Consider the following 144179-nt stretch of genomic DNA (forward strand, 5'->3'; position numbering starts at 1 on the left):
AAGACAACATGGCTCCAACTCAGCTAATTGGAAAAACTCCCATGGACTTCAACAGAATCAGGATTTAATCTCTGCTATTGTACAGTTAAGCTACATGAGAGAGAAGTCTTTAAAAAAATTATTAGAGAACAGTTATGATCTTGCATGTCAAATGTATTTAATTAGAAGAATTTTTCCAGTACCTCTAGAGATTTAGGGACATGCAGTGGGACCTCTTCTGTTTGGAAAATACTTTGCCCATTGTGGGCACTAGGAGAGGAAAAAAATTGAAATAATCTGTATCCAATTGCAGTTAGAAATGTAATACAATGGGATAGTGCTGAGACCCACAGGGAAGCAGTGGCAGCACTCCCACTGACCTTAATGGGAGCTGGACCACGTCCCACACGGCCTCAGAGACGTTTGTGGGGGAAAAAAAGTCTACTGCAAAGCTGAAAGATGAGAACGGAGAAACGCATGGATTTCAAAACTCTGTGGCTCAAGTGGGGCCAGAGCCAGAACCTGCTGAAGCAAACAGAGTCAACGGTCAGGCAGGCTTGGTTTGACTCACTCTGTTGGCTCTTTTGTTTTGCAGAGAGTTTTGTTGGTTTGTTTGTTCCCACTCTTAGAAAATACCTGTTCATCAGCAGATAATGCACATTGGGAACTCCTCTGTATAACTGATATACTGGAATTTATCTAAAATCACAGGTTTTTATCCAAAATTAGTGTGTTTTCACCAAGAAAGTCCAGCAGGAGCTGGTGACCTCCACTCCCAGGAGGGGATGTCTCCCATGGGATCATCTGTGGGTAAAGGCTGGAAAAGGCTGGCAAAAAGGGATCTTACAGTGGTGGGGTTTCTGTTGCTGCAAGTTGAGGCAGATCATGGTGATAAAAATGCTACTGTCTCGCTGGCTTTGAAGACAGCAGGAAAATGACAAGGAGGTAAGATTTGCTAGAGGTAAAATATTTTCTGGGTTTGAAATGCAGCTGAGGAAAGGCTGGATGGCGAAAAGGCATTTCCTTCATGTAGAGAAAAAGGAACATCCAAAGGGCTGCAGAAAGGGAATGAAAATTCAACCTCAACAGGACCAGCAAAGCCCAGAGAGCTCCCAAGCTGCTCTTGCTTCCTTGCCATTTTGTGAACTTATAGAAAGAGGTCTCCACCATGGCTCAGTTCACAGCAGTCGGGTTTCTGATGTACAAATGTGTGGAGCTAAGGCAGGACAAACACAAAGCCTCTTCTGGATACCAGGATGAGCTTTGCTCTGTGTCTCTCTCCAAGTGCATCAGTTCTCCAAACTACATGGAAAAGTTTCCAGAACTTTCAGCAAAGCAGGGCTCACCAACACCAGCTACGTAGGGAATTAGGAGGGTGCTCCCTCCCAAAGAGCTCTCAGAGAGACAGCACAGAGGAGGAGCCCAGCTCCTGAGCAAAGGGCTGCCTGTGCTTCCAGAAGAACTTGCTAGAAGCCACAATGCATCTTGGAAAGAGCGGGGATCGGGTTTCAGCCCTGGATTTTAGGCACACGTTGTGACAGCCCGCGGCAGACATGCCAGGAACTTCATTCCGTAAATCACATTTCTTGCAAAGGAGGCCTCTGTGCTCAGTAGTAGTAGCATTTGTTTCTTCTTTTTCTTGGCTGCTTTGCTTGGAAGTAGTGTAAAGACTTAACCCTGGTGAGAAAGACCTGCAGAGAAATAATGGAGTATGTGAGAGCTCCGGCTTTTGCCTTGTTAAATGAAACTTGGTCTATATAAACACCCTTGAAAAAACCCACTGGTAACGCTGCAAACATGGGATTCAGCAGCGGGCTGTTTTCATTTAGCCTCTTGGCAGCATTTTTAACAAGAATATGTTTTTTTGTGACTTTCAAACCAGACACATCATCTTGGATGAGCTATAATGGTCATAAAAGCATTGCAAATATCTCTATTTCTAACCCAGGTTTTGCTGGAAACATCTTAGTGCTCAGAGGAGAAATAGAGTCTTCATGTACTGAGTGTAAATTGCCTAGAATTGAGCATATTCCTGTCTTTGCTTACACCCCAGCTCTACTCTTAGTGTTCTTTGGTTGGCTCAGTATCACCCCCCTTGTTAAGGGTGGCTTTGTGGCTTTGCTTTCATCCAGCTGTGCTGCAGCAACTTCAGAAGCTGCTGACCTGATGTACTTTGCCTTTTCCCTCTGAAGTGTGTGATGTGTTTAATGCAACAGTATTTTGTATACACAAAGGCTATCATCACCCCAAATTACCTGTTTGTAGACAAATGTTTCCTCAGTCAGTTGGTGAGGGTGAGGAAGATCTCTGCTGTCAGGTAAGAAAAGGCCTCAGTCTGGTGCAAGATCTGCTTTGAACATTTCTGAATGAGTGTTTTGCAAAGCAATGTATATATGGAGACATGGTGTTCAGCTTGATTATAGTGGTGGCCCTAAAAAATGCAAAAAATGGTGGTGGAGATAGTAATCACAAAAGGGTTTAATTAGCAAATTACCCACTGATTTGTAGAGCAGACATGAGCAGCTTCAATTCAAAGTTCCTGCTTCTACCTGAGATGCTGAACCCCATCATCAGCTCATCATAACCTCGTGTGATCCTCTGTGTATCCACTGTCAGCCTAAGGTTAGGCAGGAATTTTCCCTCACTACCATCTAGAAAGTTATTCCAGAATCTCTCTCAATAGCTCAAAACTTTCTGACTTCCATGTGTTCTACATTTTCTTGTCATTGCCAGCTGGTAAAGTTTGGCATAACTGTCACTGTTAATCCTGAGCAGCACAACTCTACTCATTGTACCAGTGAATTCAGTCTTTTATTTTTTTTTTTTCTTGTCTGTTCTGAGCCCATTCTCCCTGAATAGACATTCCCATCTTCCTGTGTTTGACAGTCCTTTCCAGTCTTATGCTATCAACAAAATTCAACATGCTCCTATTTCTTGTGCCAAGAATATTAATGGAAATATCTAATATCAGTCTACTGTTACTATTAAGCTAATTATCTAATAGCCCAACACTCAGTGTCTGGGATCTCTCCTGTTCAACTCTCTGTGCTGATGTCCCTCCTTTCAGTTTATTATGACACCTCCATTTTCCCTAAAGATTTCCTTCTGGCTCTCTGCTGAAAGAGTTGCTGGAAATGTTGGGCTCTGCCCGTTCTTCTGTTCAAAAGTTGGGTGAAGACCAAAAAGCACATTTCTTTAAATTATATTGGTCGTAGAATAACAGAATGGTTTGGGTTGGAAGGGACCTTAAATCCCACCCAGTGCCACCCCTGCCATGGCAGGGACACCTCCCACTGTCCCAGGTTGCTCCAACCCCAATGTCCAACCTGGCCTTGGGCACTTCCAGGGATCCAGGGGCAGCCACAGCAAATCTGGGCACCCTGTGCCAGGGCCTGCCCATCCTCACAGTAAATAATTTCTTCCTAATATCTCATCTGAACCTGCCCTCTGTCAATTTGAAGCCATGCCCTCTTGTCTTGTAACTACACGCTCTTGTAAAAAGAAAAAAAAAAACCAACAAAACCAGCAGAACTCTTGAAACTGGGGCTGTCTCTGAGCCAAAACACATCTTAATAATAAAAAAGTAGAGTGAGAAAATGAATTGTGCTTTCTGCAAAATTACTGGGTTAATAAGAATCATGGATAATGGGATGTTTATTGCCAAGAGCCCCCAGTACCTCATTGCTTTGACTGAACACTTCATGCTGTCCATGAAAGTATAGATTCGGTGTGTTGTCACACAGCTGCTGTTTACCAGTACAGTTTAATTCCTTGAAGATGTGACCTCTGCACCGAGGAGATTCTCCTGCTTTGGAGCAGAATTTTCTTTGGGAACACCGATCGCAGCTGTAACGCCACCACCACGGACCAGAGCAGAGATCATCACCTCCAAACATGTCCACCATGTGGAAAACCAGAGCCCTTGCTCTTCCCAGGGGCGTTTGCTCTTTCACCTGTGTCCCCCTTCACCAGTGAAGTGACCACCAGTGAACCACAGCCCGCTGAGGGGTTCTTGAGTCTCACTAGAGGAAGGAGCAGCACCATGGCTGTGCTGAGCCTCACCAGAGGAAGGAGCAGCACCATGGCCATGCTGAGCCTCACCAGAGGAAGGAGCAGCACCATGGCTGTGCTGAGTGCCAGCAGAGGAAAGGAGCAGCACCATGGCCGTGCTGAGCCTCACCAGAGGAAGGAGCAGCACCATGGCCGTGCTGAGTGTCAGCAGAGGAAAGGAGCAGCACCATGGCCGTGCTGAGTGTCACCAGAGGAAGAGGCAGCACCATGGCTGTGCTCAGCCTTACCAGAGGAAGGAGCAGCACCATGGCCGTGCTGAGCGTTACCAGAGGAAGGAGCAGCACCATGGCCGTGCTGAGCCTCACCAAAGACAGGAGCAGCACCATGGACATGCTCAGCCTTACCAGAGGAAGGAGCAGCACCATGGCCATGCTGAGCCTCTCCAGAGGAAGGAGCAGCACCATGGCCATGCTGAGCTTTGCCAGAGGAAGGAGCAGCACCATGGCCGTGCTGGGCCTCGCCAAAGGAAGGAGAAGCACCATGGCCGTGCAGGTCATCCTCCCAGCCTGTGTGCAGCTCCAGGAGGCAGGCAGGGAGCTGACTTTGTGCTCTGCCATCACTCAGAGTTACAAGGCAGCCCCTGAGGAGGAGCACGGCCCACGCGCCGGAGCTGTCAGGCCACGACACGCCGCAGCCATGGCGGCACTCCCGGCACGGCCTCGCCCGCGCTGCTCCTCCTGCAGCCTCCCAAAGGCCGGTGGAAAATAACCATCAGCTGCTGCATTGTTTGCCTTCAAACCTCCCGTGCCAAACACAACAGGAATTGCCTGTGCTGTGAGGTGCAGGCAGGCACAGGAGCGGCCTGCTCGCGGTGTGTGCTGCCACTGGTTTGTGGCTCTGCAGCCCAGGGCTCTTTGCACTTTGGGGTTCTGGGGACAGCAGCAGCCAGGCCGTGCTGGGGTGCTCCAGGTTTGTGTTGATATTGATATTGGTGTTTCGTGGAGTCACAGAATGTGCTGTGTTGGAAGGGACTCATCAGGACCATCAAATCCAACTCCTGGCCGTGTGCAGGACATCCCAACAATCCCACCCTGTGCCCAAGAGTATTGTCCAAACACTTCCTGAGCTCTGTCGGGCTTGGTGCTCTGGCCACTGCTCCTGTTCCAGTGCTCAGCCACCCTCTGGGTGAAAAACCTTCTATTGGTACCCAACCTAAACCTAAACCTTTCCCTAAATATCTAACTTCAATGATGTTTGATGCAGTGCTGTCCCTGCTGTTGGTGCATGCTGAAAGCATAATTGACCATGGTGTTTTTTTGTTTTTTTTTTTGAATGTTTAATTGGCCTAAATAAAAGACTGGATAACTGGCACTGATTTAGGTTACTCAGGAAATTCCTGTAAATGTAGCAAATTTACAGAGTTTACTGGCTATTGCATGCAGTGTCTCCCTGACAGTATGTGCATCACCCCATGCTTCTCTGTGTGACAAACCATTAGTGCAAAAGGGTTCTGGTGTGGGGAAAGGGCTCTTTAATGAAGCAAAATTATAATGAGGTTTTGTGGCTGAAAGCTGAAGCTAAAGAATTCAGACCAGTAATAAGGTGTGCATTCTTGGCCACTGGAGAATTTAATATCTGAAACAATTTGCCTAGGGATATGATGAATTCTCTCTTTGAAAACTTAATTTAAGATGGGGTTATTTTTTTCTAAACAATCTGGTTCAACCAGAAGTTATGGTCTTAATGCTGGAGGTTCTGGTAGCAAGTACCTGACCCAGGTGATGGAGGAGTTCAGACGAGACTCTGCAAGTCTCCACTTGGGTGAAATAAAATGTTTTAAATGCTGTACTAAAGCACTGCTTACCTTCATGCTTTAAGTCTTAACTCAGTCTTTCCTGCATGAAGAAGGCGGGGGGAAAGTGAGAACAAATGGCATTTTCTGAATTTTTCTGTGATGTACTTTTACTTCTATTCCTCCACTAGCTTCTCACTGATATTAAATATATCTTGGCTTAAAGGGAATTGTCTCACCCTTTGAGAGCCTCCTGATCCCTTTTCTTGAACTGGGGAATGGGTTGCTGCTTGCCTGATGGAACACCAGTGGCTGAGGGATAATTCACCAGGAAATACCCCAGGCCAAGCAATGAACTGCACAGCAGCCCTCTTTCTACTCATTTTCCTGCAAAAACAATCCTTGTGTGCTTAGATATTTAAGGAATGCAAAATACGGTGGTGGTAGTGACTTTTGGAGTTACTAAGTATATTTTTCTTCTCTTCTCTTGGCATAGAGGGGAATTTTACAAAAGCCCCTATGGTGGGCAGGGCACAGACCTCCCTGGCTGGAGCAGGATTTCTCCTTCTCCTCCTGGCCTCTTGAGGAGGATCTGTGGCTGAACTGCAGTGACATCCAAACTGCTACTACCTGCCCAAGTGGCTCCTGAACCCATGAGCCCCTGCAGATGAGCTGGGGAGGGTATGGCCATGGAAAAGTTTGTACATCCCTGGGAATACCTGGCAGAAGTTGTCACGGCTGTCACCACAGTCAGCAACAGGTTTGTATGATGAGAGAGAAAAAAAGGGCAAGTAAGAAGAGGACCTTAGATATAATCCCATAGAAACCACCCCTAAAACCCAACAAACTCTTCCAGCACTGTATAAATCTACTAAATTAATCCAGTGTTTGTGATTTAGATGAATGCTTGTACTCATTTCAGCTGTTTCTGTAGAAGGACCTCAAAGGAAAATGAAGATAAAGGCTTGTATGTGAGGTCTACTTGACTTTTCTCTGTCTCTATGATAGTGGTGAATGAATGTCTTCAGGGAATGCCAAACTCAGTCATGATTAATGATTCTTAATACTCTGGAATTAGTAGGTAAACAAGAAAGTGTTTCTTGGGGACATAGATGTAGTGATTCCAGTATTACTCATGATTTTGCACTTAGATTTATTCAGTCACTGTTTGATGAGCCCACGTCCCCACAGTGACACCAGACTCCCTCTTTTGTGCTTTGAGAGCTCATTCTAATAAATGTTAGGTTTTTTAACCTGTGTAAAATACTAGAAAATTATTCTTTCATTTGTCAACATGCTAAAGTCAGGATCCATCCTTTTGCCAATGCTAAATTATTCTTCATTGTGTACAACACAGCTTCACAAATTATTACTTTTTCAATATTACTGCCCAGTAGTTACTAAAATGAACAGAAAAATCCATGATTTCATTTATACAGTTACTCACTCGGAGAAAAAAAATTTATTTACCAGCAAGAATTTTACGTTTTTAAGCAAAAGCAGTACTTTGCTGAAATGTTTTGGGGAAAACTGCATATGTTTATCTCCTTATGTTTACTGAAAATAGACAGAAAAATCTTCCTTACAGAGGTTCTCTTTTCTGGTGGTGAGGCACAGGCCTGAAAAGCTCTGGTGGGTTGTGAGCTGGCAGCTGTGAAAGTTCTTATGTTCTTCTGCCTTCGTGGCTTTCATCAGCAGAGATGCACTTTTGAAAGTGGCATTTTAAAATTGTAGCTCACCAGGAGAGTGGGAATAATACCCTCTGGATAAGCAAGGAGATGAGATTTGCTCAAGGAATTTCAAAGCCTGCAATTGAGGACTATATGTAGGTAAATTTTGCTGGGCAGATGTTTCTTTATTGGCCGAGACACACACACTTTGCAATGCTTTGTGTTTGGCCAGTAAATTATTTAATGGAACAAACAGTTAATCTTCAGTCTCAGCCTTGACTCTGGCTCTGCTTTTCAAGCTCATACTCACTCCAGAGCAAATGTTCCTGCTGACAAATCCACAGTGATTTTTCATGTTGTTGGCATAGTCTGGCACATTTCTTCAAGGAAAATAAATCTTGATATCAAATAGGGAATATTCACCTAAGGAGGAGCCGAGTAAAGGTTGCCTATTGGTTATTTGGGTGTACCTTCCTTCAGGGAAAGAAATTCATCCTTCATTTTAACTCTTGAAAGATGTTATTGACTTTAAATAGAAAGAAAAAACATTGAGAGCCACTGCAGTCTCCTGACAAATATGTAAAATCCTGTCTATTTGTAGTCACAGAGCAGAGCTGGAACCAAGCAATGAATAAAGACCATCAGTAAACTTCCAGCAGAGGAGGCAATGTGCAATGGCCCAGAATGGATGGGGATGAGCTTTTTAGCAGGGCTGGTTGTGACCAGACAAGGAGGGGGGAGGTTTTACTTAAAAGAAGGTTGATGTGAGGAAGAATTTTTTACAATGAGTGTGTGAAACTCTGGCACAGGTAGCCCAGAGAAGCTGCCCCATCCCCAGAAGTGTTCAAGGCCAGGTTCATTGGAATTTGAGCAACCTGGTCTAGTGGAACCTGTCGATGGCTGGGGTTTGGAATGAGATTATCTTCAATGTCCCTTCCAACCCAAACTATTTTAGGACTCTGTAATTCTATAAAGAATAAAGGAAGATGTGGCCCTGAGGTGCTCTGTAGCAATAATAAATTCAATAATAAGTTTCTAGGTCTGGACAGGTATGTAACTGAGCCTTACCCCAAAACAATGACATCCTGGATGGAAAAACTGCTCTAAGGGGGTTTTGTCATATGGAAGTGGTACCCAGCCCTCACAAGGAAATAATTTCTGCTGCTTATCTACAAGCTCTTCTGCAATGTTGGGCGAACTGAAGTCAAATACTACACTTTAAAAGACAATTACATGTCTCTCACTTCCTCAAGTCCCTCTAAAGCCAAATAGTGCTATCTAATCTAAACCACCCCAGCTCTTCTCCATCCCCTCAGACACATGCTGTGCATTACATTTCTGCAGAAATCCACTGCAGCCTGCTTCAGCAATCCCTTTGAAGTCCTTGGAAGCTTATCTGTACTCCAGCAAGCAAGGGTGTGTCTCCCGGCCAGCTTGCAGGCGACCATAAAGCAGAAATTTATCCCAGAGGCCACAGGTGGCTCTCTGGGGATTTGTTTTCTCTGAGTATAAAGAAATCTCCAGAAGTTACCCCAGATTAAAGGGCTTCTGAGGCTGTCAGTGCTGCTGAGGACTTAAAAACCTTCAAGGAAGCATTGAAAATGGTCACAGCTGCCTTGTGACAAAACTGAGCAGGCAAAACCAAAGTGGGGGTGGCAGGAGGCAGCTGCCTGTCTCCCCTCCAAACCCCAGCAAATCCCCACCAGCATCAGCCTTTCCCTGCCCAGCTCCATTCCCACTCTCCAGAGGGGAGATGGACCCCACTCCCCCTGCCCCATCACCATCCTCATCCTCCTTTCCTGGTAACCACAAATACTTTGCCAAAAAAAAAAAGAGCTGGAAAGTGGTTTTAATGCCACAGGAGAAAAGAACCAAACAACAAAAAAAAATCTGACATTAATCCTGAGATGAAAATGGTTGAGCAAGTATTTATGTTGATTTAGGGCTGTTCTTGTTACATTCTTGAAACTACTGAGGTTATCTTGTAATCCATCTGAATTGCAGCTTGCAGCATTTTGAGCTAATTTTCAATTGTGCTGCATTTAACTATTCTTTACCTCCTTCTGTCCCAGCATTTGTGGAAAAACACTCATCAGGGTTAGGAAACCTAAGCCTATAGCCTCTGAGGTGTCTCTGCATCAGAAAATGGAGAGAATTTTTCTTAAAAAGACAAATTTTGGGGTCTGATGAGATTTTGGGCTCTGTTGAGAGGCGACACTTTCACAGGGCTGAGTTTTGGCTGGAGGAGGGTTCACTGAGCAGCTCCCTTTCTGTTTATTTTCTGAATGTTTTGAGTGAATGCACATCTCTACAGATGTTTAGAGAGCAGTAGCACTGGAGATGAGGTTTATTTATTCACAAGATATGTATCATGCAAACAGCTGTGCACTGCTTCTCCTCACTGCTCTGGTGATGAGATTCAGCTCCCAGCCCCCAGATCCCACAGGGAGAGGCAGCACAGCCCCCCAAGAGTGGGGTCTGCACTGCCTGGGGGCTCTGCCTCTCCTCCAGCATCAGGCCATTGGGCTTTTCCCTTCCTGGAGTTAGAAAGGGAGAGGAAAAGTGGACATGACCCAGTACTCACAGGGTATCAGAGCAGCTGGGGCTGCCCCTGGATCCCTGAAGTGTTCAAGGCCAGGACAGGGTTTGGAGCAACCTGGGACAGTGGAAGGTGCCCATGGCAGGGGAAGTTTGACTAGCTGGCCTTTAAAGATTCTTCCAGCTCAATCCATTCCAGGATTGTAACATGGGTATGAGGATTTTGGAAGACTTTTTCCCTCTGGTGAAGTTAATTCTCCCACCATTCTGTCTATTAACAGAAGAGCTCCAAATGGGTGGCAAATTTGTCAGAGTTTTGGATGCAAGGGCGTTAGGAGGTGTTTTTTGCTGGGCCACTTTGGTGATCTCAGCATCCAAGAAGAGGAAGCCTCAGTACTAACCCCAGCTTTTAACATATCCCATGACCAGACAGATTTTCCTGGAGTACAAAGCAACTGGATGCCTCTAAGCACACGGAATCACAGCACGATTTTCCTGTGGGATCTTTTGCAAGTTGCTCCCTGAGGAAAATGGGGGTTAAACCCATTTTTCATATGCCTCTGGAAAATGCTCCTGGTCTGCTCCTTACCCCTTAAACTATCAGAAACCTGTGGATTGGAGGCAGGAATGAGGAAAGAAAAGAAACCTTGTATTTCCCTACCACGTCCTGGCTCCATGACAATTTTAGTGAGGGCACCATATGAGCACTTTCCTCTCCTCCTTCAGCTTCTTTTCCCTTTTGTCCCTTCTCTTGACCCCTGGGCACAAGAAATAGAGCCATTGCTTGTAGCTGCTCCTGTCTGATTGTTTGCAAAGGGTTAAACCTGCATCATTTCTTATCTGTAAATGATGTTTTTTCTTGTTGAACACAATTACAAACGCAGCTCATTTGCTCTTAGCTCAATTTTTCACCACTTGTTCCTCCCCCCCACTCCCCACCCTTGGTTGTACTCTGGCGATCACAGCAGTTTCTGTTTAAAATGTTTCAGTTTCTCTGTTTTCTAGAATTAAACAGGAGCTTGTTTCTACATGTGGAGCAGGGTGGGACTGCTGATGCCTTTTTTTTTTTTTTTTCCCTCAGAAAGTAGATTGCTGAATGTAAGGCTTCAGGGAATAAAATTTACAGGAGAGAAATTGCCTTGTATGTTTTTAAGGCAGAGCTACCTCACTGGCCAACTCAGGATTTCACCCTTTGCATGCCATGAAAAACTCTTTTTAGAGCTAATGCTTTCTGTAAATCTGGGATTAGTGTTTCTCCAGTTCCTCACTCCTTATTACTCTTTTCTTGTCCTCTGTGGCCAAAACTGAATTTGTTCCTTTCAGATGCTGATTTGCAAGTAATTTACTGAATATTCCAGTAAAATTTTGGAGCCCTATTTAAAATCTCTGTTTTCAAAGAGATTTTTGAGATTTATCATTTGTCCAATCAACATTATGCCCCTTTTCAAAGGACCTGCACAATTTTGGGACCCATCCAGCTCGGGAAGGTAGGGAGAGGCCATTTGTCATGAAACTCCCATGGGACAGGGTTGGTTTCCCCAAGGCTGTCTTTGGCAAATTAAAGGAGCACCAGGATTAAACACCAGCAAAAGCATTGCTGCACATCCTCACAGACCTGCTGTATTCCTCCCACTAGAGGACAGCAGCTGGGTTATGCAGCCACCAGGAGCATTTCACAGCAGAAGCAAGAATAAAACAGCCCTACCCTTCCTGTAGAAACTTGTTCCTTTCTAGTGGTTTTCACATAATGAATCCCAGTGAATATTTAACTAAGTCTCCCCTGTAATCAAGTTTCTGGCCTCTTTACTTGTGCCCACAGTGCAAAACTTTTCCTGACCCATTGAGTTCAGCAGCCCTGAGAGTCTCCAGCAGGATCTCTGCTCAGCTGGCATCAGGAGAGCAGAATGAGGGATCTTGGGTTTTTCTCATCCACCAATCACCAATACAACCTTTGCTGTCCTTTAAGAAATGGAATCTGACCTCAGCTTGGCAATCTAAATCAAAAGCAGGCTTCTCTTCAAGCCCTGAAATATGGCTGTGTGGTTATACATATATGAATATTCATTCATATGCATATGAATATTCAGTAATGCAAGTCTGGATTTCATGCAAAGCAAGCTTCCCTACAACCCTTTATTTAAAACAGAAAAGAATGAAGGAGAAAAGGGTGTTTCTGAATCTGTGGGAGCAAGGAAAAAGGACAGTTTGGGTCTGTGTGTGGGAAACCTTTCTGTGACTTTGGTTTAAGGAACTGAATCAAATTGTCTTTGGGACTTTATCTTATCCATCCCATTTTTGGGAACTGCAGCTTGTGGACGTGGTTGCAGAGTTAACAAATGAGCGCTGTTGAACCTTGATGTATGTGGAGATGTTTTTGGGCAGATCACTGGCTGCTCTCCAAGGCAATCCAGAGTATGGAGTGAAGTTGTGGGTACCACAATCACCTGGCAAAGTGGGGGAGGAGGTCACCTTACAGTGGGGACTGGAGCTGATAAAAGGCATGGCTTTCACTGGGAGAGACACTTAAAGGAAGGAGCAAATTCCTATGAAAACTGGTAGGAGAGAGAGAAGGGAAAATATGTGCAAAGGATAGGGAGAGGAGAAAGAATATTAACTGCCTGGAGAATGCTGACTTGAAAGATGTTTGAGGGTTAAGAAGAACAAGGCAGGGAAATAGTTGTAGGCATTTAGTGCTTTATTACCCAAGGTGGGAAGTAGAAGAATTACTTTTATTTTATATTTTTAACTGCTGCAGAGTGACTGTGCCTGTTTGTGTCTGCACCTGGGCCTGTGGGAGAGCAAACTGGAAAGGCAGAGCTTGGCACTGCAGCAGAGGATTTGGGCAGCAGGAGGGATCTGTTGGGATTTGGTGCTGTGGGACAGCAGGACAGACAGTACAGAGTGACCACAGTGTGGGTCTGTGCCTTGCAGTTCCCTGCTCCGTGCAGGGTTTGAGCTGTAACACGAGCCCTGCTGTAAGGCTGACTTCACACCTTCTGCTCTGAGGCTGTGCCTGGAAGTTAGAGCACCTCTGCTGAACCCTGCGGTGTCACAGGAGAGGAATCTGATCTGATGTAACACTGCAGGGGAAGCTGCCACAACCACCAGCTGGTCCAGTGAGGCACAGGGCTCCAGTAAAACAAACCAGCGGGTATTGATCAGCTGGAAACAGAAATGAGAAGTGCTCGGGCCAGCAAGCAAAATATACCCAAGTTCTGTAACAGAAGGAGAAATTTTCTTTGCAGCCTTTGTCTTCTAATTTTTACAAGTCTGGCTCTGTCTTGCTGTGCCCTGCTCAGCACTCAGAAGGAGTTTATTCACAGGGTTTCTCTGCAGTCTGCTTTAAAGGAGCTCACTGCTAAAAGATCTTCTCCAATGGACGCTGCTTTCCACTCTTTTAGAAATGATGCTGTTCCCCAAGAGCCAGGGGTGCTCTACCAGGACAGTGTGTGACAAATTCTTTATGAGGGAATACATAATAAATTGAGGATTTTCTTTTATTTTCATTATTTAGTATTCAATATTTGCATTATGGAAGTGCCTGGAGGTTCCAGCTGAGATCAGTGTCCTATTGTTCTAAGCCATGCATGAAAACATGGTCAGAGACGAGGAGCTTACCATCTAAATAGATGAACTGGATAAAGAGTGGGAGACAGGAAGCATCTATTATTCTCATTTCATAGCTGGAGAGCTTGGACACAGACAAATTAAGTGCTTTCCCAGGAAAGCCAATGGAGAAGAGCAGAAATCTTTGAATGTCCAGGATCCCAGTGTAATACCCTGCTCAAAACACCCCACATTTCCTGTTTAAACATATCTTGCAACACTGTAATGAAAACAACAAATATTTGTTTGGAATATTTTCCTTAAGACACACAAAATGAGAGGAGCAGCAGAAAGGTTACATGGCTACAAGGCATAACAATCCGAGGGGAGTGTTGATACTCAAATGCCATTACAAGTCATTGACACAGCAGCAGTGAAAATACGATTTTTTTCTCAACTTCTTGGCCTTACTGCCTGAAGAATTATTTCCTAGAATATCCAGCTGTTCATAATGCAGAGGAAGATCAAAAATTGATAGACAAAAGCAATTAGTTTACCCCCTTCTCTAGCTTAACTAAAATGAGGTTTTCTTGTTGAATAAACACCCGGTAAAATTATCCCTTGATGGCCCAAGACCTGCAGCCCCCACTTCCCATGCACATTTTGCTGCCAAAGAACTTGGTAGCCCATCTGCTTCACATTTTCATGGATAATTATTGGATCTATTGACATTAAAATAATTAATTGTTATCTCAATTTTTCAGTTTAGCAGCATCTTGAAGTAATATCTGGTGAGAACTAGTGATGGAAGCCTCTCTGTAGGAGCTTTTAATTTAGAATGGGGTCGTTTTTATATTACATGACTTTTCCTTAAAACTGAAAAATCTGTAGAGCAACTTTGCCTGAAAGGTTTTTGCCTTTAAAAACTTTTTGTCCTTAAAAACTTTTTTGTTGTTGTTTTTGAAAACATTTTATCTTTGAAAAAACTAATATTTTCAGAAGTAAATTCCTATGATTTGCTCTTTGGTACCCTAAAAAAAAAGTTTGAAGCTGCCCAGAAAGAGACTCATAAACACTTTGGAAACCAGGTAAATATTTTAGCTGCCAAATTTGGGTTTAGACATTCAGCTTTGGAAGAACTTTAAAGAAAAATAATTTTAAAAAATAAAAAGAAATCTTAGACAAGCATTTAATCATATCTAGCATGGGCTGGAGAAATTTTTGGATGGGACAGCTGTTGATTCCCACTGTCTTTCATAGAGAACACTCAGTGATATGTGTGGTTGAATTTGGATCTAGAGCGTTTCTCCCCATAGACCCCTAAGACTTGAAAGTGCGGGCTTTCATTTTCTTTCACTTTTTTCCTAATCTAACTTCTGTATTTTATTCCTATTCTCATCAGATGACATGTTAGCAGGTCCTGCAGCTGGAGAATAGATGAGTGCAGCAGAACTTGCCTCCCCGGGTACCCGTGGCCTCCCTTGCCATCTGTCTGTGCCGGGAGCTGGGGCTGCCTCCTCCCGCAATGCTGCCCTGATATCTCCAGCGCTTCAAAGAAATGTCACAGAGCCTGCAAGGAGTAGAACTGAGAGCGCTCAGAAGCTCCGTGCTGTGCTTTTTTCCGAGGTGACTTTTCGCACATTGCTCGGGGGCTTTGCTTGCTCATCTCACCCCGTGTCTCAGCACAGCCGAGCTGTTTGTCACCTGCTGAACCTTCTGCCTCCATCCCTTCCAGCTGGGCTCATGGATGAGCCGGGCTCTGCCGGGTCCAGCCCAGGAGCAGTCTGAGGTCAGGCACACCTTCAGCAGGTAGAGGGATGCTGGGCAGGAGTGAATCCATCTCCTCACCTCTGCGTGCCCCTGGCCGGGCATTCGGCCGAGCCCAGCGCTGCAGCTGGAGCAGGGCTCGGACCCTGCCCCTGTTGAACATTAACTGTGTCCCTGCCTGCGTGCGGAGGGACGACCGGAGCTCGGCTGACAGCAGCGACAAAGAGCTGGCAGGGCTGAAAGATTCAATTTAACTTTCCTTCTCCTCCCCCGCTTCCATATGCGAGGGCACACAGCGCTGTTCCTGCTTTTGAAACTTGCGGGGCAAAGGAGCATTGGTGTCCTCATTTTCCTTCCTCCCTATTGATGTATCATTGCCAGGATGAAAAAGGACGTCTCAAGAGCTTTTGAAAAAATGGGTGACTACTCAAGACATTTTATAAAGGAGGAAGAATGGGAGAGAAAATAGGGCTCGGTAGGGGGTAGAAGGAGCCTGAATGTGTGCCTTGTCTGTCTATTCTTTCGCTTGAAACCTGGAGCTGTTGTTCCTATTTCAGTTCAAACTGTCACCTTTAGTTCATGATGGCTTTACTGCCCTTGCTCCTGAACCTCAACAGATTGGGGCTTATTTACCTATTCACACTCTGCTGTGGAACCTCATTAATAGGCTTATTAGCCACACCATTCACGTGCAGGAGGGCTCACAGAAAAGATCCCAGCCACTTTGAGAGGAGGAGGAAAAAACTGTAAAGAGATTATGCTCTCATTCAGCAGCCTAACTGCTATGAAAGGCTCCCTGGGCCCACTGAGATCTCTTGAAGCCTAAATATGATGACAGAATTGATCTCCCCCCCAACCCCTTTAATTCCAAACATGCTTCTGCTTTTCCCAGATTGAAGAGCTGGGCTGTTGTGGGCTACTTTAGGAGAATGTGGCTCGTTTAAGAGAAAAGGCTGCTATTGATAGACTGCTATCTTTTCATCCTCCAAAAGAATAAATTCTGACAAGTGCTTCCAGACCTTGGAAATAGGTGTTCTGATTTGTCATTTTTAGTGGAATGCTTCCTTTTCTTTCAGAGTATGCAAAGATATCGATGAATAGGGAAAGGTATTGCAGCTTCCTGTGCCGGACAATAATTTATGTGAGAATGTGTTAACAATGTTTTCAATGGGCGATGGACATGCCCAGTGCTGGGAAAATTGGATCTTGACTGTGACATCTCAGCTTCTCAATTAGAACACTCAGATGTCTGTTACTTTAGGAACAACAATAACAAAAAAACAAACAAACAAAAAAACCGCCCCAAAACAAACAAACAAACAACACCCCCAAAACAAAAAAAAACTCCCAAAAAACCAAAAAAGCCCCACAACACCCCTCAAAAAACCTAAACCTGTGTTTCCAATCAATTACAAAATTGTCTGCCATCACTCATAAAGACTGCAGTAGTGGAGGGAAAATACATGCTGGGAGGTAAGTACATACTCCACAGAAAACTTGTTTTCAAGTTTTTGATATCTGAGTGTGTGTAAATAAAGTTACACTATGATGTGTGGCCTCAGTCCTTGAAAATCCCCTTGATCAATACCATACACAACATATAAAATGTACAGTAGAGTTTAAATAAAGTAACATTAAATTGATCAACACTGATTAAATTTGAGGCAACCACCACTTATTGATTTTGTTGTCAAGCTGACTCTACGCAAGGAAGCTTTACACAGACTCCATATTCAAAACCTAGCTGATGGTATCTAAAGCAAATGTTTTATTAAACAAGGATCAGGCTAAGAATTCTGAATATCCCTATTATGCAGTTTTACATCTGTGTGTCCAAACAAATGATGCTTGCATAACTTTTCGACAACTTTTCCCATTTGGGAAGCAGGTATTAAAAGTGCACTGTCAGACCAGTTCACGGGGCAGTTGGACTCAGGCTTTGAACTGAGAGTCTCCTGAGAGTGATTTTTGGAGCGGGTGTTATCCAGCCATCCTCTCTAGATGAACTCGCCACAGGCCAGCCACGGCTTCTGAGCCTGAAACACTTCAGGAGAGGCTGCGGGGACCGCTGCTGAGCTGGTAGGGTTTTTGTGAGAGGATGGAGATGCTGCCCAGTGCCGGGGTGGCGGTGCCGCAGCCCAGGCTCAACCACTCGCCGCGCTCCCCATCTTCCCTTCCCAACCCGCTGCAAACTTTGAGCGGAGCAGCCGTCGGGAGCTGTGCGGGGTTCCTCCCCTCCAGCCCTGCGGGATGAGCAATCCCGCTCCCCCGGGCAGGCAGCGGCCGGAGCGGGGGCTCCCCCATCCCCTCCTGCCCCTCTCCGGGGCTGCGGGGGCATCCGCGACCCTCGGCCGGGCCGGGGGCTGCCGGCTCCGCACCTCGGAGGGCCGGGCGGGGGAAGGGGCTCGGCGGCGATTGGCAGAGCCCGGCAGCGCCGTCCAGGAAACGGCTCGGGTTGCAGCGGGGGGAGTGACCGGGGGAGGAGGAAGGAGCCGGAGGAGTGCGCCGAGAGGGGGAAAGGGGGGAGAGAAAACCCACCTCCCACCCGAGGGGGCTGTCGGCGTGACAAAGCTGCGGCGGCTCGGGGCTGGATGGAGCGGAGCGGGACCCGCGGCGCGCTGCTCGGCGATGCCCGCTCGGGGGAGGAGGAGGCAGCTGGCGCCGGGCACGGCGGGCTCGCCCCTCTGAGGCGGTAGCCGCTGCGGCCGAGCCAGGGCACGGCACGGGACGGGACGGGGCGCCGGGCCGGCTCCTGCCTCGCCTCGCCGCCCTCCTGCCTGCCCCGGGCGCGTCCCGCGGGGGATGCGCGGCGCTGCGCCGCTGCGGGCTCGCCAGCCGGGGCCGCCCGCGCAGTGACCGCGGCCGCTGTGACCGCAGTTTCGCCCCGTCCCGGGAGCCGCCGCTCGGCACCGCGCCCCAGCCCGGGAGCCGCCGCGGAGCGGAGCCCGCCCGGCGCTCTCGCCGCAGGTAAAGGCAGCGGGCGGGCCGGGGGAAGGGGCGGCCCCGGGGCTGGGCTGGGCTGGGCTGGGGGTCCCGCGGCGCTCTGGGCGCCGGGTGCGCGCTCCGGGGCCGTGCGGGGCTCGGGGGGAGATCCCGGCTGCGGGGCTCGGGGGGATCTCCCCGGTGGCTCGGGGGTGCCCGGGCGGGCTGTCCGATGCGGGACTCCGTCTCTGCTCCCCGCTGGAGCCGCCGCTCGGTTTGTGGTCGCTCGGTCGCCGCTGCGGCGCCGGGGAAGCCCGGGCGGCACTGCTGCCTTGGCCGCATCCCCGTGGGTGCGCGGTGACTTTGGGGACGTTCCAGCGGTGACAGCAGGACGGGCAGCGCGGGCTGGGGAAGGGCAGCTCGGTCCCGGAGGAGCAGCCCCTCCTCGGTACCGGAGCCCGGGGCTGCCCCGCACAACCACCCCGTCTGAGATACGGGGGGAGAGAAATCGTCAATGAAATATATATTTAAATGCAAAACGGCCCCTTCAAACTGGGACCCATTATGCGTTTGGTGTGAAACGCTATCAACATTTAAAACTTCATTGTCTCCTTTGTACCAAATCCCTGTAAATCTTCCACTAGCCTTTTCTCATTTTCATCTGAAAAGCCTGTTTGGGCTGAATAGACAGCAATCAGCAGCCTCTGGACTTCTCCTGCTCTCTGGAATGTCAATTAAAATGCAGATTTTCCCCCCCCTCCCCGATCTCTTGGTGGCAAAAGACTTGAGAAAAACAGGATAGTCCTGGAAAGCAAATGAAAGAAGTTCAAACAATGAAAAAGTACTGGAGCTGCCAGCCGGTTCCCATTAGTCCTCCAGAATTAATGTTTAATAGCTATGATGCTCAGATTTGCTTGGAGATTGAGCTCTGCTGAAGAGTCTTGTTAGATATGTATGTGTATATATATTTTTATGGACGGATGTATATTTCTGAAATTTCTGTCCATACAGAATTCCTCTGTCAGTGGAATTGTGTATATAAAGCTGTTAGCTTAAAGCTTCATCTACCTGGATTTTTCTGGCGATGTTACTGGGCTTTTAGAGCGCTTGAGGTCTCTTTGTGGAGGGAAGATCCATATTTCACTCAGATTTTGCTACTCCCCGCCTAATTGAGCAAGATGCTGAAAAGTTATACAGTGAGCAATGTATTGATTTGGTTAACATACTCTACAAATCGTACTGTCCCTGGGGAGTGATAAACATCTTATAAACAACAATGCAAGTAGATTAAAAAGAACACTGAGCTTTGAATTTAATTAATGCCACTGCTGAACAAGTACTACTTGTTTGTGTGTGCGAGTGTGTTTAAACTGAAGTACAGCTTGGAGGAATTTGGTTGGGCTCCCAAACCAGTCTGCTTTCCCATGCTTGTCAGTTTGGCAAAGAAAATTTGGGCAGGTATGTGACGAGGTGAAAATTGACTTGATGAGCGAGTGGCAAGGAGAGCCATCAATCACTGGGGGCTGACAACTCCTCCCCAAAGTGTAGGCTGAGAAGAGAGACAGAGTTCCCTTTCAAGGGGAAAAATAAACACTACGTGTGGCTTTCACTGAGTCTGAGACTCCAGGAGGGATTATGGTATTGTAGTCAGGAAGCCAGAATTGTGGAGGCCAAAAAGCATGCTGGGGCTGTGTTCCAAACATTGAGATAGAGGTACATAATTATCCAGCGCAGGAGGTCTTTCCAGGGACTCGTCCCCCAGCAACTGTGGCAATTAAACTATGAAAAGAATTTGGTATCGCTTCATCTTCGCTGGACTCCACTTCTTTTGGGAGAGGGCATTCCTTGAAGCCCGTTTGCTGTCCTGGTGGTGAAGAGTGGTTTGGCTCCATGGATGGGCGCAGAGATTTCATTTTTGTGTTGTTGCGCCTTGGCAAGCCAGGATTTTGGGTTTGCTGCTGCCCTGTGGATGAAGAATCTCTTCTTTCTGCCGGCAGATGTTGAGGTGCAGGAGCCAACAAAAATCTTCAGGTGAGGAGACGCGTGGCCAAGTAGCCTTGTGTGCACTTCAGGATTTAGGATGAGGATAGGAACCACAGATGTGCTTTCAGTGGCGTTTAACACAGCCTGAAGATCTGAAACTGCAGGAATGTCAGTGGAATTAAAGCTCTTGGAGTCTGAAATACATGCTGGCGTTCTGGTATGTTTTCTTTCTGCAAAGCCGTGATAGGATTTTGCATTTATCAACGTAGACTTTAATCGGAGTTTACAGGATGATTTATGGAAATTAAATCAGCGTTACATCCAGGCTGTTAATTAGGGATTTCTACCCACTTTACAGCTGGATAAACAAGGCTGTGGCTGCCAGGCAGCGAGGTGGGCAGTGGACCTGGGTGGTGGCATCCATGGATATTGGCTCCAGACACAAACTGGTCCCCAAGACAGAGCTCTCTTCAGCTCTACACCTGCTCTGTGCTTATTTGGAGAAGGGCTGGGCAAGCTCTTTGCAAATGTTTGTGCAGTGGTCTGGTGGTGTTTTCACTGGAAATTTAATGGTGGTTGCTAGTTTGTGGTCGGGGATGCTCGAGCCAGGCTGAAATCTCTGCAGGAGGGACAGGGCTCTGAGGTGATACCAAGGGAGATGAAAAAAGCTTGCCCTGAAGTAGCAGGGATTCACCAGGGATACCATGTATTAATTGTTTTCCTCAAGTGACTTATTTATGTCATCCAAAACCTGTTTCTACTGACTCCAGGTGTTACTGTGTTACAGTGCCCGAGATAAAAAATGCCTCAACAGCATTTGGGAACTTTGTAGCAGCTAGCGCAAGGCTAACAAAAATCAGAATCGCCTTCTAAATGGTTGGCTTTATAAAAGGAGAATCTATGTCCCTGTTCCTGCATGTTGAGGTACCACACCAAATCCCAACGACAAAGAGTTTGGAGAAGTTTGACTTTATCTCCACACTCCCTTCCCTTTTTTATTTTTTTTTCTTTTAATTTTCAAGTGTTGAGGGCAGGAGGGAAAAAGAGGTTTTGTGTTATTTTTTCCCCTTCCAGACAAGTGCTCTCCAAATTTCAGTTGGGTTTCATCACATCTAAGATGAATCATTGACCAGATTAGAACAATTGCTGCAGTTACTTGTTTTATCCATTTACTGAGGTTTTACCGTCTTTTATTTCTGAAGCGGAAAATCAGGTCTAATTTTCTGCTTGAGCTGTTAAATCACCCTGTGAGGAGGATGCTCTTCTGACCCTCACCTGGCATCTGTGTAGAAGCAACAGGGTCTCCTGAAGGGAATGCCAATTCCTTTGGTGCCACTTTTCTGTCAGATTATGCTTGGAATGCCACTTAACTCCATCCATTTAAATTTATTTTATTCTGAATAAAATAGACTTTTTTTCCCACCTACTTCTGAAAAATAGATCTCAATAAGCATCATTGAGAGATTGAGAAAAGAAAGGTTTGTGCACACAGCTTGGCATGTATGGATGGAAAGTGATGTTGGGCAGGTCTGCTGTGGAACTGCAATCTATACCATATTTTATACAGATTTTAATTGCCTGTAATGCAGTGTAGCAAACCAATATCACTGTAAAGACTTGAGCCTTTCACCTGCCCAGGACTCAGGGGCTTCCAAAGGACACTAAACTGAGTCAGAAGAGGGTACATCCATGGGGGAGCTGCAATTCCTGAGTTGAAATAGTCTTACAGATTTTTCCAACTCTAAGGAGTATATTTTTCAAGTGCTTTTCTTGTGGAAAATTACTGAATTCCTGCAAATTCATCTGGCTGCAGAACTGCCTAGGTGAAGGAATGAAAAACAAGGCAAACTTAAATAAACCTTCAAACAATAACAAGAATATAATTTGTATAATTGTGGCAATTTTGTAGCATTACAGGTTATGTGCCTGCACATGTGTGTGCCTCTCATTTTTGAAAACCTGTATGTTTTTCTGTCAGTAAAATATCTCTCAATATGTGCTGAGCAGTGATTTTGTGAAAACAAGGAGGACTTGGTTATGCCTCAGGTGATGATGGAAACTGCTAACAGAAGATGAAAAGTCACTCACTTTTCACATATTCTTGAAGCTGGAAAACTATTTTTCCCATCCTCCTGCTCCCCTCCCTCTCACCTCAGCTCTGTTTGAGGCTTTATGAAGGTTTTGGGTTTGTGTTTGGAGATGTTTTTGCTGACAGTGTTAAATCTCTCTCCTCCCCGCAGCAGCCGCCGTTCCAAGGGAGGAGGCATTACCCTGGCCGAAGGCACAGCTTTCTCTCCATGCTCCTCTAGAGGTGCTCAGATGGGATTAAAGTCCACATGGAGATATGGAAATGGACCAGGAATTTACTCTAAAAAGATGGTCAGCTGGGATTTGGGTTGCCTTATCTGCCTGGTGGTGGTCACCATGGCTGGACTTTCCCTGGCTCGACCTTCTTTTAATTTAGTCGTTGAAGACACCACGGTGGAACCCGAAGGTAAATCACTCTACAATACTTATATCCTTGAAAGAAGTTAATTTTAAATGCTTGGATATCTGAAATAGAAGTCAACATCTTTCCATGTGCTCTGGTAAATCCAAGGCAAGTAACAGAGCAGCCCTGGAGAGTTTGGGTTTCTGACTTTCCCTGCTCTCGCCTGGGCTGTGTTTGTACAAGCGTGCGTTTGTTTATTCTTGTGCAAGCCAGTGGTGTCAGTGATTTCACTTGGGACTGTCATCACGTTGTATAATCAAAGTGTACAGATGAAAGTTTTCAGGAATGGGTCTTTAAGGAAACCAGTCCGTGGCACTTTGGTGCTGTTTTGTGTTGCTGTCTCAAGGAGAGAAGCGGGATGAGTTTCTGCTGCTCTTTGGGATTGACTTAACCTGAGGAGCCCAGAGGAAAATGAATCTCAGTGGTTTTTATTTGTGAATGTTTAGTTTTGCCAGGCATTCTGGAAAAATGCTATTGCAGCTTTGTTGGTGTTTGTATTCAGGACAAACTCTGCAGTTGGTGTTCATATCCAGGCACAACTGGTGGTGCAGTGTCTGGATCACAAGTTCTGAAGGTGTAAATATTCAGATCTCAGTAGAAGGGCTGCAGTTTATTGCTGTGACAGCAAAGGCCAATCTAGACCTTCATGTTGAAAGAGGTGTTTTGATAAAATCTCCTATTTTGGGCCTGCTCCTGTTGGCATGTTCTTCTAGGTTTATCTGTTCCTCAAACTTTGCAAAGTGGTTTTTTTTGGAGAGCCAAGGAGGGGCTGCTTTTTTATTGTTGTGAGTTGATGTTTTGAAGAATGATTTTACTGCGTTGTGCTGGATCATTCCTACTCTCTGAGCTTCTGGGGGAGGAAGTGAGGCTTCTCTCATAAGGTTGTGCCTGTCTTTTGGAGGAGTGATCACAGTTCTAATAACTCAGCTGTCAAGCTGATCTAATAGTCCACAGAGCATTTCTGACCTGGCAAGCTTGCTGCAGAGAGTTTGGCCTTTACACCTTCTGCTGCTCATGTCCATGGATGCAGCTTCGTTTTTATTTAATAATTCTTCATGCAAAACTTATTTGTTTCTCTCCACTGCCTCTAAAAATAGATGTCACCAGCTAACGCATTTTTAGAATCTGCTCCAAGTACATTTTTATTGATGGCAGGGGATGAACTATTTAGAGATGATGAGCCCTCTTCCCTAGCAAGCATTCCTGAAAAAAATTCTCGAAGAATAGCAATATTGTCATCTGTCAGCCACAGAGATTGTTGATAGCAAAAATGTTTGGGTTTTTATTTCTTTTGAAGGTAACCTGAGATTAAAAAGAAAAAAAAGCCCAACTCTTGTTGCCACTTACTGTATGATTTGTTAATTGAACATCTGGTGCCTTTTTGGCTTTTCAGGGGAATGACAAAATCATGAATAATTCTGGTTTCAGACTAGCTTTGTAGTGAGGTCCCCTTGTTTTAGGGTCAAGTCAGAAAGAATGTGATTAAAGATTGGTGAAGTGTTTTACAGGAAAAAGAGTAATATTTTTTGAACAGTGACTGATAATTTTTCAACTTTTCAGGGAAAGAATAGCTTTTATTATTTTGGAAAGCACAGTTTGAGAATATATGCCTCTTACATACCGAATATGTAGGGGGTGGAATCTGGGTTTTATCAAAGAGTAAATTGTTAAAAAAGATTTAAAACTTCTTTCCTGGGCAGGAATGTTACTGATGTGAAACAATTTTAGATGTGAGAACCCAAATCATTACCAGAAACAAGAAAAAAAATCAGAAAACGCTTCTAAGTTAATGGCATAATAAGAGCCTTTATGCTGCAGAATACAGGGAATTGTGTGGGATGTATATCTGAGATTTGGGAAATAAAACCTCCTTTATGTATTTTATTAAATCCTTTGATAAGAAAAAACAAACCAAAACAAACCCAAGTTTTTACACAATCACCTTTTCTGGGTTCTATCACTGCCACCCACAAGCTCTCCAAACCCAAACAAAAAAAACCAAAAAACCCTTCAAAAAATCTGTTCAAAGACAAAGCAGACTTCTTTTATTAATTTAGTAAATACCAAAACATTTTGGGCACAGCTGATTTGGGGGGTCAGGTGCTCCAATAATGTAGATTTTCAATGGGGCTGCAGTCATTAGAGCTATGACATTTCATGCCAGCTGAGAAGGTCGGCAGGGCCATGACCTTTGGTGACACTTGCTGATCTGTTCCTGAATCTTCCTTCATGGACATGCCCCGAATTGCCTGCATTTATTTATTTATTTTTAATCCCAGGTGCTTGGATTGTTATTGTTTATTGTCTTAGTGACTCAGACTATTGGAAAAGCTGTACACAACATTAGCAGGAATTGAGATTTGCTCCTGTGGTTGTAACAGAGAAAATACTTTCAGCTGTACATAACTTTAGGGACATTTGCAATCATTTTTTTCAGGGTGTCTGGCTGTGTTCAAAAAATACTAAAGTATGTGCTTTACTTCAAGCAGTATTGATTACCAGGGTAATCAGCTGCATGGATATGTGCATGATGTCATGCTTTAAGGTTCTCTGCTTTTTGGCTATTCTCAATCATTCAGTAAATAAATATCCCTCTGTGACCATTGGGTATTAACTCTGGTCCATGTGAAAGTGTTTACACTGAAAATGGCATCTTGATCCACTGTGGGTGGTGATGCTGGTGCTGATAATTGTGGTGCTCAGTGAGGATCCTGATGTGGATCTCAGCTGTGTGCTTCATTCCCAAGCAGTGATGGCAAAACCAAGCAGGCACAGCACCTGTAGGACTTCCAGCTCTCAAATTATCTCTCACATCAAGTGTTTACATGCATGTTTTTTGTCGTGGGGAGCAGAAAGACTTTTTCTGCTTTTCAATATTTAGACATAAGCCTCCCCCAGCGTGTACAAAGGCCCCATTCTCAGGCTGTGTGTGCCCAGCCTTTGATGATAGCCAGCGTTTCACAAGGGCTCTGACCGCACACATGGGTTGAGGGGTTACTTTGTGAGCTGAATAATTAGTTTAGACATATATTTGATAAATAGAGAGCTCTCCCTTGACCTCCCCTTGCCCAGGCTGAGTGTTATCACCCTGCTGGGTAGCTAATTTGGTCTCTTACCCACTTGCAATGCCTTGACACCGTTCTTGGAGCACCCACTCCGAGCTGTGTGGTGACAACACGTTTCAGTTCTTTTAATTTAGGTCGAATTTCAGAGGATTAATTTAAGCTTTCCACAAGGGACAGCCTATTTCTGTGTCCTGTGGAAAACACAGTAGTTCAGAGTGGTCCTACATTTGGGAGGTTCTCAGGAGCAGCAGGGAAGGGGAGAGACCCCTTTAATGTGTGCTTATGGTGGAAGTGAGTAATGAGTTTGGGATTTAATCAGTCATAGCCACTCACTGACACTAAACAACATCCAAAAATAAGTATGTTCAGCACAGTGCCTTCCTTTCTGCAAAAATGTTGAGCCATATGAGTGGTGTACCTTCATTTTTGTCTAAATGTTGGCAGTGCTTAAAGATGAATGTCACCTGTGGTCACAGTGGTCAGCACTGTCCCCTTGGAGATCCTTCCGTGGCTGCTGTGACCTGCCTGGTCAGGATGTGGGTTCTGCAGGGTGCTCCAATGTGTGCAGGGATGCTGTGGTGCTGGGATGTCCCCATGGGTCCCCTCCAGCCAGTGCCACCCTGCCAACAGGTCACAGGGCTGGGGGGACCCTGCACATCCATCACCCTCCTGGGACACAGGTGCTGTACATCACCAGAATGCTGCTTCTGGTTTGCTAGGAGAAAAGAAAGCAAATGCTTCACCCAGGGTTCCCTTTTGACTGTTGTGTTTTGGCTTTTTCTTTTTTAAACAAGAACAGCGGCTTTGATATCTGCAAGTTAAATTAAGAATTCAAACCGATTAGTTAAATCAGAGTCGGCTTTATCTTTTTAATTTATTTTCCTTTTAATTTTATTTCAAGGAAGGGCAATTATTAAAGCCCATTATGGAGGAATGTGACATCCCCACAGCTTCGGGTGAGGGCTGGATGCCCTCTCAGGGATCTGGTTCAGTAAGTTATTTGGCCCAGCACAGGATTTGCTAGCTGAGATTCTGAGGAATTGTACAAGCAGCCAGATTAAATCAGTCTTAATGTGTGCATTCTGTGTTGAAAATCTGCAGCCCTTTAGCAGGGGCATGGTCTTGAGCTTCAAACTAATTGGATGTGGGTAGGGTTGTTATTTACAGTCCATGTTGATGAGACACTGGGAGTTGGTAGGCTCTCAGTGTGGCTACTATTTTGCAAAGTAGCAGAAATAATTGCATGGTTTAGGCTTATCAGCTGTAGAGTTGAAGCTTTTGGAAGGGGTATAATAATTATTAACTAATAGGAATTTGATTCCTTTAGTGAGGGTTGTGGGTTTTTTTTAGTTTTTTTCTTTTTTTTTGAACCAGAAGATTTTCAAAGATGCTGAGTTGTAAGATTTTTTTATCCTTTTATTGTTTTTTTTAAAACCACTTGTATAGATACAACCCTAAACCAGTGGCTGACTCCAATGAATGCATAGTTTCCTAATGTTAAAATAGTTCTTCCTTGGCAGGGAAATGGCAACAAATTTCAGGCCATAGCAACTTTTTTACAGGCAAATTTGAAACCTCTGAAAGCAGAATTTACAATGAAAATGCTGACATCTCCAGTTATGCAAGGCTGTGTCTGCATGAGACGATGGACTATTGTGGTGTTTCAATAATGCCCATAGCGTAGCTCTTAATGAGCTTATTTCTATATCCAGCTTCCCAGCTTCACTAGAAATGATCTTTACATGGCTTTGAACAAAAACATTCAGAGATCAGTGTTTTCTTAAAATGAGTATTTAATTTAGGATCAGGTGGGAATGCTAGAAAAATACGTAACTATGTGTTTTTCTGTCATTTATAGAGAAAAATTCCTTACTGGAAGTGTCAGATTTTTAAGTGTTAAACATTTTGAGACTCTTCAAGGTTGAAGCTTTAGAGTGAAAGAGACTTTCTTCGAAGCAGCACTCCTGAGCAGTTTAAGTCTTGTATTTTTAAAAGAACCATCACCCACTTTGGCAAGTTATGTCTTGTCTGTGTGTAATAGCACACCTGGTTTGACTAGAGGAGAGAATTTATTTCAGTGTAGTTAAAGAAGTGCAAAATTCAGGCTGTAAAGAGACCATGAAGCCAAGCAGGAGCATCATGCAGAGGACACTGATTTGTTAGTGGTGCTGGTGGGAAACGGGGCAATATTTGGTTTGGCATGGAGCCTGCCAGTGTAAAATCATCTCTGAGCAATTTGGGGACAGATTTGGAACTCAGACCTTTGAGTTTAGGTTCAGCACGTTGCAGTGTGTGTTTGCAGTGAGGTTTTTTTTAGGGGAGATTTGGCACAGCACGTCCCCAAATCACAGACGCCAGTCTTGCAGTACCAGGGACTAAATGACTTTTAAGCTGATTGAAAGAGAAGTTGGAGCAACTGAGCAACTTTGGAGCGCCTTTGTAAGAGTCAGATGTTAAATAAGGACCAGATTTGCAGGAGTGCAGCAGCCAAGAGCTCCTGTTGTAATTACGAAACGTGCGCTGGGAGTGCCGGGGCTGTTCTGGAAGTTTGGCCCTTCGGGTTTCAATCGGAGCTGGGAGTCAGCAGAACTGCCTTGGCATTTGCTCCTTGGGGACTGTGCTTCCCAACAAGACAGTTGCAAAACAAGAGATTCTGTAGGAGGAGTGGATTTTTTTTTTTTTTTTTAAACTTTCAAAACCAGCTTGTAATTCACAAACCGATTATGTATGTCTCCAGATTGTCCTTTCCCATCTCTTAATTATCCCTGGTGGTTTCTTTGTTTTATTTGGTTTTTTTTCCCCAAAGAACTCTTTTTTTATGTGTTTGTTTTTCCTGGACTTCTGAGTATCAGGGCGCCTGATAGTGGGATGTGTCTTGTGAGCATCATTTTCTGCTGGTTCAGGTTTTTGTGCCTCTTGTCACCACACAAATGCCATTATCCATATCAAAGAGAGGGACAGAAAGCTGAATTCTACCGTGCTGCTTTGTTCACTTGCTGTGCTATTATTATTTTAATTGTATTTTTAAAGTGACTGTAAGTGAAAGCTTTTGGTGAACCCCAGTGAAGCTGAGGAGTTGAGACCTGACCTACTTTCATTCCCCTCCTCACACGTTGCAGGTTGTGTGTAATTATTGCTTTTCCTCCCCCACAAAAGAACTGGCTCATCAGTTTGGGACGTTCACTGCGTCCAGCAAAGCCACAAGAACTGGGAAGAGGGGAAAATTCCTTTGTACCAAGGAAATGGCTTGCATTTGTGAGGGTTTACTGGAAAGGGAAATGTGTTGAAGGACGGGAAGGGAGAAAAATGAGCATGAGAGGCTGGTTGAGGATGAGAAAATCAGTTTGGTTGTATTTGAATTTTTTTTTTTCCCTCTTAGCTTTTCTGTTTTGAATGGAGTTTTTTTACCTGGAAGGAAATGTAGGAAAAGAGTTTTGTGACATCTCAGGCTTTCTCCCAGGCGATTTGTGGCTGTTTCTGAGTGAGGCTGGACTGAGATGCTGTGCCTGGGGATGCTTTGGTGGGCTGCACCCACCAGGACAGGGCTGCAGGAGGTTCAGTTGTGGTTGGATGGATTGATCAGAGCACCACACAACAACTTAGTTTTTAAAGTGTAATGAAAAGTTGTGGGGTAGAAAAACTCGATGAGGCTCATGCTGGGCTTGCTTTAGCATGGGCTGTGTGGAGAGGTGAGCTGCTGGCAGGACCTGCTGCTGGGCAGGAGCAGAACCTGTTCTCTGGAGACTGGCTTTGCAAGTTTGGAGAGTGCCCTGCTCAGTGTCTCAGTGTTGCAAGATCTAATTTGTTTCAAGGAAAGTAATATGACTTCTAATTCTGAACGCCACTCGACAGTTCTTGAAAATAATTTAAACACCCAGTTCAAATTTTGAGTACTTCTTGATCATGGTTCTCTTAAGCATTGTTTATTCATGAAAAACAGTGCTGTTGAGATACTACAGTATTGAAGTACCCAGATTTCCCTGGTGTTGTTTACTCAGCACAGGTATTTCAGCCGTGCAGGATTAGCATGGAGACTCTCTAATAAATCTGCAGTGAACCACAGCTCAGTAATCACTCTTCTAGCATTTGAATCCTCTTCCAGGAGTATGGCAAAGTGCCCAGGAGCCACTGGTACTGTCAGGAGTGACAGAGGTGCCTGAAGTTGAGGTGAAATGTTGTGTGCCACCTGGAAGGGCAGGTAGCCAACCTGGCTCTTCACTTCAAGGCTTGTGCTGCTCTTTCTTTGTCCCCACTGGAGGCTGTTCTCTGTGTGGAGCTGGAATTAAACAAGCTGTGATGCCTCTTTCCCCAATATTCCTCTTGGTTGAAAGGGAGCCTGGTATGCCTTGAGGCTCTGAAGTGTTTGGAGAATATCCCATGCTTTATATCCGTGTGTGTTGTGGATGGGATTCTCAAAAGTGCTGAGAGGATGTTTTGGGGATGTTGTTTCCAGTGACTGTTTTCAAATCCTGCTTTAGGAAGTGGGGAGAGATGAATTTCAGGGGAACAGGCAAGATGAGACTTCCAGACGAGCTGCTAAAATTAAGAGGATTTGTATAGTCAAGTAAAAATGGGACCGTGTACAAAAGAAACAACTGCTGACTTGCTTGTAGGGAATCTGAATAGATGTTCTCTGCATCCAGAACTAACACTGCAACATTGAATTGTGCAATTTTTAACCTCCCAGTTGTAATTTATTTCTTCTGCACGTTGAGCAGTAATAGTCTTGAGCATGGCCTTTGGCAAACCTGGAAGAAAAAGGTTCTGTTTTTACATTTGGATCTATGCTATATTCTGTTCAGGCTTTATGTTGCTCTTGAAATGCAAATAAAGAACCTAAAAAAGAGCTACAGGTTGGAAGAAAATACTAAAACCCAAGAAAAACCTTTTGCAACCAAATATACGTGCTTGTACACTTTCCCAAGGCTGTATATCTTCTTGTGGAGCCTTTCCCAAGCAGACTTTAAGGCTGGGTTGAACAACAGGAGCTGGTTTAATTGCTCTGCCACTTGGTTACGTGCAGAATTCAGTCAGGGAGATTTGAAGTTCTGCTCTTGCTGAAAGAAGAAACAGTAAGACAATGTTCCTAGTTTCAAATTCTGCTATTTTAGAAAGAGAAGATTAATTTTTTTTTTAGCTTTTCAATTGAGGTTCTGGCAAAACGTGATTCATTTCCCCTTTGTATTGTATAATAGATTACATGAGAAGACTCGTCTGTAATGAGTTTGAAGAGCAGTTAATTATTTTTGAGATTGTGTTACATGTGTGTTGGGTTTGTTGTACTCCTCAGTTCACTTAGCAGAGAGACTCTCACTTACTTTAGGCAGCTGGTGGAGTTTATGACTTGAATAGAAATGGTCAAGGTTTAGTGCCTGGAACCAAACATTCACATCCTGGAGATGGCCTTTAGTTTCTCATCAAACTGATGAAGTTACAAAAGGCAGCACAGTCATTTTAGGGGGTTTGGTGTGGCCTCTCAAGGTTGGGGTGCTCTTCCCCTCCATGGTTGCCGAGTCTTTGTGCAGAAGCCATCCTGGTGCTTTCCTGTTCCCTGCCCTGTCTGGAGATCAGTGCTATGGTGCTGCTGTATCCAGAGCTCTCCATCCTGCAGGGAGCAGACCGAGAGGAATGGGACAAACAGGAAGAAGTGGCAGGGCAGCTTCCAGCAGCAGGAGGTGGCCTTGCTGGTCTCTGCTGTTTACTTTGAACTTGGCATGCTCTGAGTCTTCCCTGGCTTCCAGCACACAAAGCACAGGGCCAAGCCCACGAGCACGTGGTACTTGGCGTTTTTGACACAGGTTTGTGGCTGTGCAGCCCAACTCAACAGTCGCGTCTGTAAGGACAGGTAGGAGCAAGCAGGCTACGGGCTGGAGGAATTTTTAATCTCTGCACGAAGCCTAGACAAGTATAATTCCATTCTCTTTGGGAATGAGCCTTTCCTTAGCCATGGGGTGAGTGAGACACATCCACCCAACTGCTTGGCAGCCGTCAAAGCCTTGATGAAATTTTTCATGTCCCTCATCCCGTGTCAGCCAGTGTAGCAGGGGACCATCCTCACGAGGTTTGGACCTGCTGCTCTCCTCTCTGGGTGTGATGGGGCCTGGGTGGCTGCAGCCAGGGCCAAATGCTGCCTGGAGACCTGCTGCCAAGGAGTGTGACCAAGACAGATGGGATGTAATCACATGGGGATCATTTTTGGGTGCTTATTCCAAGGTTTTTTTCCTTGTTCAAGGAGCGCGGCAAGTGGCAAAAGGCTTTGTTGCTCACCAGAATTTTTTATTTTTCTAAGCCTTCAAAGCTTAGGAAGGCAAGATATAGTGCAGTGTAATATTTTCCCTTACCCATGATGACATTGGCAAGTTATTGCAATTGGAGGAGATTCACTTTTTTTTTAGATGGTTTTAGTATATGTAGCACTCAATAGGAGTTGACATGGTGTGGAGATCCAAGCTCCAGCAGGTCAGTGTGGCTGGAAGCTCCACACTTGCTGGATCACCAGCCACGTATGATGTGGCAACTTTATTTTACAAATGTTCATTTCCAGGGCAAGAGGATTATTCCTATTCTTTACGTAATTTTTTTTTTTTTTTTAGTCTGGTTTCATCTCATTATCCGTCAGATGATTACGTCCTTAGTTCTGTAAGGATAACAATCCTAATAAACATGCAGGAAAAACTTATTTTGGAGAATCTGGCACTTTGTTTTGTTAAAGTCTATCAAACAGAGCAGCCCAGGAGTGTGTGTTAGAGGAACAAGTAAAGACATAGAATCTACCACATATTTATGATTGTAACTATCATGGATAGCTCTTTCAAGCTTTGTGTTTGAAGCTTTTCCACAAGGCCCAGATCTTTTTCATCAGATCTGAGCAACTAATATTTTTATACATTAGATGGTGGGAAATGATTTGGAGTTTTGTTCAGGGACAAGGGATTTAAAAAAAAAACAAACTGTTAGTGTTTTAAAATTATGAGAGGAACTGTAGCAATTTGGAAAGTGTTTTATCAGAACAGAGACTTCCTGATGGTGCCTGGCAGAGGCAGAGCTGGGCAGAGCTGGCAGCTGGCTGACAGTAACAGTACAAATGGGACAGCAGGAATCCAGTGGCTTTGGAGCAGCTGATGGATGAATTGCAAACACTGTTTTGTGCCCCTTTGTCTAAGGAGCCTTTGTTTTGCTTTTGGCTAATGGGAGATGGTCACCATGGCCAGGAATGACTCTCTGCATTCTCAGTCTGGTGGCCCTGTCTTTTGCAGGCTGATTTCATCATCCATTGTCACAAGAGGACGTGGAGAGACTCCTAATGTTGGTCTGGCAGCTTAAATTAAGGGAGACTCTCATTATTTTGTCCCTGGGAGGTGGGAGGGAAGGCTGCACACCCGACTGGTGATACCTGGGCTGCCTCCTGGGGAGAACCTAAAGCCTTGGGCTTGACTTGCAAGGTCATGAGACCCATTTGACGTCCCCATTCCATGTTGCTCATCCAGTGTGGTGTTGCTGGACTTCCCTCAATGCCAGGAAAGCCATGAGGAGGGCTGGGAGAAGCAGCAGTGGTGCTGGTGGTTGGCAGCCTGGTGTTCCCTGTGGGGACATTCAATTTTGCAATGAACCTCTTGGATTCTTGACAGGTCAGGTCTGTTGACCCTTCTGGGCACACTGTGGTGAGTGTTTAGTTATTTACTAAAGCCTTTTGAAGTGAAAGTGGCTTGATGGGGTCTGAGGCTTTTGTGTTCTGGAGAGTTGTGTGAGAATCTTTGCTGGGGTTAGCTATTAGCTGATCGTTTCATTATTTGGCTCTGTAACTAAGTAACTAAATGACTTGAGACTTAAGATAAGCAGCTCTTTGTTAACATTTTATTAAATGCAGACAAGTAATAATGATGATAATAATTTAAAATCTAAGGAAGTATAAATCTCTCAGTGACCGAATCTGGAACAGAAACATGATTTGGAATACAATTGCATATCTTAATAATCTGAAATAGAGCAGTCAGAGTGTCCCCAGTCCTCTATTGTGGTCATGGCTTTTATACAAACAGTCTTTACTCCACTTGATGGCTGGATGGCATAAACCATGCTGTGAGGCTGTATGAGCAGGCAGAGAAAAAGTTCACAGCTGTTTATTTAACAGCAGCTTGGTTTTCCATGGCAGCATTGTTCAACAGCTCCACCTATAAAGTTTAAATACATTGTGTGCCCCACTATTACAAATAAGGATGTAGCTGAGAGCAGAAAATAACAGAAGCAGTGTCCCCTGTCCTGCAGTGTTTAAGAACACCCAGAGTCCTTCTGCACATGCCTTTGTTGCTTGTTTGGGGTTCCAAGGGGTAATTCATGTCAGGTAGTGCACCTTTGCAGGAGGAACCTATGCCACAGTCACAGGATTTGCAGGATTTGCTTGAAAAAGAATCTTGTGGCTCCTTAGAGTCAAGGAATGGTTTGGATTGGAAGAGGCCTTTAAAGGCTGTCTTGTCCAACCTCCCTGCAATGAGCTGGGACATTTCAGCCAGACCAGACTGCTCAGAGCCCTGTCCAGCCTGACCTTAAACGTTTCCAAGGATGGGACATCCACTGCCTCATCCCCAACCTGTGCCAGTGCCACCCTCACTGTAAAAACTTCTTTATATCTAATCTGACAAACCCAGCAAAGGCTGCTTCACAGGTCTCTGCTGAGGGCTGAGGATGCAGTTCCAAGGCAGAGCTTCCAGGAGGGCTGGAGGAGCTGGGTGTGCTAGCAGGATATCAAACCTTGCCTGGGGAGCAGGGAAAAACCCTACTGTCAGCCACAGGGGATGGCTTGATGGTACAGCATGGACATGAGCTCAAAACTTGTCCCTAAATTCCAAAAATCCATGTGCAGTGTCCCAGGGAGAGTTAACTTTGCAGCATGGGTTGTTTATGTGCTGCTGGGAATTTCTGAACAGTTTGAACTGGTTGATTTTAGCATTGAAGCTGTTGGGTGGATTCATGCCTCAGAATCCCACCTGTTCTCTGTTTGCTTTTGGGCACCATTTCAAACCCACACTGGAAAAAAGTTTATAGGCAAACATTATAAAAAGTGACAGTCTTAAGTGCTGCTACATTCTAGTTTGGCAACACAAAGGCTTACCTGAAATAACTCACAATTTCCAAACATGACTTCATTATATCATGACAACACTTTGCTGCATCTTCCCTGATACTCTAGAGAGAAAGAAATGGAGGAGGATAATATATACCAAATGATAATACCTCTTTGAAACTTGTTTTTCTTTAGTGTACTAGTGATTTTCTTTGTAAAAGAAATTTTTTTAAATTGCAATTTTGAAATAAATTACTGTTCTCAAGTTTGGATTTGGATTTGTGTTGAAAGACTCAGTGCAAATTTGGGGTGAGTAGTTTAAAAAGAGATGAAATCAGGGATGTGATGTTAAAAATTTATTTTAATTTATTTTTTTTCATTGTTCTAATGCACTGAAAGGAGGGTTGAGGTATCATCACCCAAAGTGACTTTTAAAAAAGTTTAACAAAGACATTTTTAGACTCCAGTACATTGTTGGCACAGTGTAAACTCTGTAAAAGACATTTTCTTTGCAGGTAGAGTGTTACAAAGAAGTCTTACAAACTTCAAAGTAAATTAGGTAACTGGCTTCAGGTACCTTTTTTATTTGACAGTGAAATCTAATTAAAAAAATTCTCAAGCAGACTTAAACACACTCATTACTGTAATGAAATATATGTAGAAAGGAGCCCATGCTCCTTCTGGAAATTGGATTTCTAAGAGCATAATGTAGCACTCAGTGAAACACCTGCATTGCAGATCTGTGGGTTCATGACTGTATCAGCAAGACTGAATTAGTTTATAAGGGATATAAATCTCTATTGGAGCCTGTCCTGGACTCCTGAGATGGAACTCTGCACACTAGAAAGTTTAGAGACCTTGTTATAAAATCTAAATCCAAGAAGCTTTACAGTCTCTGACTGCTTGTGTTGGGATGGGTTTTATGTGCCACCTTGGTGTGATGTGTGTGTCAAAGCTGTTCTTTGAGAAAACATGTCTTTTTCAGAAAACAAAGCAGGAGAAGCTTTGCTAGGGCACATTCCTGTAATGACAGGATTGCAGGATGAGTGGGGGAGAAATTTGGTATCCAAAATCCATCAGCAGAACCTGATATCCAAATTCATGAGTCCCCCACCGTGCTGGACAATTCTGGTGCTCACAGAATCAGATTTCGAGTTGGAAGGGACCCATGGGGACCATCAAGTCCAACTCCTTGCTCCTTGCAGGGCTGCACAAAACTCAGCTACTGGCACAACTTCAGCATTTCCAGACTCCCATCTCCAGGTGTGCTCAGACTTGGTGCCTGTTTCAGGCTTCCCTGTTGAAAGTGTGATACTAAAAACGACAACCCAAGGATGAGGAGCACTGGTTTCAGGGTTTTGGCATTCTTAGAAGGAAGTGTGGACATCATACCCTCAGAAGGCCAAGCAGACAGAGAGGTGTTTTATTTATTCCTAGGTGCACAGCTGGTGCCTGTGCAGGGCAGGACGTGTCCAGGGTGTGCGGGGAGCAGCTGTCTGTGCACTCTGACCCTCCCCATGAGCAAACAGAAGATGTCTCTGTGCTTCTTTCCTTTATTTACCGTTCCTGCAGCCCTTGGCAAACCCTTGGGAGAGGGATAGTGTGGTGGTGGGGAGAAACCAGCTCCAGAAGCAGTGCCTGTATGTGGGACAGCCTAAGCTCATCTTGGGTATGCTGAGCCTTCCCACTGCACTGTGGAGACAGTCTGGAGTGCCCAGGGCTGCAGTTCCCTTCCCCTGCTGAGAGCTGGCCCTGCAAGGGGGCATGAAGCTCCAGTAACTATAGGCGGATGTAGTTTTCCAAGGGTGTTTTGTTGGAAAAAGACTGTGGTTTGACATTCTTCTTGTTACTGGGTTACAGTAGGAGCTGACGGATGAGCCAGTTCCTTGGGAACTTCTGTGCATACTTTGACTTTGAAAGCTTCACTTGTGCTCCTGGGTTTCTGCTGTATTCCACTTGGGAGAGGCTGTAAAATAAGTAATGAAGCAAAAAAGAATTTAAAGGAAAAAGTTACTGTCATGGAGAGAAGTGCTGGTAGTGTAGAGGGCAAATGTAGAGACTTTGGGCACAGGGAGGAAAAGAAAAGACATGATACATGCTGTGCATAGGAGCTCATGTTTATTAGCTTAGTGAGTGAAGGGGGTTTTGGGCATCCTTGTCTTTCAAAACAGCACTTCCCAGGTTTTAAAAAAATCAGGTGGGGAAAGAGAATTATTCATTTGAATTGTGGACCCAAATGCTGAGATAGAAAATGAAGTTTGCCTTTTGAACCCCTCCTGCTCCCCCAAGTGCTTTGAAGCCTCCAGGTTCTGCAACCCTCATTGTCCCCTGCTGTCTGTGGCCCAGGAGAAGAGTCATGTGTTGGTGTGGCACTGGGGACAAGGGATATGTGAAGACACTGATGAAAAGTGCCTGAGCTTACCTGTGGTGAACTTCTTGAAAACAACCTGCACGTGGCTCAGTTTTGCAACACACAATGCTGGGCTAATCAGGATGAAACTTTTTTTTTTAAAAAAATTAACATAACTTGATTTCCATGGATGAAAAGGGCCTTCACTGACCTGTGTTGGAAATTCTCTCCTTTCCCTTCTCTTCTATTTTTTCCTCCTTTCCTTCCACCTTCGCAGAGCCGCCAACCAAATACCAAATCTCTCAGCCAGATGTGTACTCGGCGCTGCCAGGAGAGCCGCTAGAGTTGCGCTGTCAATTGAGAGACGCCGTCATGATCAGTTGGACTAAGGATGGGCTCCCTTTGGGGCCCGACAATAGGACAGTGATTATTGGGGAGTACTTACAAATTAAGGATGCCACAGCCAGAGATTCGGGCCTCTATGCTTGCACTGCTGTTAGGACCCTAGACAGTGATACTCTGTACTTCATTGTAAATGTTACAGGTGAGTGAGTCCAACGCAGGTTTTTGCATGCAGAAGCTGTAAAATGTGATGTTAAGACACATTATGACCTCACATGGACAGTCCACTTGGGCACAGTGAGTTAAGATGAGTTCTGTAGCTGTTTTGGGGATTTTTCTCCTTGTCCTGACCCTGAACTGGGCTCAGTTTGTATCCACTCCTTTTTGCTCCGTGGGCTCTACAGTGATTAACAGCTGCTGTAGAGCTCTCTGTTTTATGCCACTCTGACAGGATTAAATTACACAGAGTTGCTGTGATGATGATAAAGCCAGTAGAATGAATACAGGTTTTTGCCCCCTGCATCAGAAGAGGAAAATGTGTGTTCCACATCCTTCAAGTTCAGAGATAAATTGTTCTGGAGATGCTCAGTTCTGTTCAACTGCATTTCTGTAGCAGAAGTTAAAATATTAAGTGGAAAGAGATTTTTGCAATTAGCAAACTCCCTTGGGAGACTTTGTAGCACTCAGGACTATTAGCTAGTTATATTACAATTTTACATGGAAATAGCACATTTTGTGTGGCTGGATTTTCTTTTTCTCTAGCTTCTGCACAACTAACATAAACACTTGTCCTTCTTGAAATACAACCTAAGATGTAGCTTATCAATTGATTTGTCTGTAAAAAACCAAATAGGCTGGTTTAAAGACTTGGTTGTTTTTAATGTGCAGATGCTCTTTCCTCTGGGGATGATGAAGATGACAATGATGGGTCCGAGGACTTTGTGAATGACAGCAACCAGATGAGTAAGTAACAGCGAACTGCCAGAAGTCCCTAGCAAGATCCACGTGGAAAATTATGTCCCATCTTTTGCACTCCTGTCTTCAGAGGTTCTTGATTGTTAACTGCATGTACTGTCAAATAGTGATGTCCGTCCTCCTCTGTTTTCTGTTTCACATAACTCGGAAAAGAAAAATAAAAATAAACTAATATTCTTTTGAACGTGCTTTTCTGGTCTGTACTTTCTTTTTTCCCCTTCTTCCTGGTATTTCTGCAGTTTCTTTTCTTCCTGAAGTTCAGTCTTTGTCTGGTTTAGACTCTTAGATGAACTAACTTTTCCTGCACCTGAGCAGAAATTCAACAGGAGAAACAAAGATCAAGCTCATTTTGTTAAAAGGTGGTATGAAAACTTTAAAAACAAATTAAGTTGTAATGAGGAAAATCCTTCAATCCCTAATCTCAGCAGAAATCTCCCCAGGGAGAATGAATTTGGAGACAATGAGGTTCTTTTGTCTGCAAAGCACCTTAAGGTTTGTTGCAAAGAAGTCAATGCAGTGTTAAACCCACATTTTATGTTACTTATACATGATTAAAATGGGCTGAAAGAGTCTTAAACCTATTTGAATGCGTTAAACTTCATCCCCTTTAGAGAATTCATGAAGCTATTAATAAGCTCTAAATAGAGCACTCTCCAAGAGGAAAAAAAAAAAGAAGTATAAAATTCATATTGGCTCTTTATGCCACTGTGCAGCATTGCAAAAAAACCCCTTGGTGACTGCTGGTTTGCTGTTGCTGGTGCCTGGTGAAGTCAGTGGCACAGAGAGCACAGAAATGCAGGGGCTGTGTGTGCTGGGCAGGAGCTGGGCAGCCTGGAGCACCCGTGCAGGTGATTGTGCAGAGCCTGATCCTGGCTGCCCTGGTTAGTGCCTTGTGTGTGTGCTGCCCCTGGTCTGGGGCTGTGAAACGTTAGATGCTGTTTAAAGTGATGTGAGTTCCTTGCTGCCTGTTTGGCCTCTGCCATCTGTTAGTGTGATTAACCCTGGCTGATGCACAGGTGCCTCTGCAAGGGCTGAGATCAGGCAGCTGGAGGCTGCCCTGACAGAGGAATGCAAAGTGGAAAGGACAATTGGAGCTTGGAAAAGGGACACTGCTTTTAAAAGAGGTTGTCAAGACAAAACCCACTAGTCCAGGCAGTGTTAGCACTGCCCTGAAATGGAATCATGGTTAGGAATTCCTTTTGGGAAATATTTCTGATGTTTGCTGTTCCTTAAAGCTTTACTGGTGTTGGTCAGAAAAGGGTGTGTGGTATTTTCAGTGACAATTGTGCTTCTGGTCTGCAGTGCTGGCTTTGGTGATCTGTTGTGATCATAAATGGCTTTTGGAATAAGTGAAGGACCTGCTCCCGAGGCAGCTGTGCTCTGTAATGGGCTCAGAAGATTCCTGCCCTTCCAGCCACAGGGAGCAGTGCCCAGTGGTTGTGCTAATGACGTTCTTGTAAAACGAGCTATCATTTTAAGCTGTGTTAATCAATCTTGATTGGGGAGCTGGTGAAAGGCCCTTGACAGTGTCCATCTGCTGGGCCAGGGCTGTGTGCTGCAGCAGGGGCCAGGCACACTTTCCCTGCCCTGAGTGAAAGATGCCTCTCAAACACAAACGTTCAAACATTGCGGATGGCTGGGAAAGTGCAGTGGAGATGGAAGGGAGGAAAGTGCAAGGAGACAGATTTGGGTCTGAGCAGTGTTCCAAAACAACTCCTTGTGGGATTGCTCTTTGAAAGGTGCCCACTGTCTGCTGAGGGACCAGCACAGCCTCCTGGGGTCTGAGCTGGAGCAGGACCATGACTGAAGGGTCACAGCACCCTGTCCCTGCAAATATTCAGAGTTCAGTGAAAAGTTGCTGCATAGCAACTCCCTTGGATTAATACAGTGCTGCTGAAAGAGGGTTGTGATTTGGCAAGATGTGTGAAAGTCTGGTGGGTCTCGGTGTGGTGTGCCTTGTGCCTTCTTTTCCTCTTTCAAATTTTCTATCGTGACCAAGAGGCCACATCTAATTGATCTAATTGATACTGTGGTACAAGGCAGCTGGAAGAGTGAACCAGGAGCTGTGTGTACCCTGTGTGCTGTGGGGCAGGCAGTGGTACACAGTGGCCAAATGCCCTTTGCCTTCCCTGCCTATGGGGTTTTGATCCTGGGAAAGTCCACGACCTCCCAAGAGTCCTGGCTGCCGCTCTTTTGCAGAAGTCTTTTAAATGTTTCCTTGGTCATGGTTTGAGCTTTGCAGATCTCAAATGATTTAACTGATAATTTACATACAAATTACAGCTGTGATCATTAAGGATAAGCAATGGAAATTGGCCTGGTTATGACTTTACTGATAGAAACAAAAGGCCATAGTCTTCAAAGGTTGTTGCTTTTTGATGAAACAATTCTGATAAAGTCCAGCTGTCTTGGCATGTTAATTATGATGAGATGAAGCAGGAAATGGCTGTAGTGCCTTCAACAGGAAGCTGAACCTTGGCATTCTCATTCCTGAATACTTAAAACTAAAACAAACCTTTTAGAGCTGTTTTATTTACACCACTAAGTATTCTTTTAAGCTGTTTTATTTTCTTTGTCTCTGTTGCAAATACATATTTCAGAGGCCAAGGTTTCCAAATGCAGGTGGAGAGGCTGTTGAGGATATCTAGTGTAATTTTCAGGGCTGCCCAGAAAATACAATTGCTCTTGCAGTCAGTGGAGGCTGTAGGTGACTCTGCAGATGTGAGGAGCAGCTGCTCCTTGGGAGAGGAGGGCACTGGTGTTGTACCCACGTGCATTTGACCACTGGCCCTGTGTGTGTTTTCCAGTAAGAGATTTCACTCTGCCTTTGCTGTCCCTTTAGCTTGACAGATACTTTAACTGTCTGAAAAAACACTGTGGTAGATTTGTTCCAGACTGCATCCTGAATAGCTTTTTATTACTTCCAGCTTTTGTTGAAGGGATTAGTGCTTGTGGGGTAGGTGCAGGATTGGTTCCACTGCAAAACAGTTCCCTTTCTCCACAAAATGGCTTTGTTGGCAACTTGAGTTTCCCCCTTTGTTGCCCTAAAGATGGGCCTTAGCTTGGTTTTTGGAGGGGCAAGGGCTTGCTTTTACAAAGTTGGGTGCTGATCATCACTCTGGCAGCAGTGGAAAAGACATTGCTGGCACTTACTGCCTTGTCCTCATTGTGATTTTGAGAGGTAATCCCTAATTTGAAGGATTTCTGTTATCCTGACCTGATGCTGGCAAGGCAGCAGCTGATGTGGTGGTTGCAATCAAGTCCACCAATTAATTTTTTCTGTAGACCTCTGGGTAGCCCTGAAGATGCTGCTGCTCTGCCTTGAATTCTGGTCAGGCAACTGGAAGCTTTATAACTTTTTTTTTTTTTCTTATCGCCCTTTAAACAATTTCTTCTGGGCCAAGCAATGGTAAATTGGCACCAAGAACAAAAAGTATCTAAATGTAATCCACATGCTGTTCCTTTCATGCCTTGAAGAGTTTCAGAAAGGATGAAACAAGGTTCAAATTCATCAAATCCTGTAGAGTGGAAACCCACTCAGGGGAGCAGCAAAAATTGGATGTTGCCTAGAAGTGTTTTTTAATTAAAGGTCAAATACAATAGTACTGAAAATCTTGGAGGAGTTTGATGTGGTCACTTATGGAGCTCTATTGCCTGCTTGAGGTGCTTGTCAGGCAGGCTTGGAGTTGACTACTTTTGTATTTCTTTGTATTAGATAAGTCCAAATAAAAGCTGAAGTGTCCTGAAGTGAAGTGGTCCCCTGGGCTTCCTAATTTCAATTTCACATGCAGGAGATTTGGCTGATTAGATGTAATGTCTGTGCAGTGTGGGTCAGCAGGATATTTGCTTCACTAATGAGAACTCTAAAAGCAATCAGGAGTTCCCACCAGTTCCCCTGCTGCTCGTTGCTGCTTCATGCTGGAGTCTGCCCTGTGGTTCCTGTGAACTTTTAGCAGTGGTGCCACCTATTTCCACCTGTCCTGGTGGCAGTGATGGGATGTGATGGACATGGCCCATGGGAGCACTCAGCACCTGGTGTTATCTGCTCATTAGCTACGTTCATTATTGGTTTAATGAAGCTTGGTGTTTTTCCTCTCAAGACAAATAGAAGCTCTAAAAGTTTTAGTTTATGATGGTTAAATCTATAAAGAAGAGTCCTGTGTGTTAATCAGATCAATCACTGGATGAAAGCACAGTTTGAGGGCAAGTGTGATGGTTTGTGGATGTTGCTGCCTTTTCTTCTTTTCCTTGAACATGCTGAGGAGCTGCCAATAATGAAAAATGTAGGATGTCTTGGAGCATTTTCAGATGGTGTTTTCCATATGTGATGTCTGCATGTTTTTCTCCAAGATGCTCTGTAATTTAGGAGCACTATGGGTTATGCTGAGGGTTGTGTGAGGGGAAGCTTTCCAAACAGACCTTTCTCCCATTCTGGGGGGGGTTTATTTCCCCTTCTGTGGGACAAAACTCAACCTCTTCTCTTCATTCCTGCCTGGCCTCTTTTCTGCACCCATCTCTGTCTGAGATTTCCCTCTGTGCATTTGTTGTGTTGGAGCTTTTCCAGGAGCAGACTGCTGATGGGAAGGATAGTTATTTTCAAGAAAAGCAGAGGATGGGCTGCAGTATAACACAGCACAAACCTGCTTGGAGCAGCTTTGTTTGGGGGGCTGTTGTTGGCTGCATCCTGACCCACTGCAGTGTCCTGGCCCCAGTCTGCAGCTCTGGAGCTTCCCAGAGCTTTGCCTTTCCAGCCCTGGGGCTGCAGGGCAGCTTTGCCATGGGTGAGGCTGTGCCTGCCAGTGGCTGCCTGTGAGCTCTCAGTGCTCCATCCATGTGAGGAAGGTTCATGGGATGTGCTGGGCTGGCAGTACCCATTGGAGGCTGAAGGCAGCACTCTGCTCCAGTTGGGATGCTGATACAGCTGCCTTGGAGGGTTGGTTGGCTTTGACCTGCCCCAGTTTGCTCTGACTTTGTGGGAGCTGTGAGTGGGGCCCAGCAGTGGTTGCCTTGTGGAAGACTTTTCAGCAGTCCAGGGAAAACAGCTTTTTAATCCCTCAGTACCAGCATGTAATTCTGCCTTTGCCTGGTGTACTTGAAATGTAATTTGGTCTTTGCGTGTAGCAGTTAATTCCTCTGGTTGGCTTTGTTTAAAGTCTTCTGTTGTTTTAATGTGATCCTGCTTTCAGCAAATAATGTTAACAGTGATTTTCCTTGCATCCCTAATTCACTTTAGTCCACCTAACAATTTCTTAGTGTTGCAGTTAAATTTTCAATAGTTACTTGATTTTCTATTTTGATTACATGCACAAATTTGCTTTGCTTTTCTACTTCATTAATTTTAACACTAATTGCCACTTCGGGCAAAAAAAAAAAAAATAACCCCAAACACTTATCGTTCACAGCATCATTATAGGACTTGCTTTTAGAATGTTTTCTTTATACTGACTGAGACTTTGTTAAAGGATTTATTCCTGTATTTTCTGTCCAGCTGTATTTTTATTTAGAGAGGGGGGTAGCAGGATTTCTGAGTTTGCACTGATTGTAAGAACTGCTATAAATATTTGAGGAACGGAAGAGTTTATTTATAGTGGAGTGTTGGCCTGCTAATGAAGGAAATGAAACAGGGCTGAGAGAAATGGAGTTATTTTTCTGGACCCCTCTAGTCCTAAAAATTCCATGCTAATCTGATTTGCTTCAGGAAAACTCCATTGTAAAAGAAATTAATGTTTCCTACTATTAAACAGATCTTGAATCTTTAACTTAAAAAAAAAAAAAATGTTGGTGAGACAACTGAAGCAATGCCATGATGTTGAGAAAGGTAGAAGTGGTGCAAGGATCCAGAGCATGGGATAACCTTGTCTTTTGGTCTGTGTATCCAAGTTTAGTTCTGTGGGGGTACAAACACATGGGTAGTTGTAAATTTTGTTCTGCTGTGTTTCTTCTGCTGGTACAGATGTTGTTCATGTGGGCACAGGCTGGGCCAGGACATGGCAAGGAGTGAATGAGAGCCATGTCAGGGTCTGGGAAAAGTGATCACCTCACAAAATGTGGGTTGAGAGAGGGATACTCTCATTTCATGCCGTGTTTTTGGATGTCACTGACCATTTGGACTTCAAGAGGCTGAGTGTGGGAAACCCCTCCAAAATGATAAATGTTCTTTGCTGATCCACATTTCCTCTGCTTGGGTTAAGATTTCAGAAACATGTTCCATTTGTAAATACATTTCAGCGGTTTCTGTGGCAGTAGCAGCACAGTTCACCTTGGCATCCCACACTGCAGGCTTTAGCGTGCTGTCAGACAGGTGGGTGTTCTACACAAGGGGAAAGGGCAAGGCTGATGCTTCCAAGCATTTTCGGTCTTGGTCTGTCTTGGCTTCACAAAAATTCTGAGTTTGAGCCATCACAGTAACTAAAAAGTGCCTGATGAAAACCTGGACCCTCTGTCTCACTTGACATACTCAAAACAAAGGCGGTTATTGGAATTATTGGAATTTTGTCACAAATGAAGTACCCAGAGCAGCAGGTTGAGCCTGGCTGACACTTGCAGGGTATGGTCTCTGGTTGTGTGCTTTCGTTAAACCGTTCTTAAACCGGGTTTGTGCGACCCTTCCCGCCGGTGGAAGGGGCTGGACAGGGAGCTCAGCTTCCAGGTGCTGACGTTTCTGGATGTGTCCCTTTGGCACAGGGGCGCCTTACTGGACGCACACGGACAAAATGGAGAAGAGGCTGCACGCCGTGCCCGCCGCCAACACCGTCAAGTTCCGCTGCCCAGCCATGGGGAACCCCACGCCCACCATGCGCTGGCTCAAAAATGGCAAGGAGTTCAAGCAGGAGCATCGCATCGGCGGCTACAAGGTAAGGGCTGGCCGTGCTGTTTCGGTGTTTCTCTCCTTCAACAAAGCTGTAGGAAAAAATAAAGCCAACCAACCAAACCAAAACCAGCCCTCCTCTCCCTCAAAAAAAAAAAAAACAAAACCCATCAAAAACTTGCTGAGGTCAATAGAAAATCTTTTAATGGCCTCAGATCAAACGTGAAAGCAAAAAGAGGTGGTTGTTTTCTTCTGGGGAAGGGTGGGTGGTTTCTTTGGCGGTTACTGAGCACTAATTCTATATTTATTTTTTTTTTTTTTCTGAAATTCAAGCTTCTAGCCTAGCAGTGCAGCTAAGGATTATTTATAGAGGCATATTTGGAAACCTAAAGACTGACTTAGCAAAGCAGATTAAGACTGTTTTGCTCTATTCATTTTTGGCTGCATTGTTAAAAACACGACCATCCGCTTTGGTGAGTGTAAGGCAGTTTAATAAAGGAAGCCTTGGAAGTCCAAAAGTTATTATTTTCTATAGAGTTTATGGCCTGTGAAACTGAAATGGGAAGAAGAATTTGAGGGAAAGTAACAGCAATTACTTGGAAGGGTTTGTTTGAATTTTAAATAGCTTCAGATTAGATGTCTTATTCTGAGTTGGTGGTTACTGATTAAGAGAGAGTTTTAGGGAGGCCAGCTCGCTCTGTGTGTTAGTGCACGGACCTTTAACCTCCTGGTATCTGCCTGGGTCAGGTCAGGAGTCAGGATTCGGTCATCTGATCCCTCCAAGGAGCTGGGAATGTGTGACTTCGGTGGCAAATCGCTGCTCAAGCTTTGCCATTCCTGACTTCCCTTCACCTCTTGTGTGGGTCTTCCCTCAGCAGCTTCCTCACAAAGAGGAGCAGTTTCTGAGGCACTCACTTTGTGTTGGGGTGGGATCCCCAGCCTGGCAGGGGTTGTTAGACACGAGTTAGATGGTTTTGCAAGGCAGAGCTCAGTTCTGAGTGCTGGGGCACCCCCAGCTCAGCTCCACTGCAGTGTTTTTGGGGGCTGCCTTGGCTGAGCCATTGCTTTGTGAGCTGTTCATTCAGATCCTGCTCGGTGCAAAAAATCTGTTTTCCAGTGCAGAGAAGGACAAGCCTCAGCCTCTTTTCCTCTCTAGCTGGATTTACTGTAGAAAGTGTCAATTTTTCCAACATTTGTGTTAGCAGAGAGCAGAGCCCAGAAAGTCTCCCCGCATGAGCACTAATTATCTAAGTAGACTTTTCCATCTATGTTTGCTTACACCATAAATTTCTGTTGCTTATGAGTGTACACCTGGCAACACCTTCTGCCTTTCATAACTCTGTGGAGTGTTAACGAACTGGCTCCATTTCAGTGATTTTTGCCCTTCTCAGTGCTTTTTTAAAAACAAAAAAAGCACCAGTTTAAGGGAAAAGAAAAAAAAAAATCCCAACCAAACTAATCCTGTCTTGGAAAATAATAGTAACTGTTCTGGTAGTAACCAGGCTGTTATTTTGAACACTTTGCATCTGATGAAGGGGAAATGAAGATATCACTCTTGAAGACCATGAAGGAAAATGTGTGTCTAGAGAGGCAGGATGGAGGTACCTGGTGTCTGCTTTGGGAGGGGATCTTTGGTGGGGGAAATCAGCTCCTGTGGGGCACTGCTGGTCTGTGTGAGGGAGCTGGGTGAGATCATTTAGAGTTGTGCCCATTAAGTGGCACAAGTGAAACTTTTGGTCATGTGTATTAAATGTATGCAATTTCCTAGGTATGTGTGTACTCTGGGAAGGAACCACACATGCCTGTTCCTAAAGCCAGCTGCATGTGTGAAGTCTGTACCTCTAATTCTAAATTCTTTTACCTCTTAAGCCCAAATAAAAAAATAAGAGGGCACACAGCTGAGGATTTCAGATTTTCTTGCTCCAAAAGGCATTAAATTTTAAATTGTCACGTAGGATTTACTTAGCATTATCAAATCAACCAAATCTATGTATATTCTATATTCTGTCATTTTGAATAATCATCTGTGAAGATGGAAGCTTGTTCCCAGTGAATGGGTGTTAAAGAGTGAGGACCCCAGAGCTTTTGGAACCTGTGTCCTCATCTTCTTACAGGGGCAGGATGAAGTCACTGTGGGCATAGGCAAAATTATACTAGAATAGAGAATTGTATTTTCCTGACACCACTGCTGCAATAACTTTAAATGAAGGAACCCTCAGGAAGGACTGAGTTTATCAGTGTTGGTCTGTATTCAACCAAGTATCACAGCAGCTCATGATAAATCTTGCAGAATTGTCTTGAATATGGATATTGCTCCCTGCAAGGCAGAGATATTCTTGCTGGAGATATTCACCATACTTTGGGGTAGAATAGCTGCAACCAAACCTGGCTGTATCTGACAGAAGAGACAATCATCCCTTGAAGCCTTAAGGGACAAAGGGAAGGGAAAGAAAATGTGAAGCTTCCCAGTAATCCTTCAGCCACCTCTTTGCTGCTAAGAGCTGAGAAATCCCTTGGTGTATTGTTTTTATCAAAATCAGATAGTGGCCTGTAGCACTTTGTCCCTCGGACTGGGGAATGTCTTGAGTCAATTTGCACTGAGGCAGGCTCAGGAGGGTGTATGTGCTGGCCAAGATAGCTTCCAGGGCAGAATTCCTGCACTGTGACTAATTCTGGGTGGTGAATTTCAAAATTGATCCTTTTATATCTTTCAAGATATACCAAACCTCCTTCAAATAAAGAGAACAGGATCAGTTATCGAATAACTAAATCCTTTTTGCTCTGATTTTTCTGAAGTGATGATAGCTCTTGTTTGTGCATTTAGAGGCATTTTGTGTTTTCTTAGAGTTGATAATCTAAATCCTCTCTGAGACCACAGGAGCCTTTTCTTTCCTGTACACCACCCAGAAAGCAAATGCACTTCTATCAGCTGTCACTGTTTAAGCATTAACACGTGTGTGTTTTCACCTCTGCATTTGGATAAGCTTCATCACTGCAGTTGTGTTAAACACATTTAAATTCAGCCAGGTAAATAGAGAGTAAGAAAATATCTGATTATAGAAACTGCACAAGCTGTGGCCTTTGCCAGGGGTGTTCTGTACCTGTTCTTTGTCTGAGCAGGACCACTGTACTGCTCTGAACTGGGCTGATTTTGTGGACAGTTGTATTTTGGTTTCTAATCCTTCTTTCCTTTGAAGTTAGTTTAGAATTGATCCATTTTTAGCTGAGTGACAACTTTTCATGACATTATCTCTTCAGTGAAGACACACATTTTAGGACTGAACAGAACTGTCTGCTGTTCTTTAGGGGATATTCCAAAAGCAAAAAGTTTTTATGAAAAATTCCTTGCCATTTCCCAGTTCTCTGACCAATATTTCTTGGCATTTTGATTCCAGTTTGTTTCCCACCCCCAAGCTATAACATCAGGGTGCAGTTTGTCTGCATTTGATATTGATAATTCGGTTTAAAAATTGAATCTTTCAGAGAGATTTTTTGGAAGAATGGTTTCCCCCCCAGAAAAAATCCTCATTAATTTGCTAGTAGTGTCCATAACTAGTCAGAAAAAAACCTGGACTAATGGCTGTGGCATTTCTCTTTAAAAGGCCACATTGCCAAATATATTTCAAGCTGTGTGGGTGCAGGGATGTGGCTGAACTGCTGTCTGAGAATGAAATGTTGAATTCTTCAGGGAGAGAAGAGGCTGCTGATCCCCAACAAAGGGGGTTTTTCCTGGGCTTTGCAATGCTGCACTTGTAGCCACAAAGCACTAAGCCAACAATGTCATTGGATCCAGATCCCTGACATAAATCCACTCGTCTGACAATGTGTCATAACTGCTTTGGACCTCTACAGCAGTTGTTTAGCTTAAACCAAAGTGGCTTAAGCTGTTGTTTTGTTATAAAGATATTATCTCTGTTACAAGAAGTTACAAGAAGGGAAATTGCAGAAATACTTTTTAATATTGCCATCCAGTATATCCACTTGTGGCTGTTGAGTTAGTTATGTTTTCTTATTGAACATAAACAATTTCTGGTGTTTTCCTGTCAAATTAATTACCTGCAGCTTGTTTACAATTTTTGTTTGTTTTAACTTTTGTGGAACTATGATCTGTTCTTCCTGTTTTAGTCAGATTGGTTAGAAACTCTTGTTCTGATTCAGAGAAATGTTTTAACTTCTAATGGCAGAAAGTTCAGGTCTTTTTGACCAAGAGTCCTTCAAAATAAATCAAAAATACTCAAAATATGTAACTGTTGTATCTGTTATTTACTAACAGTTTATGACAGTGGTTCTTCCTGACCCAAATTTTGACTTTCAGAATTGCTTAGCAGAAAAATGAGATGTTAAAATAACACTGATAAACTCTTTCTAGTTCTGTAAACTTATTCCTTAGCTCCTCACAATGTGAAGAAAAATCAAGATATCATTTTGATGAAATCAATATAATTTTTTGACCATCAAAAAGAGGTTGAGGAGAGAAGCCTTAATTTAGGGCTGGAGATTTTAAGGCTGTGTCAAAGCAGAGGGGGACACAGATCACTTTGTGATGAGGATGCTGTCAGATTTTAACATTTCTCTGGTGTTAGCTTGGCATCTTCTCTTCTTTTCTCTCTTTCTGCTGCTGGAGCCTTGCCCACAGTTTCTTTGCTTTTCAAAGCCCACATGGCCAGTCATTAGTTAACATTATTAGTCCACAACTGAGCAATAATAGACATATAGAGCTATTGAGATAATTACTAGCTGGGGAAACTAGGAAAGCCAGGAGCTGCCTATAGAGAGAACTTCTTTTCCAAACTTTGAACTGAAGGCATTTTTACCTCCAACAAGTGCTCTTGGCACTGGGATGTGGCTCTGTGCAGCTTTTCCTGCTGGATAAGGACCTACATAAGTCAGGCATGATGCAGAATTTCATAGCTATAGTTGTAATGATGTTTTAAGAATGTATGGTTACTGGAAGCGTCACTGAATGGCCCATAAATTTTTCTGGTGTACAGCACTGAATTACTGCTTTCCATTTGGCTGATTAAAATGACTGTACCAGATTGTGTTTTATTCCATTTGCTGAAATATGTACTTTGCAGTTGAGGAATTGTACATTGCAGCTACAGAGAATGTTAAACTTTCTGAGCACTTTGTCAAAAATGTAATGCTGAAACAAGGAATTAGTCCATAACCAGCAAAAGGTCATTTTGGGAGCCAGCTTCTGATGCAGGAAATAAATGTATGTACCGGATGGCTCTGTATCCTTCCAGCACTGGATCCTATTTTCTGTGAGACCAATGCCAGGGCTCCTTTAGAGTTCAAATGGGAACAGAATCAGTACCTTTAATAAATTCTGTCTGGGAGGGATTCTGTGAGATAAATGTATATCTCCTTATGCTCTGTTTCCATTAGGAATTTTTCATGAGGCAGCATGATTCTAGGATCCATTTTTTTCTTGTTGTACCCCAGAGCAGCAGAAGGTCTGGGGGAGGAATCCCAAACATCACCCCTCAGCTTCTCTAAAATGTGAGCTGTGTAACTGAGCTTTTAGGAAGGATGGACACTTGGGTGTTAGGGGATGATATCTATCCTGGATTGCTGATGGTAGTTATTGCCAGGTGGATGTTTGGAGACAGATGGGGAGTATCCTGAGGGTGTGCATTCACTTTAGAGTGCACTGAAAGGTAAAGTCCAGTAAGACAAGTGCTGCTAATTGGTGCCATTCTGGTCAGCCTGGGAGGACTGAGTGTGTACTGACATCTGCAGTGCTTGGAGCAGGGGTCAGGTGAATTTACAGCAGAAGGTGTGAAAGCTTTCACTGCTGCAGCCCTGCTGTCCTGGATCGAGCTGAAATCATTTCAGTGCCCAGAGCTGTCAAACGAGCACAGAGGAGGCTTTCAACTGTGGGTTACACAAGGCTAATTATTCAGGGAACAGCTCTTTTGGAAGGGGAGAGGGTAAAACTCTGCTTGAGAAGATGCCAAGCTGTCTGTTTGCATCCCCCAGGTCCGGAACCAGCACTGGAGCCTCATCATGGAGAGCGTGGTGCCGTCGGACAAGGGCAACTACACGTGCATAGTGGAGAACCAGTACGGCTCCATCAACCACACCTACCACCTGGATGTGGTTGGTAAGTGAGGCTGCCCTGGGCAGGACAGTGTTTCTCACTAATGGCTTTCTCTATTGCAGCGTTTGGAGCTGAGCTGGTGCGCTCCGCGGTTATTTTGGAGATGATTTCACAGTGCTCCAAAGATAAGATTTCACTGCACAGCCAATTGCTTCATAACTTTATATATTCATCTGTCTCACTCGTGCCTGTAGGATTAATCTATCCCTGCCTTGGCAAAAAGTGTAATATCCATGTGCAATATCCACCCACAAGTTTGTCATGACGACCAAATAATAAATGCTGATGCAATTTTAATCATTAGTGTTACAATTTAATTATTACTTGTACAATTGTACTAACACAGACTTTAATAACTGCAGTTATGAAAACTGTCAAGCAATCCTTTAGAGTCCTGTTATTATAGCTGAAATGATTTTTTTAAAATGAAAAGTTAGATATTGACTTTGCAGCTAGAGGAGAGTTGGAGCTTGAGGAAAGGCATTTTGGATTCACAGAAATCTGACTGGAGCATGTTGGGTGGGCTCTGAGCAGTCCCCAAAACACAGATGATAAAAATTCTGAAGTGTTTTACCTGAGGACAAATTCTAAACAGCTGTGTGAATTTTTAAGTAGTAGCAAAGCTGTGATTGCCTAGAACTATTAAACACAGGCTTAATAATGTTACCTTATTAATACCTAAATCCTGTTGACTTTAATAAGGCTTACAGATATTTATTTAAGTGGTTAGCTAAATTAGAGCCTGAAATCTCAGGAACAATTTGTGTTCACCTCTAGTCTTGCTGATTAGCCTGGATGGGTGTGAGCAGTTTTATTGACTCTAAGGCATTGCTGTCCAAAATAACCAGTGTGGCTTTTCTTACAGGACCTTTAGGGTTCTGAGCCATGGTTTCTGAAGTATGTCTTGAATGGGCTTTGCTCTCCAGCTTTGTGAGGTGTTCTGAGCATTACAAGCTCTGTGAATAGAACTTTTGATCAATCACTTTTGAAAGCAACAATTAATTTGTTTATTGTATGCTGTTTTTGGCTGGTGACAGCCCAACTCCATAGATTCTTTGCAGAATATCTTACTGTAGGTGTGGGCTTATATGGCTTAAATGATGACAAAATGTTAATTTCCCTAGTACTTGATTGGTTTTACATGAGTAAAAATACATCCCTTGCATTGTTTTGAGTGTTCTTATAAAGTAGTGTTTTGTTTTGGCTGAGACCACCTAAATCTGCGGAAACACCCAGATCCAAGAGATGACAAGTGCCAGCCTCTTGGACAGCATGAAAGGAAAACATTCCCTGTGAAAGTGCCAGGGAGAGCTTGCCTTTGTGCAGCACAGGAGAAGGATCACTTTGTGATGAGGGTGCCATCAGAAATAAAGCCCCACCACCACCCCTCGTACTTCAAATCAGAACCATGAACCACCCAGCTCACCTGTACTTGAGTTTGGGCAGTCAGCACTGAAAGCACTGAGGATTTTCATGGCCTTGGCAATATTTTGTCACAGAGTGAGCTCTGGGTATGGTTGAGGTGAGCTGGCAAAGCCATTTTTGTTTGAGCTCTTGTTCAAGCAGAGTTTATGGAGGGTGCAGCAGCGATGGTTGGTCAGCGCAGTGAGTTGTGCTGTGGTTCTGTGCTGGCCACCCCACCCAGGGCTCAGGCTGCCTGCAGGGGCTTGCCAGGCTCCAGGCTTGACTCAGAACCTTTCCTTGCTGAAATGAAACTGGTTAAAAATTCCCCTTCTCTACCCCCTCGTTTTCTGTCCCAGCCTGGCATGTTTCGTGTTGACCATAAATTTCTTCACCCATTTTTTTTTCCTAGCAAATGTGTTCATGGATGATGTGGTCACTTGAGCAAATATTTGTCAGAAGCCCTCTCACCTCCTCTCCTGCTTTGAGCCTTTTGAATGTCTTGCATTGAGGAATATTTTGCAGAAGTTTATTTTTCCTGGCAGTAAATTATAGTGACCTGCATGAATGAATGGAATGGTAGTAAGGATTATGTCATTTATTTAAATGTCTAGTCCTTTCCTATAGAGAGGCAGGAAAGTAAATAATGAGGTGTTCAAAGGTGATGAGAGGTTTGGGGTGCTGGGTACCCAGCTGATGGCACCCAGAGGACCCTGCTTGTGTCCTGTAAGAAACAAAACCAGAAATCCAAAAATTACTTTTGCAAGTCACAACCTGTGTTTTGGAGTCCTGCATACTTAGTAATTTTACCACTCTTTGTTTTCATTTCATTTGATGAGTTCAAGGGTATAATTGTGAGTCTTTTTGAAAACCTGTGCATGGGAATGTGCACCTTGGAGTGAGTTTAGTGTGAATCTCTCAAGAGATTGGGATTTTAACCTAAAGGGGGGTTGATGTTGGAGTGCTCAGCCATTCCTGCGTGGCTGGAGGCTTGCAGTAATTGTGGAGCGTAAAATTGCTGAAGCAGTAAATTAAGGCTGGCCAGAAGGGGAAACTCTGACAGTTTTTCTACTTGAGACAGTTCTACAGAGTTAACTTTATGCCCTTTTTTCTGTTTTCATATGAATTTTCAGTTCCCACAGGGCTGTGGAGAGTTATGAATGTTTGTTTAGAGGCAGTTGCGTACGTAGACCGCATCTTACAAACTTCAGGTCGTAATTTTAGGTCCAGTCCTGTGTAGAAAACTGTCAGTTGAAAGCCTCTGAAATTACTTTTCCTATATGGTTTAACTGGTTCCAGAGCTGATTAAGTGTAAGTAATAGCAAATGGTATTAAACATGGTAACATATTACACTAACATGAGCATCTGACTATATGGTGTAATGTAGAGAACCCTCTGATTATGTCACAGAGTTGGGAGGTATCCCAGCAAAAATCGTGCCAAATAGTGACACAATGCTAGTTAGGAATATGCCAATAACTTTCCAAACCTTGAACTCTTTTGACAATTAAAAGCCTGGAGCCAGCAGGGCTGAGAAGTTTTCAGTCAGAATGTAGGTGTGAAGTATTCTCATTTTTACCTTGTAATTACTTGCAAGAACTCTTAAGAGTCAGCTCAGATGGTCTTGTTCAAATTTACAGACCTGGCAAAACCCTTGCACTGATTTTTTTTTTCCTTACAGTGAGAGTAGAAAATACAGAAGAAAAAGAAAGCAGCAAGTCATTGGCAGCCTCTCTATTGTACAGGATACTTGTGCACAGTGACTGTGTTAGCAGGGAATGGCCCATTCAAGTTGGCCAGAATGTTCTGTGCTGGACAAAGTTATTCTTTGAATGTTTGGGATCCCCCAGTCAATGGCCTTTTCCTCCCTTCTGCATTTCCAAGTGGGGATTGAAGCAGGGCTTTGCTCAGATGTGTTAGGTTGCAGTAGTGGCCAATGGTGGTGATACAAAACTCCACCAGGATGCTGTGAAAGGGAGATGAGTCGATTTTAGCTTTTTATTAGAGTGGTACCCAGAGGCTTCAATTAATATTTGATACTTACTGTCCAGGGCAACATGCCAGCACACAGTAATTGCTTAACAACAGAAATACAGCAGGGCCAGGAGAGGGAAATGTCACTGTCCATTTTAGAGATGAAAACCTTAACTGCAGAGTGATGAAATTTCTTGCCCTGGGTCACACAGGAAGCTGGTGACAGAGCCAAGAAGCAAAGCTGGTCTTTGAATCCTAATCCAGTACCTTAATTAAAAGAATGTTCTTTCCCTTGTATAGTTTAGCCCATCAGCTGGTTTTTTACATGCAGCTGAAGTGCCTTTTCTCCTCCTTTGTATTTAACAGTAGGTAGAAACTTGGGTTTTTATGGCAAGCTTACTAATAGACTAACTCCATTCTCATTACACACGTATAAAGTCGTGCAATCTTGAGGGAGAAGGACTGAAAACGATGTGGTTTTCACTTCTGAGTTGTGTTGTAGTGAATCCAGGTTGGAGGGAGCAACGTGGGAATGCAGCCACTGAGACTTGTGTATAATTAGATCACTCTTGGATGGCAATTATTGCTGGAGTACAATTTCAGCAGTGGCAGTTCTGTTTGAGCATGGAGGAACTAATTGAATTTGGGTTTTAACAGCAAAAAGAAAAAAAAGGTTACTCTTTGAGCAGTCCTGGCCCAGGTAGCCATTTCTGCCCTATTTAATGTTGCCATCCAGGGAGACAAAAGATGGTTTGGTTTCAGGTGAAGTTTTCCATGTTACCTCATTTACAGGGGTTTACAAGCAGCTGCCATAGCACAACACCTCTGCAATGGATGTATGACAACCCTGCTGTTTGCTATAAAAATGAATATGTTGTAAATATATTTTTTTCGAAAGAAGCCCTTTTGCAGCCAGGTTAGCAGTAGTTTAAACAGTTCCTAATTTGCCTAATGGCCATGCCTTTGGCTCTCTTTGCTGAGGAGTGAGCTCCAGGGGTGGCAGAGCACCAGGCAGCTATCCCTTAACAGTAATTCATATTTTCATATAAAACCAGTGTAAGAGTAACTTCTCATCCAGAAAGCATTTTAAATGACTCTCAGTTTAAAGCTTGTGCTGCAGAAATCTCATGTATGAGTGATTTTACTGACGGCTGTGCAGAAAAACACTTCTATTCTGAACTCTTGGTGGGTTTAGAGTGCTACAGGATAAATCTTATTCTTGCTTTTAAAACATGCTGTTAAAAATCTTATTAAAATTGATATTTTGCTATTGGTACTTCACTGTTTATGTTTCCCTCCATTCAGACAGAAGGAAAAACTTCTGCTTTTGTTTCTAGTCAAGTTTTATTTTTGGACTTTCATGTGCTCTCGCAGTCTCTAGCTGTGAACATGGCACGAGCATGTTTTTTTTTTTTTTTGAAAGACATGTTTCCATTTTGTCATTCCCATATTCATAAAAACACATGGTTTGTTGCTTGCTTTTTGCTGAAGCTTGTTGAGATAAAGTTCAGAATTAGTTGGACTGAGGTATAGTTCTTCCCTTAATTTCCAAAGAAATGTTTTCAGGATTCGGCTTACACACGAAAAAGGAACTGACACCAACGCAATAACATGCCTTGGGTGTTGCATCATGAATGTCTGGCAGGAGTGAAGGGCAGGTATTACAACCAAGCCTAAACTTGCATTTCTGGCAGATGTTCTTGTAGTTGTTGACTGGCTCTTTACAAGGACAAGCTTTGGCTTGACGTCTTCACCCCGCGCTCGCTCGCGGCGTGGGACAAGATGAGGCAGGGACGGAAAGCGCGAAGGAATCCAGGCTGATGCCTGCCCTCGGGTGTCTGCTCAGGCTGAGAGGGAAGATGCTTTTATTTAATGTGCTGATAAGCCCAGAGTGTGGACTTTACACCTGGCACCAGGCTCCTGGCAAGGTGTGTGCATCGCAGGAGGAATTACGCAAATTGTTTAGCGCTGGGGGCTGTGTGGTTTGCTCCTAAAACAAAGCCCACACTGTGATGCTTCAACTCAGGGAAAATGAGAGCTTATGGGTTTCCCCCTCCCTTAATAAGGTAAAAATATTCCAACCCTGTAGTTTTATAGCATTAAAGCTTCTGATTTCATTGGAGTAGTCTGGCTAAATTGCATTTTATGGACAAATGCTGGTGTCATTACTTCATCTGCTGGGTGAACAGTGAATTTGTCATGTTTGGAATGCTTCCTGCAGAGTCTGCTGGGGAGGACTGGTCTCCCTGTCCCACTTTCTGTCTTATTGCAGCCCCAAGGCAGTTATTTCTCTTTCTTTTGATGAGTGATGAACAGGATATTGTTTCAGCTCTGTTATTATAATTTTTAATCATGCTTTCTAATTTGTGCTGTATCCTACTTGTGGAAGTGCAAGTAGGAATTTGCAGGAGTTGTCTGAAGATGCAAACACAAGACTGTTGCCTTGTTAATGTGCAATTGGCATGACTCAAAAGCCATATCTGTGCCTAATAACAGGGGCTTTCTGACCTGATCCAGGCTTTTCTCACAGCTTTATTACTGAAAAAATGACAGTGTAATTGGCAGTAAATTGGTAAAACTGTGTCTTAAAAATGGAAAAAAAAAAACAACTCAACCTAAAAAAAAAATTAATTTGAAAAGTTGTAAATGAACTGTGATACAAGTTGGATGATGACATCTTAAAGACAAACACAAGGTTTAGAGTCCAGGAGGAATAAAAAAAATTAAGGGTGAGAAAGGTAAGAGGGTGAGGAATCTGGCAGTAGAAGAGCATGGACATGTCAGTAAAATGTAAAATTCTGTGTCTAATAAAGACAAAGGTCACACTCAGAACCTTAGTGTTGGTCTCCTGTCCTCCCTCTGCTCTGCAGAGCACAGTGTGACCTGACATCCAGAGGTGGCTGCGATTTACAACTTTGGAGGCTTTTGAGCCATTATGTCATCTTTGGATTGCTACTGTTCCCGTGGTGCAGCTTCCACGGCTGTTGTTGCATTTAAGCATTAAAAAGGCACATTAAAAATCACAGTTTGGTAAACACTTTTGGGTATTGAACTGCTCTGTCAGTTTAAGACACTGAGTTCATTTTTTCAGATACACTGAGTTCATTTTTTCAGATTGCTCTTTGAAAGGTAGCATGAGTGTGTTGAAATTTTTGACTTTTCATGGAAGTAAAACACTGATACTGTCAGAACTTTAGCAAAGGGAGGAACCCAACATGACAGCATATTAGTTGGAATGAAATAATTTATCATTTTTACAAGATGCTTATAAAAGTCTAAAATTACATATATTTTTAGGGGGCTTTAGTCACCATCACAAATAAAATGATCAAAGCATCAGTTGTTATGTGTATTCTGCATTTATGGTGAATCTCCATGCATTCATTAGTGTTCATACCTGCAGCACTGATTCTGCTGTTCAGTTGGATCATGTGCATTGCTGAACACCCTCATTTCATTGCAGCAGTTGCTTTCCTTTGGTATTTGTGCACTTAGGGTGTTTGTGAGCATACCCATGTCTGTGTTCCAGCACAGGGTTGTATTGCCCCAACTGAGTGACATTTTCTCAGAAAGCAGCTCTGGCACCTGCTGCTCAGGCAGAGTTGTTGGTGGTTCTCCTGTCTCTGCTTCCTGGGAAGTTCTCCATTGATGCTGAAAGGCAGGAAAATGGGGATGCAGGAATATTCTGGATTTTCCCCAACAGGCAACCAAGCCCCCACACAACTCTTGCTTACTCCTCACTGTGGAATGGGGGAGAGAATCAGAAAGGCAGAACTGAGGACTTGTGGGTTGAGATAAGAACAGTTTAATAATTTAAATATCATGGTAATAATGAAAAAGAGAATAAGAAAAAGAAGGAGAAATAAAACTCAGGAAAGTCCAGTGATGCAAATGAAAAACAGTTGCTCACCACTGACTGGCTGGTGCTCAACCAGTTCCTGAGTGGCTCCTGTCCAGCTTTCCCCACAATTTATACACTGAGTATTTGGTCTAGGATATCTCTTTGGGGTCAGCTGTCCTGGCTGTGTCCCCCTCAGGTCCCTGTGCCCCCCAGCATCCCCCTGGCAGGGCAGCACGAGGAGCTGGCAGGTCCTGACTGAGTGTGAGAGCTGCTCAGCATCAACCAAACCATCAGTGTGTCCTCAACATTATTCTCATCCTTAATCCAGCACTGTACCAGTGCTGGGAACAAAATTACCTGCCCCAGCCAGAACCAGGGCAAGAGCTGTAGAGAGTTAACAAATCACCTTTGCAGCTCTGGAGCACCAAGTGTGTGTCCAAGCATGACCAGGCTGTGAACACTGTTGTATTTTGTGAAATTTACTTGGATTTACCCAAATTACTGGAAATACAATGACAAATGTGTATAATCAGGGTCTTCCCATGAGCACTTTTCTTCAGCATCTTTCAGAAGAGTGGATTGTGTGTTTCAGAATGGAGTGGAATGGAATGCTGATGGAGGGATGTCTCCAAACTTCACCCCCAGGGAAGAGAATCCCAAAGGGCTGACACAGACACATCATGAGCCTGAGCCAGGACTGTCCAGCACTGAAATTCTGGGTGCTGGAGCTCCTTTTCTACCCTGAGACCTGCACAGTCAGTATGGTCAGTCAGCTGCAGGTTGGCTGTGTCTGGCAGGGAGCTGGGGAAGGCTGAATTCCACAGTGCTTCCAATAATTTCACACCTGCATTGCTCAATAGAGCAAGTGTGCTGTGTAAGAAAAAGGGGGGAGAATGTAGAAATGTAAGGAGTGCTTTTAAAGCCTTACATAATCTTTTCCATTCTACTTTAAAGGCAGAGCTGTTTTCAGGAAAGGAAATTTGGCTGATGAGAAATATGTAGTTGGGTCACAATACCAGCAGAAATAAAACCTCCCCCTGTGTGCTTTATGGCATCACTGGGTGCACTGGTGAGTTAAAGCCACTGCAGCTGGGAGAGGACATCATCCCTGTGGGAGGGATGCTGTTTGCCAGGCATGCAGTAAACCTTTGGCAGAGCCTGCTGGAGAGCCCATTCCAGTGATGCTGGACCCAGCATTGTCTCTGCTTATTATACAGCAGCTGAGTGCTGGGAGCTGTGCACAGTACAAAGGATGATATCTCTGGGTGTAAAAATTAATGCAGTCTCTGGGAACAGCCAGAACAATAAAATTTTACCACTTGTCTGTGAGAAGTCACAAGCTGTTTTTCATATTCTCTTGTAGCCTTTTTCTTTTAGGGTACACTGAAAAGAATATCAATGAAAATTGTAGCCTCTCATTGTTCTGTTTCCCATAATTTTTTTCACACTAAAATAAGGCCTCTCCACCCTTTGTTCAGACATGTATGAAGCATTTGCTTATGCATGCACTGTGTGAGGGACACTGCAAGGGAGCTCCAAGATTAGTGTCGTACAACTCTTGCTGCTATGACTTTTTCTGCTCCTTGGGGCTGATGAAACCCACGCTGTCAGCCTGACAATAGGGCTTTGCTTTTAAGGACAAACTGGTCTTAAAACCCTGTTGATAATTTCATGTTTTAAAACAAGAGCATTCATGTTTCCTGCCTTAGCCTCAGGCTTGCTGAATGTTCCTGTCTCTTTTAACCCTCATATATATATCTGTGCGATTTGAAAGGACAGCTTTTAACTAGTCCTGATTCTGATTTTTTTTGGTACTGTTTTCATTGACATCAATGGGCTTTGTATCAAGCCAAGTAGGTCAGTCTTGCTTGCTGTCTTTTCCCTGTCTTGCTGCCCTGTGAGGAGGAGGTGTGCAGATGCACCTCTGCTGTAAAGGTGTCAGAGATGGATTTTTAGCTAAAATGCAGGTAGGACAGAGAGCTGAAGCTCTGCTGTAGAGCTATCCAAGGAGACAGATGGGATAACATCAGTGGGAGCTTTGCCTGCTTGGGAAGCAGTGCCATTACTTAAAATTGGAGGTGAAGGTGGTGAAGCCAAGGACAAAGAGTTTGAATACACCTGCTTAACTCCTGTGAAGATTTTTAAAAGGCACTGCCTCTTATTTGGCTGCCCTTGGGTGAGCAGAAGGACTTGAGTATCTCCAGGAGGTTGGATGCAGTGGCAGAGGCTTTGCTTTGGTATATGTGACAGAACTTTAATCTTTAGCATTAAAATTCTTTAATAGTGTTCAAATGTTTAACTTCTTGTGAAAGTATTCAGTGACAGCAGGGATCTGTGGGGTCTGGTTCCCTGCTGTCCTGCTCTGTGCTGACTGCTGGTACTGCCCAAAAAGCAGAGCAGAGCCGCGTGGTGGGGCCCAGCTGCTGGCAAGGGTGGAGTGAGAGACACAACAGCAACAAGAAGTGCCTCAGATTTGTGTAAAAGACTTTAAATTAAAGGACAAAGGGGGCTTGGATGATGGTGATGGAGCTTGGCCCCAGGTCCTTGTGTGAGGTTCACTGGAGCTCCAACTGCCCTTTGGAGCTTGGGCCACTAAAATGATTTTTTCAGGTAGTGTTGGGCCAGCAGGAAATGCTGCACATGGAGACTCCTGCTGTGCTGGAACATGGAGTAGCATGAACCATCATTTGTTGGCTAATGCCTACTGAATAAAAAATGCCAAAATTTGTAAGGTGTGATGTCATCAGCACTGTAATGTTGTCTGATCCATAAGCTGTTCTGCAGGTCTGCCTGAGAGGCTCCTGTTCTTTATCAAGTGCTCTTGCCAGGGATGGTCTTTATCTCTCACTGGCTTATGACAGTGATGTTAATCCTTCCAGCCTTCAAGCATCTTGTGATTTTAGAGTTTGGGAAGAGAGCATCATCCCTAACTTGCTGTGGACTCTACCTTGGCACGTGTAGATTACCCAGAAGTGATGATTGGAGGGGTTTGTATATATGTATGTGTATTTAAATAGAACATGACAGTTCAGCAGCACTTCTGAATTGGCCATAAACAGCATGCAGAGCTTCACCTTGTGCAGGGAGATGGAGCTGACATGCAGCTGGTGGGGGCTGCTCAGCCCCTGTCTGGTGTGTGACATTCATTAGTGGAGCTGCTCTGCCTACCCCTGCTTGGTTCTTTCTGATCTCCTGAAGGAGCAGCCAGCTCAACCTTCCTCCTCCACATCACAGAGCAAACAGTGGGGTTGGGAGTGCTCTGCTTCCAGGATTTCAGAGAGCACAGGCTCCCCATAGCAATGGCTTTGTGCTGGGGAGAGGAAGCCAAGGTTTGGCTTGGCCCTTGTGTAGAGAGCTCCCCTGAAGGAGGAAATTCCTCCTGGCATCTGGGGGCTGGCATCTCTTTGGTTGGGCCCCTCCTACACCTCTCTGCTTGGGGGTGTGGAGTGCAAGTGCAATTCCAAACTGAGTCCTTGATAGCAAGGTGGATAATGCTGGATTTATAGAGAAGGCCAAGCTGCAGTTCCTCATGCTGGAGTTGTCCTTGGAACCTAACTCAGAAAGGCTCTCTAAGTCAGAGAACAATAATTATTCCAGCCTCTGAGTGCTTTCCTGAGTGTAGGTGGGACCTTTCATGAAGGATGGGCAATCTGTGTGTTTCTCCTTGCAAACTGGTTCCTTTGCAGTCAGCTAGCACAGGAGAGAAACCTGAAACTCATTGAACAGTAAGGGTATAATAATCTTACAATCTTTCTTTTAATGGTTGATATTTAGCCCAAAGAGATGCTGATCAGGCACTGATATCCTGTGGCTGGCCCCTTGGCTTTAGTCAATGCTCCAATCCTGTGGCAGATCCCCACATCACCAAAACCAGCATCAGAGCCAACAATAACAGTACCCACATGTACAGTCCCAACAGGGATGTCAGAAAAGGAGCACAGTCACAGAGAGACTTGCACAGATTGGGGGAATTGTTCCCTCAGACTGTGACTGAAATGGTCACTGGTGAAGAAATCATTTTTCAGCTTTGAGGTGTTGCAGGGTGCACAGTGGGAAACTGGAGCTACACCTGAGAGGTTTCACCTTCCTGCCAGCTCCAGGCAGTGGTTGAGTCACCTGAAAAGTTACCATAGAACTGCCCTTCCTGATGGAACAGTTTGGTAATCCCATGGGTGTCCCACAGAGGGGTGACACTGCTGGAGAGAACTCTGGGTGTCCCACAGAGGAGTGACACTGCTGGAGAGGGCTCTGGGTGTCCCACAGAGGAGTGACACTGCTGGAGAGGGCTCTGGGTGTCCCCAGAAACAGGGACAGGGACAGTCCCCAGGGACTCTCAGGTGGCTTTACATCCACCTGTGAAGTGTCTCCCAAGGGATTCCCCAGATGTGATGTGTTGTTCATTCAGGGACAGGGCTGTGCTCCTCCATCAGTTCTGCTGCTCCCAGACCCAGCAACCTTCTGAGATCCCCTGGGTTGGGTAGATGGCCCTGTGGAAATGGTGAGGAAGTGCTGCTCGTTGGAATGTCTCATGAAAAGGCTGTGGTGAATTTTTTTAAGGCTTGCAACTCAATCTTGCAAGTTTACAATGTGAAGCCAAAGCCAGTGCGAGAGGCTGTGATTACAGTCTGGCCTAAAATGCTCTGGGATGCTTTTGAGACCCATAATTTACAGCATAATTAGCATCTTCCAAAATAACAGATGTTGCAGCATCTGAAGGAACGTGGTTGGGAGTGGAGAGTGTTTTAGTCAAACAGGGTCCAGCCTGCTGCTGAATATTTCCCAAGCCTGGAATCAGGCAAAATAATCAGCTAGAGCTGAGAGGATGCTGTGCTGACCTGGGCAAGGGGAGAAGAGGGTATGGCAGGTCTGTGTTTCCAGTCAATCCAGTGACAGCTGCAACTTCTTCATTTCTCACTTAGTGATGACTGAATGCTCAGAACCTCTACCAGGGGTTTTGGTGCAGAGCTGGTGCTCAGAGGCATCCTTTGAAGGATCCCTCTGTAGGTGCTCAGTGGCAGCCATCAAGTCCTGAAAAGTCAGTAACACTCAAAAACTGCGATTAAACGCTCTGAGAAATGTGTCTGACTAAAAATTAGGTAATTTTTTTCTCCCTCTCTTCCCCCCTTAATTGAGGATCTCTCCATTGTCCCCAGAACTCATGCTTGGTCTTGCATTTGTTATTAAGCTTTTATTTTCCTAGCCCACACTTGAATCACACATTTGCAAGGAGAGGAAACAAGCACATTCAAAAGCAGAAAATAAGAGTAGTTTTCATTTTCTCTTTCCTCAATGAATCGGATGCCTTTTGCAAAGCCCATTGAATCCCTTGTGAGTTTTCCCCCTGCCTTCAATGGGCTTTGGTTCTGGCTTTTAGCTCCTGTGAAAGGTCCTGAACTATCTGTGCTAGGGTGACAAGGAGGCTTGGAGAGACAATTCCCAGAGCCCTTCTCAGCCAGGTTGCTAAGGAGACTTGGCCTGAGCAGGGTCCTGGAGCTCTCCTTTCCGGGGTTATTGTCTGCTGTCCCTGCCAGGGCTCTCTGGTGGCAGCAGTGCCACTCTCTCACCACAGTCCCTCCCCACTGCCTCTGACAGCAGCAATTCCTGCCCTACCTCTCCCCTCTGCTGGGTGCTTGGCGAGCATCCTCCCTCCCCAGGGCTGCTCCATCCTGCTCCAGGGCTGGAATCATATGGGGTTGTGTCTTCACCTCACTGAAGCATCACTTTCCTCGTTCTCTCCTCTCCCCTGACCAGCAAAAAAAAAAATTGGAAATAAAGCCAAGGATGGGGAAGAGATGATGCCCTTTTTTAGGAATCCTTTAAGGGCTTAAATTCCTTAAAAAATCCTGAGAATTGACTCTTTGTGAAGTGTGTAGGCTCCAGTAGTCATTTCCAGTAGCAGGACAGGCTCCCACCATCCCCAGGGGTTCTGCAGTGTTTGGAACTTCCTGGGGAACTCTTTCCATTGTGCCAGTATTTTTGGAACTTGGAATTTTCCATCTTTCCTGGATTCTTTGCAGTTTTATCTCTCAGAGGGGAGGTATTTTGAAGTTTTAACATTAACAGGCTAAATGAGTTTCCTCTAAGCCTTTTGGGCAAGGTCTCTTTGTCAGTCATCCCTTCAGATAGCAACTCTGTTTGTCCACAGATAAGGGAGCAGAAATGCTCAAGCCCTGGGCACTTTTATGGTGGTGTAAAATTTAGGTGCTTTGTGGCCTTGAATCTCATATTCCTCATGTGAGCAATCATTTTGACTCTGTCTTTTGTAGATAACTGATTCCTCAGATGGGGATGATGTTGGTTTTGTATCTAAACTGGTGTCTGTCTCTTAGGGTGGGATACAGCATGAAGCATGTTGGGGGTGATTTTCTGTGTTAGCATATGTTTTTGACTTCATTTTATAACAGATTGTGTCAGTAGTGAGGTTGTAACACAGAAATTTTGGTGTTCAGGCAGCAAAGATTTATTTCTCAAGGTTTTTCTTGAATATTAATGAACAGGAGGAATAGAGAAATCAGGCTCCAGAACTGTGAGAATTGTTGCCAGCTTGTTTTATATGAAAACATTGTTTAAATAACTTGAGATGTATATGGTCACTATATTTTAGTGATGATCCTGATTATAATTATTAGGTAATGATAATATCACTATCACCAGCCTTTAAGATTTTTTTTTAGGCAACTTTGACTCTTTTGCTGTTGTTCAATAAAAAGGAACACGCTGTTTCCATCTAATATTAGAGGTTTGAGTGATGATATCTGCTTACAAATGTACAGCTTGTATTTTAAATGCTGAATAGTGATGTGAGATTTATGAATATGGCCTTGACAGTACCTGTGCTTAATAGAGTCCTTAGATGTGTGTGGGTTTGCAGAGAAGCAGGATAACCTCATGGTTTTTTTTGGATAATATCCTGAAATGAGTATTTCCAAGAAAATGTGCTGTACAAAATTAAGCTTGGTCGTTGGTAATTAGTGGAAGTTTCTTTGTAGTTATTTTCCCCAGTCCTGAGTGTATTTTGTGTGCTCTTTGGAGCCTGGGTTTGCCATGAAGCCCTGCTGGATTTGCATGGTGATGGTTTTGTTCTCCCCTGCTGTTTGCCTGTGTGGGCACAGGGCTGCTCCCCTCTGCTGAAGTGGGAGGTGGTGAACACTGATCCATGTGTGGGAGGGCAACCAAAGTTTATTTTTAACACATTTGCCTTTAGAGAAGAAATTTCACAAACAGGCATGCATATATACCCATCCATATGCACATACTTGAATTTTTTAAAATGAAATTGGGGACCAAGGGTGTGAGAACTCTACTTTTACTCCTCTGCTTTGCCTCCTCTTTTTTGGTGGAGAAAAATGCTTGACAGTTATCAATAAAATATTAAATCATTGATGGCTGTCATGATAAACTAAACACATCTCGTGTGTGGATGCTGGCATAGTAGGAACTTTTCCAAGATATTTCAGGCCTCATTCTCTGGTTTGTTAAAGGGCAGAGAATAAGGTCACAAAGGAAATCAAACCCTGATGTGGAGAAATGAAACATGAGGCCTACTGACTTCTAAAAAACATTTTAAATAACATTCTCTAAGGTTTCATTTTATACCGAAGGCAGCTGTAATAAGTTTTGGAAGATGGTGTAAGGTTTCTATTAAAGAGAGATTTTTGCTTGCTGTTTTTGTACCCAAATGAAGGAATGAGGGAGATGGAATTAGACCTTATTTAGTATAAGGTGAGAAACTAAAAGTTCTCTCCAGAACTGTAAAATAATAATTTATATGTTCTACTGCAATTTACAAATTAAAAAATATGAAACTGTTCCTAGATCTTCGAAAATGACACACATAGCAATGGAATAATTTAGTAACTGCAATGCAAATGCACTTTTGCCACAAGTAAAATAAGACTGCTGCTTTGTAGTGTGCTGCCAGCATAACCTCAGTGAATAAATTCCCAGTAGATGTTTGCTGCATGCCAAATATATTGGACTGTATAAAAGATCCCATTGTTCAATGGCATCATTATTTGCTATTATACTCACAATGTTTGCTTGTGAAACAATTTATTGGAGACAAGTATGTTTAAGAAGGAACGCTTGGTTTGAAATTCAGCTGATTTGGCTTGTAATGTCAGAGCTTTTACAGTATATAGCCTCCAAAAATAAATATTTAGGTCTGCTGTTTTTTACTTATCTTTGAAAGAATTCCTGGAGCAGGAGAGAACGGGGAGCTGAGGGTGGGGATGGCCAGTGAGCATTTCACTTCTGATTCATAGAATTGTTTAGGTTGGAAAAGCCTTCTAAAATCATTAAGTCCAACCATTAACCCAGCACTGCCAAGGCCACCACTAAACCAAGACCCAAGGTGTCACATCTACACACAGGACTTTTAGATGCTCTCCCTGGGCAGCCTGTTCCAAAGGTGGACAGCCCTTTTGGTGGGGGATATCCAACTAAACCTCTCCTAGCACAACCTGAGCCCATTTCCTTGTCACCTGTGAGAAGAGCCTGACTCCCACCTGGCTAAATCCTCCTGTCAGGGAATTGTAGAGAGTGAAAAATTCCCTCCTGAACCTCCTTCTCTCCAGGCTAAACACCCCAATTCCCTCAGCTGCTCCCCACAAGAGGCTGACTAGAAACGTGTGAGAAATGCTTGTGCATGGGCATAGATTAGAAGCTGAATTGGCTGACATCAAATACACTTCAGCTTTCCAGAGAACTCTGTATTTCTCTGTGTCTGGGTGGGAATGAGAATGAAGCAGTGTTTCTGCTGCTGTGCCTGGGTGAAGCAGAGGGCACTGCTGGTGGTGGCACAGATCAGAGCATTTTAGGAAGTTGAACTGCCTGGTTTGTGCACCCTGCATGCTGCTGCTGCTTTTGAGAAATTCTCTTTGGTTCATTTTAACACGTTTTAAAAATTAATCAATAATATTTCTTCTTAATGTGTGGGAGTTTAGTTGAATCAAGATGTTTTAGAACTCAGAGGTAACTATTACAGTAGCTTAAAAATAACACCAAAAGGAGATATTTTACCTAATTAGGGCTGAGTTAAACCATGGAAAATGAGTGAAGTGTTTAAGCAGGGCTTCCCCCTCCCCCCAAATAGCTATTCTTTAAATTACAAGTGTAGCTCTCAAGCCATCTCCTTTGAACTGCAGGTTTTGTTACACGCTTTGGCCGCGGCGTTATTTCGGCAGAGTCAGCCAACAGGCTCACAGGGCTTTTTGGCTGGCGTTCACTTACAGTTTTCTTGGCAGCCCTGCTTATTTATGCATCTTTATTTCTCTCTGTGTGCCTGTCCTGCCGCTGTCCCCGCGCAGAGCGCTCCCCGCACCGGCCCATCCTGCAGGCGGGGCTCCCCGCCAACGCCTCGGCCGTGGTGGGCGGCGATGCCGAGTTCGTCTGCAAGGTCTACAGCGATGCCCAGCCCCACATCCAGTGGATCAAGCACGTGGAGAAGAATGGCAGCAAATACGGGCCAGATGGGCTGCCCTACCTCCAGGTTTTAAAGGTGAGGCTTCGCAGATGCTGCCAGGGTGATGCCGTCTTTAGAGCGTGGCTCTGAATTTATTTGGTGTGAATCCAAGGATTTTGAGGTCTGAACTTCTTTTAAAAGTGGAGATGCTTATGTTACAAATGAAATGAGTTAGATAAACATTTGCTTGTCTGCATGCTAACTAGGCAGCTTACAGATACTGTTTTGCTCCTTTTGACTTCCATAAAAAGTCCTTTATATCTGAATATTTCAGGCATGACTTGCTCAGAAAAGATTGAAAATCCTTCTAAAGAACGTCATTGACATTTTTGTATGGGCAGAAAGCATCCAAAACATACCTGGGACAATCTACTCCATTTCTTTCATGTTTCTTCAACCTCTTGATTTCAAAGTAACGTGGCAGCTGCTGCCAATGGATGCTGAGCCTGCAGAGATGTCTGGTTTGGAACAGTGCGTTGGTACTGTCAATCCTGCCAGTTTGGAGCAAGCCTGACCAGGGAATCTGGAGTTTTCCAAGCTGGGTGGCATTGCCAAAACTCTGAGAGGCAGGACAGGCAGCTCTGTACCTGCTTGTCCCATGCAGTACCTGCCTATGTGGATTATTTTTCCCCCCACTCTGCTGTTTTGTCACTCCTCGTGTGATGCTTCGGATGTAAGACAACCAAACGCCAATAACCAAAAGGAAAAAAATAAAAAACCCAACAAATTCCAACCCCAAACCCTTCAATGTTTAGAGGCTGATGTGGAATGTTCTGGTGACATGCTGGTGGTGGGACCATAGACAGATTGGTGTCCATTCTGGGCAGCAGTGACGTTGTTCTCCTGTGTTATTGGTCTATTCTAGCACTCGGGGATAAATAGTTCCAATGCTGAAGTGCTGACACTGTACAATGTGACAGAGGCGGACGCTGGAGAATATATTTGTAAGGTCTCCAATTATATAGGGGAGGCCAACCAGTCTGCCTGGCTCTCTGTTCTGCCAAGCGCACAAGGTAACAATGTTTTTTAAAGCAAGCTGGAAAAATGGTGCTTTGGGAGACTGCAGGCAGCTTGTAGGATCCTCTCTGGCCTTGGTGGTATTTGTGTAATCCTCCTTTGGTGATGCAGCTGCTGTTACACCAGCAGCCATGGAAAAATTCCCACAATATTCTCTGTACCAGAAGCTTTGGTTTCTGATGCTGATCTTTGTTCTCTCTTTGGTGTCTTTGTGTCTTTGTGTCCAGTTTTGTTCGTTCTGCAGTTCACACAGAGGGTGCTCACTGAATAATGGAATTACAACCCAGTAGTCTGTATTTATGTATACACATAGGTGTGCATATATGTGATCTGTTCACATAAATACCCACTGGAGCATAAGTCAGCTCAGTTTAGTCACAACTTCCCACCTCACCTGTGACTGTGCAGGTGGGAGGATTTTTCCAAGTCTTACTCACCCATTACTAAATGGGTTTTACTCAGCAGTAACAATAAAGACAGGCAACATGTGACTACAGCCCACAACTAAATTTGCCTCAAAATGGTCCAATAAAAAGGCATTTATTCCCTGATTGTGCATTTCAAACACTTTTGAATGGAACAGAGATCAAGAGTAGCAAACATTAATTTCTCTGAACCTCTGTCACTGAGACCTTGGTGCTGATGCCCTGATGTGCCCATCTTGGGGGAGCTGGGAATTCCAGGGCTGAGATTTACTCAATGAGTTTGGATAATCACTGATACTTGGATTGGTGCACAATGTCAAGACAAGAAGTCTGGAAGATGACCAGTAAAAAATGCAAAACTTACAGTGTTTTTTCCCCACCCCCTCAATCTTCAAGATGTAGAAAAGTATATTGTATTTCCATCTCCTGGTTCTCAAACCCTTGAAGTCTTTTCTCTCCCACCTGTGAGAGCCACAACTGAACAAGATCTCTGATTTTTGAGCAAGAATTGGGGTACCTTCCACTGTGCTTCTAAGCAAGCCACCAAATATTTCTAGATTTGAGATATTTAAATGAGATTTGGTAACTCTTCACAATGTTCAGTAGTAGTTACTACTCAAAAGTGCAGTGCAGTGGGTGATGCAAGGATCATACAAAGTCTGAGACAGCTACTAAGTTGTCTTTTGGAGTAGAATTCACCCCCTTTTAAAAATGATTTTAGAGTATGCTTTCATGGTAAATTCTTTCCTCTGAAACAGGTATCTACAAGTGAAGGATACCACATTCTGTCCTGCTTTGTTTTCTCTTTGTTTTTCTTTCAACTTTCTCGTGTTATAAAAGAAGAAGGAAAAAAAAAAAATTTGTGGGTGAATTTTTCCATGTCTTTTGATTGCATGCATGTTTAGGTGGTGAGTTTAGGTCTGGTGAAGGGTGTTGATTACTTTCTGAGGTGAGCTGGGACCTGTTGGTAAACGCCTTTTGGATGAGGGATTGTGGATGGGGAAGGAGCTTTGCATCTCTCCACCTCTGCCTTTCCCAAGTGCAAAGCCCTGTGGCTCCATCTCCCTATCCACAAAAATTCTCTCAGTGTCTAGCTTTTTCTCTTGCTTCCCTCTTGTTTTTTTCTAGGCTGCCGGTGTTAACACCACGGACAAAGAAATTGAGGTTCTCTATATACGGAATGTAACTTTTGAGGATGCTGGGGAGTATACATGCTTGGCGGGTAATTCTATTGGGATATCCTTTCACACTGCATGGTTGACAGTTCTGCCAGGTATACACTGCTCTCTTTCCTTGGTTTTTCCTCTTTTTTTTCCCCCCCTCCCCTTGTTGATTGCTGCAGAATTAGCACAGCTTCTGTCTCAAAAAAAAGCAAAACAAAACTTTTACAATGATTTTGGTTTTCTAAGCGCAGTTGTCTCAAACCAGTGAGTTGTTCTGTCATGTATTTGCAACTCCAAAAACCAAACAGCAACAACAATAAAAAAGGGAGTGGAGTGTGTGGCTATTGAACTGAATTGAAATGTGTTTACACCATCAGAAATGCTAAGGAGCTTCATTTCCTTAGCACTTCAATGAGACAACCGAAATCAGCCTGTAAATCATTGTAAACTTTTTCAAGAGGATGAAATTCAGTTCGTTATGAAGTTTGGAACCAATTTGGCCATAGTTATGTACTGGCTCATTAAAATACCTGAGCTGTTCAGTGTACTTCAATTCACTTTTACCTATCATGATGCAAATCTCTCCTGGAAATTCCAATTTCAGTGCCAGAGGATCATGTACAGAAGCAGTGCCTTCCATATCTTGGGAATCGGCTCCGTGCATCTTTAAACATTGCATGCTCTAAGGAAACAAGTAGTCATTTGCTTTTACTGCAAAGCATGTCTTGCTGTTCTGGGGTTGATGATGTTTCTGTCTTAAAAGAAACAAACATCAATGTGCTTTATTGCCTGAAAATTATTATCAGCTGTTAGAAGACGTAACTGTAGTTGGTTTTGACATTAGTCAAATTGTCTCATTTATAACTGTTGGCAGCTGCCTCAGGAGTTCCTTTGGAAAAAAAAACACGAACCACCTGAGGTTTGCTGGGTCATCTTGTGCTTAGCATTTATTAATTGTTAATCCTAAGTAGGAGGTACAAAACCTGCATGTGCGTGTTGCTGAGGCCCACAGTGTGGGAGTTAAACGTTCCCACTGTCTGCAGATAATTCCTTACCTTTTATTGAAATAAATGTATTTCAATATATTTGAATAATTATTCAAACAAGGCAGCTTTATTGCATCTCACTCTGAGCTGAACCCCCAGCCTGCAAGGTGTCACCGAGCAGTGCTTGTGTAGAGCTTGCTTCTGCTGGCAGTGTTTGCATTTTGCAAGTGCTTGAACAGCATTTTTTAAAATTTTTTTTTGTAACTAATTTTCTTGAACAAAGTATTTTTATCAGCCTGGAAAGGCACAAGAAAATTTCAGCTTGAAAGGTGCATTGCTTGCGGAGTGATGCTGATGGCTGTGGAATGCTGTTTACCCGGGGTTGAATCCCAGATAAGGGACTGGGGACACTGCACGTGGAACTGCCTTGGAGATAGCTTCAAAATGGTTTCAGAGTAACAGCTCTGGAACCACCCCCTCCAAAAGCTGATCTCATAGGCCAGTAACCACTGATGAGGATGCTTGAAAGACTGCAGTCCTCACACAAGAGGGCTCATTCATTAATGTGTTGCTGGCAATCCGTTTTTCACTTCAATTATGGTTTTTAATCCAGCTCTGGGCTCCTCAAAGGACCTCAGGGGAGCTGGGCACCCAACATGAAGCACAGCTGGTTAAGCAGCTGGACAGCCAGGTCCTTGAAAATATTTTGAAACCCCTAAACTGAGTTTATAGACATAATGGGGGACAGATTCATCCTCCCTTCCCTCTGTATTTTGAGATCCTACTGAAAATTTTTAATACGGAGGCAGACTCAGACTCAAGCCCAAACTTTTATTTGCAAATTTAAACACTTTTCATTTAAACTAGATAATTCACAGTTTTATCTTCAGATGTGCTTTTGTGTGGTTCACAAAGATTGCAGTGCTGTTAAAGTTTGGCTCAATTATCAAAATGAACCTGAACAGTTTGAACAGTTTTTTCTTCCCTCTAAAATGCTCCTTGATGCAATATTTCAATGTATATGTATGTACCTACCTAGGCAGACATGTGTACATGTTTGTGTATATATACATAGATGCACAAACTCACACTCAGTGCAAACTGAGAAATCAAAGCAGTAATCTGGAAAAAAGAATTACTCTCAGATTGCAAGATGGCCAAAACATTCAGAGTTCTGAGCATCACACCAGACTCAGTTCTGTTTTACCATTACTTGCTCCGAGCGCTGTGCCCATTCTCCGTGCTAACCCTGTGGCATGATTGTTCCCTCCTGAAACCTTCCCATCCAGCTCCTGAGAAAGAGAAGGAATACCCAGCCTCCCCAGACTACCTGGAAATTGCAATTTACTGCATAGGGGTGTTCCTGATCGCCTGCATGGTGCTGACAGTGGTGCTGTGCCGCATGAAGAACACCACCAAGAAGCCGGATTTCAGCAGCCAGCCCGCTGTCCACAAGCTGACCAAGAGAATCCCCCTGCGCAGACAGGTAACAGAAAGTAGATAAAGAGTCTCAAAAAACTTTTATTTTTACCCACTCAACTAAGCCAGCCTTCTGCTGAGAGTTTTGGGAAGGGAGATGAGTGAGGAGATTAATGAATTCTACCAGATTGCGGTTGGGGTGGGATGGAGAGGATGTCTTAGCACAGTGATGTGTCTCGAGGAAATCAGGGCAGAGAAATGTAAAAAATGAAATGTGTTCTGTGTTAGCAGTCTGTAGATGGGGGGAAAAAATTGTATTTCAAGTATTTTGCGGCCTGATCCCACTGTTGTTGGAATTGATGGAAAAAATGTTAATTGGCATTGGAGCTGAATCCTATTTGATTGTATATTTATGGTGTTTCTAAGGTGATTATTATTGTGGTAACTAGGTACCAGATACAGAGAAGTATTTTTCAGGAAGACTTTTGAAGACTGAGGGGAGGGAGTTTCATAGCCAGGCATCCAGAAAACACCCCAAAATAGAAAAAAAGACTGTGATAAAGCAAAAATAGGGGAGATACTATATCAGATCTTGGACAGCTTGATTAAGATAATGATGCTTTTGAGCAAGAAACAAAAGCAAGTGCCAAATTTAAAATGCACACTACAGCATCACATGAAACATATTTTACAATTGTTTGTGGCTGGCAATGAACATTTCTGGAGAGGGCAATGCCATGAACAACAAACCAGTTGAACAAGTAACAGGACTTTGGCTTTATCACAGGGCACCACTTGCCAGAACAGCCTCCATTCCTACACACTGTCCTCTCCTGATGGAGCTGTGGTGTTTTCAGAAGCTGGAGTTTAATAGGATTTGATTTTCCTGCAATAGGTCTTTAGGGCAGACCTCTGCACCCCCAGGTTTCAGCCCTGCAGGATGGGGGGTGTTGGAATCTGAGGCTGTGGTTCACCCCAGCAGCCAAAAAATGCTGTCTGGGGGGATTGGATCCAGGCTCTGAGCAGGGAATTGGGACAGGAGGGTTCACTTGGTGTCCATCTGCACCATGGGTAAGTGGTGCAGGATTTCTGCAGATTTGTTTTTACAGCGTGCCCAGAATATTGTCACTGTCAGAGTAACACATGTACCTTAAAAAGGGTTCTTCAGTGTGGGTAAGTGTTTGAAATGAGATGCATGGGCACACAGAATGGGAGATTCTGAACAGCATTACATTTTTTTTTTCTGTACCCTTATGTCAAGGTCTTTGAATTAAAAAATTTAAATTTAAATTTAAAAATGCCAGGGAGTGGAATGCTTTAGCTACCTTCCTCTGAATTCATCATTTTACAGAATCTTGAGGTGGGCCACCTTAACTTTTTTTCAGTCTGAAAGATACTTGTTTTGTCTTATGAGCAAAAAATGTTGATTCTTATTTTTTGTGATTTTCCACTTTTTTTTCCCCTTTTTTTCTTTTTGTAATTTATGATTTTACTCATTTGTTCAAGTATCACTGGACAAAGAGCAACTTTTCACTCTGAGTGTGTCAGAAAGAGTGATGAGAAGCCCTCAGCTCAATTCACACATCTCTGGCTGGAAATCTGTGCAGCTTTCTGGACAAAGAAAGCCTTTCAGATGTTGTATTCTTAGCCAGAAAGATACATATCAGCTGCTTAGATAGGAGACATTTATTAGATTTCTGCCTGAATATAAAAGCCTAATGACTCAGAGACAAGTTGATGGTATAAAAAATACCTTGGGTTTGGTGTGAGCTCAGTTGTGTCAGCTGGAAATGGTTCCTTGGGGAGAAAAGTGTTATTTCATTGTGTGTGACAGCAGTGCCAACCACTGCCCTCAGCTTAGCTATTTATCCTTAAATGATGCAATATGGACCTTCTCCAAAGCTATTGTTTTCACAGAGGAAAAAAACTGTCTCACAACATGTTTGTCACGTTGGGTTTTATCAGTTTATTTCAGTATTTTTACATTTTTTAGCTAAAATGGCATTTTGCTTTTAAAACTGGGAATACTTTTTTTTTTGAAAAAGATTTATATTTGAAAGTGCAAATGCTATTTCAACCCCTAAGCAAAAATCCCACTATTCCCAATTGTTCCTGGTACTGTTTTGTTGGCAGTTGCTCTCTGAATGTTCTGCTTTTGTGCCTGCATGGAAGAAAATGTATCCAGTGTGAGCATTGTCTGAAATCTGCATTTCTGGTGGGATGATTTCACTGGTCAGCTTGCAAAGGCAGGATGAGACCAGCAGTCTCTGAAGATTTACTTGTGAATATTTCTTAATTTTTCAGTGATCATCTTGGTGCTGAGGCTGCAGCAGCTCTTCAGTTTCTGCATCTCTTAAAAGCTGGTTTTGGATTTCAGGGCTGTTGTCACAAGTGAAGAATTGAAAAATAATCCAGATGTTTTATTTAGAGGGCGTTTCTGGATCATTCAACCCTGTTTTATTGTGCCACCAAGCTCACTTTGTTTCAGTTTATTTGTATTTCAGAGGGTTGTATTTGAACTTGGTGGGGTTTTATCACTAAACATTTATTTTTCTGTGGATCACAGAAATTCTCTTTGTGCTGTGTGTGGGAGGGAGCAAGATGCTCATGGCAGGTAGGCTGGGAGGATGAGGCAGGGATCCAGGGCTGGTGATGGGATTTGTTGGAATTCCAGAGAAATGAGGCCACAGATTGGGAAATTCTTGATATTGTTTTCAAAGCTCTTCTGCTGCTGGGTCAGGGTCCCTGAGGATCTGGGCTGGAAACTAATCCTGGTTCATAGAGAGACATTTGCACAGCTCTGATGCCATCTTGTCTAAGCAGGAGAAGAGTCTTGCTGAGTAACATATGGTTTGGTTTGGATCCTCCTGCACTGTTTAGCCTGAGCTACCACAGGATTTTATCATTCCCCACATGCAGGCTTTTTTTTCCCTGCCAAAATGCGGTTCTTTTTGTATTTGTAGGAAGGGTCAGGATGAAGTCAGGAATTATCAGCTCCCAGTCCCTGCAATCCTCATCCTCACCAGGATCTGGTACTTGGTTTTCAGTTTTTTCCAGGGAAATCCAGCAGGCAGATCCTGTTTTCATCAGAGCAGTTTAAGTGTTACCCATGGTCTGTATGGAGGTACCAGCTTGAGAGGGAGGAGATGAAGAATTTGAGCTTTCAATAGGATGCACATCTATTTTGTAGAACCTTTATTTTAACAGCTAAATTATAATTGAGGCAGACAAAAAGTCAGTCCCATCTCTTGTGACTTGCTCAAAGTCAAGTACAAATGTTTGTCATCACTAAAGGTTTTTGTTAGGGCTGTCACAGTCAATCTGTCAAATTTGGACCCCCTCAACATGTGTGTGTTTTAAATAGGAAGCAATGATTTTTTTTTTTATGCTCAGTATTAAAAATATACTCCCATTAATTTATGTCTGTTGTTGTTGTGGAGTCTAATCCTTCATAAAGATATTGTGGGTGGATTTGTGAAGAACTGATGGGTTTAAAGCAAGGCTTGAGCTCACCCAGCAGAATAATTCAAAATGGTAGTTCAATAATTCAAAATGATGATGGCAGAAAAAAAAAAAAAGTGATCAGGAAAAAGGAAAGTAATGTAGTATTTCATGTAATATTGAGCAGTACAATGATAGGTTTTTTAGAGGAATAGACTATGAAGTGCAAAGATTAATACACAATTGTCAGTAATATATTGTTGAATGGAATTTACCTTAAGTATTTATTTTATTTTTTTGCTTGGATTTTTCTATATAGAAACCTCTGTCTTCTCTAGTGGTACTTATTGGATGTTATTTTGTGTATAAGTGTTTCCAAATGAGTGCTTCTCATGGAGGGGTGGTGCATGTGTTTTAAATGTCAGTACTTAACATTAGGATTACTCACTTTGGTGCAGTGCATTTAACCTTGTATTTTCCTGCATGTGGTCACTCAGATGGGCTGTTTCCACCAGCAGCTAACAGCATTATTTACTAATTATAATCTAAAATATGCATATGATTTCCAATTAACTTTTACAGCAGAGCCTTCAAAAAGGCTGACAGTTAAAGGAAATCTCTGCATGCCTGCTAAAATGTCCCAGCATGAGTGCCAGAACTGACAGATCTAGGCTCCAGGACATGGTATGAATTATCAGTGGAGGAAAACACCCTTCATAATCAATTACAGACAATTACACACTGCTCTGCAGCTGATTTTGCCACATGGCATTTAAAGATTCCAGCAAAGATTTGTTTGTTTTAAATGCTCCGCTGCTTAGAAATGCTTGTAGAGCATTAACTGAGAGCTGATTAAACACAGTGTGCTGGCCAGAGGAAGAAAATGGAGTTAAAATAGGAATATAGCCCTGCACTGATGTGTGAGGCTTGGGTGCACTGGGCTCTTCTCCCACTTTTTCTTTTTCATTTTTGAAGGTCTGTCTGAGACTGGTGCTGTTCTCACTTCTGGCCTGCTAAAAGCACAAAGGAAGCACACAAGGAATATTTTCTGAATATTTTCTGCCTTCCTGTTGAGGTTAACATGCACCATCATGGTTCTTTCAGGGCTCTGCTCAACTCAAGCTGATTTTCACTTTTCTTTCTTTAATTAAGCTCAAAAAATACCTCCCTAGTGCAGTGTCATCACTTCAAACAGGGTGTCAGCACACTGAGTGGGTCCCCACAATGTTCAATTCACCTGTGTCAGGTGAACCTGCTTGGTGAGGGGTTGGAGAGCAGAGCTGCATGTGGCAGGCTGAAAAAAAGAGAAAAAAAAAACATATGGAAAGCTGCCACTTAAATGTAGATTAAAGCTGACCATGTCTACTGACCTTGGAATAGGAAGGATTTTCCTCAGTCTTTTATAGTGTGCTCTAAGGCAGTGAAAAAGAGATGCTTGAGGGAGAAGATCAAAGGTTAATTCTTTCTTATTGCAGCAAAGGTGAGAGGCCATTTCAAAACAGAAAATCTCCCCCAACCACAGGCCAGGCTGGGCTGGCTTCATCTTTTCTGGAGCAGATTTTTATAGCCCTTGAGCTCCTGTAACTCCTTGTACTGCTCCAGTTAATCAATCAGGAGAGTATTCCCTGGGAGTACAGTCCATTTGTCTTCTCCCAGACATGGAGCAGTTCCTCTGGATTTCTCATCATTCCCATCCCCATTAATGCACTTTGGTTACCCCCAGTATCCCTGGCCCATCACACAGTTCTGCTGGGAAGTAAATACATGGAGCAGTGTTAAAAGGGAAACTGGCAGAGCCTTTAAGCTGCTTTTTTTTCTGTGCATTATTGCTATTTAAGCTCTGTGCTTAAAACACATCACCAGAGTATTGCAAGTTTATATTTATTGGCTTTACCCAGGCTAAGGCTGCTGAATGGTGAGTGTAAAAACTAGTGAAAAGATGAATCTCTGAAGAGATCCAGACATCTAGTACATTTATTGTATTCATTAAAAAAAAAAAGCAAAAAACAAGACCCCAGAACCCAGAATTTGGGACCATTTGGGACCTAAGGTATCTTAATTTTGTGGCTTCACTTCTGAGCCTTTCTGTCACTTGAAATCAGTGGCTGTAATGGCAAAGACAGGTGTGGAAGTAAAGGGAATGTTAATTAATAAAGAATATAAGAATCAGGACATGAATAAAGATCTTGGTAGAATGACTGGAGAATAGTAAGTAGATTTTGGAAATACAAAGGAAGTGCTCATGAGTATTGATAGGTTTGTGATGAGAGATGAAAAAATGGAAGCCAGAAGTAACAGAAAAGTGGAATTCATGAAAGTGGGGTGGGGGACAGAGGAGCTGCCACACTGGAGATTTGCACTTTTCTTGGTGCTGAGCAGGTTCATTTAATGAAATATCATTTTCAAAATGTAGTGAAATAATGAAAATTAAAAAAAAAAAAAAAAAAAAAAAAAAAAAAAAAAAAAAGAAACAACAGCTCATATTCCAGCCCTGGTTGTCCTGCTGTCTGGTCCAGCAGGTGAGTTCCCCTCTGCAGGCTGACCATGGCAGCATCTCTCTCTCAGGACTCCAGGATTCAGTATTCCCTCACTGATTTATTTACAGCTCCATAGTCTGCCTTAATAGCACTTTTCTGTTTGTATCCCAAGTGGTCACTGGATTAATTTTCCTAGAGGAATGTGCCAGGTACTTATTTTTGCTGCAAGTAAACATTAACACTCATGATGGTGGGATGAATGAGGTGGAAGCAGTCCACCTTTCTTTTTTGAATGAAAAAGTGTTTGTGCAGCTTCTCTTTCCATGAACACCACACCACATCTTGTGTGCAGGAGCTGTTTCTGATATCAGGAAAGATCTGTCAGCTGCAAATCTGGTTACCAAGATTAATTTCTTGATAGCAATCCTTAACATTTTCTTCTTTATGAAGCCTCTTTCCACTCTTAACCTCTGGTTTTAAAAAGATTCATTTTTTAATCTGAGACCTGAGCTGTAGCCTGGTGACATTTTACACAAGCAAACCTGGTGGCAGAGTTGATGCTCACCCAGGTGCTGAGGGTGAGGGTACTCTGGTGCTCCAGGTTCCAGCCTGGGGTGAGGATGGGTGCCAGGGATGGCTCTGTGACATCCTGACAAATCCCTGGCTGGGATTTGGGCTTGGCCAAATGTGATTGTGGCAGAAAGAGAGAAGGAGATTCACCCTCTTGAAGAGTCTATTTTGTGTTAGTTTGAAACTCTGAGGTCAGAGATGTCAGGCTGCTGCTTGCAGGCTTGAGGAAAGAGCCTTCTAGAAGATTCACACCAAAACAAACTTTGTTACATGGATGGAGCAGCTGCCTCCTCTTTCAAAGCATTTATCAATAAGTTCCTTTGGTGCTCTGAGGAAGATATCAGAGCTGGTGAGAAATCACACTCCAGAGTTTCAATACTGAGTTATTTTTAGGACCTCTTCCCCACATTTCCTGTAGAGTCTTCAGCTAAGAACGTACTTAATTGGAAACTGAAGGACTGTAATAGCTTTTTGATGCTTTCAGTATTGAGTACTTGGAAAATAGAAAGTGTTAGAATCATATAGGCTGGAAAAGACCTTTAGGATTGCTGAGTCCAAATGTAAGCCCTGCCAAGGCCACCACTAAACCATGTCCCACGTGCCACATCTACACATATTTTAAATCCCTCTGAGCTTGGTGGCTCCACCACTGCTCTGGCAGCCTGACAGTCCATCCATTGAAGGAACTGTTCTTAATATCCAATCCAAACCTCCCCTGGAGGCCATTTACTCTTGTGCTCTTGCTTTTCCTTGGGAGAAGAGATGGAGCTTCACCTGGGTGTGCTGATTTGGGAAAAGATGTGGTGACATGGACAACGAGGAGTGGAAGAAGAGAACTCCTTGGTCACTGCTCATGGTATAAGCTGTCCACTTGGATATCTGAGGGTAGTGATGTAAATACTGCCAGTTTATTAAAAATATCTTAATATGATTAAAAAAAAGGCAGCCTTCTGAGGGAATACATTTAAAACTTATGTGGTTTTTGATTTTTGGGACAGGCTGACAGCCTTGGCAGCCATTAGAGTCAGTATTGTGCTTACAGGGGAGACTAAATGTGAGAACAGAGCACTAGAATTAAACCTGTAGATTCAGCCACTTCCTAATCCCATGGTTCTGAGCTGGCTTGGTTATCTGTTGCTGGTGGTTTTCAGATTGTGGGCCAAGATTACATCTCCATCTTTTTTTTCTCTTGTTGCATCTTGCATTGCAACCACAGGTGTCGGCCGACTCGAGCTCCTCCATGAACTCCAACACTCCTCTGGTGAGGATCACCACCCGCCTCTCCTCCACTGCTGATGCCCCCATGCTGGCAGGGGTCTCTGAGTATGAGCTGCCAGAAGACCCAAAGTGGGAGTTCCCAAGAGATAAGTACGTGGTTTGCTCCCTCTGACACTTGGCATGTCTGAATAACCTTAAACTGCACGGGGGGGAGCATCTCTCCTCGTGTCCCCCAGGGTTTCTCTGGTTTAAGGAAAAATCTCAGTTACCTGAAGCTGCTCTGAAGGTCAAGATTCAGTTCAATTGTCTGAAATCAGTTGGAGTTAAATAGAAACTAAATTTCTTCTGCCTGCAGTCCCAGTTGTATTTTCAGATTTCTTGCAGGTTTTTTAGATGCTCTGTGAAAATGTAGTGCTCCTCTGTTAGGAAATGAGTTAGGAAAATTCAGACTGAGAAAAATATCCACATGCAAGCACTGTTGAAGGGCAGTGATTTCCCCAAGCAATACCTCTGACCATTAAAGCATGTTTCATAGTCGACTACTTAAGTGGCTAATATTTAAAAAAACAGGCAATACAATATGTAGGAGATAGAGAAAATCTAAATTATGCTATTGGACAATCTTTTCTTTCTGTCACGACTCTGGGTAGGATTTGGTGTTGAGTTGGTGTATTAATGGAGATGATTGGTTTTAATTTCGGGGAACATTTTGCATGTGGGATGCATGTACATGCAGTCTCTGTGGCTTAAAATGTTGAGTTTGAGCAGAGCATGCTGAATTTTGATGTATTCAAATTCATGTGGCTATATATATTTTCTTCAAAGTCTATTGACTAACAAGCAAAGTGAGCTTTTGGATAATCTAATTAAAACTGTAACCATATTGCTTAATATAAATAAAGACATGCATAAGAGAGAGAAAATGTTAACACAGGTAGAACCATGATTATTTATGAGAATTAGTGCTAGCTTTAAGAAGTCTTTAGGTGGTTTTGAGGAAAATAACAGCTTTTATCATGGACAGTTGTCTCTGGAAGTTCAGGGTTCTAACTTTTGAATAGAGGAACTGTAATCCTGAGCCTTCTGATAGCTGTTCTGGAAATTATTTGATTGGTTTAGCTGAAAACCAGAGTAAAAGCTGTAATTGCCACCTGCAGCATTCTGGTCAACAGTGGGGGCCTGTATATGTGCTGCTGTCAGCCCATGCCCTGGGGGGATACATAAATGGGGAAAATTTTAGAGTTGCTAAACATTTAAACCCAGTGTTCAGCACAAATGTAGGTGGAGCAGATTTGCAATGAAAGGAGGCTATTTAGAGGCAGTTTATTAGGCTGGGGGGCAGCAGGCACACAATGAGGGGTTTGTTACTTTGGTCCTAGCAGGGCAATAGCACATAAATTAACCAGTTTCCAATGCAAATGTTTGTTCTCTGCCAAGACCCTAAATTCAGTTTTAGTTCTGGAGAAAACACAGGGTGACCTCAGCAGAGCATATGCTGCCCTTCAGTCTTTGCACCTTTTTAAAACTTGCATTTGCTTTAGAAACCAATCCAAAACAGCTCAAGGAATTCCCACCAAGCCAGAGCCCACTTGTGACATGAGCTGGTTGCCCTCAGAGGAGCCACCTCATTTCTGTCCTGTGCCCAAGCAGATAAGCTGGGTTTCAAACCACTTAGCCCTCATCTAACATTTCTGCTGATGGGATGAAATGCCAGCCTCTCCCTGGACTTTCATGGTGGAAGGCAGGTGTCCATGCTTTTAAAATGAGTCCCTACATCTGTGATATCTGTGAAATCCTCCTGCTGACCATGGAAAGTCACATCCTTTAGAATTTGTTTATAAAAATGCTTGTCTGAATCTGGCCCCTATGTTGGGTAACATTATCAGAATCACACTCACTGAGCATCCTGCCTGATTCCTGCTACAGCACTGCTGCTGGATGTCACATCACCTCTCTCTGCAAGTAAAGGAGCCTGGCTCTGGCCCTGGCCCTGGAGCACTTAGGCTGGAATCAAAAAGATTGCACAGAGGCTTTTAAGTTTCCTTTTTATTTAATCTCTTTCTCCTCATGAAGCTGAGATTGACATCTCTGTGTCTCTCTTAGATCTGAGCAGGTTTTGCAACCAGGAACATGCCCCACCAAGTGCATTCTGCAGAGCCCACTGCTCCTTTTAGGAGGGTTTGATGTTGGTGCTGTGATTGCAGCAGAGTTTGTTTTTCCCAGTCTCTGCTTCCCCTCTCTTAGCAGGAGGAACCTTCTGGTCCCCTCAGCCAAGACTCTTGTGGCTGCAAAGCGCTGCAACCAAGGAACAGCCCCTGTGGCTGAAACTTTGCTGTCATCTCCTTGGGGTCAGTGTGCAGACAGAGATGACCAGAGGTGTTACAGTGACGGGAGGAGCTGCCTGTTGCTGGCTGCTCCCCAGTTCCATCCACGCTCTGCTGCTCTTTGGAAGCTCTGCACACTGCATCTCCCCACAAGCCATCAAGTGCAGCCTTGAGCAGAGCTTGAAGAGCTGGGTTTAGTGACTGATGTGCCTTTCTGGGATGCTCCCTCCACCACCCCTAAGGAAACAAACCCTGGTGTGCACAAAAACCAGCGCGCACCCCAGCCCTTATTGGTTCCATATGATGAACGCCTCATGCTGCAGCAAATTGCTGAAAAGTTTTTTATATTTTGCCTGGAATTTCAGTGACTGCACCCCTCCAGCAGATGCTGTGTGTTGATCTGCTGTTTGCTCCTCCAGGCTGACGCTGGGCAAACCCCTGGGAGAAGGCTGCTTTGGACAAGTGGTCATGGCTGAAGCGGTGGGGATTGACAAGGACCGGCCAAAGGAGGCAGTGACCGTGGCAGTGAAGATGTTGAAAGGTAAGAAAATTGGGTGATTAGGGATCAGAAGGGGCATTATGGCAGCTCTCAGCCACAGAATTTTCTTTTGTGGCATCTGAACTCTGTCATCGTGGTGGGGTGGGTCAAAGAGCACATAGCTGACCTCAGCCTTCAGCAGTCTGGGGTGTAAATCTGCACCTTGACAGCCTGTTTATCTTGGGCAGCCAGGATGGGGGAGCCAGGAGATGGATTAGCATCGTGTGGGTCTCTGCTTTCAGTTATTTCATGTCAGAGGCTATCCCTGTGTAGATCCCAGCCCATTCAGTCCAGGTGGTTGGTGCTTATTTATTTTGAATTTAATTGTAAGGTTAGTTTGCAGGAGAGGCAGTGTTATTGGAGGTTTGATAGCTAAGAACAGCTTTTTAATGTCTGATCTCACTGTGCTGCTGCTTAAATTAACACTGAACAGTTGGTCAGTCCACCTAAAAGGCTGAGACTATTTTTTAGTGATACATAATATATGATGTGCAGTGTAAACTGGAAAAAAAAAATCCCATATTCTGCATTTTGAGCCACACTTATTTTATACCAACTGGTGAGCATTGCTGGTGAATCTCAGGCTGGCACACTAAAATACATGAACTGAACCTGTGTCTTCTACAGATGATGCCACAGAAAAAGACCTGTCTGACCTGGTGTCAGAGATGGAGATGATGAAAATGATTGGGAAACATAAAAATATCATCAATCTTCTTGGAGCCTGTACCCAGGATGGTGAGTAGAGAAAAGAAAGTAAACCAGGGCTTTCCAACTGGTCTGTGAAAGTCTCATTAATCATAATTTTTCAAGAGGTTTCAAGGAAGCAGTCATGCCGTGATAGGATTTTGAGGTATTTCTGTAGCTTAACAGCAATATTTTAACTTCTGTTTCTCATTATAGTTGCAGCCTTAATATGAGAAAGGGTCCTATATCATATGAAAACTCTCTAATCCCTTGCTGTAAGGAACAAATGACCTTTTGCAGGGCCTTTACCTATGTGTGCTGTTCTGAATTGCCCAAAATTGAAATGAGCACTTTCACTCTTGGAAAAGCTAATTACACCATGTAAAGTGATGCAGGATGGCACACCACTCTGGAAATTAAAACAAAAAAAAATTAAGAAGTGCTTTCCCTTTTTTGGAAGTCTCAGGGTATTTTTTAATTGAAAATATTTGTTTTCAGTACACATGGTGTAGTCTGAAAGGAGCAGGCACTGGGACAGGGTTTAGGTATTTTAAAGCACTAATTAATCCAGCTGTGGAACTTTGAGCAGTCACTTCCCCATATCCAAACCTTTTATTTTCTTTTAAAGCCGTGCTTACCGCTTCCCCATTTTATCCATTCAGTTCATTTATTATAGCGCGCTAAAAGCTTCTTTACATTAAAAAAAAAAAAAATTAAATCAAAATCAGCCTGGTGCCTGACCTTGCTTTTCCTGTGGTTCTCTCACCCCAAGGCCCCCTGTATGTGATAGTGGAATATGCCTCCAAGGGGAACCTGCGGGAGTACCTGCGGGCGCGCCGCCCGCCCGGCATGGAGTACTCCTTCGACATCAACAGGGTGCCCGAGGAGCAGATGACATTCAAGGACCTGGTGTCCTGCACCTACCAGCTGGCACGAGGCATGGAGTACCTGGCTTCCCAAAAAGTAGGTGGAACTCAGCAAATACAACTCTTGTTTCCAGTTTGGTTTTGTCCTCGTCTCGCTTTCGAGAATTTGCTGGGAGCAGTCTCAATCAGGTTGTGTCATCCACACCCCTCACACCCTCATGCACTGAAAGCTTTTTCATCTTTGTTTAGCAATATTGCTCAAATGAGGCCTGGGGTGGATCATTCCAGGTAAACACTGTGCATATATTTGCAGTTTGAATCCATAAGCACAGGTGATCACAGATTGCACATCACTCCACTCTGTTTGCCTTCTGTCTCCAGTCAAACCAACCTAATCCTTTCACATCATGGTGTAAAACAAATGAGTGTGGTGGCTGGAAGAACTTACAAAATAAAACCAGGCAGGGTTGACAAGACCCAAGACACCAGGGCAAAAAGAGTGGGCAGAAGAGGCAAAAATGAGAGGAGTGTATTAGTCACTTAAATTATCACTTTACTTAAAACTGCTGTTTTCAGGAGAGTGAGCTTGTTGAAAGAATTTATTTATCCTGTCATGTTCCCAGACACTTATTCCTAAAATCTGTCTTCAGACATTTCTTCTTGATTAAATTATAGTTATAAAACCTTAAATTGCCCTGTATAACTAACTCTGTAAACATACTGTGGCTTGGTGGATGAGCAATCCTGGATACCCTGGGTGATGTTTGGACCCAAAGGCTAAACCAGAGCAGCAGATACCAGTGATAAGTGCTTCCTGCAGGGTGTGGAGTGGGATTTATACCGATTTCCAGTCATGTCCACTCCCAAGTATGGAGCTGTTTTTAACCAAAGACCAGGGCTGAGTGTAACCCTCCATTCCTCTTGTGTGGAGTCATGATTTTGATATTATTTTTTCTGCACTTGTAGGGGTTGGGGAAGAGAGGGAATCCAGGTTTAGTTTTGCTTTTATTATTTTGTTTTGAAGCAGTAAATCTTAGCGCAGCAGGGTCGGCAGGGTGACGTGCGTGACAGCAAGGCAAAACTTCTGATGGAGTAAAGCAGGGGTATTGATTAGGTGCCACACCTCAGGATATCTCTTCCTGAGATTAATGCAACTCCTGCCTGGCAGTGGGCCATGTCCCAAGAAAATAGAGCTGGTGTGAAAGGAAAACATAAATCTTTTCATTGGCCGTCTTGAGAGCAAGTGTCCTCCTGAGGAGCTCTGAAGTGCTGCTGTAGGACACTCCAAAGAGCCACTGCAGCCCTTTTTGTTTGCAAAAGCACTTGTTTGGTGCTGTGCTGAGCTGGACAGAGTGAGAGGCTTTGGCCAAGGCAGAGGGGAGCAGGGGCAGCACAGAGCAGAGCTGTGCATTCCTGTGCTCCAGGTATCCCCCCACTTCAGTTTGTGTTCCACCCCTTCTTCTCCCCTTAGGGACCCATTTATGAGCTGCAATAATGAGAGCTGCTCTTCCCATGGGATTGCCATCATGCCTGGGCTGTGAGCAGGGAGTGCTCCTGTTATTTCAATCACTGAGACTTCAATACAGAAAATGCTAGAGGTGGTGTTTGCTCACCTACCCTTTGCCTCACCAGCAGTTTTTGCCTTACAAGCAGTTGTACTTACAAACAGTATCCCATTTCCAAAGTTGAATGGATGCTTTTTAAAAGTAGGAAGCTTGGCCCCTGTTGTTTCTGCCACCACAGCATTGCTGATTAGAGGACTGATGGGATGCTGAAATCATGCACTGCTGTCTGGTCCTGTGCTCATGAGGAGCAGGTTTTTCCTGGCCATGGCAGTGAGCAGCAGAGACTTCATTTTATCCATGTGGGATAAGAGATCTCAGCAGATTGCTGGGGCAAGTAAAAGAGCAAGAAAAAACCCACTCTGTTGTATAGCTTTTTGTAGTGTGTCTATGCACATACTGAAATAAAACATACAACATCAAGAGTTATCCAAAATTAAAGAGGGGGAAAAATATATTTAAGTTGAAAATAAATAAAGTATCCTGCTGGGATCCAAAATGCAGTGCCATGCAATTACCATGGCCCCATTGCCACCTTGTATCAACCCTAATAAAGCTACCTGAACACAGGAATAGTACCCAGAGCAGCCACAGAGTCCCCTCAGTGTCAGGATAATGCTGACATGAAGGAAACATCTCTAGGAGGTAATAGGCTTAGTTTCCGTATCAAAACTGTCTTAAAAACAAACAAGCCCTGATTGTTTTAGGGTTTCTTTTAAATTTTCATAATTGCATTTTTATAGTCTTGTGGTTGAAGTAATTATGCACACCCTAGACATCCTGCTGACAATTACATTAATATCTTTAATATTAAAAACAGTTGCACTGATTCAGAGTGGATGCCAGGTTTTATCTCTGGTGAGACAATATCATTAACAAAATGTTCATTAACTATTTCTGATGAAACTGCAGTACCTGTACCTGGGCACATGCAAAGGAGATGCTTGGCACATCTTGGACCACCACCCAGCTTTCAGCCTTAGCAAAAATACAAGATTTAGGCAGACCAGGACTTTCTAAGACACTTCTTAGGGCCATTGTTCAGCTTGGAAACACCAGCTGAGGGGATGGAGTGCAGTAATTAGGAAAATCTTATTTCACAGACTTGTAGTGAATGTGTGGCTTTCCCACCTGGCCATTTAGGTTAAAATCTATAAAGGAGATTTAGTTATGATGTTGAAGCACTTCCACTTTTGCAGCAGTTTATTTCAGTGGGCTATTTTTTTCCTTCTTTTTTGTTTCCAGTGCATCCATCGAGACTTGGCCGCAAGAAATGTTTTGGTAACCGAAAACAACGTCATGAAAATAGCAGACTTTGGTTTAGCCAGAGACATCAACAATATAGATTATTATAAAAAGACTACTAATGTAAGTGGATGGTTTTCTAATCTCTGGAAACAAGCATTTCTTTCAGTGATTCATTTCAGAGCTATGGTTGTAAACTTAATGGGCTCCTTGTAAGCAGCCTCACTTTTCATCCCAGACAAAAGAGCAGGGATCAAGGGCATGAGCATTTGTCTCCTCTTACAGTGATAGTTGGTTAAAAAGATAAGCAAAGAGGCTGCATGTTGGAGCATTAGAAATACTAAAATACAAGAACTTTTTTAAATTCTCTCCCTGACTCCAGTCCGTTGTGAGAAGTGGAAATATTCCTGTTGATCCCAGCTGGTTTAGCACCCAGCTGAAATCTTGAAATGCACTGCACAAACAATGCCAGCAACAACCACAACAAAAAAACCTCTTTACTTGTGGTGTTGTCACATCCAGCCTTCTGCCTGTGCCTGTCTTGTTAGGGACAGGTTGTGGTGGTGATCTCAAAGTGGGGCTAGAGACAGAGAAAACTCATTTGTACTCCCCACACTGTCACTGTTCTGCTGATTAGCCTGTACCAAATGAGGAAGATAAAACATCTGGGATGTAGCATTGATACCTGGCTTGAACTCCTTACACCTCCTCAGGGGATCTCTTAAGGTCCTGCTGAACTGCACTTGGGTTTTGATGGGAGCTCTGCAGAACCCATTGAGTTCTAGAGATTTTATTTGTATAAATAAGACTTCTTATTAACAATCATGTTAAGTGGCTTATTTATGAAAATCACTGAGTGATTAGTGGCATTTTAATGGTAACATCTGCCAACTTCCAAAAGCCAGAACCACCCTGTGCAGTAGTGCTGGAGGGGATTGAACCTTCTTCATTTCAGACTCTGCAATTCCCAGGCTCTGTGTGTGCAAAGCAACAGGCAGCTCTGACTGTGAGCTTTGGGTCACTGAAAAAGGTTCAGGAAAACAAAACTCTTGGGTTTAGTAATCAATTTATTTTTGCAAACAAGCCTGTTTTTCAGAAGTTTATTAATTGTGGGCTTTTTTGTCTTTAAAGAACCATAGCAGAATGATACTTTTGATTTTGATCTGCTTATCCTATCATTCTCCTAGCAAGCAGTCTGGGAAATTTTTGGGAAAACTCAATGCTTTTAATTTTATCTTAAATGCTTATATCCATTTTTATAACAGTCTCTGTATTTTATCCCATCTTACTATCTTCTCACTGAAAATGCTAGAGGTAAATGATGTGCTGGTTTGTGTTAGCAGGCAGCTCTTAGAGAAATCTTCCTGTAAATTGCTGCCATTTTAATTTCTCTTCCTCTCCAAACTCACAGGGACGGCTTCCAGTGAAGTGGATGGCTCCAGAAGCTCTGTTTGACAGAGTTTACACACATCAAAGTGATGTGTAAGTGGCCAGGTTTCAGTGGGGCATTGGGGGTGGGAAGGAGGGGGTTGTTTTGCTCTGTGTTTGTTAAAGTTTGGGATATTTCATGTGTGTTTTGCTGTTGTCCTTTACCTTTAAGAGTTTTCATTCTGTTTCACATATTAATAGATGGAACAGGACTTGCCCTTAGAAAGTGAGGATTTTATGGTAGACTGCTAACCAGTGCTCTGTTACTAATCTGCCCAGCTTCAAAGCACATGAAAGGTGGAAAATGCTAACCTCCTTCTGTCACTGCGGAAGTTCCCCCCTTGAACTTATTTACGGATGTGCAGCTACAAAGAGTCTATCTAATTTGCTTGCCTTTTGACATACTCTGGACTTCCTTCAGGTTTAAAAAAATAAAAGGAGAGAGAGAGAGAAAAGAATATTAAAAAAAAAAAAAGGAAAGTTCCTGAAAACTTTTTATAAAAATCTGTGCTAAGATTTGGTGCAGTAAAACGTAGGCTGGGCGTGCTGGAAAAGTTTTCTCGGATTTTCAGAAGTGGTGTTCCTTCCCAGCAGTGCTTCACATGTAATAGGAAATCATTGGACTCTGACACTTCAAAAATCTTTTAATGTGTGCACAGAGCCATTGGCTGATGCAACTGCTCAGGGTTTATTCTGCTTCCTATTACAGTTCTGTGTGCATTGTGCTTGAAGTAGACGTGTATTTCTTATGCAATACAGATGAAGATCCTGTTTTTTATTTCTCCAAGAAAAACTGTTAACTGTAAAGGGCTGGATGCTTCCCAGCTGAGATGCAGAAGGTTATGCAAGTCAGTGCAGGGTTAAAAAGGAAAAGGGCAGCATGGAGAAAATAAGAAGTATTTCATCTTTCTTTAACCTGGCTGCAGTTTCCAGACTGTTCTCTCCTTAAGAAAATCATTTACTGAGGCGTTTCCTGCCATCTCTACATCATTTACAAAGGAAACTATATACACAGGTTAAGGGTGGATCAAACTTGTGTTTTAAAATAACATCTTGGCAAAATATTTAAGTGAATGTGAAGTAAACCACTTCACTGGCTCAGGACTGAGAGTCAGCCTGAGCTGCTCAGCAGCCAGGGAGCACGAGGATTTCAGTGCTGGGACTTGGAGACTCTTGGCCCCATGGTGGCTTTGAAGATGGCTAAAGATAATATTATTGTAAGTTTGTGCAAACAGTTTACTGAAATGCCGTGCTGGGGGAGCTGCAGAGGAGCTGGGGAGCCAGCACAGGCTCTGTGCTGGTGCTCACCTGGCAGAGCTGCCTGCCAGAGAGCCCCAGCGTGCCAGCCAGGCAGGATGAGGCAGGAAAACTGGCTTAAAAATTATCCCCCTTCATTTCCTAGCAGAAGTTAACAACAAAAGGAAAAAAAAAATAAAGAAAGGCAGGGTGACGCAAAATATTTTTGTTTTGAACAGTCTGCTTTTTCCAAAATATCCTGCCACATAATTGCACCCCAGCTGAGCTGTGAGTGCTCTGTAAGTCATTAAGCTGTGAAGATGCAGTGCTGGGTGCTCAGAGACAGAAGAAAAGAGGATATTTGGGAATATGCTGGGGTCAGTCCCCACCCTAAATGCTGTCCATGCATGTGATGCCCTTCCCAGACCCCTGTGCTGCTGTGGGCAGGCAGACCTGGCTCAGACATCTCCAGGAGGGGTGGGATTGTCTGTTCCCAGCAGATCCACTAATGCAGCTGTCTCTTTGATTTGCAGCTGGTCGTTTGGTGTGTTAATGTGGGAGATCTTCACCTTAGGAGGGTCGCCCTACCCAGGAATCCCAGTGGAGGAACTTTTTAAGCTGCTTAAGGAAGGGCACCGGATGGACAAACCTGCCAACTGCACCAATGAACTGTAAGGAGCCTGCCTTGCTGTCCCAGGGCTGGGGGGCACAGCTCTGCTGCATTCACGTGTTTAATGCTACCCCAGCAGAATCAAACACTTCCACAGTGCTCACCTCTAAAATTGTGGGTGTTGGTGAGGGTATAGATGTGTGAGGAAAAGGTTTCAGGAAATGCTTGGCAGAGGATGCTTCTTTGCACACCCTGCTGTGATCCTATTGCAGAAAGAAGAAATCATCTACAAGCCAGTCTCTGCCAGTGTTTTTACACCTAAATTTGATTTCAGTGTTTCTAATGTGGAAATTCATACATGTTGTACATACCAGTAATGTACACAGCAAAATGCATCTGGGAACTTCTGTGTTAACACAGCATTATCTCCTGCTGGTGTGGGGAGTGTGATTTCAGGTATTTCCATACAGACCTTAACAATATTTAATTTTAATTTCTTCACAAAGACTGCAATCCCCAACATGCAAGAAGTATTGTAATTTAATGCCTTGGAATTGCTGGGCCACAGAACTGGGCCCACTAGAAGGCAATTCAGACCCTGAGCAAGGGAGAGACAGGAGTGGAAAGCCCCTGTGGGTCAGGGATGCTGCCCAGGGATGCTGGGGGTTCAGTGGTCCATGAGCAGAACTCTGTGTGCTCCCTGCTCTCCTCGTGAAGGGCAGCACTGGCTGTGCATGGAAAGGGTTGTGAGGAGGATGCCTGATTTTAATTAATCCCAGCAAATGTGTGTTTCTTACAGCTATATGATGATGAGAGATTGCTGGCATGCTGTGCCTTCCCACAGACCCACTTTCAAGCAGTTGGTGGAGGACTTGGACCGGATTCTCACTCTCACAACTAATGAGGTAGGTAAACCAGGAAAAATGGTTCAGGGGACAGATGGAATTTATTCAATTATGAAATCCTGCTCAAGTTCACTTTCTTGTTCTGTTTGTCATTGTCCTCTGAGGTTACATGCAGCTGAACTGCGTATCCTATGAAATCCTCAGTCTCTTGCCATTATGCCTGGAATTATGTAACTAAAAAGAAACACATCTTTGAGGAGTTTTTGTTTACTTCTCGCTGCATCTCTGGATGTTTTTAGTGCTGAGGGACTGCATGTGGCAGGTTGAGGGGCAGTGTTTGTGTTTCAGCAGGAATTGCACGTGAGGGAGGGATGTGGGGCTCGTGGTGGCTCTCATTTTCTGCCTCAGTTTGATTCCCAGCCATGCTATGTAGGTCAGAAGAGGAGAAACCGTCAATGGCAGATTTCAGATGATGTGTTTGAGAGTGAATTAGGTTCACTGAAATAGCTCTCTGTGGAGGGAGTGAGGACCCACAGGGGATGTGCAAACAGCCATCCAATTATCCAAAGGTCCTGCCTAGCTCTGCTTCAGGTTGGGCTATGTGAATGCAGAAAGGTTTTATTTGAAGAGATCTTTCAGAGGTCTGAGATATTATTAGTTTTAGCAAGGAACACACTGATTAGGGTATTCACACAGGAATCAGTCCTCTTATCACTGAACCACATGCACCTTTGAGGAAAATCACAAGTGATGGAAATGTTGATTCTTTTGGTGGAAGTTTCTTTTGAGAGAAAATACTTGGTGTCCCAGAAATATTCTACAAATTTCTATTACTTCTGAGAAATAAAATGTTTAACAGGAGCAAAAAAAAACCCAAGGCAGCTACACAGGAAAGTTGCAACAACTTGATTTGACCTTTTCAAAATTTGTTATTGCTTCGTTGTAGAAAAAAAAGAGACTTGAATCACTCTATGTGGCTCCTCAACATTATGTTCTCATTTTTTAGAATTGTCAGAGAAATAAAAAATGGATTATGGAGCAGTTTTTGGAAAGCCTTTTCACAATGGAGATGACAGCAGAACCTCACTGAAGAGATGGCATTTTTTATGATCATCATTTGCCCAGTAGATCTGGCTGAAAAAGATACTTTGGCTTTAGTAGCAGCTGTAAATTTATCTGGGTTCTGTTTTTAAGGCTTAGTGTAAAAAGTGGCACCTTCAGGGCTGGCTGAGAAGGGTGGCAGGAATAGGCTGTCCCCATGGAGTTGTGGATGCAGCTCTGTGTCCTGTTGGCATTTCCACCTCATCCAGTACTGCCTGCATCTCCTGCCTAATTCATGTATGATTTCACAAGACCAATTGGAGGTGGGCTGGGTGGCTTGGACTGCATATGTGTTTGCAAATTCAAGAGGGAGGTTCTGGGCTGCAATTCCAAGCCTGGGAAATGATACTGCTTGCTTTTTTTTGCGTGTGTTTAACCGTCGAGCCTTCCCAACTCCGCGCTGCTCGTAGACCTGGAATGATCTCAAAGTTAACCTGAAAAGGCCTTTAGGGTTATGTAAATTACTTTAGACTAGAATCATAGGAAAAACGTCTGGAAAAAGCTTAGGAACAGATCCAGTCCCTGTGATGGGCCTGTGGCAGGGCCCACTATACGTTTGTCATTGCTGACAGATGTTTATGTAACTTGTCCTCGCAGATCTCCACTGCTGTATTTCGGCATCGCCTCTTGACAGCCTGTTGCTTTGTTTTCCTAATCTCTAATCTTTCAACATCAGATATTGCCTTTGTCCTATTTACCCTGGACATAGAAAGCAGATCATTCCACTTGTCTGTGCAGCACGTTTCATGTTCCTGGACGCTTGTCGTCACCTCGGTGTCTCCTGAGAACTCGGACGTGTCCCATTTTCCCCCACAGCTTTGGAGATCTCTGATTCTGTGTCATTGCACAGTTTTCCTGAAGTCCAGGTCCTCCAGGCTCACTTCTGCCTATCCTCTCCCCACTCTCTCTTTCCCCCCAGAATCACACTGTTGGCCCAGGCTCAGTCTGGTTTACCCAACAACTCAGTTTGCTGGGGCAGCCAATAATTTCTTCTGCTTTTGTGCAAGCAATGATTTCTGCTCAAATAGCAATGCCTTTCTCTTTTCCATGTTGAATCATCACTTGTTGGGTTTTTAATGGGTTTTCTTGCTGGATTTTTTCCCCAATTTCTCATTGCCACGTTTCTGTGACCCACATGAGCAGAAGTCCCCAGGAGCAGGAGTCAGCCTCGTGGCTGTAGCTTTGTCAGCCCCAGAAACCAGCCTGGTGTTGGTTCTTATTCCCCTTATGTGACTCTGGCTATTGACACTGGGTGAGGATCTTATCTTCAGTACTGAATTCATATCTGAGTTACATCAAGCTTTGTGATATGATGAACCATGTCTGGTGGCCCCTAGGAAAGCCCTGTTTCTTCAGACACTGGGATCCTTTCTTCTCAAGTCTATTTAGAAAATGTCTGATTATTTCTGCATGTAGGGCTGATTTGCTAACCCATAAATATGTACCAGGATTCCCCTCATGGATTTTTCAAGAGGCTGGGCAGTCATAGTCAGTAATCAATAGATCCAAACTCCCTTCTTTTGCTCCCTATTGAATTTTCCAGCATTGTAAAACTTGCATACCACACCCTCCTTCTAAAATGGTGACCATTTTTTAACTAGAAGATGGTAGTGACTGAATATCTGACTTAAAAAAGGAATGTTAGCCAAAGGACTAAATTAGCCCAAACCTAAGCACAGCAGCACAAAATACTGACTGAGGTGGAAGAATCGTCTCGTCAGTATGATCATAACTTGTGGTTTAGCAAATGAAGAGATTGCATTTAAATGAATGCAGCTGCCTTCAGAAGTTGAAAGAGAAGGAACATTTCAAGGGGAAAAATAACTTTATTCTCTTGCCAAAACTGTTGTTTCTAGCAAAAGAGCCTTAACCCAAAACTTGGATTCAGCAGATGATATTTCCTTTTTTAATGACTGCTTTGGTCATGGCTACTCTGGGACACACAACACACAAATATGTAGTGTAAAAAACCCGAATCGTGTGAATTTGACTTTGTTTTTCTTTCAGATCTTTTTTGCACGTATGCCACTGCATGTTGAAACACAAATTTAATATCACAGAATATAAAACAGAGATTCAAAGTGACCAAAGGAATACAAAGTTGGAAGCGTCTTTCCCTCTCCAAATCACTACCATGTGCTAAAGAAAAATGGTTCTATTTAGGATGAAATTTCATTTTTATCATTGTGAGTGAAAAGCCCTCTTTTGATGTGGTTGCCATGTTTATTCCCACTGACACAGCTAATGCTGGTGATGTTGGACTTCAGAAAATACCGTGTTATTGGCTTGGTTTTTCTTTCCCTAGTCAGGCTCCTTGTTTGATGAGGTATTTAAGCAGCAGGGCAGTTCTGGATGCTGTCGGTTCGCAGGAGCAGGCGCCGTTTCCAAACCGCTCCTCTCCAGAATCCCAGCAGCGGTGACGCGTTCTTGTCCGTTCTCTTTGCTGGCTAAAAATGAGTTTTATTCCTCTTGCCACAGGAGTATCTGGACCTCAGTGGACCTCTGGAACAGTATTCCCCCAGCTACCCTGACACCAGGAGCTCGTGTTCCTCGGGGGACGACTCGGTGTTCTCTCCCGACCCGATGCCTTACGAACCTTGTCTCCCCAAGTACCAGCACATGAACGGGAGTGTGAAAACATGAAACCACCAACAGCCAGGCAAGAACAGCAAGCTACCTACCACGTATGCAAAGCAAAAGCTTTTCTCCAGGACCTTCATGTTTCTGCTTGTACATAGGAAATACGGAAAAAAAAAGAAAAAGTTTAAAAAAAAAAAACAATTTGGAGGAAAGCAGTCAGGACCTACATAAATATTCTCATCACTTGCAGCTTTCAAGTGTTCCCAAGAAGGAAGAATGTTTATGAGCTGTGTCTAGATACCCATTGCTATCAATTTTCTGGCTTCCTGTGAGCTGCAACAGACTTTGTTTGTACAATGGACCAGTTGGACTTGAGGCAAACTCTGGGTCTGCCTTTCTTGTGTATTTTGTAATATTTGGAGAAAATATATGTTGGCACACACTTACAGAGCACAAATGCAGTATATAGGTGCTGGATGTATGTAAATATATTCAAAAATATGTATAAATATATATTATATATATTTACAATGAATTATTTTTTGTATTGATTTAAAAAATGGATGTCCCAATCCACCTAGCAAATTAGTCTCTTTTTTAACAGCTATTTGCTAAATGCTGTTCTTACACAGAATTTCTTAATTTTCACCATCCAGAGGTGGAAAATACTTTGCTTTCAGGGAAAATGGTATATCATTAATTTATTAACTAATTGGTAATGTACAAAACAGTTAATCGTTTATAGGGTTGTTGTGTTTTTGTAATTTAAATGGCATTTCTATGCAGGCAGCACAGAGGACTAGTAGATATATTGCTCAGACTTTACTAGTTTTCAGATCTTTAAGAAAAGAAATATTTACAGTATATAACTAATTTGGGGGAATTAAACTTTTGATTTATTTGTGTTTAAAAACTGCAGTGTCAGATGATTATTCTTATCAAAACCAAAACCTTTAACAAGAAACTCTTTTTCTTATAAGGTCCAAAAAGCAGAGTCATTCCACGCCAAAAAAAAAAAAAAGAAAATAAAGAACATTTTGAAGAAGGTTCTTAAAGTAAGGAAAGACATGAGTTGGTCTATAACCACAGCAGAACAGACTGCTCTAAAAGGAGCTGAGCTTCTACCCTGAGTTGCACATGCATCAAATTATCTACAATTCTCTTGCCTCAGCTGGATAATAGGTTCCAGACCTTTTGGCCTGGATCTTTTGCCTTTATCCCTCTATTGTAACTTAAGTTAAAAAGAGAGAAGTTGTTTATAATGACAACTTGCCATAGGAATATCAGCATCTTTTTAGGGGATTGATTCGTGCTGACTCCAGAATTTCCTTCTGAACCATTCCATAACAGTAGGTGTAGCACTGGCCTCTGCTAGAATATCACTGTTGTTTGTATCTTTTTTTTACAGAATCTTGTATTTTTACTTCAGAACATTCATGTTGGTATGGCCATGGAATATGAATGCAAATTTCACTGTTTTATGTGGTGGTGTGTTTGTTTTGGTTTTGTTTGGTTTTTTTCTTTTTTTTTTTTTTTTAATAATTTTTTAATTGGGTAAAATAAGTATTAAAATCTGTTAACTTTTGTACTGACAATAAAATGTTTCTACAGATATTAATGTTAAAATTACAAAATAAATGTCATGCAGCTTATTTTTCCTAATCCTTTGTGTCATACAAAATGGTTTCCTGAACATCAAGTGATGGAACACATCCAGAAAAGCTTCCTTTATTAGACCTTATCATAGATCCTATATTAGAAAACAATCCTTTCAGGAATAATGCTTCTGCCTCTGTCTTGTAAAATGTCTACTCATAAATAGCATGGGTTATTTGAGTAAATATGTGTACAGTCTTTGGTGGAAAATGGCTTGAAGTGTTCATAATGTACACCCAAAGTATGTTCTCTTTTTATTTAGGCTGTCCCCTTTAATTAATGAAGTTTCTGATTAATTCTGGAGAGACTGGACTATTTGCATGGGAGATTAAAAAAAAAAATCATAACAGATGGAAAGAGGCAATATGGCAGGAATTTAAAAGTTTTCTGTTGTATTTTTTTCTTTTTTTTTTTAACCTTGGAAATAGAAGGGAGCCACCCCAAAGCAGCCTGTGCTTGAGGCAGAAATAGGAACTTCATGGTCCCATTTCTGCAGGTTGGGTTGGATGTGATCTTCAGCACGTGCTGTGGAAGTGCTCCAGACACCAAACTGTTCCTTGGTTCCTTTTTTCCTCTTTTTCCTCTGACTGAAAATCCCTTGCCAACCCTAAGAAACTTTCTTGAAAAGTTCCCGTTAAGACCTTGTGGTTTTCAATTAAGAATTATCTGATTGGAAAGTTCCCACTGACTTCACTGGAAACAGAAATTCCCTTTCCCCACAACCTCTGTTACTATTAGCAGCCACGGTGGCTACTGGGACAGAAACCACAATGTTTGTAATGACACATGGCTGGCTTTAAGATTTTTTAAAGGCTCTCAGATGATCTTGAATCTTGCTTTGTTGAAATTGAAATTAATTTAAGTGCATCTCTACTGCTTTGATACCTTTTTAATACAACAGGATGAAAACATGCAGAAATGTGGTTGAAACGTGCTGTTAATTAATGTTAGCTTATTTGTTGCCCTGATTTTGTTTCAGTCAGATTATTTGGTTTTTCTGTGTTAATTTTTTAACTCTGAGAGTTAAATTTGCACCTTGGAGGTATTCCACAGTTCCACAAATGTTATCTGAAGTCTGTTATGCCACTTTCTTAATTTTATTCTGTAATTCCTGGATTAAGTTTTTATTCTTTCCTGCTATCTCAAGATTTTATTCTCTGCTGCCTGCTGACTGATTTCCTTCTGTGGAAACCCTGGCTCTAGAGCAGGGCACAGAAGCCTCAGTTTTGGGGGGAAAAGCAGAATATCCTCAGTGTGTGGAGCTGCAGGAGAAAATAAAGTCTGGCACTGAAATTTGTTCAGAGGGGAAATCCTACCTTTGGATCATTCATGAGTAGAAGGGTTGAGGATTTGGGATTGCTGTCTCATCTGAAAAGTTGCCATTAACAGGAGCAGTAATGGAGAGCACTGTGTCAGGGAGTGGATTTATATTGATGTGGATGAGGTGTGTTCTGTGTGCAATCATTTCCCTTCAGCACTTCCTTGTTTCTTGTCCCTCCTTTAGGTATTGATTTGAATCAACTCTGTGTAATACAGGGGAAAATAATGTAGAAATGAGATTTGTTACAGCTCCAATCCATAAACAAGTTCATATTGCCTGTTTTGGAGGGTTTCCACTTTTATACAGTAATTTAGCAAGTAGCAGGGTGATACATATCAGACAAAATTTTTTTCTATAATATACCAAGTAGCACAGGCTGTGTGCATCAGATAAGAACACAGCTTGTTCTTTTTTTCTGTTGATGTTATACCATCCAATATCTGGTTCATTTTGCCTTTACAAAAGTAAGAGTTCAGCTGTGTTATGAGTTTCAAATTTGTCTGAAGACAAATAAATTGGCTGTTTTATTCCTGGAAGCAAGGTGAGCAAAGCTGTGTGCACAATGTAGGAATTTTCATGTCTAGCCCTTGAGAAAAAAGCACCACAGAGCCCTGAGGTCGAGAGAGCATCATTTTAGTGAAAGGTTCAGTGATCTCAAAGTGAGAAATTAAACCAAAAGAAGGTTAATATCAGTGATGAGTTTTAGAGATTTTTCTGGAGTCAAGGAAATTTTAAGTACGTGTCTGTTTAGGCAAAACAAAGAATTATCAGAAGACAAGTTCTAGGAACTTTAATATATTTTTGTTTTATTTACATTTTTTAAGCAGCCAAGCATACTTGAAGGAAAAAAAAAAGTAAATAGTTGCTATTCATAAATAAAAACAAACCCAGCCATAGAAAGGGGGGAAAAAGCCAACCAAAACCTGTTTTTGAAAGGTCATCTGTCCATTCTGTAATCAGGAAGTTCTGTAGTTGCATAATTTGATCTAATAATTAGGGAAAAAAGGTTGATTTTCCCACAGTAAATGTAATAAGTTTGTTGGGATGAAGCTTAACTTGGAAGGGCTGTCACTCCTGTGCCTGTGGAAATGCCTGAATTTCTGAGCTTCTGTTGCCATGAGTCCTCGATGCTACAAGCAGCTTAAATGCTGCAGATTCTGTGGAGCAAGTCTTCTTTTTTTATCCCCTTTTATCAGATTTACCTTTTCTGCAAGGCTCCTAGAGGAGAGAGAAGATGGAGGCAGTGCTGAGAGAAGAAGGGCAAGAGGTACCAGCTGCTTCAGGGTATTTCTGTCTGAATTTTAGAAGCAATTTCTTCACTTTGGGACCACTTGGACACTGGGATAAGCTGCCTGGAGAAGCTGGGGAATCTTCCTGGCTGTAGATATTCAGGAACTTGGCTTGCCAGGGCCGTGGATAACCTCATCTAAGGCCCTGCTTTCAACACAAGGTTGGCCAAGAGCATCTCCAGGGTCCTTTCCAGCTGAAACTTCTCTGTGATTTTGCAAATCTGTGTTGTTGGCCAAAGGTAACCCAGCTCTGCAGCAGAGTCCTGGAAAGCTGTGCTGGCACATGTGGAGCCTGTCAGTGGGATGTATTGTTCAGTAAATTCAATTTAGTGATGCATTTAACCAGAGAGGTCCCCCTCTATTAAGGATGTTAAATGTCAGGTCCTGGCTTGTTTGTGATTATCACAGCTGGCCAAATATTTGGAGATTGGATTCCTGTGCAGTGGAAAGCAGTGTTTTGTCAGAAGCTTTCTAGAGTGTGAGTGCCCTGCAGAAAATGGAGTATTTTGACTTTATCACAATGACTCCATCAGAGTCAGAAGGAAATGAAGTCATTTTATGTTGCAGTTATTTCATGACAGGCAATGGCATTTAAAACCAAATTAAGAAATGGAGTATTTAGATTTTGTCAAACCAGAACTGACTAAGTGACATCCAGGTACCACAAATAATTTTGCTTTTCAAATGTTTTATTTCCAATTCAGGCTGAAGATGAGGTTTCCTTGAAGGATACACTTTGAAGGATCAAAGATGTCCATATTGCTCAGACTGTCAATCAATGTTTTCACAGTTTTTTTCCCTGATGTCCACCATTTGTCCCTTGGGTCCAGGGGCTGTGAGTGACACCAGGATATTTTGGGATGGTTTGTGAGGGACCTGGTCCCATTTCCCTTGCCCAGCACTGGGTGCTGGGAGCAGCTTGTTTCCCTTGAAATAGTGAATTAATGGGAAAGCTTTTCCAAAGCCCTCATTTCCAGGGATAATAATAATTCTCTGTGGCAGGGCAGCAGGTCATCCCTTCTGCTGGGGCATCACATCTTTGAATTGTCTGAGAGGGTGGAGGAGCAGCCAGCAAACAGCAGCCCTGGTGTCACTGCTGTCTGGGGAAATCTATGGCCCATAATGCTGGAACCAGTGGGAAATACAATTTATGAGGGGGAAAAAAATCAATTCTCCCAAGGACTGTTTTAAAGACATCTGAGAGAAGGTAGCCAAGGTGCAATATTTTGTCTAGATGTGTTTCCTGGCACAACTATAATTTGTTTTATGCAGGACTTTCTATTCCAAAAGTTTGTTGGCACAGAGATACACAAATTGCCTGCTGAATACTGCTGTGCTAAATTCAGTAGGGGAAGGATCTGCCATGGGAATGATGCTCTGGGTGTCCAGAAGAGCAGCCACACCCAGGGCTGGACAGAGTGGCTGTGACACTGCTGGAGAAATTGAGGTTGCATCTTCTTCCATGGGCCCAGAGTTTCAAGGCTCATGTTCCAAATCCTGAGTGCCAAAAGCACTTGAGAATAGTTTGCTACACCACAAAGGTGCCTGGGGAAATCCTGGCCTGCAGTGAGAAAGCTGAAGCCTTTTATTTCACAAATACCCCCCATTCTTACCAATTTTCTTGAGTGTCTTTGTTATTTTCAGTAAGTTTCTTTTTTTAAGGTATTTGCACTTTCCATGTCAGAGAATTGAGAAAAGCCTCCAAACATTTGGGTTTCTGCTGAGAATTGTAAGTAATAAAAATCTACCTATATATTTTTTTTTCAAATTGTATTTTCTCTCTCCTTTAAAATTTCCAAGACTTGTTCCCTGACAGCTGTTATAACAAATGGTGGGGCTTCTTCAGCTGATGTAATCCAAGACCTCAGTCATGTCAGAGGAGTTGTAATATTTATTTATCAGCTGGTCAATGAAATATAATCTGTTGATTTGTACCTTAGAGTTAAGTAGCCCTTTTGTCATATTTTTCACTAAAAATAGTATATTTCTAATTATGTATGCACACTAGGTCTGTACAAGAAATTTTGTAAAGAAATTAAAAAGCTTGTTTGCAGGTTTATTAGATCAAAAGGCTCTATAAATGTTCAGTAATCATATAATAGACATAATCATGGCAAGGTTCTGAAATAGTCAATAAAAATGTTACTAACCAGATTAAAATGGTAAAATGGTAAAAAAGGGAAAATGTTATTATTGTGAGTTAAAAGTAGTGGTATGTTTTGGGGTTTTTTTCCCTTAATGTCTGGCACTGCTTTGCTTGCCCCTCATTTGACTTTTTGCTTTGTTGTTGACAACTACTCTGGATCCTCATCTGGCTTAATGTTTGGGAAACAACAATTACATCCAGGATGGTTCCAGCAAGCCTTGAAAGCACCCCAGAATTTCATGCCTGGCCCCTGTTGCACAGCCCTGGACATGAAGGTGTCACTTGGATGCAGACCTGGACCCTGGAACCTCTGTTTCTGTTTCTGTGTCAGCTGGCTCCTCGCTCCCCCAGCTCCCTCCATCCTTGGTGTTGCAATAAAAAAGGAGGAAAAATCCACTGTGGTTTTCCTTCAGCTTTGTTTCACTCACTGCAGGCAGATGAGGAGGGAAGAGGCAGCAGCCCCTGACCTTCCCTGGTGCCACATTTGTGATGCTGGAGCCTCCTGCCCTCACCCCAGCACCCACCCCATCAGGAGTTTAACAAACACACCCTCAAACCCCCATGTTTTGTTGGGATTTCTCTGTAACCTGACTAGACAGCCACTGCCCCATTAATGGGCTCCCTCTGTTTGACACACAGCAGATTTATGGCTCGGGGTTGATGAAACCCAAAGGCAATTAAACACAATCAATCAGCTGGGCTGAACGTTCTGCTCACCAAATCCTTCTCAGAGCTGGGGCTTGGAGAGGCCTGGAGTGAAAACAAAGGAGACATGGTTGGTTTTCCAGGTTTTTCCAGGGTGTTTTCAGCCTCTCAAAATAAACCCTCAAAGATTTTAAAAGAATTTAAAAAAAAAAATAAAAATAAGAGCCATGGGGAAGAGAAGCTCGTAGGGGTTTTATTTCAGTCCTGGGATAGAAGGGGGAGGTAAAAGGAGCATCAGAGGAGGGGTAAGTCCCTAAATCTGTGTGGTTTCTGCTTTTGCTCTGAGAGGCACAGCAGACACGAACAGCATGTTCCTTTTCAGGGGGAACGTTCCCACTTCATTAATTAACAGCAAAGATGCGATGCAAACATGACAGAGTTGCCTGCTGCATTTGTGAACCCTTTTTTAAACAGCTCTGGAGTTCTTGATTCTCACTGTGTTGCCATGTACAGCCTTCATCCACCAGCTGATTTCAGGAAACTACCATCAACCAGAAGCAGCTTAATTTCACTTATTAATTTATTTATTTGCTCTTTGTAGCAATAATTTTTCTTCAAAGCTGTGATACGCAGGTAACGAAACAAAAAAAAAGTAAATTTTTATTCTTCCATCCATTGTATGTCTTTTGAGGAGAAATGCTTGGTATTCCTTGAGCTTGCACATATTAACAAATGTCAATAATTTTGTTATATCTGTTACCACTACAAACATATGTAAATTACTATGTGCTCTTCTTATAGCATGAAAAGAGAAAGACACTCAGGTTTTGGTGCTTGTGCTCCACTGCAGTTCACATATTGGTTTTTTTCTTACAAAAAATAAAATAATAGATTCCTATACACACTTAGGAAGCTGCAATGTCCCAGTGGAAAAAAATCCTGACAATTTCCTGACAATGGGAGAAAAAAGGGAATCAACTTCCACAGCAATAAGCAAACAAATTTTTTTTAAAAAAATAAGTTTTTGTCCTTCTACTTGATCTATATGTCAGGTCACTTTATAAATCTTTTGGTGTTCTTGGCATCTGGTTCTGTCCCAGAAAGGCACAGTTCCTATTCTTGGGAGCAAATCAAAAGCCAGTTCCCATTTTGGTATATTTATTTTTCCTTACAAATTATCTTTATCTGAACTACTTCTGATTCTGCTATGGAGCCAATAGTCCAGACTCACCATTAAAAAAGGAACCAGGATTTCTCTCAGCGAAGTCTCTGGACATTTGATGCCATTAAAAGCAGGCCTTTTGCTAGGAGCCATAGGATTGAGTTTCTCATGGTTTCAGGGTAGAGTGGTGGAGAAGTTGTCTCCATCTCTAAATCCCCAATTTATGCTGTTCTTAGAGAGGTGAGGAGGGTGCAGTACTTGACTTCAAGCACAATGCTTTGGAAAAAACCTGCTGTTACTGGTTCCCACTTTACCTCCTGAAAAATGCATCTCACTTTTATTTTAGAACAAAAAATCCTCACTTCCAGGTTCTGTGCAAGATGATCTTCTAAAGACAGCTACTGCATTGACCATGTAACCTGGACATTGCACACACTCAGCTGGATTTTGGATTTGTTTTAGATTTTCCAATTGTTAATTTTATAATGTGTCCCTCAGGTCCCTTATTAATGGACAGCTTGTGGAGGAGGTCTGGGTTACTGTTTACCACAGCCCTCAATACTTTGGCATCCCTTGAGTCAAATTGAGCTCTCAGGCCTCTGCTTGCCAAGTTAAATCCTTTTAGCATTTTTATAATCTCCAAACACACGTTTCTTCATCTCTGAGTCCGTCTCTGCAGTTCAGCAAGCATTTGTTGTTTGAAATCAGATCATGATGAAATCGTTTAATAGTCAGTCTATGAAAATATTTTGTTTAAAAAACACTCAGAACTTAATTGGAATGAAAATACCAGCAGCTGGATTGTAGTTTGAAGTCAAAAGTCTGAGAAGCAGCTGAAACAGCAGGATTCAGAGAGACATTTCTAATCCTTCCCCTTCCTACAGGAGCATTCCAAGGCTGCTCTGTTCTGGCAGGCAATGAAAAGGAGCCACTCGTGTTCAGCCTTCTCTGACCAATATCTGCTGCTGGTACATCTGTCCCTTAGCTGTGCACGAAAATGTCCTGCTTTTCTTTTTTTCCACTGTTTTATGAAGGGGTCTGATGAGCTCCATGTACCACCACAACATCCTTGTCACTACTGGCATGTCTGAGCTCAGAAGAGAAATTGAATTTCTTCTCAGATCTCCTAATGAGACTTAAAGAATATGTGTTAAAGAAAAATTTTGGGTGACTTGTCCAATGGAAGAGGGATTACTCCTTCAGTTGTGTTGAGTCTGACTCTGTGGTTTGTGAATTTGCTGGAGAGTTTTTGTTGTGTTTTATTTATACTTTGTTGGAGGAGTTAAAGTTTAAATAGTTGGAGACCTTGGATATGCACAGTAGTGTCCCTGCTACGAGTTCATTGGCAAAATGCTGGAAGTTTTCAGACCAGATCTCTGTCCAATTTCCACTAGATAAAATTCCTACCATCACAAGAGTTAATTGATAAGGGTGGAATTAAGAGCCTGGAGTAATTGACTTCTTGGGGTAGAAGTAATCTCCCTACACAGCCCAGCAGCTTCTTGTTTGTATCAGAGAAGTCTGGCTCTTCAATTTGTGTTTTGTTTTAGATAAAGAGGAAAATGAATGTATGAAAAATGTAGTTTTGGCACTGAGGATCTAAGAGGTTCATGCAAAATACCCCTAAATGAATGCAAACTTACTGGAGCAGCCTTTAGAGAAATTATTCTCATTGGATGAGAATCCAATTCCCATTGGATTATTCTCATTCCAAATTGCACATATGACCAGCAGGATATCTGGATGCCTAAAACCAATTTTTTTTTTTAAGTTACAGATATATTAATACAAACTTGGCACAGAATGCAGTGAGAATGTCAGCAACCTCAGAAGTCTAGAAGGATCCAGTGGGTGAAGCACCTCCTCTGCCAGCAGCAAAAGGAGCTCCAGTGAGGACTTTTGGGGGTTAAAGTTATCCAAAGTTATTTAGCCATGACTGCAATCATCACAGTATTGACAAGCTTTTTGATATTTGATTTTTTTGATTGGGATTTTTTATAACCTGGCATGCAAACTGAGATCAGGGGACATAAATAACAAAGTGGAGTTGGCAAACTCACTGGTTAAGGATATAAACCAGACTCCCAACTTGAAGGTGGTGTCCTTAGTTTATCTCCTGCTGAACAATCTGTTTATCCTAAGGTAATCAAAACCATGAGGATGAGGAGAGGGAGCAGGCATGTTTTAATGCAGAAGTGGAATGATTATCTCCTGATCATACTGTAAATTATTTGCTAGACTATAAAGTGTGCTCCATTTACCTATTTTGCTTATTCTTTCTCAGCAGTCTCATTTCAGTGGCTATAGGCTTCATGAATTTAACACAAAACTAATTTTACATCAGCAGGATGGGTCTGGGTTACCTGTCTGGGGCCACCTCCATGCTCTTGCAGACAGTGCTCAAGCCAGAACTGTCCCAAGGAGGAGAAAACAAATATAAACAAATCACTTCTATTGGCAACTAATTCTGGAGGGGGTTTTGTTTGTTTAATTCCCTTCCAAATTCTGCATTACAAAGATGTTGTCCTTTCTGGACAGCACTGTAGACAGCAGGAGTGTCTCACTGGTTTGGCAATGAGCAATGGACATGGATTAAAAATGTGATGCAGACTAGACCTGGTGAATAGTTGCCAAAGTATTCCATGATTATTTGCTTGGGTTTTGAAGTGAATTCACTCTGGCTTTTTCCTTCCTTCTTTGGACCTCACACACCAAGAGCATTGCAGTCTTGCCATCCCTGACCAAGTATAAAAGCAACCTTTAAAATAATTTGCATCAGCAGAAGTTTAATTCTGTATTTGCCACTTTTGTATTGCAGATATTTGCCCAACACTTCAAAAATAAAGGAGAAAAAAGTGAATGCAGCACTTCTGTCTGATCTCAACAGCCACTGCACTGACAGTGAGGAAAGGAACAATGCTGCCAGTTTTGCCTTGTAAGCATAGCAGGAGAATAATTTTGGGGGAAAAAGAAAAAGCATAGAAAATGTATTTGTTCCTGCCTTTTGCATTTCATCCCCAGGATGGTCACACCAGCCCTGAAATCAGCATGATGCCAAAGGAGAGGCAGATCTCAGGTGATGGTATGGGAGTGGAAAAGGGAAGGTTTCTGTTATTTTAGGTGATGTTTGAGTGCAAGCTGTGTTCAGGGATTGTCCCCAGGCTGTCTCACACAGGGTAAGTGTGGGTATTGGTGGAAGGGAATGAATGGGGCACAAAAACCTGGTAGCAGAGGCTGCAAAATATTTCTAGGGAGACTGGATCAGTGTCAGAGAAAATGGCCTCAGCACAGAGAGCTTACCAGCTCTATGAGCAACTGATGAAAGAAGGGCAAAAAGAAATACAAGAAAAGTATTCCTGCTGTGGTTTTCCTAAGGAGAACATCCAAGGTTGTAATCTGCTCATGGAGTCTGCATTCAAGGAAGTGAAACCTGTCAAACACTTCATTGTCTCGAACATTCAACTGGGAAATCAGGTTGTTCATTCAACTCCTAAATAAGCACAAAAACCTGACAGATAAACCTGAGTTTCTGGAATAACTGACTGTCATAAGGCAGAAAGCTGAGATTCCCAACTGCAGCCTGGCAAATCTGTTTTCCTTTATCCTTCTGGAGAAGCCAGAATCCAGATTAGGTTTACCTTTCAGACAAGAGTGATTTAAACCAAAATATTTTATCACACATATCCCAGAGCTCAGCACAAGCCCTCAATTGTGCTCTGCTGAAATTCATGTGAATGCCATCATTGTATTGATCAGTTGACTATCACTGCAGATGTTTGAGGGTTATGGATTCTTTCCTGAGATCATATTAAATCTTAAATTGGGTTTCTGAATTACCAGAGTAAATGAATAAAAGGGTATAAATGGATAACCAAGGAAGTTGCATCAGTTTACACAGCCTGAGGTTGTGAGCTGTACTTTATTTTGTGCCAACTCTGTGTTCCTACATCATTAAGTTATTCCTGTGGTATCTGGTTGTGCCCTTTGATTACAAAATAATTCTGTCATAAAAAAAGAAGCTGTCTTCTAATATAAACCTATGTTTAGTGTTCAGGATTTTCATGTGCTGTGAGAATATCAAGTAAGAAACAAACCTTCACGATTTTGAACATGCTCTTGAGCATAATGGATTTAAAAATCCACTCTAACCTTTTGCTATTGGCACACAGCATGTGTCTGACCTCCTGACCTCACAGCTGTATTCAGGGAATTGTATACCTCAATGATTTCTTTTTATACAAACCTGTGTTTGGTTAATTTTAAAAATAATTTTTCTGAGTTTTCATAGAAAGGAGAGTCAGGGACTCAGCGTGTTCTTACAAGAGACAGCTGCTAAAGCACCATGCTTAAAAACCTGACTTTTACCAGGATATAAGTGCTATTTATGACTGCCTCTCCTTATCAATGTGAGTATGGATAAATATTCCAATTTAACTACAGTGCTGCTCTGCTGCTCTGTAAGAGTAAAACCCCATGAGACAAAGCTGGAGTGGGTTTTTATACAGTGATATTGAGTCTCAGATGCTGTAGGGCTGAGAGAGTCAGATGGATTATTCTGAAATACTGGAGCTGTTTCATGCCTTGGTGAGGAGTCAGATCAGCTGGCAGAGAGTTTCCTTTGCAGTGGGTGCTGTGAAATCACCTAAGCACAGCAAGGGCTCTTTGAGAATCCTGTTCTTCTGCCATAGGTCTGGACAATGGTAGCACCCACATTTTTGCTTTCAGTTTTACAACTTTTATGACTTCACCAAAGCAATTTCTAGCAAAATGTTGTACTGGTGCAAATGGTGGGCAGTGAGCAGTGATGTTGGGATGATCATGTGTGGAGAGTGTGAAAGTAGAAACCTTTAAAATTGGTTTTATTTTTGGGGAAGGCTGATGTTGCTGATCCTGATTGCCAGACTACACCTACAAATGAAAATGTGATTATTTCAGAACATTGAACAGAAAGATGTGGATGTACATAGACAAACACAAATGAAATTGAAGTACTGCTGGAGGACATCTGGAAACAGATACATTTGTTTTGGAATTTGATGCCATAACAAGGCTTCTGACAAGAGCATTAAACCTTGGAAAGCAGAGCAATATCCTGAGTTTCACTTTTACCTACATCTCACAACCAGTTGTTTTGTGCTTAGCATTGCTTTAAATAAAGCAGGACAGATCTGTGTTTCCACTGTCAGCCTCATTCCTTTCTGATTTACAGAATGAGATTTGCTGTTTCCATCTGTCATCTCTCTCTTTCCTCTCCTGAGAATGCAGAAGGACCTTGGCTCAGCCTCTGGGCAGCATCAGCTCCATCCCACTCAGAGCAGTTCCCTTGCCCTTGCCCTGCCCACCAGACCTGCAAGGTGTGCTCTGTGATTTTCCAGTTATCAGGGTGTTCACAGGTTATTTTAGAGGGGTAAATAATCCAAGAAAAAAAAAAATCCAGCATCCCTATTCATCATCAACACTGCCACATGCTTGACGTGGTCCTTCATACAGCACTGAGTAAAATGAGCCTGAACAAATGGTATGGGTGCAAAAATTAGCATTACATACTCGATAAATCATGAAAGGAATTTGGTATCTGTGTACTTAATCTAAATTTGTTAACACTGGCAAGATAAAGGTCATTTGGACTCCATGCCGACTCTTGAAACTGGGACACTGTTCAGAAATTTGAGGTTTCTCCATCCAGCTGTGTACATGTGCCTTGTTATCTAATACTTTAATTGCTAACAAAACACTGCGTAGTGGAGAATATACTGGTCTGTGTCAATATTTAAGCAGAACTGTACTTATGGCTGAAGTTTATTCACCTTGGAGAGAGAAAATTTTTTGCCTCACTTGAATAATTGGGTAAAGAAAAGGCAGAGTTTCAACTTGCTCCTGTGGTTTGTGCTTACTATAAGCAAAGAGAAAAATATGTCAGCTACTTTTGAAACCTGCATTTTCAGGTCCTTTTATTTCTTTTTTGTTCTTTTTTTCTGGATATTTCAGGAACTGTTGAGACCTCAGAAGTGTTTGTGACCTTTCTTCTTGCCCCTTCTAAATGAAATAAGCTGGCATGTTTCTGATGAATATTTGCCTAAATTCTTAAAACTCTTCAACACAGGAGATTAGGATTTGTAATTGTCTCTCCTCTCCTGCCCTTCTCATCACTCCTGGGGCTGAGGACTCCTGCAGGTTTACAGGGAAGGGCACCTGAGAAGAAACAGGAGAACCTGCTGGGGTTTAGTTACAGCAACCACCACCACTCTCCACCTACACACATTCCCTGAGGCTTTCTCCCAAAATCACTTTCCTTTAAGCTTCTAAAGCCCAAAAACGTGCTGTTTTTCAGGTCCAAAAGTCTGATTCTTGCCGTAGAGGATATTAAAATATGGGATGCCACCATTCTCCATAAAAACCATAAAACTTTTGGGATGACAGTGAAGAAGGAGTTACAGAGATGGATACTGCCCCACTCAAACTCAGCTGTCCATGGGGAGAAGCAGCAATGTGGAGCTGTGAAGTCTGGGTGATTTTTCCTGGAATCTGCTCACATGGATAAAGGATCTGTTTGCTTTTCATGCCTCACATTCACCAGCCCATGGTAATGTTAACAAACCAAGTCCTGAGGAAGTTCCATGCTTTGATCATCTCTTTATGATTCCTGAAAGTCTCTCCTGGGCTGATCCTGCTTCAAATTTCCCTGTCCATTCTGAGAGTTTAATCCTTGCTGTTCCCCATTTCTGTGCTACTCTGGGACTTGAAATAAATATTGAGCAAAATGATCCCCCTGTACCAAGGCACAGAGGGTACAGTCAGTCTTTGTCCTGTGAAATAAAACAATATTTCACCCCAAATGTAGCACTCTTATAGCTGCTCTAGAACACTAGAAAATAGGAATTGAGGTACCTGGCTGCTGGTTTTAATCCAGATCTCATTATTAGTGTAAAATCTGGTTTATGGCCATAAAAGTGGTGGTTTTGTAGGGTGTGGGGTGTTTTTTTGGGGGGCAGTTCTGGTTTCTTTTTTCTCTAAGCAGAGGAAATGTGCAAAGAGCTCACACACCATGAGTCAGAGCTGTGTGCAGATAACTGCAGAGAGGAAGAAGAGGCTTTGAACAAAGAATCTTTTCTGCACAGGAGATGTGCACATGGGCCATGCCTTCAGAAACCTCAGAACCTCTGGCAGCTCTGGGCAGGCAGCTCAGGGAATGGGCTGGAGCCTGTCTGTGTGTCCTGCAGGGGTTCTGGCTGTCCCTGCAGGGCTCAGAGCAGGGATTCAGGAGTCAAGGCTGGTGTTTGTGCTGCACCAATATATAAAGAGTTGGAATGAGCTGCATTTAGCAAGCTAACCAACAGTTTTCAGCCTTGCTCTATGACAATCAGACCTCCTTTGTCTTTCAAGTTAAATTTTGGACTTTTTTCTGAGCTGGTTTCAAGTGTAGCTCATGTTTGCCAACCAGAATTTTCTTCCACATCCTCTCTCTAAGCCAGATTTTTCAGCAACTCAAAGCAATTCTTATTAACACAAATCCAACTCCATAACAATCCCAGAATACAAAATTTAAATATTTAACTGCTTTATAATAACTTCAATTCTCATTCAGATATATATTTTCAGTAGGAGTACTTATTGGAAGTACACTATTTATTCTGCAAAGTCACTACATTGAATAACATATTATGAGGATTTAAATTGTGAAGTGTTGAACTTAAAACTAGCATTATCTGCTCTGACAATAAAAATTAGGTCTGCAGCTCACTAATGCTAAACCTGAATATATAAAACCTCTTGTCTATCCTTCCCTTCTCTAATATCTAGCTAGGTGCTAGAGCAGCTAAAATCTGAGATAATTTTTATTAAATTTCTGGGATTTGGACCTTTAGAGTTTATTTTCTAATGAAGCCTGAAGTTCTCATATGATCACTCTAAACTATGATACTTTAAAAAAAAGTAAAAGCAATAATAATCTTTAGAATATGGGAGGTTATCCAAGAGGATGAAATGAGAAAGAACTAAATTATTTATGTCAAAGAAAGCTCAAAACCCAGCCATGTTTAAATGCTGAATTTTAAAGAAGTGTGTTTTCTTTAGGATTTCATTTTAAGAATGATAGATCCAACATCTTTTATCATGCCAGTGATTTTTGGCTTTCTAGGAGAACTGGAGTGTGGTGGCAAGAAAAAGTCTTCCTAGATTGCCCATGATGAATGTTTGGAATCAAAGCAGGTTTTGTAGGTAGGAAAAAGTGGTTTCCTTCTTCTCCCAGTACTTTCCTTCCTGTGTTCTCTGTGGTACCTTGCTTCTCAAAGTCAGGTTTTGTCAGCCTAGCAGACCTTTGAAACACAGGTTATTAGAAATGTTGTTCCTTCTTATGCAGTTAAATGCATGTCATTTTAGATTTCCTATACCATTAATTTTAAATATGCATTTTTGGGTCTTTTCCCCACTTTTGGGTATTGGCAGGCTCTAAAGAGCCACGTACACCATGCCAGTTGCTCTCAATCATTCTTGTGACAATATTATCCCTGTAACAGGGCCAAAGCTGGGTCTGTGTGGATTATCTGATGCTTAATTATCTGAATTACATGGATGTAAAATGTAATATGTGCAATCATAAGGTGTGTAACCAAATTATTTGACTGCTTTTGTATTCTCCTCAACTCAGTTCTTCTTTGTGGTTTGCGTTTGTGAACTACCACTTAAAAAACAGAAAAATCAAAACATGAGATTGATGCTTTTATGCTGGTTTGGATTATGGTAACACATAGTGTAAATATGAGAGTCCATTTGAGGGCTTCCACCTTTTTCCACATCATATTTAAACTCAGGGCAGCACAGTTCACATGATTGAGAATTTTTCATATCTTGAGCCTGCTAATAGATGTGATTTTTTAAAAAATCAATGACCAATGAATGAACTTTTGTGACTTCTATGTCATTTTTTATACCTGGTGTAACTCATGGATCCAGAGACACTAAACTCTGGAGGTATCACTGGCTTGATGATGCTTCAGGGAAAGTTTTTCTGTGGTGATTTTGGAAATCTCTAATCTGCCATTACTGGATGTGCTGTTGTCACTAGGAAAATGCTGCCAACACTGACTGGGGGACAGCTTTGACAGAATCTCTCCAGAGGTTCTCTCTGGTGTATCCTTGCCTAAACCAGACAGATCCTTCAGAGTGGCAATCTCAGCACTGTCCAAATTTTATACTGGGTTAAAAACAACATGATAAACCCTCACCCTTTCTGTTAGAGCTGTTAAATTCACTATATTCATTATATTCACTTACAAATATCCCTAAAGCCAACCCCTGATTTTCTGTGCTGTCTTAGCAAGCAATTATTCAGCTGATGGTAAGTTATTCTTCACAACTTCATAGCAAAATTCAGTTCTAGAACTTTTCTATGGTGCCTTTTAAAAAAAGCCCAAGAGCTGAATGTAGCCTTCATAGCTCTTTACTAAGGCACTGCTCTTAATCTCTGTGTGTTACAAGCTGCTCTCAGGTAGTACATTCCAGATAACAGAATTTAAAACAAATGGTTTCACTTGCAGGGACTATCACTTAGAGTTAAAATCATTCCAAACTCTGTGTTGCTTTGAGACTTTAATCAGCCACCTTTTGCAGTTAATTGCTATTTTGGCAGGCTGGAGAAAGGAAATGGAGATTTTTAACAATTTCATATCAACACAAACCAAAAAGAATTTGATGAGACAAATAAAAGGTCTTTTTCCTAACTCAAAGATGCTCTGCATGCCAAGTGCCAGAAGGTTTTTGCAAATATCAGGACTGGGAGAGGATTTTATTTTCAGAAAATCTTGCTAGATCCCACTATAATGAAAGATTTTATGCAATATAGTTTCATTTGGAGCACATCCTGCCTAACACATCTCACCCAGGATGTTCCACCCCAGCGACCAGGTCCTTGGAGGCTTTGTGGAGCTCAGATATGTACTGAAAAGTAACAAACCTGGGTAAATTTACCTCTCTTCCATACCCTAGGTGGTATTTGCTCCAGCAGATGTGCACCACACATAGACTCAGCATTATCAGCAAGCTCTGTCCTCTCCTGATTCACCCAGTCAAAAACCATGGCAGAGCTGGCAATCAAGAAAGTGGCTGTTTGTCATTAATATCCACTTCACTTCAAGCTCACTGCAGCCCTGGAAACCTCAGAAGCTGCTATTCCAGTTGCTCATAATGTGCTCTTTGTTTTGTGCTTGGCTTATCTTCGAGCACAATGCAATCTGAAGGAAGTACACCCACTCCCTGCTGTTTTCCTTGGGACCAGAAATGTGTGCGCAGCGTTTTTTGGGGCAGTGCTGAGGAAAAGTGGAGGGTGTGCTCTGAAAGGTGAGGGGGAGGCTGGTGCTGGATGCAGGAAATTGTGCTGGGCTCTAAAGGCTGCAGATCCAGCCTAAAAGCAGAGTTCTGACACTTTCTGGTTTAAAAATTGTGCAGCCCAAGTCAAATAGCTCAAGCAGGATTTTTTTTTCCAAGATGCAGAGGCATTGCAGCCTGATGGATGGTTTTCCAGGGCTGGTACACCTTGTGCTCTGAGCACACCCAGCCTGTGGAAAGTTCAGCAGCTAAACTGAAACTCACCATTGTTCAAATACTTCTGAAATGAGAGAATCATGTTTACTTTAACGATTTCCCTTCCTAAGGGGGCAGGCAGTGTTTTCCCAGCCTGAACTGTTTCTCCTCTCCTTAGCATTTCCAAAAGTGACAGTGTCCTTGGATCCTTACATAACTAATTCTGATCTCTTTGCAAATTATTTGATTTTTTTTTTTTAATAATAAGTCTATGTGAAAATCCTAGATTTTATTTTAGCTCATGATAAATCCATTAATGTGGAAAGTTTAACTTTACACATGGCAGGCTTGGGAGTCTACCTGGATAGTCCAGATCTAGTGTGTATGTATATTGTTTATATTTCTATTTTTATGGGGAAGAGGGAGGACATCAGAGCACAATACAGTGTTTAAGGATTCTGAACTTGCAGAAAGCACCATAATTCATATTTGCAACCCACTCCTGTTTATGGGCAGTGGTATTGCAGCTAAAATCCTGATGTGGGTGTGGATCTAATCTCACATTTGTGTCCATGTCCCCTCTAATGGCTCATCTGGGAGAGAAGGGCAACCCACAGCTCTGTTCTTTATTTGAGATAGTGAATTTTGATCTGAACATCTCCCTGCTCTCCAAAGCTCTGTGGGGTTTTCTGCCCCTGCACTCTCAGCTTCTACTGGGTTTTGCCAAATGACTTTTCATTTTGTGCTGTATTCTGAATGTAGTTACAAGGCATCAAAGAAAAAATTATAAAAAAAATATTGAATTCAGAATAAAATCATGTGTCCCCCTACTGCTTCTTCTGTTTTTTTCTAAAAATACCAAGACAAAACCATACACAGACACCAGGCATCAGCCTCATTTTGGAATTCCTTTAAATTTCACAAAGACTCAATCTTAAATGTGAAACTGAAAAGTCATTTGGGGTTCGGTTCAGAGTGACAGGTAAATACCATTGGAGTTCTATTTGCAAGGTGCTGAAAACTCAGTTTAAAAACTGATCTTGGAAAAGCTCTGATTTAACAGAAAAATATTAAGGAACTTTTCTCTGAATAAAATTCAAACCTTGATTTAGATTTTAATTGTAGCTCTGGGTTTTTAATACAAAATTCAGTTTGTGGACCATTGCTGGTATCTTGCTGTAGCTTGAACAAAGCAAGTAAGAGACCAGGCTGTGTCCTTTTAAATAAATAAACATTGCTGTTCATTGATGGTTCTTAACAGGAGAGGTCAGCCCCATTGTTTCTGAAACAGCAGTATATGAATCTGAAACATAAATTATTAGCATCAACAGCAAAAACTCATGGTGTAGTCAAGGATTTGTCACAATGAATGAAAAAATAAACAAGTTATTCCCCCAAGACCTTGGTGCTATTTAGAGATGAATGAAAGCTTCATTGAATAAAATAATCAGCTTGAATATTTTTTATTGTTCTGTGATTATTTGACAGATTATATCTCATTGAAAAATTTACACATAAAATACTTAACTTTCAAAAATGCTCCAAGTTAGAGGTTAAGCATTAAATCATGTCATTTCAATCCCATTTTTATACCATCTTAATGTTTGCAAATTTTTCTAACTAAAAAAATATTAGTGAAATTAAAAAAAGTTTGACTTCCTTGTATTTCTAGTATCTCATACTGCTTCATCCTTTCTGGAGAAAGAAAGGAATAACTGAAGTGAGGAAAAAACCTGAAACTGGAAAAAGGAGAATTGAAATTTTTCAGTTTTCAGAACTCGAGATGAAATAGTTTGTAGTGAATTTGAAGCATTTTATTCAGTGAAACACCTGTTCTATAAAAGCAGCGGTTGCTTTTCATTCAGTGTTATCTTCTGCTTAAGTTGGTACAAAAAACAATGACTTTCATAGGTTAATTTTTGTGCAATAAGTGAAGACTGTTGTACTATTTCCATAATTAAATCTCAGACTGGTGTAGGTAAAATGTTATCTCCTCTGCAGTGCCTGGGTGCATCAGGGCTTGGCCTGGGGCTCCATTTTCCAGGCTGTTCCACAAGCACAGAGGAGCTGGCCTGAAGTTTATGAACAGCTTTAAGCAGGAGCTCTGTGCTTTGCTGGGGCAGCATCCATCCCAGCTGTGCCAGGGATGCAGCAGGAGCTTTGTCTGATCTCCCCTCTCTCATACCCAGACAGTTGGCTCATTAAAACAAGTGTGCTGTGGCTGAGCACGAGAAAAAAAAATAAAAAATGAAAAAAGCGACGCTGTTTTTAAGACTTGGATTTATAGCTCCGTGTTGTAATCAGACATCACAGATTCTTTCTCAAGAACAGTAAAACAAGTTTTCTCATGAGGAGGAAAAAGGGGAAAAAATGAAAAGGAAGAGGTGGATGTGCTGTCCCCCATGAAACAATTGTGAAGTTCTGGTTTAGTGCTTGAGGGGAGAAAGGGGATGTGGCAGTAAATCTGTGCTGCTCTCAGTCATAAAGTTTTTTGAGCAGCCAAAACTGCCAGGGCTTGTTTGGATGACTTATTCCTAGGCAGGGGGGGATGGAAGAAAGTTTATAGTACAGCTGCAAACTTCTGCTGTCTCTGGTGTCACTGCTGTTTACATTACGCGATAATGTGCTACAGAAACCTCCTTCTATTTCAGAGGTGACATTTTCCACCCTGACCTTGTTTTGGGTTGTTCCCCCCAGGCAATGGAGCAGGAATCTGGAATTGCCTGGGGGGCAGGGTTTGGGGAGGGGGCTGGAGCTGGGCAGGGACCTGTGGGTCTGGCTGGGGTTTGGAGCAGCCCTGGGTGCTTTGGTCCCTCATCCCCAGTGGTGATGGATTGAGTGCTGGGATGTGTTGGGGTTGGAAGGGAGGTGAGTGCTGCTGGCTTGGGTGGCTCTTGGATAATTCACCTGCTGCTGGAACAGGCTGCCAGAGCTGAGTGCTAAATCAGATCCTCGCCATCAGGCTCAGGATAAAATGTTCACTGCCCATCTCCATCAACAACATTTAGAGTCATAACATCATGGAGGGTTTTGGGTTGGGAGGGACCTTCAAAATCATCTTATTGCCACCCCCTGCCATGGTAGGGACACCTTCAACTGTCCCAGCCCCATCCAGCCTGGCCTTGGACACTTCCAGGGATCCAGGGACAGCCACAGCTTCTCTGGCACCCTGTGCCATGGCCTGCCCATCCTCACAGAGAAGAATTCCTTCCCAAAATCTCGTCCAACCCTGTCCTCTGGCAGCTCAAAGCCATCCTGCCTTGTCCTGTCACTCCCCACCCTGGTCAAAAGTCTCTCTCCAGCTTAAACAATTTCATCACTGTACTTGTACTTCAAATTTTAGTCACTGCAAACTGTGTACAGTAGTTGGCAAGACCATTTTCAGAGGGAAGTAGTGCTTCTACTTGACAGCACTGGGATTTATCTGATTGATTGATCTGATTGATTTATCTGATTTATCTGATTTATCTGATAGCAGTGCTGCCTGGTGCAGCAGTGTCCCAGCAGTGGAGCAGGGGTGCAGCTGGCACTGCCTGGCTGAGTGGAGAAATGCTGAAGCACTGAGAGAAAACCATCCCTGCAGAGCAGCAGAACTTGCCCAGAAGGATATTCCATAGGGGCAGCAAGTCAACTGGCCAGTTAGGGGGGGATAAAGGTATTTTAAATTTGTATCTTAGACAAACAAGTTGAACATTGGTGAGAATAATTCTAGAACTGGCTGCTAAGCTGTGTTTTTCTGGTGGAAATGAAGGAAACTAGGCCTGAATCAAGACTTTATTCCTCTTTCTTCTCTGGAAATTCTTTCTCCTCACTTTTTCCTTGTGCACTGTAACAAGAAAGACACCCAGTATCCCGAGACCTCTGACTAACGCTTGAGATGAGTATCTCTTAAATTAAACAGAACTCAGCCTGACCTGTCTCTGTCTTAAATTTCTTACTAGTATGAAATGTACCCTTTAAACAATCTTGGACCTGTGGTTCCCCCATTTCCCCTTAATCTCAGGTATGATTAGTGCTTAATGGACCTTGAAAAGCACCTCTATTTATAATGGCCACAGGTTGCTCTTGCTCAGATATGATCTCCAATTTTCTGTTTGCTCTTGAAATGAAACCCAAAATAGTGGGACACATACTTGGTTATTACGTTCATATATGCTACATTTTTTCCCTCCAGAATCACAGTCTTTGGTGAATGATTTAATCCATATAACTTCTTGTAAAGCCCAAAACAATGAGCTGCTTTGTTCTGAGCAGCACTGATAATGTGATATCTCTTACACAGATACACCAGGGTATCAGGTGCCAAGGGCTCTTTCCATGGAGGAGGACATCTGAATCCAGGACATTTATTCTGCATCTGAGGAGGTGCAGTGAGAGCAAGAGATAGGACTCTCCTACCCACTACATTTTGCTGCACAACAAACTTCAGAATCTCTCAAAATGTCAGTCAAAACAGATTATCTGTTGTGTTTTACTTGCCGAAAAACAGGGATAAAAGCACCCAGTGCTTTAAGAAAATCAACCCAAGCAGGCAAAGACCCAAACTATGATTCCAGCATCATTTCATGGCTAAAGCTTTATGGGTCAGACTTCAGATAAAAGCCATGTCAGTTATGCCTGAGCCTCTCCTTATTGAGCACATTTCCAAGGAGCAATCTCCAAATCCCACAGCCTTTCCCAGACCTTCTTGACTCCACTCAGACTGGAAAACGAGAGAGGTGAAGCTCTCAGAGCTGGTAGATGATCCTGAGGGGTGAGATAAACAGTCATTACCTTTGCTAATGATGGTGAATCCCTGTGATGTGCTAATCACAGAGCCACAGTGCCCACATCGAGCTGCCTAATTAAATTTCTTAGGAACAGATTACAGTGGGATTACTGGTTTTCTCCATAATGGCATCAGATCTAATACAACCAGCCAAAGTTCAGATATATTTGCATTGCTAATGTGGCTGGGACTTATTTCTCTTCTATTAACAATAATGTTGCAGTAATGGCTGGAAGTTCTGGTGGGGTTGCAGCACTCTCAGGATTGGGAAAAGGCAGGAAAAGCCCACCAAGCCCAGTGATAAAAGGTGCCTGTATCAAATCTGGAGAGAGCAGTAACCATCTCCAGGGCCTTTGTCCAGTCACTCAACCAGAAGACAAGTGTATTTTTTATTATTTTGTGCAGGCTTTAACATACAATCTCTGATCACTTGGATTATATCATTTTCAGCTATGCTAATTTTCTAGTAATTAGTATCCCCAGGGCTGGGTACCATCTGTTTTCCACAGCTCCTATCACCTGAATATCTAAGGGCAGATTTAAAATATTAGAAAAAAAACTCCAGTGAGACATAAGTGACTATAAAACATGGATTTTCACGCTCATCCTACTATCAGCACATTCCAAGTGGTTTCTTTGATTCCCCTTCTGCCCCCAGGGTCTTTCCAAACACAGCCAGTGTGCTCTCCTTTTCTCCCTGGCCAAATCCTGGAAGGTGACTTCATGTGTGGAGACTCCCCCTCAATCACTGTTTTAGGCTTCAGTGCATGACTCAGTGGATAAATATTCAAAAACAGGGCAATTTCTCAGTGCTGTTTCACTAAGCAAGTTAAGGAGGGTGACAAGGCCAGTGGAGTTTTGATTTCAGATGATCAGCATGGAATGTGGCTGTGCAAAATGAAAGTGGTGAAAAATCACTGGCTGCACAACATATCCAAATTTGCTTCAATGTATTTCCAAATTAGAATAATTTGGATTCTCCCTAACTGAAAACCCTTTCAAAAGTGTTCTCTATTTTTAGCTCATTACTGCTATTTCAGAATGTTCTAATATTACATGATTTAAGTCCTTGCAGCAATTACTCTGGTAGGCAAAAATTGCATGGAAAAATGAGGCAATTTCAAATGTGTCATTTGATAAAAATGAATGGAGAAAATAGAAAATATTCACCCACATATAGTATCTTGTCAAAGGACAGCTAGACAAGCAACCTGGAGAGATTAAAGGAATCTAAAAGTGAAATAATTAATGGCTGCAGTAGATTGAAAGGTGAAATAATGGTTGAAAAGTGAGAACTACAAACAGTAAGACAGTGAGAGAACCACAATGGGAAGCTGTGCAGAATAAAATTCTTTCACTCTCCTCCAATCCTAGAGCCTCTTACACTCGATGGGATGCTTTTTTATTCTCAATTTTCCTCTTCTAAACACTCCTCACAATTATAGCTGCCAGGTTTAGGTTTTTTTAACTCTTGGGTAAAATATTTAGGGAATAATTCTACAGATCTCTCTGATGTTTGGTGATATTTTGAACAATAGTAGCTCAGGATCTGAACTCTCAGGTCTGAAATCTCATTGTATTCACCATTAGAAACAATGCTGTGAAGACTCAGTTTTGTATCCTAAATTTAATGATAACTTTCAACAATCCATTGGCTGGGTGTCTCCATGTGTAAGTCTGTGTATAGCTATTTACATTCTAATTTATGTGGTGAGGAAAAAGTTCTTTTTTTTTTTTTATTACTGATTGCTGATATTTGAGGTATGTGAAGTATTTTTTTGTGCTGCTGTTTTTAAAATAATGCTGAAATTATTTACACATAAATTACTGATAAGGCCCAGGATTTTATTTTCACTGCTCACTGAAAAATGTAAAAAATGTGAATCTGATTTTTAGGGCTGCCCACAATATCTAGCAAGAGACTAAAAAACCCACAACTCCTCTCCTTTCTTCCCCAAAAGAAAAAGAAAACCCCGAGTTCTGAGGGAACCCAAGCCCTGGTGCAGAGTGCAAATGTTGGGAAAGCTTCGCTGTCGTCACTTTTGTTTCTATGCCCAAAGACTGTACCCAATAAATCAGAATTTTTTTGCCTGTTGCTCTGTTAATGTTCTGGACTGAGACTCTTCAGCTCAGGTTGCAGACAGAAATGCTCACCATGGGGCTGCTCAGACACAAAATCATGGCTTGTATTTGTGACGGGTGATGGATCTTTAACCCACTGGACACAGCATTTTACTCACTAGCTGTTAACTACTACTTTCTTGATTTCTGTATTCCAATTTCTTTATAGCTTTGTTACTCCCTGAGCCATCTCAGTGCCTTCAGCAGGTCAGGAGACAAAGCACTATTTTTAAAGGGTAGGTGTTTCAAGGACTGAGCCACTTCTTGTGTCAGTAACATGGGGCTGTGACTTAAAATGGTCAGTTGTTTGATATTTATCATGGCAGGGACTGCAGTTACCACAGCAATAAATTCTCCCTTTCCACAAGTCTGTCAGTGATGAATAAACACAAATTATGAGCATCACACCTCACAGAGTGCTTTATTTTTGTGAAACAGCTATGGGCACAGAGCAGTTCTTTGGTGGAGTTGCACATTTTCGGGTTTTTGTGTTTTATCTGGTGCTGGTTGTTTCCCAAGCCTTTCCTATAAAATAAGATGAGGTCTAATGTCCAAGAGGTGGTGAACACCTGGTGTGCAGAGGGCTGGAGATGGGTAACACCTGACCTGCTGTTGCTGTAGGTTTTCTGCTGCACACCCTCCTGTTGGTCTGAACAGCTTCTGCAGGGGTTTATCTGCAGCTTTGTGAATAACCTGGGGATCCTGTGCAAGTCCTTGCACCTTGCAGGGCTGGGATCACAGCACAGCTCCTCACTGGCAGATCCTGCCCTGCTGATGCCAGCAGGTCACACCTATTTCTAACCCCCAATTTGCCCAGTGAGAGATTATTGAGGCTGAACTTGCTCAATTCCTGCTTCTCTCAGATTGTTTTCTCTTTGAGGACAATTTCCTAAACAATCTTGCCGCTCTTAATGAGCAAAGCCCAGAGTGTTTATTGTAACCTGCTTTGAACTGCTGGCAGCTCCAGAGGAGGGAGGGCTTAGAACAGAGCCTGTCTTGTGCCAAAAAGTGAGTTCTGGGCAGAGCAGGGCCGAGGCACAGGAGCAGGGCAGCGTTAATAAAAACACTGCAAATGAAACGTTAGCACAGGGTGCTGAAAGAGCTCAATTTTATTTTGTTTTCACACATTAGGTTTTGCTTAAAGCAGACAAGTACCAGGGAGAGCGTTCTGAAAAGAGGCTTTGTATAGGAGCTGGGGCTCTATCCATCAGATTTGTCATTTCAGGAATGCAGCCAGATGTATTGACTTACTAGCAATTGCATTGGTGCCATCTGGCCTGCTGGAGGCTGTATTAAAGATGGAAAAAGCTGAACAGAAAGAAATGAAACTTGTTCATCACGCCATTACCCTAGCTGCTTATTTAAAGAGGGAAAAAATGTAACTTCTTGGCAGGGGGCATGCTGTTTGAAAATAAAATAGGAGGTCTTAAGGACCACAAGTCTCAAAACTGAACACTGATGTTTATATGCAGACTTGAAAGCTGGCCCTCACTGTTGTCATTTTGTGCATTTTTTTTTTAATGGAAAAATGCTTTCAAATCCTACTGTTCCAAGTCTTGCAACCTTTATCCTTGTTCACTCTCAGTCCTCCCCATAGCAGTTTAGCTGCCTGAATTGCCTCCTCCTCTCAGGAACTGGATTTGTAGGTGCTGTGCTTCCTATTGCTGTCCCAGGAACATCTGCATAGATTTGGGATCATTTCTTTTCAGACTAATCAGCATCACTCTCTGAGCAGAACTGCTATTCCTAGTACAATAGTAATAATACATTCCCTAATACTGAAACTCCTAGATGTACTTAATTTAATTAATAAATCAAATATATCCACGTTTGAAGTGTTTCCTTGCATTTCATGTAGCAAATTCTTTTTCTTAATATTTTTGGATCAGGGCTAGTGTAAACATTTATTGACATTATAGAACTTTTTCAGTATAGAAATGTATCATGGCTGCAGGGTAAGAATTGTTCACCAGCCTTACTGGGGTATAATTTTAAAGATGCCTTTATTCATATTTATCCTACAATTAGTCTTCCTGAATCAGTGCCATCTTCTTGGGAAATTATTCCATTCATTTCACAAAATAAAACTATGGCTCTGAACCAGCCCTCCACCAGCAGAGCTGATGGAATTTGGACTGACTCCTATAAGAATAATTCCTAAGTATTTTCAACCTTCAGCCTTTGTTGAAGGACAGAAGAAAGATTTAATTACTGAAAAGTAATTGTACATAGTTTTATATTTAGTTTTCAGTACTCTCTCCTAGACATACTAGTTCATTTACTGTCGCAATAAAAGTTGTTTACAACTGCTGACAAAAATGATGAAACAAAGGACCAGAGTCTTTTTTTAAAAAGAAATATTTTTCAGTTCTGCTCTGTTCTCTTCCCTTCTTTTGTTTTTGCTGTTTAAGATAGAAAGCTCTCGAGGGCAGGGAAGTGGAACTTTGTAAAATGCTGAACTACTTGTGGGTGAAGTCAGGGTTTTAGCACTCCCAAACATGTTAGAAGAATACATGATAGTTTCAGGATTCCTACAACCATGAAACCTCCACTACAGCACTGCCAGGGTCTTCACTGTGTTTTTTTTTTTTTTTCCAACAAGATGAGAAAAGCTGGCACCAATACTGGAAAAGTCAACAGTGACTAAATACCCTTAAAAGAAGATGTAATGTTCTTACTCATACCAAGTCATGGAGCTGTGTGAAAAAAGAACCAATGTAGCCCTCATTAAAGGTCAGGATAAAGATTTCTGTCCACTGCAGTGAGATGTGGTTTGTTCCTCACAGGGAAGCAGGAGCAGCATCCCCTGGGCTGGTACCACACTGTGCCCTCCTGGTCATGGCCCCAGATCCTCTGAGGGTGCTCCCAGGTGGGACTGGGCTGAAAAATCCCAACTCCAGGGAACTCCCTCTGGGTTTGGGAGGGTGTCTGTGGTACCTGTGCCAGCCCCTGTTTGTGTTTTGTGCTGATTGCACCCCACCATCCTGCATCAGCACAGAACAGCCCAACCTGAGCCCATAAAGTGGATTTGGGATTGCCCTGAGCAGCTGCAGCTTCTGAATGCTTGCTGAGAACATGGAGGTTTTTTGCCACTTAGCTTTCAGTAATTTGCAATGTCCTGAAAATTATTTAAAACAATATTGAGGGTCTTTTCCCCCGTCCCAAAAAAATCAGCATCTCTGGTAGCAATGTCTGGATTATTCCTCTCAAGGATTAATTAAAGGACTTAATCTCTGTGCCTTTTATTTTGTAAATTCAGAATGTTGACATTATCATTGTTAGCAGCAATCTCATGATCCCAAGCAGGAAGGAGGGAGGGCTCAAGCATATGACACACAGGACAAAGTGCTCCTCTGGCCAGGAACTGCCCACTGAGAGAGGGGACACAACATTCTGGGAAAAGGAAAACATTGCCATGGCTCTGCAGGGAGCCCCTGCCCATGCACACTGCCAGCAGCACAAACACCCCCAAAAACTCTGCTTCACTTTTGAGGGAAAGAAGGCAGAGCATAAGCTTGGAAATTTAAGAAAAAATTGGAAGGGTGGCAGGAGGAGATGTCAGGTTTGCGTTGTGGAAGGAGTTGCAAAGGCTAGAAGTGAGAGGAATAAAATTAACAAGCAATGCTAAATAAATACAGGCAAGTAAATATATTTTATATATTGAGAACAGTGTAAAGTGTCAAATCATCCACTATTTTTATCATTCACTTAACATATTTTATAATTTATATACCTGCACAAATGGAAACACCTTCTCCATGTTTTTAGAATCCATAATATACAGTAAGAGTAGTGAAAGATGTGAGAGAGGGCAGGAAAACTTTTATTCCTTGCTGTCTAGAGTGGTTTGTTGTTTGATTTATTTTTTTTTTTTAGTGCACTTTTAACACCCAGCAACAGAGGGTGAGAGCTGCTGGTGCTCCCAAGGCACAGATTCCATCTTATCTGGTGAGTTAAGGTGGGATTTTAACCTGGGCTTGGAAAAGTTCATTGCACACCGGAAAATTTAGGAGAACATCATGTGGGAAAATCCCCTTAAAAATATCTAGAAAACCTGGAGCAGCACACGTCCATATGTAAATATTTAAACCAAACATGGTGTTTAGCAGCCTTGGACCACTCTGAAATCAGTGGATATTTTCTCCATGTATATGAGAGCAGTTTTTTGTCAGTCTGCTTTTTATTAACATAAACAGGCTAGTGGTAGTGACACAGGTAGTGACAAAAGGTGTATTTATGGTAAATAATGGACTGGCAAAGGGGAGAACTGTGCAAGGGACAACTTTCATGTGTACTTTTGTGGTGATGCATGACCTACCCTTACTCCACAGGTCTTTTATCATCTCTACATGAAAGAAACATGTTTTAACTGAGCTCACATGGACTTGATAGCTCTATCTTTGTAGCCTTTGCTGCAGTACTCCCCAATGGCTGATAATAATATGTGCTCAACCACCTTCAGACCACTGTGGGGTCAAATTGGAAAATATACAGTAGTTTCCAAAACTTAAAATCCCTGCATAGTGACAAGAGAGAAGAGAAAGTGTAAGTCCAGACAGAGCCCTAGAGGTGGCCACAGGTTTAGTGGCAATCTGAGGGGGATTGGATGCCTCTTTCAAAGAGGGTTTTCACACAGATTTGCTGACAGCTTGCACCATTTCTGCTTTTCCTGTGGGAGTCTGCACTTTCAGGGAGAATCCTGCTGCCTGTGGAGGTATGTTCAAGTCAGAAACTTTAAACCATTGTACAGAGGAGGATGAGACAAAACTCAGCTGGTTTATTCCTGCAACTCCCCTGGAAATGAATCCCATGGGGTCAGTGAGGGGAAGGTCCTGGTGTCACCCTGCTTTGTGTGGAAATTGCATCATGACCTCAGCTCACCAAGAGTTTGCTCCTTCTACCTGGGGAATGAAGATGCAGACCTTACAATATTTCTTTTTTGAGTCCAGAGTTCCAAGATGAAACATTCACTTTGTGTATTAGGATTAAAATTAATCATTCACAAATTAATGAGGAATTGATCCGAGATCTGTCACTCCTGCCAAAACCAGGGTCTGACATCTGGAAGGGCTGCTGTTGTATTTCTCCTTGATTTAGTTCATATTTCTAAGCTATTAAGTAGTTTAGTGTGCTTAGGTGATGTACTGAATTTATTTTTTAAAAGACTTTGTTGCTTGTTGATTTTTTTTTTCCCAATTAACTGACCACTCTGCTATGTGCACTTAATGCACCCTGACAGTAGTAATTTGATTTTCAGGAAATCAAGTTTTCTTATTCTTATGCTGTTCTTTCCCCCCACTCCACAATGCCTGCATTAAGCACAAAGGCAACCTGGATTTTGCAATTAAAAGGAAAGTAATTTGATGATGCACACACAGAGCAGTGGGGCACGTGTGTGTGCACATAAACACTGGAGTATCACATGGAAGCTCTTAATGAAACCCTTATGATATGAATAATGCTCAGGTTACAAATGCTACAGCTTATCTGCTACGTGTGGTAGGTGATAATAACTCTGCAATTCAGCCAGGGTAGGAAAGCAATTTTAGTAAACATAATACCTGAAAGCAATTTCCAAATTATTCCCTGATTTCTAATGCACAATAATCTCCAAAACAGTTGGGTTATTTTTCAAGTCCCATTTCCAGTTTGTGCTGGTGGATTTTAACCATTAGTGCCACATTGCTTGCCACCTCAAATCCCTCATTTTCAGCATGTGATACTTTAGAGGGCTGCAGTGATAAGGTTCTTGTTCTCTGAGCAAGCCCTCGAGCAGAATTGCTCCTTACACTGGAAACAGGGACAGATCAATTTTGGCAAGGATTCAAATGCAACATAAATCAGCTTCTCTGCACTGAAAGCTTTTAAGGATTTTCTGAATGACAAGAGAACTTCTGAACATGCAAATGGGCTACTCTTGAGGCCATTCCTATTTGGTCTTTCTTCCTAAAATTTAGAGCTGCTTGGAAGATGGAGAAATTGCACCTTTCCTACCAATCATGCTACAGCTGTGCTAATACCTATTCCAAAGGTTGATATGCAGCTGAGGAGGAGAATCACGTCCTTGCACCCCTTTATTTTCTCTATCCTCTGTGCCCTTTTTGCCCTTAGGAGGGGAATAATTGTCCTCAGCTGCTCAGTGCTGCTCAGCTCTTCCCTCCCGCTCAGGTACCCCAGGACAGTCCAGCCTTGCCCTGGTGCAGTTACAGAGCTGGACATGAGCAGAACAGCATCCAGAGCATTCCAAAAGACACAGTTTTGCTATCCTGACATCAAGGCCTTACACTGTTGAAATTCTTCTTTAACTGTGCCAGGAAAATAATTGAAAGCATATTTAGCTGTATGGATGTAGAAACCTACAGGAATTTCGTTGGTCTTGTGGTTAGAGAAGGAAAGATGTGGAGAGACGTTTAAAGCAAGATTTCTACAAGCCGTATATTCATGTTCCTGAAATTTGAGAGAATACATTTGACAGCACACTTTAAAAACTGGGTATGAGGTTCTTTAGGATTGTTCTGGTGTGCCTTTGTCTGCCTCAGTAATGTTTTTGGAGAGAGAATTTTGGTCACTGTTCAGGGTTTGTTCAGGGAAGGCAACTTAGACCAATTCAAGGCTGATGCATTTCTAACTTGACCACAATTAGATGCTCTTCAGGTAATCTTTCAGCTTTGCTGAGCTCTTTTTTTTTCCAAGCAGAATGTTGCAGTTAAAGCAAACTTTCCATTCAGATCAAAGTGTATAGGCTGGCTCTGTGTTATCACCTGACAACATTATCGTTGGGAATATTAAGCTGTCAGCAGCAGATCTGAAGGAATCACTTTCCCAGTCTGCAGTGAATTATAGAGGATGGGAGTCTATCACACATAAAAGTCTTTCCATTTTCTAAGACTGTATCTAATTCTAATAGTTTCAATCTGACCTCAGACTGGATTTTTCTCTTGTTTTAAATCATGATCAAGAGACCCTCTAAGAGCTCAGCTACAAGATTTGTAACCATTCAGCACATTTGTGTATGTATTTATGCTGTTTTTAAGATCTATTTAAATCTGCATGTGCCAAGCCTGTGTGGAGCCAGTGGTGTCTTTTTGCTGAAAATCTCTCCCCTGCTCTATTTCTTTCCTTTTCCTGTTGCATTCCTGATTAATATGTTGTTTGCATGGCTTTGTGCTAACACACATCATGTGGGACTGAGCGTGGGTCAGTGTCAAGTGGGACAGGATTAGGATGTGGGAGGTTGCTGGCATTAATGCTTAGCAAGTAGGATTAGGATAAAGCTGTAATTGAACAGTTCAACTAACCTGGGATTCATCAAGAGATTTGCAAAAGCACATTATAGTGGTCAATGAAAGGAAGTTTTAAACTATCAAGGCAGCATGGTTTTGCAAAGCTCCAATTGCAGAGAGGCAGGGTTAAGCACTTCTCTTGTCTTGCACGTACAAATGTGAGATCCTTTGCTGGTTTTGGCATCCCAATTTGTGTTTCTGAACACTCAGAGATAGTGGGATAATGAGAAATGAAAAAGTGTTTTGTCTAAGAAACTTCAAAAAATGGCAAAGATACCACAGTGTTCAATGCAGTCTCATTAGAGGCACATAATCTGACTTTGAAGGGAGTTGGAAGTGATAAAAAAAAGTAAAAAAAAATTTCAAAGGAACTTTAAAGAATGACTTCAGCAATTCACTATTTCCAGCCCCGAAATTTCACATATTTCTCTAATCCTGCTAGGTTTTGGACTCAGGGAGGTAGCACTGGCCAGGGCAGGTAGCTCAGAATGCACACACAGGTTGAGCTCTGGGCAGGGCTGATCTGTGATCACTGTAGAGACAGTCCTTTTAGCCTCCCAAAACTATAACGTTGAAAAGTCCACAGTGCTGATAAATCCCTAAAAATTCCCCCGTTTTCACCTAAATCTGCATTCCAACCACCACACCATTGGCACGTGTTAGAACAGAGAGAACATTTTCACTGTGTAACTTCACAGCTCTCCCTGTGCTCGAGTTTTACATTTTTTATAAAAATGGGAACAAAATAAGAGCTTTTGATGACATCATAGCTATGGCTGAGATTAACCCTGCTCCCCTGTGGGGTGTTGGGAGGGTTTTTGCTCCATCAGCTCCAGGGATGTGAATATTTGTGCTGTGCTGGCAGCAGGCCAGCTCCTATGATTGTTTTATTGGGTGTCCACTGTTATTAAGCCCCTCTGTGTTTTTTCCCCTTTCGCTTTTTACTTCTGAACTGCTTTTCTGTAACCAATTTGCATTACTTTATGTTAAATTTCACGTGCCATGTGTCAGCTGAATTGCACATCGGATCTAAAGATTCAAAGTCCTTTGAATTTTTCTTGGTGGCTATGCTGTATTTACAATTCACTCACTCATGTGTGATCAAGGAATTTAACAAGTTTTCAACTGTTTTTCATGTCTGAGGATATCTATGCACAGTATAGATTAAAAAAAAACCTGTAAAGCTCCAAAAAGGGAACATTTAGGGATAACTGGCAACAGGATTTATACCCTGCTTTATAACAATCCTCTTGTGTTCTGGCCTTTATGTGCATTCAGCAATTGCATTATTCTGCTGATTTATGAGGACAAAAAAGTCCATTCTTTATGTCTGTGAAATGCAGAGCAGAGAGAAGTCTTGATGTTGTCTCAGGAGAGCCAGAGGGGCACTGAAATATACAGATCATTAATAAATTATCATCGTAATAACGTCAAATTGCTGCACACCAGTCTCCATGAAATCCAGAATGGGTTTGAGGTTGTAAAAATATGTATCTTTTCTTAGAGCCTTCAAATAATTTCACTGTGTTTTATATTGTAATTCAGCCACGTTGATGGGTTTCTATGGCTCAGTAAAAATAATACAATGATGTGGGCTGTGTCCCAGCCTCAGAAAGTGTGGATTTCTAAAGATTCAGCAATATCACCAAATCTGACATCTTACTTTTCATCAGTTCTCTTGAGTCCTGCGTGGGCCACCCATGAAGATGCCCAGAGTTTTGTCTGAGGTTTTTCTGAGCAGTTTTTTCTTGGGGCTAAAATAGGTGTGTTGAGTATGATTCCCATCGTGATTTTTGGCATGTTTCTCTAAATCAGAGGCAGAGGAGGGCTGAATGACTTTCTCCTGCTCTTCCATCCAGCTGAAGGCAGCAGAGTAGAGATGGTGCAAGGAGGGTCAGAGCCAGGCTCTCAGTCAGGATAAATTTCCTTTTGCTGGTGGTAGCATGCTCAGAATGCTTTGAAGTGCTGGTTTGTCAGAGTTCACAACAGTTCATTTCAGCTCCAAATAAAATATTATCTGACTTTGCTGGCTCTGCAGCACCAGGCAAGGTAACAGTGGAGCTGTTCTGAGTCGTTCCACGAGCCCACTTTTCTTACACTGGTTTCTTTATTGGAATTCGTACAGAGCTTTCTTTAAACACAGCTTTGCACTGAAGAAAAACAAAAGAGTGTTTATACAAGACAATAGGGCAGACATCATTTACTGTATAGGGTTGATTTTGAGTTTATGCAGCTAAGACAAAGGGAAATGAACACCCCCATGTGGTATAACCTCTGCAAGAGTGTAGCTTTTGTTATTCTAAGGCTTGAAACACCATACTTTTAAAAGTTTGAATTATTGAGGAATATACTCTACAACATGTACTTTGTTCAGCAGAGCACAAGCACAATAGTTTCCTTATGGCTTTTAATTTGACAAAAAAAGCAAAACATCATCCTCCTTTTCTGGTGCAGTTTGCAACATAGCAGAAGAGTCATTTATCCCAGTTCTGAAGCTTAAAGAATTCTCAGCAGCTGATTTTTAAATTTTTTGTTTTTTGTTTTTTGTTTTTTTTAGGTCTAACAATGTCAGCACCGAGGTTTAAAATAAGCCCAGTTGCTGATCAGAGTCCCTTAAACATTCAATCTTTAATTCTGATGTCTCTATCTTCTTTCCTTCTCATTGTCTGCTGTGTGAATTTCTGAGTGGAATTGTCCCATGGGGCTCTTCCAAAGCTTATGAAGCTGTGTGTAAGAAAGGGTGAGGACAAGGAGGAATTTCAGGACCTGTGCACATGGAGGGATCCAAGAGATTGCAGCTTTTCCACTTTTACCTTCCAACTCCACACTGCTTTTGGGTGAAGAAATAATGTTCTAAGATAATTGGGTAAAGCACAGAAAATTATAAGCTAAGCTGTTTATTAGTAAGATAAAAAGGAAATTTTCACTTTACACCTTAGTGGCTGCAAAAAACATACCTGACTTCAAAATTATATCTATGTGACCATCATGAATGCCCACAAAACTGACCTCAGTCAGGCCATTATGATATTATTTTGAATGCTTTTCTGCACAGAGGGTCAGAAATGTCTTTATGTGTAGCTCAGGAACTGACAGCCAGGTCTGAGGGTGTTTGTTGGCTTTGTCTGAGTTCAGAACTCACTCCATAAATAATATTTGAACTAGTAATGCTGTATCTACCTATATAAAAAAATCTGATGTGAAAACTCTCAGAATCTGAACAGGTAAGGGGAAACCAGGAGAGGTCAGCTGGTCCCAGAGCAGTCAGCTCCTGCAAACCAGACCTGACAGAGTTTTGCCTAATTTCTTATTAAAAAAAATAAAAATTAAAAATTGGTGGGGAAAAGAGACTGTTTTATTATAAGGGTCTCACAGCATCTCTCAGTGGTTCAACTGCTAATAGAAAATTACAACTATTCAAACTGAAATATGTGCAGAGAGGGCACATTTTTCCATTAGCAATGCTGAGTTTTCTCAGAAAAAGTTTGGATTCTGCAAATGCATCTCACAAATCAGCTTCAGATGGACAATTTCTTACTAAGAATTTGCAGACTTGAATGTGTAGAAGAAGTGATTGCTTTCTAAAGAAGAGAAATGCCTCAGTTGTTCTCCTAAGGGCTGAATGCTCCAGCCTTACCTGCCTCAGCTGCCTCCCAAACCAGCCACAGCAAAGTTATTTTTAGTGAGCTAGAGACTGAAAGTTTCATTCTGAGAACTTCAAACAAAGTATAAATCAAGATAGTTCAGTGATAAAAAAGCTTGGCTGGGGACTTCTATTGGCTTTTCATTATGAAATACAACATGAGTGGTTTGGTTGTTTTTTTGAGTTTTTTTAATGGGCACAAATGTTACTTTTCACTGGCTGTCAGAAATGGCCTGTTTCAGCTTCTTGTACAATTGACCATTGTGATAAGCCTGTGAGTTTGCTCTTTTCATCCACTAGGATGAATAAACACTGGGATTTTGTTCATCTTTTAAATCCATTATATGGTATTTCCCAGGGGAGGTAAGCTTTGTATTTACTTGTGTGGCAACTCTTTGAAATATGGCATTTTGAATCATCACCTTCTTCCCAAAGAGGAATTTCCAGCAAACCAAGAGCTTGGCTTTATATGTACATTTCAAAAAAATTCCTTAATGTGAAGACACACTGTAAGTTTAATTAAATGCAGGGCTACTGCATGATTAGATCAGTAGTCTGTTTATATCAGCAATGCTTTCCAGAAAAAGTTTTGACAACCAGCTGCTGAAAATAGCTTCAGAAAACCCCCAATGAAAACCAGCAGTAAAAAAAAATCCCCAAGACTAATTCACAAAGTAAAGAAGGAGTAGCTGAAGACCCTATCTCAGCTTAGGTTAATGCTGTCCTCTCTGTGGAATAATTTCTTTTGACATTTGAAGGGAACTGTCTTGATGTTTTATATACATGTTATTTTATCTCTCTTTAAAGCTACCACAGAAAGATTTGAGTGTGAAATCGTTTTTCAATTTGTGACAGACTCTGGATGAGGACTGTACAAAGAAGAGGTTTCAAAGAGACACAATTACAGTATTTCCATGTGTGACAGGTATTTCTTTGGTACAGTCTTGAAAAAGTGGTAAGAAGTCAAAAAGAGAGAGGAGGTGCCACAGAAAATAAACAGTTCATGAGGAAGTACCAAGTTCAAGTAGAGAGATGCTGTCCTGATGTTTATAAACATTTTCTACATGCTACAAAACTCTTCTGCATTTTTGGTACCACTTGTGCCTGAGTCATTTATTTGCCATTGATTAAGTTATTCTAATTTTTTGTTTTAATGCACTGGCATGAAAACTTAATCAGCAATTGCTTGAACAAACAACTGTGGTAACTATTGAGATAGGAGAAAAAAATTCCACCTAGGCCAGTGCATTTCTAGTTCAAATATAATCAGTATTTAACCTTTCTCTGCATGGGTTAGAATCTCACATTATTGTCTCAAGATTTTCATTCTTGTTTTCCTAAATAATTATCTGGACTACCTGACTTCGTGCTTGGCCATCAAACTTGCTGAGTTAGGAGCACTGAGGGAAGGTTAATGTGCTGTCCTGCTGCTGATTGTGTCAGAATGGGCTAGGTCTGTGAAATACAAATATCCAGGATGCCAAAGCAAATATTTCAATTCCCTTGAACTCGTTAGCAAAAGTTTATTTTAGGTGTGATGGGATGCAAGCTATTACTTGGAATAGATGGGTAGATTAGGATGGATGGAATTCATGCACGTGGCAGGTCAGTATCTATTGGAACTTAATATTTCCTTAATGAAAGAACAAAAATGGCTTAATTTATGAATACATTCTTTGATAGCAATATTTTATTTGATATTTCATCACTCATAGGTAGAACTTCTTGTCTTTCAGTCCTTTCTGAGTTTCAATCTTGAATGGAAATAAGGTAAATTTATGAACTGGCTCACATTTCATGCTAAAAGGGAAATGACAGCCATAATTCAGCATGAACAGCACATGGCAGCATGAACACCATGTAGAACTTTACATAACTTATGGAGCCTAAAGTTAAAACATGAGCAGCCCATCAGAATCCAAGGAAATATCTGGTGCATTCTTGCTTCTCTTGGTTAACAGTGAGCTGCCATTCATCCTCAATTAAACTGCCAGAGTGGTGAGATAATAACAGAGGGAATTCTTGAAAGATAAATTCAAGATGGGAGCTACAACTGGGCTTCTCTGAACTGATTGCAGTTCTAATTGCACTGTGAAGCATACTTACAGTAAAGCTGACATACTAACATTTTAATTTAAAAATGTAGTAGAAGAAAACCTTTTATCTCACTTCACTCCCCAATACATTGACTCTTGAACTTTGCAGAGCTTGCAGAGGACAAGGTTTCTTTGAGCTGGTGATTTTTTTTTTTTTTTTTTTAATTCCTTCTGCCTCCCCACTAGCAGAATTCACTCCACAAGTCCTGGTGTCACTCTGCCTGGCCATTCCTTCTGCTGCCCTGCCAGGGTTTATCACCACTCACTCCTGGACAGTGTTAATGGTGCAGTCACTTCCCCTCTGCCAAACAACCCTAACATTCACCAGACTTCCCTGCACGTTACAGAGCAAGTCAAGTATCACTACCTGAAATGGTAAAAAAATTAAAAGCAAAAAATGTTAATCCTGTTTATAGAAGGAATTTTGATAGATGCTGAACACCCCCTTGGAAGATTAATGCAAGGAAAATTTGTCAATTTGGGTATTTCAGCAGAATTTCAACTGAGTGTTGCTTCACAATATTTAGGTTTTTTTTTTTTTTTAAAAAGCAAGCTCCTCATTTTCTTCTTTTACTACCAAAATACTTCTATTTTAAATGGAAATGAAAACCAGGTTAACAAATGATGGAGGGGTGAAACCAGTGATGTGTCACTGCCCAGTGCAGTGTGGTGTAGTGCAAACTGACAATTCTCAAATAACCACAACTCCCAAGTCATCTCTTCTTTCCAGTAACACACAAAACATGTTTTACTAAGGGAGCCACATGGGAGAAGGTGGGAACTATTAAACCTTAGAGTGAATGCCAAGGCAGACAGAAGTATTTGTGTATATGCAATTGAAAATCTGGGGAGGAAATTATTTTGGGGAATCCTGGGAGACTGAATCAGCTCTAGAACTTTTGTTGAAGATAAACATTTTTACCTCAATGAATTTCTTAGCAGTTGGTGACCAGGAACTGAAGTTTACCTTTGGAAAAAAACCACTGTGCTTCCAAATACACCAAGTATTGTACACACATTCCAAGGATTACATATTTTTATTCTCTTAGGCTTGGCTCCATGCAAGAAAACAATCCCCACTGCTCACAGATGAAGGGAGAGGTTGTAAGTCAGAGCCTCCCACTATTTGTGATAGTGAATCAAGCCAGTTCAGAGCCCTGGCTCAGAGGATTCCCAGCTTTTCCCTTGATATTGGTTGGAATATCAATATCTGGGGATGTTTGTTGGGTAAAGAAACCTTGTGTCACAGCCACCTCCACCATGTGGAGAGCAGTAGAAGCCAAAATCCTAAATGGGAGCTAGGTAACTCTTCTGTCATCATGGCATTTTTTCCAAAATGGATTGAAATGCAATTTTGATCTATTCAGAGGGGAATGTCATTCTAACAAGACTTTTTAGAGTGGATCCTCTCCTCTGGGTTTGGACTGGAAAATCTTTCTGAGGCCAAAGAAAGCTTCATAATGGAAGTTGTGTGAAAACCAATCTTCCTCATAAAAATGTTCTATCTGACCAAATCTGCATCTCAAAGGTTTTTTTCAGCTCTGTTTTGGAAAAGCCATTACCTACAAGGTCCTTCCTTCATGGAGTCATTATATCTGAGGGAAGGAGGAGGAGGAATGTGTTTCTACATCCCTGGTTTTATGGCAGCTGCTGTGTATTTTCAGGGCAGGCAGGGCAGCAGCCACCAGTCAGAGCTTGCAGTGCTGAAGGATTCCACCTGCAAGCTGAAGCAGAGTTTCCAAAGCACTTCTGAAGCATGGGGAGGGAAAAAAAAGAGAATTATTTTGCATCTCAGAGCCTTCAGCACTCCTGTTTTGTCACCTCGTGGGGAATTTTGAGTAACCATGCACAGATATTCTGTTCCCAGTTCAACCAGTCCTCACCAGACCCTGGGGAGGAGGGAGCCTGGACTCTGAGAATTTCCACTGACCAGAGAACCCAGCTCAGGAGCTCTGGGTTTGGCACCAAATCTGAACAAAAACAACAAAAAACCACCCCAAAAACAAACAAATAAACAAAACCCAAAAATCCTCAAACAAACCAACAAAAAGCCAACCTCCCCCCAAAAAAACAACGAAAAAACCCCCAAAAAACAAAAAACAAACAAACAAACAAACAAAAAACCCACAAAAAACCCCAAAAAACAAAACAAAAAAAGAGTGTCTTTTAGGTGACCCAGGGGACATAGGCAGCTCTGATCTTCAGCCAGAGAGGACACTTGTGACTGTAGACTCAGAAACCAGGATTTTTGAAGGAAATTAAGAAATGTCTCCACAACAAGTTCTAGTGAAATATCAGAGAAATGGAAATTCAGTATTCATTAGACACTACATTTTCTTCAGCTGTTGTGCAAAAACTCTCAGATTTAAATAATAAAAAGAGCCAAATTTATTATTATTAACTACATAGCATCTGGGTTGCTGTGATTTTCAATTTACAACCAATTGTTGGTTTATTTATTTGTGTTTCTTTCTTTTTTTTTTTTTTTTGGTGAGAAAAATTGGAGTTTAACCTGTTAAACAACTGTTGTCTGATAAACCTTCTGAGTTCATTGAAATATTCAAAGGCCTAAAACCCTATAAAGTGACAGTGTTTCCAAGCAAACATAGATAATAATTTCTCAATATTTCCTATAAAATTGAGCAATGAGGCGATTGATTTTGCTATGTTGCAGCCTCAAGGTAAAATGACATCTCAGTAGCTAATTAGCTTCAACTCTTCTTGTCTTAGAAACAGAACTGTGTTTCAGCATTGAGATTTTATGGAGAACTGTATGCAACAGAGAGGCAAAATATCAGCATGTCCTTACATCTTTTCCTCAAATGAAGGAATTTCTGAAAACAGAAACCTGACCCGTGTCATGAAATTAATGCAGACCCTGAGATTAATGTGTTATAAATCCAATTTGCTCCCATCCTTCAGTGTCACACTCCCTGCAGCAGCAGCTTTGAGAGTGGATGAAGCCTGGATGGCCACTAAAAGCTTTGGAGACTCTGCAGAGCCTGGTGTGAAGAAAATGAGATTTGAGCAGAGCCTGCTGAAACACAGTTTAAAAGGCACCATCAGAACTGAGATTAAGCCTCATTTCCCCAATACCTGGGAAAATAGAGGCAAAATCAGGAGCTGTATTAATATTTCTTTAGCAATATTCCTAAAGGAGATCAATATCATCTGCAGAATTAGCTGGATGTGGATGGGATGACCTGCTAAGTCTTCTTTCTCTTTCCAAACTAACACAAAACAATCCTTTAAAATACAATTTTATGACCAAACAAAAATTAAAGTGTGGAAAATGTACCAGTGCAGGCACATCTACTTGCTTGCCCTTTGCTGCAGTGGCTGAGGATAATTTGCCTCCTTCCCAAGAAAGTAAAAGAAAAAAAAACAAAACAAACAGAAAAGGTTCAGTCAAAGGAAAAGTTGTCTCATCAGATATTTTTTACTTTGTGCAAGAAGTCTGCAGGATTCAGCTTGAGTTTAGTAAGAGCAATTCCTCTTGAATTTAGTGCTGCTTTTTCACTGACTATAAGCTACAGAGGTGGCAGGAAAATCCAGGCACAATCCCAGGTGAAATCCAGGCCCTTTGCCTGTTTGACCTCAGCTGTTGGGATCAGGTTTGATGTTTTGCATACCCCACTCTGGTCTTTGAGGGTTTTAAATTTATTTTTTTTTTACCATGCAAATAACAATGTTAAAGAAGTTCACAATGAGATAATGAAATATTGCAGGCAGCAGAGGTTAAATGGACACCTTGGTTTCTCTATTGTCTATTCCCCAAAAGATGCTGGGGTTCTTTGTGGCCCTTTGACTCTTTGTTATATCTTTACTTTGGTAAAGATTTTTTTAAAAAGTTTTTTTATCATGGTCTCACAGAGGACTTCACTTACCAGGTCTCTGATGAAAATACAATACAGCAAAGAAGAAACAGTCTTGGAGGGCTATACCAAATATTAATTTTTCTTTTCTCTGATAGGGGTTATCAAGCATTGGCACAGGCTGCCCAGGGTAGTGGTGGAATCCCCATCCCTGGAGGGATTTAAAAACCCTGTAGATGTGGTATTTGGGAATGTGGGTGTGGCAGTGCTGGGTTAATTGATGAACCTGATGATTTTAGAGATCTTTTCCAACCAAAATGACTCTGTGACTCTATCATAGCATTTTATTTTTCATGTGTTGATAACCTTGCTGTGAACAGACTTCTTTTTGGAGACACCATGAACAACAAGGCATGTGTTTATAGGGGTCCTTTAGAAAGGACATTTATTAGTTGCTTGCTCAGAAACCTAAAATGGGCTCAAATTGAACAGTGCAGTGCAACACAATCACAGAATTATTGTCACCAATTAGGTGAAACTCATGTCCTTGCTGAAAATGTTACTGGGGTGAGTCATCAGCTGGTGGCACATTTCCTGTAGTGATAGAAATGCTTTCTTGGTTGAGTTTTCATTCATACCAGAAGCATGTGTTGGCAGAGTTTGGCAGGGTTTAGAGGAAGTCTGTGCAAAGTACATAAGAAACTCTTACCTGTAAATGTTGGGAAGACCTCTCCCCTCTGGGATTTGTGCCTGTGCATGACCCAGAACCCACTGGGCTGTGCTTTGATCTCCACGTGCAGCATTACTCACAAAATGAGCTTTAGAGAAAACGGTTGCAAGTTGCTGCTTGAATGTGATGGATGTCACCCTGCAAAAAAAGACAAAAAAATTCCTTAATGTATGTGTTTCTCATGTATTCTGGCAGAAGGTTGAATGGTAGCACTGTGTGACTCAACTCTTAGCAGTGTTAAGGTCTGGGAGAAGTTGGGTTTGTACCTGGAGCCATTTCCTTGTGTCTCGGTAAACTTTCTCTGCAATTTTTTTTTTTCAAGTAGAAAAAGCAAATGTGTATAAAAGACTGAATAGTTTAGTAGTTAATAATTCATTCCTGACAAGGGTCATGCCAGTTTTTGGTATTTTCAGTCTGGTAATCACAGTCTCAACCCTTATCTTTTTTACCTTTATCACTGCACGCAGGCAGCTTGTATTCCTGAGCATTCATGTCACGAGAGCTGCTTCTCTTGCAGAGCTGTAAAACCTTTTGTTCCTTTGTAAGCTGAAAGTTTTCAAGGAATGATTTTTAGATGATAGGCTGTTGTCAGGATGATGTTACTCTGAGAAGCCCCTGGCTGAGTATAAAACGTGCTGGTGTGTGATCTACAGGCACCAAGCAGAGGGGAAATCAGATACTCTGAGGGATGCCTGGGAGAAGTGCTGGAGGGAAGAAGATGTGCCAGAATCTCATTACTGGAGGCTGCTGTTTCCTACCAGCAGTGCCCTGTGTCAGTCCCAAACCAGTGACCAGCCCTTGCTGGGTCACTGCTCAGGATGCTCTTGGATGAGGAGGAAAAGGTTCCTGGAGATGTATTCCTGGCACAGACATCCCTCACTCCAGCACAGCAGACATGCACAGGTTTCTTAGATTTCAAACTCTGGGTAGTTATTGATGGGACATTGGTGTTTCCTGCTGGTTGGTTTTGAAGCCTTGGGCAGCAGAGAGTGCCCTGGGAAGCTTCCATCAGAAATTGTGCAGATCCCTCTGTGGTGAATTATTTTTGAAGTTTGGAAACAAACCCTAGTGAATGGAGAAGCACTTTTATTTTTATTTTTTAATGCTGTTATTATATAGCCAATGTTACAGCAGTCTGCCACTATAGCCTTGAGTCCACCCTTGGCACCAGGCAAACACAGACTGTGGTTGTGTAATTGAGTCTATTTGTGTGAGAGATAAATACATAATGAAAAAGGGTCCTGGATGTTGAGTCCCTAAGGGTTAGGATGAAAAGAGTGGCTTAGGTTAGACATTGAAATGCTACAATAATAATTTCCTGAAATGCACAGCATGAAGTTAAGGCTGAGCTCCCTGCAGCTTTGGCTTCCCCTCTGGACAGGGCACCAGGTTCTGGGTTGGAGAAGGTGCAGGACCAAATATCCTCAGGCATAGGAAACAGCTTTTAGCAGCTGCTCATTGATTCTGTTGGGCAGTAGCTGAATGGTCAGAGCTCCTCTGGCTCATTAGGAAATGGGGTGATGAATCCCTCACTGATAAAATACTTCCCATCCCATTTTAAATCCCAGGAATCTGGGACAGAAGTGAAGGTTGGTTGTGATTTTGTTGGATAGCTTTTATTTTGTTTAGTTTGGGGGGATTTTTCTGTTTTGGGGTTTTTTTTTTGTTTTCTCCCATGTCTGGGAGCAGATTTTTATGTAGCCACCATGGTATTGCCCTGCCCAGTTGTGAGCACAGGACTCTGCCACTTATTGTAGAAACACCTTAGGTTTGAAATACCTGTGAAATTCAGCATTGTTTAGGGGAATGAAGTTCTGCAGATGCCACTTTTGGGGAACAACTTCCCCAAAGACAAATATTAAATAATGGATTGGAAAGAAAAGCACAACCATCTTCTCATGCTGGTCACTCGTATGGCTTTCCTGTGCATTTATTTCCCTCTCTTTAGTTAAAAAAAAAAAAAAAGCCATCTCATTCTTGGCAAAAATCACTCAAAATTTTTCAAAATTCTCTCAGCAGGAAGGCTTTGGAGATGTTTGGGATTTTATAGGAAAGATGCCAGAACAAGGGACCAACTAATGGTGTGTGAACTTGCATAAAACAACAAGAGAAAGCAATGCCCAAACTTCTCTCCTCCTGGAAGGTCTGTTATATAATTCATGGTCTCTCTAGGGTTTCTTGCAAAAACAGGATACAGCAAAATCCTTTAAGATATACAAAACTGCTATTTTGGTGCTGAAAATATGGGAAAACTAAGATTATGTATTCCATGGTGAATGTCATAGACAGGGAAAAAAAAGAGATGTATTAAATGCCTGAGCCTCTTTAGGGAGAATATGACAGACTCAAGACAGATGCATGTGGATAAATCTTCTTTTAATGAACGACACTTAGCTCTGCTGGGCTGTATCAAAAATATTGCCACGGTGTCTGTGCAGCTTCAGCAGCAGGAAGCTGAATTGCCAAGGAGGTAATATCCTGAGCCTGATCAGTGTATCATAATCAAACAGACTCTAAGCAAGAAGGATGGAGTGTCTCACAAACCATATTGGATTAAACACACTTGGTAAGTATCTGTAATTTCTGTGGGCTCCAATAATTCTCTTAAAGGGCCAGGCAGGAGCAGGATCATGGAGTGCATTATTTTGGGGATCCCTGAGCATTGCCCTGTGCTGAGGAATGCATCACCATGGTTAATATTCCATCATAGACTTCGTTTTCCCAGGGTCTATAACTCACCCATAATAATTTGCTGAAGGTTGAAACTTGGCAGACAGGGCCTCAGACCAGGAATTAATTTTGGTAACACTGTAATAAGTGTTCTTTAATTAATGCTAAATGAAAATGGAATTCCTAAGAAATGACACACAGCAGCCATGCAGCATGCTGAATGAATTCATCGTGATTAATGTTACTAAAACGAAATCAAAAGTGCTAAGTGGGATTTGCCTTTTATTAAAAGGTGCTGCCAGCATCTTTTCACTGATATTTGGCACTCAATTGCTTTTAAAGGAGGAAAGCTGTTTAAAAGGAGAGGGAAAGTGAGCAGGCAGGTCGTGTGTGAGTGTGTGAGTACAGCTCAGCTCTGGCCCTGGTTATTCCTGGAGACCCCCAGGGTCAGCAGCTACAGCCTGAGCTAGTGCTGGGGACAGCTCTGCTTCATTCAGACTGAAAACCATCAGCAATCCCTTCCCAACACACCCCAGACGTCATGGATAATGAAATGTGGGGTCTGCGTTATGCAGAATTCTACACAAAGATATTGGTGCTAAAGTGTTTCAGGGGTGGAGGCATTATCTCCTTCAGGGCACAGTGCTGCTGAGGATCCCCACATGGCAGTCAGGGAAAGAGCAAAGCAGAAAGGAAAACCCCAAAGGTGCTGTCTGAGGAAGCCAGCCTCACATAAGGTGAATCTGGATTTTTTGTGTTATTTCCCATATTTGTGAATGTCCCATCTGCACTCTTTACCTCATGACACCTTTAACTATGACAATTACCTCTCCAGAATTCAAGGGGTTTTAAATCACTTTTCCCTGCTCAGAGATATGCATTGATTTATTAATTTTGGTGTTAATTTTGGACAATGGATCACAAACCTTTCGAGGAATGCTGCTGCAGCTGCTGCATAGGATTGTCTGGGCTACCAGATTTCCCTTTAATTTAGGGTTTAGTGAAACTCTGCTGGGTAGAACTGGCAAGGAGGGAAGAGACCTGGGAAACAGCAAAGTCCATTGGCAGGGAATATGGGAATAGATTCTCTCCAGCCCCCAATGCTCTCCTGTGACTGCCCACAAGGAATCAGCAGCCCCAGATGGGGATGTGAGCACCACGTGCAAGAAGTCCCTGAGAGATGGACCATGCCTTCAGTGAGGTAATAACATGAGTCATCTACTCCATCAAATGACTCCAGCAGTGTCACAGTCTATCCCAGACAGGATCTCACACAGAGAGGCCATAAATCACCTGAACTGCTCGTCCCAGTAAGCAGCTTGGCAGATGCAGTTTGCTAAAGACTGGCTTGGAAAAAAAAAATAAAATCATCATGCAGTTCACAGAGGGAAATGTTTGAATTTGGTTGAATTTACTGAGAAAGAAAAAAATCTGGCTTTGTGATTAAGAAAGCAGAAAAAAAAAAGTTTTGAAATAATCTGCATTTCAAGAGATGCAATGTTGGTTTGACAAAAAACCCCATATATACACACACATTTCCCAGGAAATGTCTCACCAGCCAGAATACTGCAGATCAGATAAATGGTGGAACTTGAATTGTTACTTTAGGAGGAAATATGGATGATATTGTTCTTATTCCTCCTGGTTTGTTTTCTGCAAACCTCAATATTTACCTAATTATTGTTTTCTCTATTGTTTTTTCCAATTTGTGCTTTACAGTCTGTTATTTTGATGGTGAACTAACAGTCTATTACATGGTGACCTAGCAATATATAAAAAATATATTAAAAGATCCATACATCATAATTATTGTGTTAAAAGAAAAAAAAATTAAAAGATCTCAAATTATCTGCTTCAGTAGCCTCTTGGCAAGATGATTTCTTTAGATAAAGAACCAATCTTTAAGATTTTTGGATTATTCAGGTATTGCAATGAAAGAAAACCAGACTTGGACAGATGGCTTTTGGGTCCCACATGTGCACCTCTGTCCAACAATCTGTTTACAGTTCAGGTTTATTTTCCTAGTGATCATTTATTTGGACAGGGATAACAGCATTGCTTCCCCAAAGAATGAGTGATGTGCTCTGGGGGGTGAAGGAGAAAACTGAGTAATTTTGGGCATATAATGTTAATTTTGACGTGCACAGAACTGCACATTCTCTGAATTTTGTGAAAAGCTGTAGAGAGTTTGTAGAAGATGTAAAGGTGAACTTGTTCTCCACAATGTATTCCATGAGAAGATGATTCAGAAAATCTCTACAAAACCATCAAAATGGTCAGATAGAGCCAGACCAGAGGTTTTTTCCCTTTTCATTTCTCCCTTGCTGACAGTGGCTTGTAGGAGTGGCCTAAAGAGTTTAAGACTACAAGAAATGCACAGGACTAAAGTTGTAGGCATCCAAATTTTATTATTTTTTATTGTAAGAGCCAATACCAAAGGACAGTAGCTGAACTGATGCTGAGTGATTTATGTCTTGCATGTCTTCAGTAGC

General features: G+C 42.5%; 1 protein-coding gene across 7 annotated transcripts; it reads left to right on the plus strand.

The window, feature by feature from the left end:
* Positions 1-17238: 17238 nt before the first annotated feature.
* On the plus strand, positions 17239-98781 carry FGFR2 (fibroblast growth factor receptor 2). 7 transcript variants are annotated; one of them, XM_033066315.2, is made up of 18 exons: positions 17239-17382; positions 22449-22702; positions 37453-37719; positions 38406-38480; positions 45177-45346; positions 51286-51409; positions 67932-68122; positions 70657-70801; positions 72967-73169; positions 80801-80952; positions 83546-83667; positions 84292-84402; positions 85124-85314; positions 88025-88147; positions 89436-89506; positions 91222-91359; positions 92098-92203; positions 95723-98781. In XM_033066315.2, exons 2-18 carry the CDS (start codon positions 22528-22530, stop codon positions 95885-95887), a joined length of 2529 nt encoding a protein of 842 aa, XP_032922206.1. In that variant the 5' UTR covers positions 17239-17382; positions 22449-22527; the 3' UTR covers positions 95888-98781. The 7 variants fall into 7 exon arrangements, with proteins under 7 accessions (XP_032922206.1, XP_032922205.1, XP_032922204.2 ...); XM_033066314.2 differs by lacking the exon at positions 17239-17382 and adding an exon at positions 18212-18270; XM_033066313.2 differs by lacking the exon at positions 17239-17382 and adding an exon at positions 19780-20256 and having other exon boundaries at positions 72967-73163.
* The last annotated feature ends 45398 nt before the right edge of the window (positions 98782-144179 follow it).

Source organism: Catharus ustulatus, chromosome 8 (genome assembly GCF_009819885.2).
Source record: "Catharus ustulatus isolate bCatUst1 chromosome 8, bCatUst1.pri.v2, whole genome shotgun sequence".
NCBI lineage: Eukaryota > Metazoa > Chordata > Aves > Passeriformes > Turdidae > Catharus > Catharus ustulatus.

Bases quoted from the DNA above. Each gene is read 5' to 3' on its own strand.
- FGFR2 (XM_033066312.2), top strand. From the start codon at position 20,120: ATGGGCGCAGAGATTTCATTTTTGTGTTGTTGCGCCTTGGCAAGCCAG. The intron at 88,148-89,435 runs GTAAGTGGATGG...CCAAACTCACAG, and splicing joins ATTATAAAAAGACTACTAAT to GGACGGCTTCCAGTGAAGTG. The intron at 89,507-91,221 runs GTAAGTGGCCAG...TTTGATTTGCAG, and splicing joins TACACACATCAAAGTGATGT to CTGGTCGTTTGGTGTGTTAA.